Source organism: Dromiciops gliroides, chromosome 1 (genome assembly GCF_019393635.1).
Source record: "Dromiciops gliroides isolate mDroGli1 chromosome 1, mDroGli1.pri, whole genome shotgun sequence".
NCBI classification, from domain to species: domain Eukaryota; kingdom Metazoa; phylum Chordata; class Mammalia; order Microbiotheria; family Microbiotheriidae; genus Dromiciops; species Dromiciops gliroides.
The window spans coordinates 694,478,131-694,622,309 of record NC_057861.1 but is presented as its reverse complement, the minus strand read 5'-3'; positions in this window follow the sequence as shown (position 1 = coordinate 694,622,309).

The following is a 144,179-nucleotide window of genomic DNA, read 5'->3' as shown; positions in this document are numbered from 1 at the left end:
AGTGATTACCTTTGCAGCTTTCTCATGAGGCAGATTTTGCCTACAGGAAGCATTTTGATCTCATGAGATTGATTGTAGAGGGAGAGCACATTTAATGACAGCAACAACATGCACATATATGGGGGGCAGGCAGGGCTGGGGTGGGGGTGGGGGAAAGAAAGTCAGCATTTTTATAGAGCCTACTTTGTGCCAGGCATTATGCTAAGCACTTTACAAATATTATCTCATTTGATCCTCTCAACAACCCTGCAAGGTCAGTGTTGTTATTCTCCCCACATTTATAGTTGGAAAACTGAGTCAAACAGAGGTTAATGACTTGCCCAGTGTCACACAGTTAGTAAGTGTCTGAAGTTGGATTTGAACTCAGGTGAGACTCCTAGTTGCCTTAAAGTTTACAAAGTACTTTCCTATCAATGATTCTGTGAGGTCATACAGTATAAGTGCTATTATCTGCATTAAAATGTTAGCTTTAGCAATAAGAGAAGAAAATGAAATTGAAGGAATTAGAATAAGCAAGGAGGGAACAAAACTATGACTCTTTGCAGATGATATGTCAGTATACTTAGAGAATCCTAGAGAATCAGTGAAAAACTACTTGAAATAATGAACAACTTTAGCAAAGTTGCAGGATATAAAATAAACACACATAAATCATCAACATTTCTATGTATTACCGACAAAGCCCAGCAGCAAGAGATAGAAAGAGAAATTCCATTTTAAATAACTGTAGACAATATATAAAATATTTGGGAGTCTACCTGCCAAGACAAACTCAGAAACTATATGAACAAAATTACAAAACACTTTTCACACAAATAAAGTCATATCTGAATAATTGGAAAAATATCAATTGCTCATAGGTAGGCCAAGCTAATATAATAAAAATGACAGTTCTATCTAAATTAATGTACTTATTCAGTGCCATACCAATCAAACTACCAAAAAGTATTTTATAGAGCTAGAAAAAAGTAACAATTCATCTGGAAGAACAAAAGGTCAAGAATATCAAGAGAATTAATGGAAAAAATACAAAGGCAGGTAGCCTAGCCATAACAGATCTAAAACTATATTATAAAGCAGCTATCATAAAAACTATTTGGTACTGGCTAAGAAATAGAGTGGTGGATCAGCAGAATAGGTTAGGTACACAAGATACAGTAGTAAATGATTATAGTAATCTACTGTTTGATAAACCCAAAGACTCCAGCTTCTGGGATAAGAATACACTATTTGACAAAAAACTATTGGAAAAACTGGAAAATAGTATGACAGAAACTAGGCTTAGACCAACATTTTATACCATATACCAAAATAAGGTCAAAATGGGTACATGATTTAGACAAACAGGGTGATACCATGAGCAAATTAGGAGAGCAAGGAATAGTTTACTTGTCAGATCTATGGAGAAGGGAAGAATTTATGACCAAACAAGAAATAGATAACATTATGAAATGCAAAATGGATAATTTTAATTACATTAAATTAAAAAGTTTTGTACAAACAAAACAAATACAACCAAGATTAGAAGGAAAGCAGAAAGGTAGGAAATAGTTTTTAGAGCCAGTATTTCTGATAAAGGTCTCACTTCTCAAATATATAGAGAATGGAGTCAAATTTATAAGAATATAAGTCATTCCCCAATTGACAAATGGTCAAAGAATATGAACAAAGTTTTCAGATGAAGAAAATAAAGTTATATATAGTCACATGAAAAAATGCTCTAAATCACTATTGATTGGGGAAATGCAAAACAAAACAACTCTGAGATACCACCTCATACCTTATCAGATCTGCTAATATGACAGAAAAGGAAAATGATAAATGTTGGGGAAGATGGGGGAAAATTGAAACACTAATGCATTGTTGGTGGAGTTATGAAGTGATCCAACCATTCTGGAGAAAAATTTGGAACTATGCCCAAAGGGCTATAAAACATTGTATACCCTTTGATCCAGCACTACCACTAGTAGATCTGTATCTCAAAGAGACCAAAGAAAAAGAGAAAGGACTTATATGTACAAAAAATATTTATATAGGCTGTCTTTGTGGTGGCAAAGAACTGGGAATAGAGGGAATGTCCATCCATTGGGGAATAGCTGAACAAGTTGTAGAATATGAAAGTAATGGAATACTATTGTGCTGTATGAAATGATGAGCAGGATGATTTCAGAAAAAAATCTGGAGAGACTTAAGTGGACTGAGGCTGAGTGAAATGAACAGAATTAGGAGAACATTATACATAGTAACAGCAACATTGTGTGATGATCAACTGTGATAGCCTTAGCTCTTCTCAAAACTATAATGATCCAAGGTAATTCCAAAAGACTCATGATGGAAAATGCTCTCCACATCCAGAGAAAAACCTATGGAGCCTGAATGCAGATCAAAACATTCTATTTTTACTTTTTTTGTTTTTTTCTTTATTGTGGTTTTCCCCTTTTGTTCTGATTCTTCTTTCACAATATGACTAATGTGGAAAGATATTTTATATGATTGTAACCTATATTACTTGAATCAGATTGCTTGCTGTCTTGGTGCGGGGAGGGAGGGAGGAAAATTTGGAACTCAAAATCTTATAAAAACGAATGTTGAAAATTATCTTTACCTGTAATTGGGGAGGGGAGAATACTATTAAGTTAAAAAAATAAAAGCATGATTAAAAAAAAATAATTATCTGCATTCTACAAATGAAGAAATTGAAGATGAGAGAAGTTAAATTACCTGTCCTTGGTTAGGGATCTAACTCTAACCAAGATAGAGGTACTACTAAGTGTCAGAAACAGGGTTCAAACCCAGATCTCCTGGGTAGATCTCCTGGGTTTCTGGTCAAGGCATCTGAGAAATCCAGAGCAGTATGAAAACATGGTATGCCCGGGCGGAGGAGAGGGAGGGCAGGGGCGAGGAGAAGGGGAAAGAGGTCCAAAAGAGGCAAAATAAAATGTGGAAATTTCCTTTGGGGTTGGGCCTGCTGGCGTATATCTCACCAATTTAATTTTCTCTGCTATCCCCCTAAACTGGCTGCTCTTCATGTAGCATGTGGGTGAATTCAAGAGCTTCCTAATTAGTCTTCAGATTCCAGGGATTCTTCTCTCCAGTCTATTATAAATACTGATGTCACACTCACCTTCTGACACAACTTCAATAGTTTTATTTGTCCTGCTCAAGGACTTGCGTTGGATCCACTCTATTGACTTTCAAGAACCGCTTTTCCCTAGTTCCACTTAATCTACTCAATCTTATTGCTTGCCCCTCCCCCCCAAAAGCAGACCTTTTCATATATTCAGACAAGTCTTTTCTTTTCCATCCATAAAAACCATGCTTGTTCCTGACTCTGTGTTTTAGCTCCCACTGTTTGTCTCACCAAGGAACCATCATTTCCCCTCTGAAATGGTGCCATCTAAGTAGTCCTGGGTTTGAAGGTCAACAGATACTTTAAAAAACATCACATTAGGTACATTGCACAGTCTGAGGAGTTTGCCTGAACCCAGTGCCTCACACGTTTTCTTAGAGGTCTGTTGTCTGTTATACTTGCAGTTTGGAGGGTAAAGTTTGAAGAACATTGGACCCAATTTCAGACAACCTGGACTGATTCCCAGCTCTGGCATTTGCTAATTGCCTAACTTTGGGCAAGTCAACTTAACCTCCATAAGTCTTAGTTTCATCATCTGTAAAATGGAATGATAATACCTGTGCTGAGAGGCATAGCTGGTCTTGGAATTAGGAAAATCTGGGTTCAAGTCCCATCTCTTTCACTTTCTGACTGTGTGACCCAGGGCAAGCCACTGCAACTCTAAATATCTCCAGGCAACACACTAAGATGCTTAAATTGCAGAGAAGGTGTTGAGAAGTTCCTTATTATGAACTACCTGCACCAAAGGAATCCCAGGTCTGGTAAAACCACCACCACCACCAAATCCTTATCTCCCAGAATTGTCTCGAAGACTGCAATTTGTAAAGCTTCCTATCCTTTCTATGTGTTTTAATTTGGAACCAATCCCATTTGTGTCAAATATTATCACTTCTTTTATGCATTCCTGTGTTGTTGTTCAGTCATGTCCAACTCTTTGTGACCCCTTTTGGTATTTTCTTGACGAAGATACTGGAGTGGTTTGCCAATTCCTTCTCCAGCTCATTTTATAGATGAGGAAACTGAGGCAAACAGGGTAAAGTAACTTGTCCAAGGTCACAAGGCTAGTAAGTGTCTGAGGTCAGATTTGAACTCAGGTTTTCCTGACTTCAGACCTTTGCTCTATCTACTGCATCACTTAATTGCATCTTATGCATTCCCAAATAATTCAAAGAGGGGTCAATGGAATGGATCATAGTGGCTCTGTCCAAATATATGACAATGGATATATAGAAATACCACTATATCAACCTTATCTGGGCACCAGATTTTCGGTCTTCCCATGCATACCAACCCTACTGTCATAAGGAAAAATACCTACACATTTCTGCCCCACAATGGCATTGCAGTGTGGACTTTGCTTTTAAAGTAGAAATGATGCAATTGGTGTTCAGTCATTTCAGTCATGCCTGACTCTTTGTGACACCATTTGGAGTTTCCTTGGCAAAGAAACCATAATGGTTGCCATTTCCTTCTCCACCTCATTTTATAGATGAGGAAACTGAGGCAAACAGGTTAAATGACCAGCCCAGGGTCACATAGCTAGTAAATGTTTGAGGTCAGATTTGATCTCAGAAAGATGAGTTGTCCAGGCTCAGTATTCTATCTACTGTGCTACCTAGCTGCCCAAGGATGCAGTCTGTCCAGCCAATCCATGGTGCCTTCCCAAGATTACAGTTCAATTTCTCTCCCTCCTTTATCCCTTCATTCCCTCAATTTTGTAGTTAGTGAAGCTGTTGCTCAGGGCCTGGTGCAAGTAGTAAGTGCCACAAGTTGAATTGGAACAGGGGTCCACTGAGTCCACTGATTTCCACTATACCAGACTTCTCTCTATTATATCTTCCTGTCCAACAACCAGGGGGCATTTACTTTTTACCTCCAAGGTCTATTCCAACAGGCATTCACTATGAATAGTGGCAAATAACATGGTTCTAAGAATAGTTTCAACCAAATTTCCCTTGGCTGAACTCAATTGGAAGTTTATAAATCTACCTATTGAATTAACACCCAGGGAGACTGAGCTCAAGGACTTTACAGATGAGCCCCCTGGGTGGGTGGGTGGGTGGGGCAATAGTTTCCACAAACTAGGCTGACTGTGAGGAGCATCATGTATCTAGGTCCCAAGGTCATGCAAATATCCATATAATGGCCTCTTTAAATCATACAATAGCTCTTAAAAAATAGAACCTTAGAACAGTAAAGTTGGAAGACAATACCGAGATCTTTTAGCTAAAGCCCACTCATTTTACATATGACTCACATTTCTATAGTGCTCTGAGAAAGCTCGGAATAAAACAAAGACGTTTGCTCATAATAATACCACAGACTAGATAGTCCAAGATTATTATTCCCACTTTAAAGCCTTCCCTCTCTTTCACCCCTCATATTCTAGCTCCAACAGAAGCTGGCATCTATCCCCTTCTTTCCATTTACATGAGCTTTCCCTTAATTCAATTCCTTATCAGTAGTCTCCTGAACTACTGCAACAGTCTCCTGAGTGGTCTCCCAACTCCAATCTCTTCCTTCTCTAAAGCATCTTCCAAGATAATTTCCCTAAAGCACAGGTCTGCCTAGGCTACTTTGCTCAAGAAGCTTTCGGTAGCTCACTCTTGACTCCAGGGGAAGATAGAAACCCCTCAGCATGTTACTTTAAGCCCATCCTAGTTTAGCTCCAGCTGACCTGTCCAATCTGGTTTTACATTATTCCCCTTAATGTGCTCTGGGTTTCAGCCAATCAGGTTCACTTGCACTGAACTCAGTGAACTCAACATTCCATCTTCCATATCTGTACCTTTGTCCCGAGGCTTGGAATGCCCTCTTTCCTCATCATTTTAATTTCTTTCAAGGATTGCTTCAGGTGCTCTCTCCTACAGAAAACCTTTACTGATGCTGCTAGTCATTAGTCCTTTCTCCTTCTTTTAAGGATACTGGATTATGCATGTAAACATTTTGAGTCCCTAAGGGAGAATATTAAGTCTTCGAGAAGAATGAATGACTTTTGTCTTGTTTTTCTATCCCCAGTGTCTAGCACAGTGACCTGTATATAGTAAATATTTAATAGATCCTTGCTGTTGAAGAAACTGAGATTGAAAGTGGGAGAGCTGGGGCAGCTAGGTGGCGCAGTGGATAAAGCACTGGCCCTGGATTCAGGAGTACCTGAGTTCAAATCCAGTCTCAGACACTTAACACTTACTAGCTGTGTGACCCTGGGCAAGTCACTTAGCCCTCTTTGCCCCACAAAACAAAACAAAAAAAAGAAAGTCACTACTTATTTATTATACTTCCTGTCTTAAAAAAAATATTGGGGGAAATTTACAGTTCTTTTTTTTTTTTTTTTAACAATATCCTAGTAACTTTGGAAGATTTTGGAATTTAAGAAGCAACCTAATGTAATTTAGTTTTCTTTATGGTTTCTTTCAAAAAAAGTCTAGTAAAAAAACTGGAAGATTTTGGAATTTAAAAGAGATATAATTTCATTTTCTTTTCATTTAATTGAATTGCAGTTTTAAAGAAGGATATATGTTGGAACGCTGAATAGAAAACTCCCTTTCTGACTTAGAAATACAGGAAATAAATAATAAAACCCTCTAAGATGAGGACACTTTGAAGGTTAGTGCTCTTGTACCTCTGGAATGATGTACTCATCTTTTCACACAGGGTGACAGAAACTGTTTAAATTGGGTATGTCTGGTAAACAAGTAAACTTGTGCTTAGCTACTAAATTAATATTAATACCTGACAGTTAAAATTCTTCATGTATGAATTTTGAATTGTAACATGTTAGAATGGAAGAAGCTTAGTCTACTCTTGTAGGAATAATATATTCATACATATACATGTATGTATATATGTATATCGGTGTGTATATATACAAATACACACATCTATGTGTGTGTATATATACATATATGTACACACACCTACATATACACATACATGCATATGTATATTTCCAGAATTACTGTATCTTGGGAGTTGGGAGAGACCTTGAGGGCTATTTAACTCAACTTATATCTGAGCTGGCCTCCAGCTTCTTCTTCTTGGAGCTCTCTTAATGAAAAGCAACTAAAAATAATAAGCTAACATTTATATTGCACCTAAAAGTTTACAAAGTACTTTACATATACATTTTTGGGGGCGGAGCAATGAAGGTTAAGTGACTTGCCCAGGGTCACACAGATAGTTAAGTGTCAAGTGTCTAAGGTCGAATTTGAACTCAGGTACTCCTGAATTCAGGTCGGGTACTTTAGCCAACTGTGCCACCTAGCTTCCCCCACATATACATATTAATATATGTTCTTACAACCCTGGAAGGTGAATGTTATTTTATGATTTTTTTTTAAACAGATGAGAAAACTGAGGCACAGAAAGGTTGTGACTTTCCCAGTGTCTGAGGTGAGATTGGAACTCAGGTCTTCCTGATTCCCAGTCCTCTACTCTATCTATTGTACTACCTGGCTGCTCATTTCACATTTACATAGCTCTAATAGGAATTTTGTTTCCCATTATATCAAATAGAAACTGTCCTTTCTGAAACTCCAAATCATTGCTAGTATTTATGCCCCTTCAGGCTAGGAAAAAAAAAATTCCTTTTCCGTGTTAGAGCCCTTCAAAGGGCTCTATTATTAGAGGCAGAGTATCTCGTCCCCTTAGGCTTTCTCTTCTTTAGGCTAAATTTCTCCAATTCCTTCAAAGGAGGCTCTTCAGATGGCATAGTATTCAGTTTCTCTTCCACTTGATCAGCCCCTCCTGAAGGCTTCTTAACTGTAGCATTCAGACCATAACATAATGCTCTAGATGTGGTGCTGCCATGGCAGTGTCCAGGAGTGGAATAGTCCCCTCATTCTGGCTACTCTGCTTCCAATGATGAAACCCTGGAGATCCCATGCATGAGTTGTTTAGGTTTCCAAAATCACACCATTGACTCACACTGAGCTTTTTGTCCATTAGTAAGCTTCCCTTGTCTTTTTTGTTGAAGCTGTTACTGAGATGTGCCTTCCCCAGACTTCCCAAATTTGTGCAATTTTTTTGTGACCCACAGTTTATTTTTCAATCTTTTTTTTAAACAAAGTATTAGAACTTTATATTTATCTATATTAAATTCCATCCTGTTACATTGGATCCAGTTTTCTAGCCAATTGAAATCTTTTTGGATGCTGATTCTGTCACTAAAGAGGATAATGGTTCCTCCCAATTTTATGTAAATTCAGTCAGATGTTTATTAGAGTCAGGCGTGTCATGCAGTGGCTAGACCTGAGTTCAAATCTCATCTAGTTCTTGCCTCTAGTCTATCCCCACTACAGTCTATTCTCCACTCAGCTGCCAAAATGATCTTCCTAAGGAGCAGATTTGACCATGTCACCTTCCTCCTCCTCCTTTTTTTTTTTTTTTGAGAGGCAATCAGGGTTAAGTGACTTACATAGGGTCACACATCTAGTAAGTATCTGAGGCCACATTGGAACTCAAATCCTCTATCTACTGTGCCAACTAGCTGCTCCAACCCTCCTTCTTAATAAACTTCTATGACTTCCTATAACCTTCAGGATTGAATATAGAATTCTCCATTTGATATCTAAAGCCCTTAACAATGTGACCCCCTCTTCTCTTTTTAGTCTTTACTCCTCTCCTAATATTAGACAATTCATATACTAGCATTCTTGCTCTTCCTTGCATACAAGACTCCATCTTCCGACTGTCTTTGCACTGGCTGTCCTCCATACCTGCAATGTTTTCCCTCCTAATCTGTCTCCTGGATTCCCTGCTTCCTTCCAGTTATATCTCACCTTCTACAGGATGCCTTTCCTGCCACACTCTGGTGTTCTCCTGTCCCTTTCACAGTTAATGCTTTTTTCTTTCTTTCTTTCTTTTTTTTTTGGAGATTACCACCAAGTGTATTGTATATCTCTTATATGAACATAGCTGTTTCCATAGTCTCATATTAGAATGTAAGTTCCCTGATAGCAGGGGCTTTTTTTTGCATGGGGCGAGGTGGGGGGGGGGTATTCCTTCTGCTTAGTATTGTGCCTGGCACATGGTGCGTCCTTATTAAATTGTTAAATATTGGTTGACCAGACTTGTCTTATGTGCCTGTCATCTGCCCCATTAGAATACTCCTTGTGAGTATGAATTATTTCATTCCTTGTTCTTTTATCTCCAACATCTAACACAATGCCTGGAACAATGTAGGTTATTGATGAACTGATAGATGGATTGATTGATTTTTTGGGCTTATATTTTCTTTGATTTTAAGACCTTAACATGAAATTTTAAATTTTGTATAATAGAAAAAATGGAGAAAATAACACATTTTGGTAAATGACAAGGGCTTTGGTGTTATACAAATTTTGAATTCATCTCCCCCAGGCCAAGAGATCTAAGTGCCACATCGACCATCTTCTCCTATAGGATCTCAGTTCCCCTTTTCAGTTTTCCCATTTTGCTTAGTGATAACACCAATCTTCCTCATTTCCAAGTTTAAAACTTTGTAGTTATGTCAGATTGCTGCCCTTAAGTTGTCCCCAATCAGTTTCTAAGTCTTCCTGATTATCCTTTCATAATTATCTTGGATTTCGTTTTTTCCTTCATATTAAAATTTTTTCCACTTAATAGTATTTTATTTATCCCAATTACATATAAAGATAGTTTTCAACATTCATTTTTGTAAGATTTTGAGTTCTAAATTTTCTCCCCTCTCTACCTTCCCTTCCCCTCCAGAGGCCAGATAGCAATTTAATATGTTATACAGTACAATCATGTTAAACATATTTGCACATTAATAATGTTGTGAAAGAGAAATCAGAACAAAAGGGAGAAAGAACAATAAAGAAAAAAATTAAAAATAGCAAAAAAAAAAATAAGTGAAAATAGCGTACCTTGATCTGCATTCAAACTCCATAGTTCTTTCTCTGGATGTGGAGAGCATTTTCCACCACAAGTCTTTTGGAATTACTCATTGTATTACTGAGAGGAGCTAAGTCTATCACAGTTGTTCATCACACAATGTTGCTCTTACTATGTACAATGTTTTCCTCGTTCTGCTCACTTCACTCAGCATCAGTTCATGTAAGTCTTTACATGTGTTTCTGAAATCTGTCTGCTCATCATTTGTTATTGCACAATAGTATTCCATTACCTTCATATACTATGACTTGTTCAGCAATCCCCCAATTGATGGGCATTCTCATAATTCCTAATTCTTTGCCACCACAAAGAGTTGCTATAAATATTTTTGTATATATGGGTCCTTTCCTCCTTTTTTTTTTTTAAAAATGATTTCTTTGGTTATCTTGGATTTCTTTCTTCTTTCTCAGCACCACTGCCACCTACACAATCTAAGAATTCAATATACACGTGTAACCAAAAGAGCTCAGCTTCTTTTCCTACTCCCATGCCTTCCTTGTCCCCACCCTATGTTGCATAACCCTCCTAGAATCCTCTTCCTGAAGTATAACTTCTACCAATTCCAGTAAGAATTTATCATTACCTACCAGATCAAGTTCAAACTTCTTAGTTTATCAGCCAAGACAGTTCAATGAGTAATCCTGTGTCAGTTGGCCAACTTTATTTCCTATTACTCCTCAGGATGAACACTCTGCTCTAGTGTCCTCTGACTCCCTACTCACACTTTCCCATGCACTAATCTCAACCAATAAAATGAAATTCAACACAGGATTACCAAGCACTTACTGTGTTCTGTGCACAGTGTTAGGTGCTGAGGAAGATATGAAATAATATTCAAAATAAAACAATACAAAATAAAAACAAAAACAGCAGGACACAAACCATAGCTCTAAATAAAGTAGAGGGTTTGAGTGGCCTGGATACATGCCATAAGGTTTAAATACCTATTGTTGTTCAGTCATGTCTGACTCCTCATGACCCCATTTGGGGTTTTCTTGGCAAAGATACAGGAGTGGTTTGCCATTTCCTCCTCCAGCTCATTTTATAGATGAAGAAACTGGGACAAATAGCATTAAGTGACTTGCCCAGCGTCACAAAACTAGTAAGTGTCTGAGACAAGATTTGAACTAGGGAAGAGGAGTATTTCTGACTCCAGGCCCAATGTTCTATCTGCTGTGCCACCTAACTGCCCTAAATACCTATTAAGTTTAGATAAAACATGGTCTAAGCCCTCATGGAACTTAAAATTTTAATTGTGCGGTACAACACATATATGAATAATTTATGCTTCTCTACGGGACTAGAGAGCATTTCATGGTAAAAAGATATCAGAATTGTTGTGGACTTCAAGCTTGATATGAGTTAATAGTTCACTATGGCAGACAAGAAAGCAAATGTCATATTAAAATTCATGAACAGAGACATGGTATCTAAGACTAGAGAGGTGATTATCCCACTGTACTCTGGCCTGGTCAGATTGCAACTAGAATATAGCATTCAGTTTTGGTCACCACATGTTAGGAAGGCTAATGACAAGGTAGGGAGTAGCAAGAAGACAATGGGGATGGAGAAGGGATAATCTCAAGGAATAAACAACATCATACAATTTAGGATTTTCTTTTCTTTCTACCCCCCCCCCAAAGAAAAAACACAACAATAACAACAATACCAACAAAGAAACACCCAAACACCACAGAACTGTCAAATATCACAGAAAAAGCAAGAACAAAACTGATTAAATGCCAAGATCTCAGTGAATGTCTTAGGCATCAGTGAACCTGAGAGGTTGGAACATTTAAGTTGCTGTTCAGTTGTGTCCATCTCTCCATGACCCCATTTGTGGTTTTCTTGGCAAAGATACTGGAGTGGGTTGTCATTTCCTTCTCCAGCTCATTTTACAGATGAGGAAATGGAGGCAAACAGGGTTAAGTGACTTGCCTGGGGTCACAAAACTAGTAAGTGTCTGAGGCAAAATTTGAACTCATGAAGATGAGTCTTCCCTGGACTCTCTCCAGTGCGCCACCAGCCACCTGAAACATTTGAGTTAGGCTTGGATTATCAAGGGATCATGCACTTATCTAAACCTTTGGCATCTGAAATAAAGATCATGAAAGCAACATTTAGAGAGATTGCCGATAGTTTTCATTCCAGTCTCATTTAGAAACTGGAAACACAATTCTTCAACTCCATTGACAAAAATGCGCAGGTTGGCATAATTACAAGGTACTGGAGGAAACAAAGATTCAAATCCAAATGGTCCAGACATGGTCCTTATGGCTTACTTCTCCTATATCCATATCCATATCCATACCCATACCCATACCTCTCTCTGTCTCTGTCTCTATCTCTATACGCACACATATATACATTTATACATTATATATAATATTATATACATGTTTTCTTTCTGAAAAATCATTTTATAATCAAAGCTCATATATAATTTTAGTCATATCTAGAAACCTAAACATGGTTCAGAAGCACCTCATTTAATTGTAACTTATTTATTTATTAGCTTCAGCTATCTAGAATATATTTGAGGACCCAGAAGAGAACAAAAATAGCCACTAAGTAGCTAGAATGGGTGCTTCAAAGACCATACACTAAAGCTCTTTCTTTGTTTCTCTTTGTTTGTTTCTTTATTTCTTCCTCCCTTCTTCCCTTTCCTTTCCCCCTCCTTCCTTTCTTCCTTCCTCCCTTCCTTCCTTCCTTCTTTCTTTCTCCCTCCCTCTCCCCTTCCTTCCTTCCTTCCTTCCTTCCTTCCTTCCTTCCTTCCTTCCTTCCTTCCTTCCTTCCTTCCTTCCTTCCTTCCTTCCTTCCTTCCTTCCTTCCTTCCTTCCTTCCTTTCTTTCTTTCTTTCTTTCTTTCTTTCTTTCTTTCTTTCTTTCTTTCTTTCTTTCTTTTTTCATATGAGAGTCCCTCAGGCTCTCCCTCAGACCCCATTAATTTTTATCTTAGACACAATTCAAGTTGAAACACAGAAGTCTGTTAACAGTCTGTTGCCATTTAGTGTAGGGTCAACCAACTCTTCCCACTTCAATAGACCCGAAGGCCATAGTCTTATTATAGAATATAATTGTGTTATATGACCTCGAGGTCATACCACATTAAGAATGGTTGAAAGAACTTTAGCAGAGAAGAAGAGAAGACTTAAGGGAGACCTGAAAGCTGTCTTTCACTTTGAAGGGCTGTCTGTCACATGGAAGAGGGTATTAGAAGTTGTGAATAGGAAGCTGCACAGAAGCAGATTTATGCTTAATCATGTAAGGAAAGGCATCTCAACAACTGCAGCTATCCCAGAGTGATAATTGGTCTCTTTGGTGGGGGGGGGGCAGGTGCTGTTATTGTCCCTGTTTTTACAGATGAGGAAACAGGTAGACAGAGATTAAATGACTTGCCCAATATCCCACATCTAGCAAGTGTCTGAGGCTAGATTTGAATTCAGGAAGATTTACCTTCCTGACTCCAAGCCCAGTGCTCTATTCATCGTGCCACCTACATGCCTTGGGAAGTTGTTCAGCAGAGATCTTCCTGCAAAAACAGAAAGACCACTTGCCAAGTACGTTTTATAAAGGATTCTGTTGTCGTTGTTGTTATTATTGTTGGAAGGTCCAGACTGAACTTGACAATCCCTAAAATCCTTTTTAACTCTGGATCCAGAATTTGAAGAACAGAGTAAGTCATAGCTCCACCACATATTCAGTTTATGACTTTAGGCAGGTCATTTAATCTCTCTGAGCCTCAGTTTCCTATATGTAAAATGAGGATTGGATTAGATGTCCTCTAAGATTCCTTCCAACTCTAGGGCTATGATCTCATTATATTTTGCGGTGGTTGTATGAATCCAATGGTACTTTGTGCTATGGAAGGTTTAAGGTGCAATGCAAATGTGAGCTATGATAATGCAGAGTGGTCATTGCTATGGTCATCATTGTCATTTGACCTTGCATCTTCCGCTAAATGGCAAACTTCTCTAGAGGAAGAACTCTGTTTTTTGCTTCTTTGTTTCTTACTTTATTTCTCATGGAGATGAGTATACTGTACTATAGTGGAAAAAACATGAACTCTGGAGTTAGAGGACTTCTGGGGTCTAATCCCACCCCTAATGCTTCCTATTTGTGTGACTTTGGACAAATTATTTAATCTTCCTGTACCTCAGTTTCCTTATCTGTGTAATTCCAATCCCAAAGCCCATTGGTATCTTTGTTTCAACTGTAAAATGAGAGGTTTATCCTAAATGGCTTCTGAAGTCCAACTCAACTCTAACTCTACACACAATGAACTAATTGGATTAATTGTATTTTGATCCTTATGTGGCAAGAAAAGATTTTTGGCCCTTTCCCAAGGGAGATCCAATAGTTCACCTGGAAATAAGACATACATTTCCCAACAACCTCTTTATTGTCCTAGCCAATAGACTTTCTACCTTTCTGGATACTCCACTTCTCCAGATGGTTTCTCTATCTCCAGTTACATTAATATGGTGAAGCTCATTCCTGGAGCTACTTCAGTTGCTCTGAAGCAGACATGTTCATTGACCCTGGGTCCATTTGGGGAGTAATGGCCCCATGGGCTGTTTTTGAGAATGTTTGCTCAGGTAGGTGTGCTGTGCTATGGTGAAATAGTTAGAATAGTTGGCAGACTATTTGTGGCTTGGCAGAAACCATAGGTATATTCAGGTACAAAATTGCCTAGGTTGTTTTTGCAACAAAGCAATAAATGGGAATTTCTACTGAAAAAAAAATGGGGGGCAATCTCAAATCACGCGGAATTTATTATGATCCCAGATTTTTCTTTTCTTTCTAACCCCCCAAAGAACTACTAAGCATCATAAAAAGAACAAAACTGACTAAATGCCAAGGTCTTGGTTAGGGATCAGTGAACCTGAGAGGGTGGAATATTTGGGTTAGTTTTGGATGATTACCAAGAGATCATGCGCTTATCTGACCCTTTGGCAACTGAGAAATAGCAAGGGAAAGATCATGAAAACAACATCTAAAGATACTGCTTCCATTCTACTTTCCATTCCAGTCCCATTTAGAAACTGGAAGCAATGGCAAACAAAAATAGGAAGCATTAGGCAGATGACATTTTTCAGCCTCATTAAACCAAATGAACATAATTACACACAAATAATTGTGCGTAAATAGTTGTGCATAATTCTGCACAAATAAGCATAATTGCAAGACCCTACAAGGTGCAGGAGGACACAAAGTTTGTAAAAAAAAATGACACAGTCCCAGACTTCAAGGAACTTACTTCTCTCATTTTGTATATGAATTTTCATCCTGAAACATCATTTATTATTCAAAGCCCATACATCTTTTCAGTCACATCTAGACCTAGATATGGGTCAGTAGTACCTCATTTATCTGTCAGACTCTACTATCTAGAATACAATTAAAGACCTGGAATAAAGCAAAAATTACCTCTAAAAAGCTAAAATAGGTGCTATAATATAGAGCCTGCACTTGCATTGACACATTTTTCATATAGGAAAGCTCCTGTGGGCTTTGCTCAGAACCTATTTATTCTTATTTTTAGTCACAATTCAGTTTTAGACACAAAATCCTATCAGTCTATTCTTGTTTAGTGTATGGACAAACAACCCTACTCACCTCAATAGACCATGAGGACATAATTGTGTTAATATGACATAATTTCAATATTCAAAATAATGATTCAGAGTCATTAAGAAAAAAATTATATTTACTCTGTTTAGGAAGGCAGGGAAGTGTATGACATAGTTTTAAAAGATTTTTGTCCAAACTAGTTTTTTTAAAAGTTCTGCCATCTTTTTTGTGTGTGTTTTTTGTTTTTGTGAGGCAATTGGGGTTAAGTGACTTGCCCAGGGTCACACAGCTAGTAAGTGTCAAATGTCTGAGGCCGGATTTGAACTCAGGTACTCCTGACTCCAGGGCCAGTGCTCTATCTACTGCGCCATCTAGCTGCCCCTAAAAGTTCTGCCATCTTAATAGAATAGACTTCAATTATCTAGAAAGTCTTATTCTCTGAAAATTCCAGCTAAATTAGATGTTGCTAGAGTTGTATGAACTGGAAGAGGGTTACCCAAACTCATAATCTGGTAGAAACTGGGATGAACATTAGAAAGAAAAATGGTGACTTGGACTAGGTATTATGGGAGTTCAAAGAAGTGGGTTATGGAATAATTCCTGCCCACAACAAATCTTTAAACTAGTTACAATTTCCCTGATTGTCTAAATTGGAAGGGACCTTATACATAATCTAGTTCAGCACCCTTACTTTACCAAGGAGGAATCTGACAATCAAAAAGGTCAAGTGATTTGTCCTAGGTCAGAAAGCTGGAGTCTGAGTTATTTTCTGAACCCATGTTCGATGTTATGTGCTGCCTAACTTTCTTGCCTGGTTGATACTTCAGTGTTTTTATAGGTTTGGTAAGCAGAATTCAATAATCAGAGCCTATGTGAATTGTCCAAACTGAAATTCTTAATTACTTACCCGATGAGTAGTTAGATATTGGACTAGAGATAAACAAATTAGGACTATGATAGCCCGAGCCCAGGCAAGCCTAACAACCCCTTACTTTTGGCAGCAAACTCTAAGTATGAGGAAGAATGACATCTGGATAGGTCAGGGTTTAAAGTTCTAAATTCATTTTTTTTTAAATGATTGACTTTATCCTGATTTTAGCCCTAATCTGTTTATGTGGTTGGTCAACAAAACCTACTCAGCCAGTTAAGCACCCACTATGTGCCATGCACTGAACTAACTGCTTTCCTAAGTCTTAGAGACTTCTTTCTACCACGCTGTAGATTCAACTTGGAAGGGATATCCCCTGTAGTCCATAACCTAGTAACCACAGCCCAGCACCACAGTCTCTGGGCTGAAATGGACAAAGTTTGATCTTGGGTAAAGCTCTGAAAAAATCTCATCTTTTTGGCTCATTTTTGCATGTACCCAGAATTCCCTTTGAGAAACATCAAGAGTATTACTGAAATTTGACTCGTGTCTGGGTTGCAACAAAAGTGTGTCAAAGGGTCCCTAAGCTCCCATACAAGTAAGCAAAGTAACAATGAAAGTATCAGGTACAGAACAGCTTTTATTTCTCCCCACAGAAAAGGCAGAAAGGACCTAGATTATTGGTCCCTTACCTCCACAGATCTATGTAATCTTCCACGTTTATAGCAACACTTTGTGGTTTAGACTTCCTTCAGAAGGGAAATGAACTTGGGCTTGCTACAGAGGTGATTCTGGCATCCTAGGGAGTCCCACTTTCACCCTAGGGACACATAGAAGTCTGTTCAGCCTTATGGTACTTTTTAAAGGATGTGAACTCTCCTAAGGAAAAAATAGAATTTGGGGTTCATTGCACCTGCACATCCAAATAAATCATGGTCATCATGAGAGAATTTCCAGATTCCCTTCCCCCAACATCATATCCTTGCTAAAATCAAGTTTAAAAATCTCCTTCTATCTTAAGAAGCTAGCAGTATCCAAGAATTCCTCCTACTTTTACTGCAAGGCTAGATTCTGAGATTCACTTTTTTCCCCAAAGGCTGGTGTTCTTCAGGAATTCCTTTTTTTTTCTTTAGATGGCAGATCATTGAAGTCTTAAATGTGGTGTGGTAGCCAGAGAAGCAGCTTTGAGGCTGATGCCATGCAAGAATTCCCCTTCCTCTTTCTAGAAGGCTAGATTTTTTTTACTGTCTAGTAGATTTGTAGATTCTGGCAGTCATTCTTGGTCATCTATGAGTTCAAAGTGCCAGGCTGATTTGGTCAGTGACCAAGATTATGGATTAGGCATTAGGCCCTAAAATTTAGGGGAAATAGAGAAAAAGGTGACCCATTATAACCAGTATTATGCTCTGGAAAGAGTTCTTTCTCTGGATTCAGATCTTACCTCTGATGTTCATCACCTGTGTGACTGGGCAAGTCCCTTAAATTCTCTGGGAAAGGGACAAGGAAACTTCAGTTTCCTTATTTGTAAAATGGGGAGTTTATACTACATGGCTTCTGAGATCATAGGCTTTGTATTATATATTACCTATGTTCTTGCTAGGAAGTAAGATTTTCTTGCTGTGTTATGCTTCTTGGCTATATATCATTGTTTAGTTGTTTTAGTTGTGTCTGATTCTCTGTGACCCATTTGGGGTTTTCTTGGTAGAGATATTGTAGTGGTTCGCCATTTTCTTCTCCAGGACATTTTACAGATGAGGAAACTGAGGTAAACAGGGTTAAGTGACTTGCTCAGGATTCAAACTCTCAGCCTCATCTTAGATGTTATCTCCTTCCTTGCTTACAAAGTATAATCAGTTATCAAATACAGTGGATTCTTTATTTGAAATATCTCTATCAGCTGTCCCCAAGTTTCCTTTCCCACTGCCATAACCCTTTATCTCCACCTGGATTGTTGACATGGTCTCATAACTCGTCTTGTCTCAATTTTCTCCCCTGAACTAATCTGTTGTGAGGATCACCACTGAGTAATCTTCATCTAGCAAGTTTTATGTACTTGTCTGCTTCAAATCTTCAGTGGTTTCCCATTAACTTACTAATAAAGTCCTAGCTCCTTTTTCTGTCATTCAAAGGCATTTAGAATTTCCCCTTAAGTCACCATTCATTCATCAAATATTTATTGAGTTCTCACTTTCTATAACAGCCTTGCACTATACCCTTACACCAATCCTATAACCTGGGGAAATAAGAATATTTCCCATACTCATACATGACTCACGCTTTTCTTATTCTGTTATTTTCCACCTGGAATATTTCCCCTCATATCCTCTCATTGATGGTATCATATTTATCCTTGAGGACCCTGCCAAAATCCAACCTCTTCCACAAAGCCTTCTTTGATCAACTAGACTGAGAGATTTCTTCCTCCAAAGTCTTGTTTCCTGAGTGCAAAATCCAAACTTTTCTTTATGACACATTACAAACTACCTTGTTTTATGGCTATTTGTGTGTTTGCTGTGTCTTTCCTAATTCAATTCAATTCAATTGAATTGTAAGCAGGCAAGGGAAGAGGATAACAGGAAGAGAGTAAATGAGCTTGGGTTTTTAATTTTTAATTTTTTTTTTGTTTGTGGGTTTTTTTTGTTTGTTGTTGTTTTTGTTGAATTGTACTCAGAAGATTTCTTTGGGATGCTTGCAATACTATAAAAAGAAAATAATTCATTTTGCATGACAATATGGGATCTAAGGACATGTGTCATAGCACAGACAAGTCAGCTACTCTTTTTAAAAAAATCTATCACTTGTGAACAATTTCAATTTAATATTATTCAACATTAGAAATGGGATGGATTTGAGACATCATCTAAGTCCAAACCTCTCAAGTTAAGGAAGAAAATGGAGTGCCCAAATAAGTGAAGTGAGGCAGTCAAGGTTCTACAGCTAGTAAGGCAAAACCAGGATTCAAATGATAGCAGATGACAATATGTAGCTTTATAAGGTTTCTAAATCATCATATATCATATTTTATTTGACTCTCACAGCAACACTTTGGGAACAATGCAAATATTATAGCCATTTTTAAAAATGAAGACACTGTGCTTCTGATAAAGGTCTCATCTCTAAAATATATAGGGAATTAAATCAAATTTATAAGAATCCAAGTCATTCACCAATTGAGAAATGGTCAAAGGATATGAACAGGCAGTTTTCTGATGAAGAAACCAAAGCTATCTATTCCCATATGAAAAAATGCTCTAAATCTCTAATGATTAGAGAGATGCAAATTAAAACAACTCTGAGGTACCACCTGACACCTATCAGATTGGCTAAAATGACAAAAAAGGAAGATAATAAATGTTGGAGAGGCTGTGGGAAAATTGGAACACTAATGCATTGCTGGTGGAGCTGTGAGCTGATCCAGCCATTCTGGAGAGCAGTTTAGAATTATGCCCAAAGGGTGATAAAGCTGTGCATACCCTTTGACCCAGCAATCCCACTTTTAGGTCTTTTGCCCAAAGAAATCATGGAAGGGGGAAAGGGACCCACATGTACAAAAATATTTATAGCTGCTCTTTACGTGGTAGCAAGGAATTGGAAGTTGAGGGGGTGCCCATCAATTGGGGAATGGCTGGACAAGTTGCGGTATATGAATACAATGGAATACTATTGTGCTGTAAGAAATGATGAGCAGGAAGAGTTCAGAGAAACCTGGAGGGTCTTACGTGAGCTGATGATGAATGAGATGAGCAGAACCAGAAGAACATTGTACACAGTATCATCAACATTGAGTGTTGACCTACTGTGATGGACTATATTCTTCTCACCAATGCAATGGTACGGAAGAGTTCCAGGGAACTCATGATAGAAGAGGATCTCCAAATCCAAGAAAAAAAAAAAGAAAGAACTGTGAAGTATAGATGCTGATTGAACCATATTATTTCTTTTGTTTTGGGTGCTGTTGTTTTCTTTTTCTATTTTGAGGTTTTGCATCACTGCTCTGATTCTTTCTCTTGTAACAGGATTAATGCAGAAATAGGATTAATGTTATTATGTGTATATATATATATATGTGTGTGTATATATATATCTATATGTATATGTATAGAGTTATATAGATATAACCTATATCAGATTACCTGCTGTCTAGGGGAGGGGGGGAGGGAGGGGAGGGAGGGAGAAAAATCTGAAATTGTAAAGCATGTATAAACAAAAGTTGAGAACTATCTTTACATGTAACGGAAAAAATAAAATATCTCATACATTTAAAAAAAAATGAAGACACTGTGACTGGGATCATTTAATGACAACCTAGGACCTGTAGCTATCAAATCTTAGAGATCCACTCATCTCCCACCCCCAAGTCCAGCACTTTTCACACTGTAACACACCTTGGTGATATGTCTGAGAATCCAAGCCTACTTAGACGAGTTTAGCAGTTTTTCTATAGGATCACAGAATTCTCAAGATCTTTGCCTCTCTTATCTCCCTACCCTCTCTGCTCTTTTGGTTGTTTATTTCCTCTTTTTCCCCCAGGGCAATGAGGGTTAAGTGACTTGCCCAGGGTCATACAGCTAGTAAGTGTCAAGTGTCTGAAGTCGGATTTGAACTCAAGTCCTCCTGAATCCAGGGCCGGTGCTTTATCCACTGTGCCACCTAGCTGCCCTCTGTTTATTTCCTTTTTAATTTTTAAATGTTTGAAAATTATTTTTTATTTATGGAGAGGCAACATGATGTAGTAGAGGAATCTGAATTTCTGGAAGTCCTGGCTTTAAATGTTGCCTCTGACATATGCTGGCTATGTGACCCTAGGCAACTCACTCAACTTCCTAGACAATTTGTTAAGTCTATCATTAACAGATTAATTAATAGCCTGCGTTATATACCAATGAAATCACATATCCTATCCCTATTTTTATTTATTGGAGCCTTTCTGACCCCTCCTCTAGTTGCCAGTTTTTCAATAATTTCTCAAATGATTTTGTATTTACTTAATCTGTGTAAATATTATACTCCTTTCACCCTTTGGTAGAATGTCATCTCCTTGAGGACAGAGATTCTTTTTGTCATTGTATCCCCAGTACTTAGCACAATGCTTTGCATATAGCAAGTACTTAATAAATGCTTAATAAAATCCTGTTATTTCTTTGTTTCTGTTATATCTAGCTTACATTTTTTATTTCCCCTCTACCTTAAAAATGAATTCTTTCTTCTTAGTGACATAAGAATTATAAAAGACAGCTAATGATATGACAATATGTAAAGATTGCCAGGTCAGTGGGAGCATGAGTATGTGTATGTGCAAACTCTTAGGAATATGCATATAGTATGACTAGTCTAAGAATTATTGCATAATAAACATCCATAGGACCATTTCTTGGGTAGGTTTTTTTTTTCACGACCTGAACTTTTCCTTTATATCCTCCCACCAAAATACTTAAGATTTTTTGTAGTTAGTTGTCTCCTGACTCATCTAGTTTTAATATCTGAAGGCTATTAATCTTCAGAAATTTTCCACTTGGGAAAAAGAGGACCAAAAGAGGATATAGCCTTGATAACCTTGTGACCTCATAAGTTATGCCCTGCTGGAGGAAGTCATGAAACAGACTCTTTCACCAACTGGATCTTTATGCTACGTAGAAATACTCTCCCCCATCTCTGATTGGCTTATTTTCTCACCAAAGCAGTTCCTGTTGATTTGAACAATTCTGAATAGTTCATAGAGCCCCAGATTTTGGAAGGGGACCTCAAAGATCATTGGGTCCAACACCTTCATTTTGCAGGTAGGTAAACTGAATACTTGAGAGGTTAGATGACTTGTCCAAGATTTCATGGGTAGTAAATGATAAAGTGGAGATTTGAACTCTATTCCCCTAATGCCAAATCAAACATACAATCTCTCTGAAAGTATATTGCTCTTTGATGGATTCATTTAATTTTCATAGACTTGCTAATTCTCTGAAGTAGCTTCAGAGGTTATACCATTAAACTTGAACAAGAAACCTTCCTACAACTGCACACACAAATCATTATCCAATTTCTGCTTGAATAATCAATCCATCAATAAACATTTATTAAGTACCTCAATGTGCCAGGAACTATGCTACGTTCTGGGGATACAAAAAGAGGCAAGTGACAGTCCTTACGTTCAAGGAATTTACAATCTAATGGGTGGGGAACATGCTCTGTTCTAAGGCAGCCCTTTCTACTTGGGGACAGATCCTACTTATTTAGAATTATTTCCCAGGGCAGCTAGATGGCGCAGTGGATAGAGCACCGGCCCTGGATTCAGGAGTACATTTAACACTTACTAGCTGTGTGACCCTGGGCAAGTCACTTAACCCCAATTGCCTCACCAAAAAAAAAAAAAAAAAAAGAACTATTTCCTTATATCAAGATGAATTTTCCTGACTTTCTGTAGCTATCATCCACTGCTCCTTCTTCTGGTTTCTAGGGCCAGAATAAACAAGCCTGGTCCCTCTTCCACAAAATGGCCATTTACATACATGGAATCCACTATGGTCTCTTTCCAAAGTCCTCTCCTCCAGGATAAGCATTCCTATTATTATTGCTTATTCCTTTACTTTTCCAGTCACACTTCCTTGCACTTGCTCCAGTTTGTAAATCTCCTCGTCAAAATGTGGGAATAATACTGCGGATAGGATCACACCAGGTCAAGGGACAGGAGATTGTCCTTTTGCTTGTTTTGGACACTTAAGCTTTTATTAATGCAGCCTAGGATCACCTTAGAGTTTTTCTTTGCCAGGTCTCATATTAAATAGTCATTTCATTATCCCTCTCTTCTCAGTGAAAGGTTTTTTTTTCCTTCACAGAAACTGTTTTGTAACCAAGTCTCCCCATTTCTTCTACTTGTACAATTGATTTTTTGAACCTGTGTTAATATTTACATTTATCTCTACTACATTATATTTATAATATCCTCAGCCTACTTTCCATTTCTTTCTATACTCTCTCATTTGGTTATCTCATCTACTTCTATGGCTTCAATTAACTCCTCCAAAGATAGCTCCTGAATCTATATATCCAGTTGGACATCTCCACCTGGATGTCTTGCCAGCATCTTATACTCAATGTATCTAAAACTGAACTCATGTTCTTAAAAAAGAAATCTGTCTCTCCTCTCAATTTCCCCATTCCTGTTGATGATATAACTCTTCTTCCAGTCACTCAAGCTCAAATTCAGACTCACATAGTATTCTTCACACTGATCCTTCATATCCAATCAGTTTCTGAGTCCTGTTGAACCTACTTTATAGGATAGATTCCATCTCTCCCTTACATTCCTTTCATATTGCTATTGTGTTAGCTGAGGCTTTCTTTCATCATCACTTCCTTGGCTTATTATCATGGCCTCTTAGTTTCTATTTCCCCATATCTCTCCCTTCCAGGAGCCATCCTTCACAAAATTGCTAAAACAATCTTCCATCTACCCTAGACTGGTCACATCATTCCTCTGCTCAGAAACCTTCAATGGTTCCTCATTGCTTACAACTGAAAATACAAGTCTAACTTTTAAAGACTTCCACAGTTTGGCTTCAATATATAAAAGGCAGCTGTGGCAGAGAGAGTTTGAGCATAGAATTTGTTGGCAGACTTAGCTGGGCAGCTCACTTAACCTTTCTAGGCTTCAATTTTCTTGTTTGTAAAATGAACATATTGGAAATGATCTTTAAGGTTTATTACAGTTCTAAAATCCCTGAGCCTACATTTGCAGTCTTATTTCATACTGCTTCCTTTAATATTATACACCTTTCAGCTGAACTGAACTGCTGGCCTTTCCCTGAGCTTGTCCTTCTGGCTCATAGATCCATGAAGTTATTTGTGTTCCCCCAACCCCGCCCCCTTTTCACTCCCATAACTAGAAAGAATATCCCCTGAGATCATTAAAAATGGGAATAGGATCTACATGCACAAATATTTGTAACAGTTCTCTTTGGGGTGGCTAAAATTGAAAATTGGGGAGATGCCCATCAATTGGGGAATGCCTTAACAAGCTCTGGTATGTTAATGTAAAGAAATACTACTGTGCAATAAGAAATTATGAGCAGGTAGATTTCAGAAAAACCCAGAAAGACTAATAAGAACTGATGCAAAGTGAAATGACCAGAACCAGGAGAACATTGTACACAGTAACATCGTGCAATGATCAACTATGAAGGACTTAGTTCTTCTTAGCAATCTAATGATCCAAGACAATTCAAAAAGACTCATAATGGAAAATTCTTTCCACATCCAGAGAAAGAACTGATGGAATCTGAATGCAGGTTGAAGCATACTATTTTCACTTTATTTTGTGTTTTTTCCCTTTTGGTCTGTTTCTTCTTTTACAACATGACTGATATGGAAATATATTTTACATGATTGTATATATATAACCTAACATAAAATTGTTTACCATTTTAGGAAGAGGAGAGGGAAAGGAAGGAAGGAGAAAAAATTGGAACTCAAAATTTTGTCAAAAATGAATGTTAGGGGGCAGCTAGGTGGAGCAGTGGATAGAGCACTGGCCCTGGAGTCAGGAGGACCTAGGTTCAAATCTGGCTTCAGACACCTAAGGCTTACTAGCTGTGTGACCCTGGGCAAGTCACTTGACCCCAGTTGCCTCACCAAAAATGCAAAAAAACCCCAAAACAAAACAAACAAAAAAAATAATTTGATTTGAGGTGCTTTTTTTTTGAGTGTTGATCTACCGTGATGGACTATATTCTTCTCACCAATGCAATGGCACAGAAGAGTTCCAGGGAACTCGTGATGGAAGAGGATCTCCAAGTCCAGGAAAAAAAAAAAAAGAACTGCAGAGTATAGTTGCTAAATGAACCATACTATTTCTTTTGTTTTTGATGCTGTTGTTTTTTTATTCTATTTTGAGGTTTTCCATCATTGCTCTGATTTTTTTTCTCTTATAACATGACTAATGCAGAAATAGGATTAGTGTTATTATGTGTATATATATAACCTATATCAGATTACCTGCTGTCTAGGGGAGGGGGGGGGGAGGGAGGGGAGGGAGGGAGAAAAATCTGAAATTGTAAAGCTTGTATAAACAAACGTTGAGAACTATCTTTACATGTAATGGAAAAAAATAAAATACTTTATTAATTTTTAAAAAATGAATGTTAAAATTGTCTTTACATATAATTAGAAAAAATAAAATACTATAATTTTTTTTAAAAAAATGTCCTCTGAATTTCTATTGAGATCCTTCTTTCTCTTAAATTTAGAGCTGGAAGGGAGATAGCGCAAATGCTACTTTATCCTTGACTCTCCCAACAGAAAATGCCAACCCCCCAGACAAGGTTATCCTTCCACCTCAAATTTCTCACATCATTTCATCTGGATTCTTCCTATACACTTATCCCATTTGCCCTTGTATTATGCTTATTTATTTCCATGTGTTATGCTCCATCATGAGACTGTAAGCTTTATGGTAGCAGGAATTATATACTTTTTCTCTCTTGCATTCAAAACACTTAACAGAGTATTCAATCACAGTCACTTAAATAATATTTGTGGAATTGAACTGAGTTGGATTGATTAGGAATAATAAATAGTATTTATTTTATATAGAGCTTTAAGGTTTATAAAGCATTTTACATCACCTCATTTGATCCTAATTGATTAGAAAGAAGCACAACAATCAATTTACAAATGCTAGTTAATTCCCTAGGATGTGCCAGGCACTGTGTGGGATTCTGAGGACACCTAAAGACAAATGTAATGAGCTTCTGATGACCTTGCTAACATCAACTGATGCAAGACCAATCAGTAGGAGATAAGACAGGTAAGACAAACCTAGATTTGAACTGAACCTTGAGAGGCTCAGTGATTTGTTTAGAATCATACTGACATTTTCTGTCAGAAGCAGGTCTTGAAACCAGAACTTCCTGATTAGGAGGCTACATCTTTATCCACTATGTCATGTTGTCTCTCATACAAAATACAAATTATTTAAATACCAGGTCACTTCAGGTGGTAGGGAAGACACTAGCAAGTGGGAGCAGCAGAGGGTGAAAATCAAGACAGGTCTCATGAGCTGAACTTTGAAGGAAGCCAGAGACTTTAAAAGGCAGAAGGGATGAAAGAATGGATGCTTTCTAGGTATGCAGGAATGGGAAGAGAGATAGAATGACTTCCTCTGTCACTTTTTAATGCCCATCTAGTTTCTATTGTAGTCTCTCAATGATACCAAGGAAAGGAACGTACCAGCTAATTAAATTCTGTCTCTGTCTCTGTCTCTGTCCCTGTCTCTGTCTCTGTCTCTATCTCTCTTTGTCTCTTTCTCTGTTTCTGTCTTTGTCTCTGTCTCTCTGTTACTACATCTCTGTCTTTGTCTCTGACTCCTCTCTTTCCTCCCTACTGCACCAATGTAGATCATACCATCTAACATTAATTGGAAGACCCTTTTGTAGATGTAAGAGTTTCAGGAAGTATATTTTCAAGTATCTCTGAGGGAACCAAAGGCCAATTTGCTGACCACATGTGATTTAGAATTGTAAACTTTAAAAGATAAAGTAGAAGGCAGTTGTCCATTATTTGTGCGACCATAGTCACCAAATCATCTCACATCCCTGAGCCCTGATTCTTCCATCTGTCAAATGAAGAAGTTAAACCACATGGTCTCTAAGGCCTCCTTTAGCTATTGCTCTGAAATTCAATGACTTTTCATACATTTCTTTGAAGTTACGGATGTGCTTCAGTTACTGGGGAAATGGTGAATTTATGAAAGTGACCTGAGTTGTCCATCTGATTGCTTACTCTATTCCACAACCAAAGAAGGCTTGAGCTTAAAGGATCCTTAAAAAACATTAAAACAAACAAACAAACAAAAATCCAAAAGCCTCAGGGTCAGCTAGGTGGCACAGTGGATACAGCATTGGCCCTGGATTCAGGAAGACCTGTGTTCAAATCCAGCCTCAGATACTTGACTTACTAGCTGTGTGACCCTGGGCAAGTCACTTTACCCTCATTGCCCTGCAAAAACCAAATCAAACCAAAACAAAACAAAAAACCCAAAACAATCAATAAAACCAACCTTATTTTACAGAGAAGGAAATCAAGGCCCAGAGAGATGAAGTGAGTTGGCTATGATGCCATAGCTTCCTTAGTAAAAAGAGCCCGGCTTTCTTGAATGAAGTCCTCATACTGTATTATGCTGCCTCATGTTATTGGGTGCACAGTTAGACACATGACCACACAAGGAACTTTCCTCCATAGCCACAAGGAGACCAGAGGCCAATTTCTCTTGGTCAGTTTGAACATGACACTGTAGGAAAACACCTCTCTCTGGCCTCAAGCCTCAAGCCTCAAGAAGAGAGGATGGTTATGGAAGGATTGCTTTAGGACTTAAAGAAAAAATGTAACCAGTCTGCATTTTTTTTCTCCTTCCAATAACCGTGATCCTCACCTCCAAACCCTGGTTAGGTAATAGTGTCCATACCAGGCCTGAAAACTGCAAAGTGACCTTAAAAGCTGTGGGCAACAACTTTAACACAGTGTACCTATTATTATTGGAAGCTGTGTCCTGCCCTGAAATTCTGTCCTCTGTATTTGTCTGGGAAGTAGGCAAAGAGCAGAGCATAGAAGATGCCAAGGGCAGGAGCCTGCATGTGCAATCAGGCAATAGATGCATCCAGGGAAGGCCTGAGTGTGCCAGGAAGGTTTTATACCAGTAGGGCACCCAGTTTAAAAATGAACACTGGTCATTCAAAGTCCAAAGTAGTCTTGATTGCCCTCTTAGCATTTTTTTCCATGAACACAGCTAGGGATTCAGTCTTTTTAGTCTAATGGATGGCTCACCTTTTCCAGTTTGCTCAATGTATTTTCTCTTAGTTCCTTCATGACTGATATTTTCCTTATTTATTTTAAACATTATTTTCTTTTTAAATTCAGATTCTTTCTCTCTTTTCCACCCCTCCCCCATCCATGGAGAAGGCAAACAATATGATCTCAATTACACATGTGAAATCATGTAAAACATTTTCATATAAGCCATATCACCAAAAAAAACAACAACAAAAGTGAGAAAATTTTACTTCATTTGGCACTCAGAATTTATCAGTTCTCTCTCTGTAGGTGGATAATTTCATCATGAGTCTTTTGGAATTGTCTTGGATCATAGAATTGATTGGAGTAGCCAAGGTGTTACTGTGCACAATGATCTTCTGGTTCCTCTCACTTCACTTTTCACCAATTCATATAGGTCTTGCTATCCTTTCTCTGAAACCACCCCCTCATCGTTTCTTATAGCCAATAGTGCTCCATCACAATCAAATGCCATAAGAAAATCCCCTCAATTTCCAATTCTTTGTCACCATAAAAGAGACGATATAAATATTTTTGTACATATGAGTTCTTTTTCTTTGATCTCTTTGAAGTACAGTCCTAGTAGTAGTATTATTGGATCAAAGGGTTTTATATAAGTTCTATTTTTATATAAGTTTCAGATTGTTCTTTAGAATGGTTGGTCCAGTTCACTATTTCACCAATAGTTCCCAAATGTACCTATTTTCTCTCATCCCCTACAGCATTTGTCATTTCTGATAAGTAGGAGGTGGTACCACAGAGTTGTTTTAATTTGTCTTTGTCTAATTAATAGTAATTTAGAGCATTTTTATATGACAATAGACAACTTTAATTTTTTCTTCTAAAAACTGCCAGTTCATATCCTTTGGCCATTTATCAATTGGGTAATGGCTCTTATTTTTATAAATTTGATTCAGTTTCCTATATATTTGAGAAATGAGATCTTTATCAGAGAAATTTGCTGTACATTTTTTGTTATTATTTCATTGTCATTGATACCTTTTAGCAAAATGTAGTTTCCCTGATTATTTCAATTTTTCTTTCGCTTTGTCTGAGATCATGATTGCCACCCCTGTCCTCTTCATTTCAGCTGAAGCATAATAGACTCTGCTACAATCCTTCATTTCAATTCTGTGTGTGTCTTTCTATCCCAAGTGTGTCTCTTGTATACAATATATTGTTAGATTCTAGTTTCCAAACCATTCTGCTATCTGCTTTCCTTCTATGGGCTAACTCATCCCATTCATATTCACAGTTATAACCACTAACTGCTTCACAACTGATCTTGACCTCTAAGATCCCTTCCAGCTCCCAAGGTCTATGATTCTCTGTGACTGACATCTCCAGAGATATACCTTGAGACAGAGAGGAAGCACTTGAAAACTAAATCAAATATGCTGATTTAACAGAAAGGAAACTAGTTTATCAAGAGACATGGGATTATAGCAATCTAGAACTGGGAGGTATGTCTGAGATTAATGGAATTGCCTCATTTTACAGAGGAGAAAACTGAGGAATAGAGGAGTAAAACAACTCATACAAGGTCAAAATGCTAATCAGTGGCAGAAATGGGACTAGAATTCAGATATCCTGACTCTCAGTCCAGTGCTTTTATTCATTCAGGTCTTTGTAGGCTATCATGACCGAGTCACATAAAAATTACCATATAATCAGTCATGTTTGTTTAGGGGAAATCCAAGTAAGTAATCTTAATTAACTATTTTTTCTTTATGACTGTCAATGACTTTTTCTCAGTCTTCATTCTTCTTCACATCTGTAAAGCATCTGGCACTGCTGAGAAGCCTCTCTTCCTTCAAACTTTCTCCTCTTGGCTGTCTTCTATTTCTCCTCATTTCTAAAGTGATTCTTTTCAGCTTCATTCACAAATTTTTCTTTCTCCTCTTTACCTTGAGTAGTGGCAATTCCTCCCATTAATACTGAGTTCCTTATTCTTCAAAACAAAACAAAACAAAAACAATAACAAAAACATGTTTCTTAGTTGATATCATAGTCACAATTCCCAAGTCTGTCTCTTCAGTCCTGATTCATCACCCAATCTCTAGCTGACACCAATGATCAACTTGACCTACTGAGAAGAAAACTCATTTTCATTTCTCCCTCCCAAAACTATTTCCTTCTGATTTTCATATCTCTTTCAATGATATCACCATTTCTCTAGTCCCGTTAGTTTAAAACCTTAGAGTATTTTTATTCCTTTCTTTCCTTCATTGCTTATATCTAATCAGCCATCACATTTTGCTATTAGCTATGAAAGATTCCTATTCTTTCCACTCCATTGCTGTTACTTTAGTTCCTACTCATATTAGCTCATGGGAAAATTATTGATTTTTAATTTTTCTCTCTCCTCTTCTATTCATCCTAGATCTTCAGTTCCATTGCATAACTTACCTGATCAAAAACACTTGACATCTCATGCACATAAGACCAAAGTAAGTCCAGATTCTTCTGGTTGATTGCCAAAGCCTTCATAATTTCAGCCTGCCTTATCTATCCAAATGATATCTCATGACTTCCCAATTCAAGATCTTGGTGACAGTCAGTTACCCACTGACTCTTTTTTTTTTTTCTGCGGGGCAATGGGGGTTAAGTGACTCACCCAGGGTCACACAGCTAGTAAGTGTCAAGTGTCTGAGGCCGGATTTGAATTCAGGAACTCCTGAATCCAGGGCGGTGCTTTATCCACTGCGCCACCTAGCTGCCCCAGTTACCCACTTACTCTTACAATTTTACTTCCACTTATATGGCTCATCTTCTTCTTTATTGTATTGAAATCCTACTCCATTCATCATCATTCAAGGTCTAGCTTCCTTCCTGAAGGGCTACCTTGACATATATTAATCCTTCTTATCTTTTTATACTAATTTTTAAAAGGTTTAATCATATACTGTATTGATTATATAATTAATCAAGGGTCAGTTAATTAATTAATTAGGGTGTGCTTGTCTTATATCTCCAATTAAATTGCAAACCCCTTAAATGCAGCAGCAGATTGTGATATCTCCATGTCTTCTGCATCTATATCATTTTTGTCCAAGAATTCTCATAAATACTTAATGTACATCCTTTGTGTTTCTCTGAAGTAAGTGCTGCTTTTACATTCCTCCCTTTCCCATCAATAGGGAAGAAACCTAGAAAACAGGTGGGCTGGAGGATTTTCTTCCTTTTTCAAATATTTTCTGCCACATGGTTACAGAAAAATTACACAATATCCTTCCCTTCAGTCCCTTTTTAATTTTACTTAATTTTTATTTTCAGTTCTAAATTCTCTCCTTCCCTCCACCCTTCTCCCACCCATTGAGAAGATAAGAAATATAATACCCATTATGCATATGAGGTTATACAGAACATATTTTCATAGCTCTTCAATTTATTGATCTTTAAAATTGGGAATAAAGATAATACTAATTTCAGATTATTAGTGGGTCAATTATCTGAATTCAGAATTGTCTAACAGGCATTTACTGTATCTGTAGAAGATGAAGTATTCAGATGAAAACTGAAGAATTCAACTATTTGAGTGCTTCTAAATATTTAGATATTTGACAGTATAAACATTTTCTGAAAAGATTAAGTATTACTTCCTTCCTTAAAAATCATGAAAATTACTTAAGTGAACATTTTTTATAAGAGCAATCACTGATGGTCACCAAAAAGTAAGGATGTACTAGAGCCAGCTTAAAACAGCATACAAGAGCTATTTCTTGCATTTCTAGTGTGGGTATTTCTACTTCAGAAATTGGCAAATGCAACAATCAGGGACTCGATTTGTTATTTTGTTGATTGTCCAAATTTAAGAAAGTTATGGATAAAATGTTAGTAATGGATATTAAACTTGAAAGTGTGTCATGTGCACATCTCACACCTGCCCCTTGACAGCCCAGAGAGTCAGTTACTAAACACATACCAGTGTGCTCCTGCCAAAAAAAACCTTTTATTTTCTTGAGTTTTATCATGATTCAGGCATAGTTCTTCTTTGGGAACACTGAACCATTTAAATAGCAGTAGGGACAACTGCTTCAATACCAACTATGAGAAGTAGGGCCAATCAACTGCCCTGCATATACCACTTCCTGCTGTTTCTGGCCTCTCCATGTCTGCATCCCAGCCAAGTACCCCAACTTCCCAAATCTGCTTAGCTAATGAGAACCAATGAGTTCCCAGCTTGAAGCAGTACACCTACCAGCCGTGATGCACACACTATTAATTAAACATATTGGTATCTAACAGCTGGGTCCATAGACAGTCTTACAATAAATAACTGAAAAATGGATCTATGGTTGTGCCCATGACAAGAATAAATTTATCTTTAATCAGAAATAATGACCACCCACCCCACAACCCCAAAGGGAGCTGTTCTATTTGTATTGCATTGCCAAGAAGAAGAAAAAAGATCCATCCATTATCTTTTGGAAGATGCAAATGGATTATGTATATAAATGAAGGGCAGGCTGAGCTGTGATGCTTAAGGTCACATTCAAACAACCCCTTATGCCTTGTGGGTGCAGATGAAGTGCTGAGTGTCTGCTGCCAGGATTTCAACTTGCCCTACTAAGTCTTGCCTAAGATGCCAGCTGTCTTGGATTGACTGGCATCCAAAGAACTGAACCAAAGGGGGGGGGGGAGAAATCAAAGAATTCAAGCATTGTCTAAGTCTGTGTGTGTGTGTCTGTCTCTCCCTTCATCCGTCCTCTTTTCCCTTCTCTTTTTCTTCCTCTCTTCCATCCTCCCTCCCTCCCTCTTTTATTCTCCCCCTCTCTCTTCCTCTTCCCTCTCTTTCTCTCTCCCATTTACTCTTCTCTCTCTCTCTCTCTCTCTCTCTCTCTCTCTCTCTCTCTCTCTCTCTCTCTCTCTCTCTCTCTCTCCTTTCCCTCTGTCTTTCTCTCTCTTCTCCCCCTCTCCCTTCCTCTTTCATACTCCCACATCCTCAGCTCTGTGTCCTGGATTGACAGAATCTAAATTTGGCAGGAGGTGCACTCCCAAGGAGGCAGCTTGCTGCTCAGGACTCTAGCAGATGCAGCTTTCTCCAAAGCAATGTCTTCAGAGTTTACGCCCATCACTTTTACAAAATCCTCCCAAAATGGACTATTCCAAGAAGTTGACTCTGCTCCTCTTGTTTCTCTGGCTTTGGACATAAACAAAAAGGAACTTTCCCTTCCCCTCACCATCTACAATGAAAAGACATCACCATGCAGAATAAACATTACTTATACAAGAGCTGAATATGATTATGTAGTTGGAGAAGAGAAAAAAACCACCAAAACTATTGCTTATGTTCTTGCCAACTCTGTGGTAGCATGAGGCATGGCAGCCAGATACCAAAATGCATTAATAGCAAAAAATGTAAAGTATATAGGAAATATTGCTCTTACTGAAAGCTTGTAGCATTTGAGGCTATTCATAGCAGCTTCTATGTAGGTCCAAGATGAATACAGGCAGGAGTAGAAGGAATGTCAAAAATCACATTTTAATGAAAATATGATTCAATAGGTTCCCCATCATTAAATGATTCAACTTAGTATCCTTACTTGCAGACCAAAGTTGATTGATAACTCAACCCCTCTATGCTAAAGTTCCTTTAAGAGAAAAAAATTGTTGTGTAACACAACTATGTAGATGTGATTGCAAGGACTCTAGGAGAGCTTTTTCATCCTGGCTCTTTTGCTACCCACTAACTGACCTTGGGCACTAAGCCATTTAGTCTTTTGTTGGACCTCATTTTTCCTATATTATAAAATGAGGTGGTTAGACTGGGTTAGCTGTAATACCTTTACTATATTAATCTATTAATATGATGAACAGATTAGGCTACAAACCTGCTTGGAGACAGTGGTGTTTTTTGTTTTGTTTTGTTTTGTTTTGTCTTCATCTTCTTAGTGTCTTTCAGGTAGTAGGTGCTTAATAAATGCTTGTTTTTGTTTTGCTGTTGTTATGTATATATATACATACACACATATGTGTGTTGTGTAAAATTATTCTACACATCCTTTTCTTGATCAGTTCTTTCTCTAATGAAGGTAGTGTCTTTCTTCATAGTTAATTTGGGTATTTATAAAAGTAAAAATAATTTATTTGCTCAAAGTTCTTAAAACAATATTGTTGTTATTATGTACAGTGTTCCCCTGGTTTTGCTCATTTTACTCTTCATTATTTCATGCAAGTTTTTCCATATTTTTTCTAAAATTATTGAGCTCATCATTTCTCATAGCCCAGTACTATTCTATTACAATCATATACCATAACTTGTTCAGCCATCCCCCAGTTGATGGGCATTCCTGCAATTTCCAGTTCTTTATCACCACAAAGAGAGCTGATATAAACATTTTAGAACATATAGGTTCTTTTCTTTTTTCCCTAATCATCTTTGGAAATAGATCAACAAGTGATATTTCTGGGTCAAAGGGTATTGGTAAGGGCAGCTAGGTGGCACAGTGGATAAAATACTGGGCATGGATTCAGGAGGACCTGAGTTCAAATCCGACCTCAGACACTTGATACTTACTAGCTGTGTGACCCTGGGCAAGTCGCTTAACCTTCATTGTCTCCCCCCCCCCCGCTCCCCCCCCAAAAAACCAAAGGGTATAGGTAGTTGAATAACTCTTTGGGCATAATTCCAGATTGCTCTCTAAAATGATTGGATCAGTTCACAATTCCACCACCACAAATTAATGTCCTAATTTTTCCACATCCCCTCCAACATTTGTCACTTTTCCCTTTAATCATTTTAGCCAATCTGGTAGGTGGAAAATGATATCTCAAGGTTATTTTGATTTGCATTTCTCTAATCAATAATGATTTAGAGTATTTTTTCATATGACTATAAATTGTGATCATTAGGTTCCTTGTGCCTTCTGAGGTGCTAATTAACCAGTCTGAAGAAGCAGTCCATGTTAATGTGCTGAGGGGGAAAGTAAGAAAAGATTTTCATTCTTTTCCCAGACAGAATAGAATTTCAAAGGTGAAAACTTCAGAATGAATGAAAAGAATTTATTAGGTTGTTACTGCTGTATGTACCAGGTACTAGGCAAATTCAAGGAATCCAAATGCAAAAGTTTATGTTTTAATGTATTTGTTCAGTAGTTTCATTTATGTCTGACTCTTCACTACCCAATTTGGGGTTTTCTTGGCAAAAATACTGGAGTGGTTTGCCATTTCCTTCTCCAGCTTATTTTATAGATGAGGAAACTGAGGAAGATAGGTTTAAGTGAATTGCCCAGGGTCACACAGCTAGTAAGCATTTGATGCTAGATTTGAACTCAGGAGGGTGAGTATTCCTGACTTCAGGCCTGGTACTCTATCCACTGTGCCAACTAGCTGTCTTTACACATTTTAATAGGGGGATATGATATAGATAAGGAAGGGGTGGCCGGGCAATGATGTTTGGATCTGAGAAATCACAGAGATGATGAGTGGAGTCAGAGCAGGAACAATAGTAGTATTAACTTAATTATTGTTCCCAGGAAAAGGGGTACTCTGTGGAAGCAGGGTGGGTGGCAGAAAGGGGGCCAAATGGGATATGAGGCATAGTCTGTTCTGGGGTTGGCAGGTCCAACCCTTTCACTGTAAGGATCAGTCAAATCCAAATTCCCAGAACTGAGTAAGGCCAGATCCAGAGGGAGAACTGAGGTCTTCACATCCTAGACTAGTATTGTCTCTCTGGAATTGTCTTTGTCGCCATTGAGAGGGTGACTCAAATGGTGTGATTGGCATCACTTAGGACCAAGGATTTAGAATCGAAAAGAACCTTAGAAATTACATCATTTAGAATTTCTTAAGCTTTTTTTGTGTCATGGATGCCTTTGGTATTTTGATGAAACCTATGTACCCCTTCTCAGAATAAGGCTGTTAAATGAATAAAATACAATATATCAGGTTACAAGAGAAACCAATTATGTCGATATTCAGGTATCAAAAAAAAATACTCTTTGAAACCAAGATTCCACACTAAGAAGCCCTGATCTGGTCCAGTTGTATTGAACCAATGAGGAGACTGAGTCTCATAGAGGTGATGTGGCTTGCCAAAGTTAGTCAGTGATAGAGCTTGGTTTTCAACTGAGGTTATCTGACTAAATCCAGAGCTCATTTTACTATACTGTGTCATCTATTGGAGCCATTATAGGGTAAGTGGGGCCTTAAGGTGACCTTTCAAATAACACGGCAGGCTCTCTGCCTACTTGGAGTCAGCTATGACTGACACTCTTCATTCATTTGTCCTGAAGAGTTCTTGCTGCACCTCAGGGCAACTAGGATTAGTGGATATAATAAACCTTGACACATGATAGTGATATATGAGAAAGGCCCATGCAAATTTGCATGGAATATATTATTTTCTGCTAGGCCAGGAAATACACCCAAGGGCTTTTAAAGAAGGGCCAATTATGATCAGGGCAGAGTTTATCTAAAGCTTTTGGAGATTGTTTCCGTGACTGAGAATTTATTTCTTACACTGACAAAGGCCTGTAGCAGTGGGAGAGGAAAGGGTTATTTCTACATATGAGCTCCAATTCTTCTTTAAATACTTAAGACATCCAAAAATAGAATTTGAAGAATTCAGAGGTATGTCCCTGAGAAGAACTCATTGCTTATGGATCGACACACCCAGTGGGAAAGATGAGCTCTGGAGTAACTGCCAAGCAGGGAAAGCTCTGTGTGACCTTTGACGACAGAAACAAAAGGCCCCAAACAATTCGGGATGGGCATCCTTAATATAAGCTTCATTCTCAAGATTACACTGGGTTGTCTTAAAATAATAGCATGATTTCCCTGTGCTTTAATGGGTGGATCGGCAGGGCTGCATGAGAGACACAAAGCCTTACAGATACTCAGAGGGCAATGGAAATTCTTACAAGGGACTTGGAATTTCCTTTGAAATATGATAGCTGCCCAAATTCAGTCTGAGAGTTATGGTCTTTTATTTCAAACACACCCCCTTTTTGGAGGTATTTTGACTGCTGATTTTGAAGGAATGAAATTGCAAGGTACAACAAAGGAGAATCCACCAGAGACCCAGAGAACACATGCCAAAAATATCCTGCCTTGGGGCAGCTAGGTGGTGCAGTGGATAGAGCACTGGCCCTGGAGTCAGGAGGACCTGAGTTCAAATCTGATCTCAGACACTTGACACTTACTAGCTGTGTGGACCCTGGGCAAGCCACTTAACCCCAATTGCCTAAGCAAAAAAAAAAAAAAAATGTCCTGCTTGATACACTTGGGCTTCATGGTCTACATGAGGTGCCTTGACCAGCCATTGCATAGAAAAAACTACCTTCCTTCCCTTCTGTGGGGGTGTGGTTGACACATTTCTTGGTGCCTGTATGGACTTGTATGCATTCTGCCTCTCACACTCTAGGCAGAAAATCAGGTTTCATATCCTTTCTCCACCCCTAACCCCCCACTTTCTTTCCTTCATGTTTCTTTTTCCTTTGGTTTCCTTTCTATCATCTATGAGTTTCAGAGTTCTTAGAAGAAAGGAGCTAGTATAACTATTGAGATCGATGGCAGTGAAAGGTTTTTACCAATGAAAATAAGGGAAGTTATATCCAATATAGCATGGATCCTATCATGGCCCAGGGAGTACCTTAGGTATACACAGCAATAATGGTGGCCTTGCACTGGGTAGGGAACTGGGGTTGAGCCTTAGTGCCACATCAAGGATCCCTACTGAAGCTCAATCTGTATTCCTGAAATCCAAATTAGTTTGAGGGTCACTGGTGTCACTTGGATCATGTGGATATTAAAATATCTCCTTCTTTCTGTGGCCCTCCTCCCCAAGTCCCACTACCTAGGATTGCTCCCACCTTCTATCTCCTCTACTGAAGGGATTTGGAGGAAGTGGCAGAAGTGAGCTGATTAGGTCAGCTACAAATTTATGTTATCTAATCTCAGCTGAGCCCTCCCTTCAGGCCAGATAAAACTTTCCCTCCTCACTAAGAGATTTTCTGTCGACTCACTAAGCTAGGCTTTTCCCAAACCTCTTCTTTCCTCTAGCTTCCCCCACCCTCTGAGCTGAGGATCTCACCACAGAGAAAATTCAGGCTGTTCCTCCTAAGCTCCCTGGCTTCTTTCCTCCTCATCTCACAACTACTTGACAACACCTACCACTATTTACTCCCCTGGTCTCTGATGCAGAAATGGTCCTTTTCCTCAGAAGTCCAACTTCCTTATATGTACCTTAGATTCCATTCCCTTCAATCTTCTCCAAAAATTCATCCTTTTTTGGTTTTCTAGCCTTTAAATCTCTCCTTATTTTCAGGTTCCTTTCAGGCAGCTGACAAACTTGCTGAAATCTCCCCCATCCTTAACAACCCTCACTGTAGAACCTGCCATTCCTTCTAGTTATTGTCCTATATATCTTCTTCCATTCTTACACAAATTCCTAAAGAAAGCCACCCCTTCCTTTGTTCTCACTCTCTTCTAAGCCTGTCCTTCTTTCTTTCTTTCTTTCTTTCTTTCTTTCTTTCTTTCTTTCTTTCTTTCTTTCTTTCTTTCTTTCTTTCTTTCTTTCTTTCTTTCTTTCTTTCTTTCTTTCTTTTTTCTGCTTGGGGCAATGAGGGTTAATTGACTTGCCCAGAGTCACACAGCTAGTAAGTGTCAAGTGTCTTTAGCCAGATTTGAACTCAGGTCCTCCTGTGGCTCCAAGAACCTGTAAACTGGGCAGCGGCTACACCCCAGTGAAACCCTTTTGGCAGCTGGGTCATGTTGAGGGTAACCAACATGCCTCAAATCTATGTTAAGTTGGCGGGGGTATCTCCCCAAGCATGTGAAGACTTCCATGGTGGAATGGGCAGATAAGAACAATTTGTTCCAATAGCCAGGAAGGTGGCTAAAACGGGTGCTGTGGAGAGCTTAGAACCATTGCATCCTGGCCATTCTCAGATGTCTTGACTTTTGTCTTGAACTTTGATGATTATGGAAGAGAGAGAGGCTGACTGCTGTGCAACTCTACCTCACTTAAATACAATTTACTCATCTCTGTGGTCCTCTTCAAAGATGAACAACAACAAACCTGTAGAATGTGACTACTGACTTCATTGCTTATCTGAGACAATTCTTTCCAAAGTTGCCAATGATCTCTTAATGGCCAAATCACTATAGCTGAAACTTTTATAGCACTTTCATGTTTGCAAAGTGCTTTACAAATAGTATCTGATTTCATATCTTCACAACAACTCCAGGATGTAGACTTCTTTTTCTTTTTTGCAGGGCAATGAGGGTTAAGTGACTTGCCCAGGGTTACACAGCTAGTAAGTGTCAAGTGTCTGAGGCCGAATTTGAACTCAGGTCCTCCTGACTCCAGGGTTTGTGCTCTATCCACTGCACCACCTAGCTGCCCCACAGGATGTAGACTTATTACCTCCATTTTATAGTTGAGGAATCTGAAGTAGACAGACATTAAGTTACTTGCCCAAGGTCACACAGTGGGTAAGTTTCCAGGGCTGAATTTGAACTCAGGTCTTCCTGACTTCAGGTTCAACATGCTATGCACAGCACCACCTAGCTTCCTATTGTGCCACCTAGCTGCCACCTGGCCTTTCTCAGTCCTCATATGGTTAACCACCCTCCCTTACTAAAAACTCTTCGCTCTGAGTTGTCATGACAGTGATCTATTCTGGTTCTCTTTTATGTCTCTGATGTCTCCACAGTCTTTGCTAGATCATTATCTATCCCATGACTCCTAACTGTGGGTGTACCTTAAGGCTCTACCCAAGTGAGGCCCTTGTCTCCTTCTGCTGCATTTTTCTCACCTCATTACCTCATTGGCCCCCATAGCTTTGATTGTCATGTCTATACAGATAACTCCCAGATCTACAGTTAATCTGTCTTTTGAGCTTTAGTCCCACGTCCCCAATGGCTTACCTGACATTTCAAAGGGGATGTCCCATAGGCATCTCAAATCCAACATGTTCAAAATCGAACTAAGGATGACCTTTCCTTCCAAACTCACCCCCATTACTTTTGGGAGCATAGCCAAATTTCTAGTTATGCAGGTTCACAATATATCAGTCATCCTTAACACCTCACTCTTATTCACCCTCCCTTTCTTCACTCCTATATCCATTTAGTTGCCAAATCATGCCATTAATATCTCCATAAGATCTTCCACATATATTCTCTCTATATAGTTCTTACCTTAACTTGGATCCTTATTACCTTTTGCCTGTCCTCTTGCAACAGCCTACCTACTTGGTCTCTCTGCCACAAATCTCTCTCCACACCACTCCATTTTCCATTCAATCCCCAAAATGAGTTTCCTAAAGCAGTGGTCTATTCACGTCCCACTCCCCTCCCTAATAAGTCATAATGACACTCTATTACCTCTAGCATCAAATGTAAACTCCTCTGTGTGTCATTTAAATCTCTTCACAACCTGGCTGCTTCCAACTTTTTCAGTCTTCTTACACTTTCAAATAGTCAAACCAACCCTAACCCTAACCCTAATCTTTTTTTTTCTTTCTTTCTTTTTTTTTGGGGGGGGGGCAATGAGGGTTAAATGACTTGCCCACAGTCACACAGTTAGTAAGTGTCAAGTGTCTGAGGCCAGATTTGAACTCAGGTCCTCCTGAATCCAGGGCCAGTGCTTTATCCACTGTGCCACCTAGCTGCCCCCCCCAACCCTAATCTTAACCCTAACCCTAACCCAAGTCCACTCATACTGGCCTACTTTCTACACCTAATACACAAAGTCCCATCTCCTCTCTCCATTTCTCTCTTCTTGCCTGGCATGCACTCCTCTATCATATTCATCTCTCAGAAACCCTGGTTTTTTTTCTTCAAGATTCAGATGAAGAACTTTTAGATCAAGTTTTTCTTGACCCTCCTCTCTCCCCAGTGCCTTGAATTTATGTACATATACGTGTACATACATATATATATACAAAAATAAATATACACACATTCAAGCTTTCCCCACATTAGCACGTAATCTCCTTGAGGATAGGAGACATTTCAGTGTTGTTTTTTTTCAGGGCAGTGAGGGTTAAGTGAGTTGCCCAGGGTCACACAGCTAGTAAGTGTCAAGTGTCTGAGGCTGGATTTGAATTCAGGTCCTCCTGAATCCAGGGCCGGTACTTTATCCACTGTGCCACTTGGCTGCCCCCGACATTTCACTTTTGTCTTTGTATCTTCAGTGCTTACCACAGTACATAGCATATAGTAGACACTTATAAAATACTTGTTGATTGATTGACTAGAAAGGCAAAGAAAACTGACTTAAGTTCCCCAAGAGTCTTTTCCTTCTGGGATGGGGGCATCCTTCTCCTTAGTGGACTAGGGAAGAAACTCAGGACCAACCTGACCTCTTACAGATGTCCTGATCCCCAGTGAGGCACTGACCTGACTTCTACAATGATTCCAGACTGAAACAGATTCTTTAGGCTCTCAGAGACTAGGATGTAGGGAGAGCCAAACAACATTATGATTTTCATACCAGCCTTTGCCAGAACAAAAACTTCTGGACCATCTTTGTGCCCTCAGGGACTCCTAAATGTATGAGCCACCCATACTGTTCTATAACAATTTGGAAGAGACTCAAACCCATAGATACATTCCTAAGGGATTAGCCAGAGACCTTCTGACTTATTTTCTCTTCTGAAAGGTGACTTTTTTCTTTAGAAAAAAAGAAAAGGTAAAGAAATTCTACTGAATATGATTTCTGTCCTTGGATGGTTGAACCAGGTAGTGTGGTGAACTAGTGTAGGGAGGAAGGTGTGTGAAATGTTGCCAAGTTCCAGGTCTCTCAGGGCTGGGAGGGGATAGTAAAGAGTGCCTGAAATTTATGTCATGCTTTAAGGTTACAAGGCAATTTTCTTGCAACAGTTCTGAGGATCCCCATTTTGTGGCTAAAAAACCCTGAGGCTTTGAGAGATTAAGTAATTTACAGAATCATGCATCTAATAAGTGGGATTCAAACTCAGATTTTTCCCTTCTCCAAGTCCAGTTTGCTAGCTCCTAAATCACATTGGATTGGCTTCTTGATATACAAGGAAGGAAGAAAATGACTTAGGAACTATGCTAAATGCTTAAAAAAAATATTATCTTGTTTAATCCTCACAATAACCTGGGAGGTGGGTGCTATTGTTCTGGGGAGGGTTGTGAGACAAATAGCTTCATCCTTGATCAGATGGAGAAAGACCCAAAAGCTGATTTTGCATTGAACTGGATAACCTCTAAGATCTTTTTCATGAACAAGGGCAAGGGCATGGGTTTTTCTAGACCAACTCCCAAATTTTCCCACCTATGGAAGAAATTAGAGAGAAGAAAGAGCTGGGATGTTTCTGGTGGGGATCATACTGGATAAGTTATGGGGGCAGGGGTGGTGTGTCCAGTGACTCTCTGTATGAAAGCATCAGTGTGTATGTGAGAGACCTGGACAAGGTGAGAGAGACAGATGGAAGAGAGGTTGCTGAGTGATGTTGGCAAAGCCGTGGTCTGGAAGCAACAGTGAGGAACAGGGATTATACATCCTCCTCCTCCTGGTCCACTGCATGATGGAGAAAAGAGGAGGAGGGAAGGGAGGGTAGGTGAATAGAGAATGACCACCCAGTATTGGTGAGGGTGGCCAAGGATGGCAGTATTTTCTGGAGAGAGGTAGGATTCTAGTTATTGCCAAAATCAGGGAAGAGGATGAAGTAAAGAGAGACATCTCCATGAAAGGGATTTGTTGTTGTTGTTGTTATTATTATTGCTGCTGCTGCCGCTGTTTTAAACAATAAAAGTAGGGGAGGGTGCCAAAAGGCAAGGTGAGTCATAATATCTTTTGATATTTACTATATTTGAAATGAAAAAAATTCATTACTTTTTAAAAAAGCTTCCATTTTGACCTCGTGGACCCTTTGAAATATTTTTGGGGATTCCTGGGGGTTCTCAGACCATTATTCAAGAACTAGTGGTATATAGGATGGAATGGGGAAGCTAACAGGGCATCTCATTGACTTGCCCAAGGTCATACCTTATTTAGTGCCAGGAAGAGACTAGAATTCACTTCTGACTCCCAGTCCCAATCTACAGGAGCCATAACAGAAAAATAATTCCATAATTGGCCAGTCCAGGCAAGTGATATTTAAAAGTTTTCAAAGCGTTTTCATCGGGTGTTTTCTTTTCCTGGGTTCTGTTGCCAAAAATAAAAGAAGAGGTGAGTGGAAGAGTAGCAGATGTTGAGTTTGAAGTTTTTTAACTGTTTATTCAATCTTCAACCTGGGGGTTTAAAGAGCCTAGAAGGCAAACTATTTGTGTCTGGAGTCTGTGTGAATGTGGTTGTATAAATTCAGATTAAATCTTTTTTTTTTTTTTTTGAGAGAGATACACAGGGCTCAAGGAAATTAATGATGGGGCACACCTAAAGACAGCCCTATAGTCAGGAAAATATTAACTCTTGTTCTATTTTCACTTTGAGGTTTACAAGACAATTTCTTCAAAAGGAATCTGTGAGACCAAGTATGAAACCTATGACCCACTGGTGTCCCAACCACCATGAGCTATAAAGAGTGGATCCCCTGGGGCAGGTTTTCAAGAAGCATGAACCAGGGTCCCATAGAGTGAGGCAGGGATGGGTCACACTCATATCCTTAGAGGGATTGTCCTCATCATGACTCATTAAAGTACTTGTCCCTTTCTCTCATGTACCTCTTTAGAGGCTTATCTACTGCTTGCTTCCTGCTCTAATTTGGCACACTGGCATACTATAAGGTTTCCAGAAGTTCACCAACCCATTCATTTGCTAATACTCTTGCCCTGCTCAAAAAGTTCCCAGGTTCTTACTACCAAGTCCCCTCTACATTCAGAGATAGCATTATTAGTGTTGATTCCCCCATCCCCAAGTTGAGAGGGGAAGAGATGGTTGAAAGCTTCACCTCAGCAAGTGTCTATGTCATTTACTTAGAAACAGAATTTAGGAGCTGGAAGAAAATTTAGATGATACTTAGTATAAATCTCCATTTTATGGATGAGGAAGTTCAATGAAATTAAAAAAACAACCACCACATTTCTAAAGGGCTTTCTATGTATAAGGAAACTGAGGGTCAAAGAGATTAGCATTTACCCAAGATTACACAGATAGTGAGTAGCTGAGCCTAGTTCAATTCAGTTGTTTCCAACTCTTCATGACTTCATTTGGGGTTTTCTTGGCAAAGATATTAGAGTAGTTTGCCATTTCATTTTCCAGCTCATTTTACAGATGATGAACTGAGACGAACAGGGTTAAGTGACTTGCCCAGGGTCACACAGTAAGTGTCTGAGGACAGATTTGAATTTAGGTCTTCCCAACTCCAGGTCCAGTGCTCTAGCCACTGGGCCACCTCACTGCCTTTGGTGGAATGGGGACTCTATTTCTCCAATAGACAGATAGTATTCAGCCACACTGGAGCTCAAGTCTGCATCATCAAGTACAATTGAGAACTGAAGTATTAATATCCTCGGATTTGATCTAGTATAATTGAGATAGCACCAGATTTGGAGTAAAAACTCAAAACATTAAAAAACTCCGGGTTCAAATCCTTGCTTTGTTCCTTTAGCACTTCCATGACCTTGCATAAAGTAACTCCCCCATCTGGACCTCAATGTTTTCAGCTATAAAATAATTTTGTTGGACTAGAGTATCCTTCCTCTTCAGCTGTAAATTCTATGCTTTTATGTTCATTGATGGTTGCCCAAAGTCTTCTAGAAAAGTTGTTTTGTGTATAGGGATGCTGGAAATTTTATTAGTTTTATTTTGTTTATATGGCTTATATCTGTTGAAATTTACTGCGTAGGTAATCAAGACTAATAAAATGTTAAAATATTGATTTATTAATTATTTTTAAATAATAATAAACTGATTACATGTTAACATAAAAACATTTTTTGGAAATTATTTTTCAAAAGAGAAAATAATTATTGAGAACAGTGGCTTCATTTAATCTATATTTGAAAATTTCTTTGATGTTTGACTTAGTAGAAGACAGTTGGATTAATTTTTTAAATTATTTTTTGGGGGGGTTGGGCAATGAGGGTTAAGTGACTTGCTCAAGATCACACAGCTAGTAAATGTCAAGTGTCTGAGGCTGGATTTGAACTCAGGTCCTCCTGAATCCAGGACTTGTGCTCTATCCACTGAGCCACCTAGCTGCCCCCAGACAGCTGGATTCTTATACATCCTTCTGCATTTAATCTACTGCAGTATATTGTTCTGGTTATAGTATATGAAGAAAATCTGGCCTCATATCATTGTATAGTTGGAAAAGGAAGATTATTTTAATAGGTAGATAGTATCCTACAATTCACTAATTAATAAATATGTAAAATAATAATAATAGCATAGTGGGGGGTTGGGCTAACCAATCTTTCAGATAGATCCCTTCAAACTATAATATTCTTTACATCCATAATTCCAATGGCTCCCATATTAAAATAATGTTTCATTTCCCCCAATTACATGTAAAAACAATTCTTAACATTCTTTGTTTTGTTTTGAATTCCAAATTCTATCCTTCCTTCCTTCCTCTCCCCCATTTCTGAGACAGTAAGCAATCTGATATAGGTTATACATGTACAATCATGCAAAACATTTCCATATTAGTAATTTTGTCAATCCCCTTACGTTTTGAGTGTTTTATAGTTAACCAAGCACTTATGTATATTAAGTCATTTGGATAAGACAGGTGTCTAAATTAATTTGTTTTCTACAAAGAATTATGATTCTGAATTAAGAAATGAGCTCTATTCAGTCAATTTAAACGTAAGAACATTCCCTCCTCCTCGCCCCCCCAAAGTTGTAACCAGCCTATGGAGACTGGAGATTTGCATTTATGTGCCAAATTTACTCACAGAACTTGTAATAACTGCAGCAGGATAAAAATGAAAGAGTTTAGCACCCAGTTAACAAGCATAATTATTTCAAATAGGAAGCTACTACATGGGGTGCTATATTGAACACTCCCATGTTATCCTTTTCTCCTCAGCTTCCATGTGTGGTAATCTCTTCAATAATGGCCTTGAGCTAGTCTCATGGAGCTCTGTACTTTGCTCCTTACCCCAGCTGAGGGTTGTCTTCCAAGCCTTGGAATGGTTTGTGGTGCTTATCCTGGGCAAAAGATTCTGACATTCGACTATTTTGTTGTCTCAGGTAATGATGTGTATCAGGGCAAATACTCCAATTTCTTTGAGGAGTTTCTCACTTTGCTATGACCAGTTAGGACAAGGACTTGGAAAGGCTGTCAAAAAAGCACAAGTAAGAGTGGCTCTTAACTGTAAGTGTAAGGACAAATTTTTGGGGCCACATCTTTGTCTGGATAGGCAAATACTCTCCTGGACTATACCATGCAGAAGACTTTATTGTAAAGAATGCATTCATTAACAGAAGACCTGAAAGTGATTTCCTGGTGGTATAGACAAAATGTGGGATCTGAGATTGAAGGAGAATGAGAAAGTGATTGTACTTTGGGCTGTAGCCCAGGCTTGTTTACCCCCCTTGCTGCTTATTGGCACTAGATTTATGTCCCATGGGGATTCATGATATTAGCTAATAATAGCTAACATTTATATAGTGGCAGGCACTTCACTAAGTGCCTTTTAATCATTATCTCATTTGATCTGCTGAACAATCCTAGGAATTAGGTACTATTATTATCACCCCATTTTACAGATGGAGAAACTGGCCCAGTGTCACGCAGTTAGTAGGTCTTTCCAACTTCAGGCTGGGTTCTCTATCCGCTGTGCTACCTTAGCTACCCCTGATTAGTGTTTGGAGCTTTTTCAGTGCTGGGATTGCAGGGCTACATAGGTACAACCAGCTGACTGATGAACAGCATAGCTTCCAAAATCCTGGAGTCCCAGCGTCACGATCAGTGCCAAAGATCTTGTCCTGTTTGTCCTTGTAGCCATGACGAAAGGCATCACTGAGATCTTCCTCAGCCCTCTCCAGTGACTTCGTGGCAAAACAGAACAAAGCAAACTGTCTACTGTACCCGCTTTCAGGGGTTGGGAAGTTTGGGATGAGATAAAGAACATTTGGATTGACGCTCCCACATCTCAGGAGTAAAAATAGTGAAAATGGGGGCAGCTAGGTGGCGCAGTGGATAAAGCACCGGCCCTGGATTCAGGAGGACCTGAGTTCAAATCCGGCCTCAGACACTTGACACTCACTAGCTGTGTGGCCCTGGGCAAGTCACTTAACCCCCATTGCCCTGCAAAAAAAAAAAATAGTGAAAATAGACTCTGACCACAAAGGAACATTTTACCTTGGGGGCTGGAGATCAGCAGTGATTGGAATGTAGCATTCTAGGATTCTTGCATCAAGTTCTCCTGGACTTAATCATGATTTTTCTTTTTAAAAAATTAATTTATAATTTATGGAATAAAATGAGAATTTCCATAATGTATAATAAAAAAGATGATTATATGTGAAACTGCAAATTTACTATGTACAACTTGCCATTCCTTTCAAATATACAACAGAATTATCATGTAAATTTCTTTTTTCCCCCTTTTCTTTCTTCCCTACCATCTAGATAGAGATGGTAGAGATGGCTACCCCCTAGGTAAAGATGGCTACCATTAGGCACAAAAGGTACATATATGTAAAATTACTCTATACATCTATGCATCAGTTCTTTTTCTGGATGCAGAGGGCATCTTTCTTCATATGTCCTCTATAGTTAATTTGGATACTTATAAAAGTCAAAATAACTTATTTGCTCAAAGTTGTTCTTAAAAAATATGACTGTCAGTGTAGAAAGTGTTCTCTTGGTTCTCATTTCACTCTTCATTATTTTGTGCAAGTCTTTCCATGTCTTTTTTTTTCTAAAATCATTGAGCTCATCATTGTTCATCACACAGTAGTATTCCATTACAATCATATATCACAACTTGTTTAGCCATTCCCCAATTGATGGGCATACCTGCCATTTCCAGTTTTTTGCCACCATAAAGAGAGCTGCTATAAACATGTTAGAACATACAGGTTCTTTTCTTTTTTCCCTAATCATCTTTGGAAATAGACCAAGTAGTGGTATTGCTGGGTCAAAGGGCATATAAGTAGTTTACTAACTCTTTGGGCATAATTCCAGGTTGCTCTCCAAATAATCTAATTAAATTGTTTAACTATGAATTTGAGGTCTAAGTAAATGTTGACAGCTTAGATAGAGCAGAGAGTGATTAGTGGGTGGGTGGGTGAAATCCAAGCCAATAATTAATAAACAACAATTTTAAGGTAATTCTTAGACCCAGTATATACTAGAGAGGGTTTTAGTACTAGGTGATTGAAGAAAGATCTGCTTATAGTACAAATTGTTCTTAGTTGTCCCCAGGTTCCTATGACAGGAGCCTGTCCCTATGATCCTGACTGCTGACAGGACCAATCAATTACATAGGTAACAATGGTATTCTACTATCTTCCCTATTATTGTAAAGGACAACACCATCCTCTCTGTCCCTCAAGCTCACAGCCTAGAAGTCACCTTGGATTCCTTACTCTCTCTCACTCTCCAAACCCAAATCCTGTCGATTTCACCTTTTTTTTTTTTTTTTTTGGTGGGACAATGAGAGTTAAGTGACTTGCCCAGGGTCACATAGCTAGTAAGTGTCAAGTGTCTGAGTCCAGATTTGAACTCAGGTCCTCCTGAATCCAGGGCCGGTGCTTTATCCACTACCTAGCTGCCCCTTTGATTTCACCTTTGCACCATCTCTTGCTTCTCTGCCACTGCCACCCCTTCCTGCTGCAGCCTTCATTATCTCATGTCTGGACTATTGCAATACCTGCTGGTGCTTCTGTCTGCCTCAAGTCTCTCCCCACTCCAATCCATTTTCAATTCAGCCACTAAAGAGATTTTCCTAAAATTCAGTTCTGTCTGATCATGACCCACGCCCCCACACACACTCCCTTACTCAAAGAACTCCAGTGGCTTCCTATTGCTTCCAGTATCAAATACAAAAGGCTCTGTTTGGCATTTGAAGTCCTTCATGACCTAACCCCCCTGTTACCTTTCCAGCCTTCTTATACCTCACCCTCCAATAGGTACTCTTCAATCCAGTGACACTGGCCTCTTGGCTATTACATGAACAAGACACTCCATCTCTCACTCCTGACATTGTCCCTAATGCCTAGAATCCCTTCTCTGCTCCAACTACTGACAATCCAAGCTTTTTTAAGGCCCAATTAAAATCTCACCTTCTACAGGAAGCCCTCCTGTCTTAATCCTATTCAACCTGTCTTAATAAAAGTACCTTCCCTCTCTTGAACATTTTTATTTATCTTGTATATGGTTTCCTGGAGTGGTTTGCCATTTCCTTCTCCAGATGAGGAAACTGAGGCAAAGAGGGTTAAGTGATTTGCCCAAGGTCACACAGATAGTAAATGTCTAAGACCAGATTTGAACTCAGGTCTTCCTGACTCCAGGCCTGGTACTTTCTCCACTTTGCCACCTTGCTGTCCTATGATCTAATCCTGGCTCTGCAACTGATTATCTGTGGGAGCTTTCTGCGTCTCAGTTTCCTCATTTGAAAAATGAAAGATCATAAATTTAGAGCTAGAAGGGATCTTTGGAAGCCATAAGAAAACTGAGGCCCATAAAGATAAAGTCACTTGCTCAGAGTCGCAGATGGTTATTAGTGAACCCAGGTCCTTTGATTCCCAAAGTAGTTTCTTTCTACTGTACCACACTGTACTACATTTCTCTAGATTGGACTAGATGATCTCTACTCAAGTAATAACTGCCTGGAAATAAAGAAGTTCTAATGTAGTACCAACTATTTTTGTCCCCAAGATCTGTCAGTGAGTTTGAAGCTTCTCCCAGGCCCTCTTGTTTCTGTTGCTTTCCCTCTGTTAATTATTTCTTTTTTATCCATTATATAGCTTGTATCCATATGTATTTTTTGCACGTTGTCTTGCCCGTTAGATTGTGAGCTCCCGGAGGGCAGCGACTGTGAATTTGCCTCTTTTTGTTCCCCAGAATGTTTAGTACGTGCCCTTAAATGTTTATTGATTGACTGACTGACCTAACCACCTCCGGATATCAGTTTTCTTTGCCGACAAAGTAAGGCATTGCAGTTCTAACATCACAAGGGTGTGTCTAAAGTTAACCATTTCTGATAACAATCCATGAAAATGCAAAGAGTTAAGAGTTAAGAGTTAAGAGGGCAATTAACAGGAACTTTGAAAGCTGTTTCCAAGGTGAATGTTTTATACTTGGTAATGTGTGTTTTGTATTTGAATACGGTTTGATTACTTCCTGGTCTCTCCTGTGCTGACTTTCCCTTTGGAGTGCTTTCCTCAAGATCCAAAGGCTGTCTTGTTTGCAGATTATGTAATAACATCCTCTCAACATCCCAGAGGGCAGTTTAGGGTCCACACTAATCTGTCATCTGTTTTGCACCTTTTGGGAACCACTGTGAGGCAAACTGGACCAGCAGAAGTGGGTGAACATTGACCTGTGACCAGGGCTTCAACAAGATAGCCAAGACTTTCCTTCCAGTTTTGTATCAGTTTAAAGTTTCCACCAAAGAAGTTACCACCACTCTAGACTAGGAAAGTCACATTGAAATTGGAGAAGAGTAGAAAGTGTGGGGAAAATTCAATTTTGTTACTGTGTCATATATTCTTCCATTTGTGATAGAGGGCATTCACAAGATCATGGAAAGAAGTGGTCTAGAATCTCATCAAGAAAGAAAGAGGAAAACATTGTATGCTGATTTTTACCTGTTTTTTCTTTCTGCATCTGAAAGTCAGTCTACCTCGACGTTATCTATAATGGCAAGTGATTAGATAATGGAAAGAAAAGTCTTCCTTAGTCACTGATTATTCCTTGCACAAACTCTCACTGGGGCAGTGAGAAGTGAAGGCTCCCTACAAGGAAGAGAAATGCATTACAAGGGGAATCCTTTTCTTCCTCCTCCCCATTCTCCTCCTTGCCTTCCCTCTCCTCCTCTCCTTCCTCCTCTTCTTCCTATTCCTCCTTTTTTCTTCTTCCTCCTCTTCTTCCTTCTCTTTCTCTTTCCCCTCTGCCTCTTTCTCCCCTCCCTCTTCCTTTGTGTTGTTTGTATCTCATTCTGTTAAATTTTGGTGTGTTAGGTGGGGCATTGCTTTCTAATGATTGGGGAGGGAAGGAAATGAGCATTTATCAGGTGTCTACAATGTGCCTCGAACTGTGCTAGGTGCTTTACAAATATTATATCATTTGATCCTTACCCTGTAAGGTAGTTGCTATTATTATCCCATTTTTTTTTAAGTTGAGGAAACTGAGGTCACTAGAAGTTGTGTGACTTGCCCAAGGTCACACAGCTAGTATCAGAAACCAAATCAAAACAACAACAAGATATATTGTTTTTTGATGGGGGGGGTGGGGTGGGGAGGCAGGGCAGTGAGGGTTAAATGACTTGCCCAGGGTCACACAGCTAGTAAGTGTCAAGTGTAAGAGGCCGGATTTGAACTCAGGTCCTCCTGAATCCAGGGCTAGTTTTATCTACTGTGCCACCCAGTTGCCCCTAGACCACGATTTCTTAAACTTTTTCCTCTCACAACCCCTTTGTGCCTGAGAAATTTTTACACCACCCTGATTATTTAGGTATATGAAATGGGTATACATAAACTTTTACTGTCTCCAAATTTTTTGAGATGCCCTAAGTTCCTTGATCCCACATGGTGTTGCAACCCATGGTTTAAGAAACTTTGCTATAAACCATGTCAGAACAATCAGTTGAAGGAAGTGTAGTCATTTACCCTGGAGAAGATTGGATATGGGAACAATTGTTGTTTGGTTGTTTTTCAGTTGTATACAACTCTTTGCCTCCATTTGGGGTTTTCTTTGCAAAGATACTGGAGCGGTTTGTCATTTCCTTCTCCAGTTGATTTTGCCTATGAGGAAACTGAGGCAAACAGAGTTAAATGACTTACCCAGGATCACACAGCTAGTAAGTGTCTGAGGACAGATTTGAACTCAGAAAGATGAGTCTTGGTGAAGGTGGGAAAAGGGTAGAGTTTTGGGGGAGTGATTATCAGTATATGAGACAGCATATGAGGCTCAGGAGTTTTTTTTGTTTGGTTGTTTGGTTTGTTTTTTTTTTGTTTTTTTTTTTTAGCATCAGTTGGCAGAACAACTTGGCAGCTTGCTGTTTCCCTCCCTGTGTTCTACCACCTGGTTCCTGCAGGAACAAAATGAAAGGCATTGAGCCATTTTGTGCCATGTGAAGAGAAGGCGCATTGCTAATCTTAGAGCCAAATTATCTTGATCTAGAAATTCAGAAATCAGTAAAGTTATCAGTAGTGACTGGCTGTGTGACCTTGGGTAAGTCACAATCTCTTTGGGCAGAAGTTTCCTCATCTGTAAAATTAAACAACTGGACTGGACAAACCTTCCTATGGTTCCTTTGTCCTAAATTCTTTAAGTTTTCCACTCATTCAATAATATTAATCCCATTAATTTGGCACCAATAATAATAGCTGATATTTATATGGTGCTTCAAAGTTTGCTTTATTATCTCGTTCGAATCTCACAACAACTCTGTATTATTTATTTATTTATTTATTTTTGGTGAGGCAATACTTGCCTAGGGTCACACAGCTAGTAAGTGTTAGGTGTCTGAGGCTGGATTTGAACTCAAGTCCTCCTGACTCCAGGGCTAGTGCTCTATCCACTGCACCACCTAGCTGCTCCCAACAACCCTGTATTGTTAATACTAGAGGTATTATTATGCCTATTTTCCTTGTGAAAAACCTGAGACTCAGAGAAGGAAAATGATTTACCTATGGTAACACTGATAGTAGAGGCAGCTAGGTGGCTCAGTGGATACTGCTGGGCCTGAAGTCAGGAAGACCTGAATTCAAATCTAGCCTCAGATAAGTTACTTAACCTCTATTTGCCTTAATCCAGTAGAGAAGGAAATAGCAAACCACTATGGTATCTTTGCCAAGAAAACCTCATGGACAGTGTGGTACATGGGGTCATGAAGAGTTGTACACAGCTGAACAACAACACTGATAATAAATGGCTGAGATAAGGTTCAAGCGTGGATCTTCCTAACACCAAGTCACACCTTCTAATCACCATGCCATGCTTCTTATTACTAAAAGTAATAATAACCCTGAGCTAAAATCTTGTTTGAATAATCTTTTTGGATGTTAGGTACTACACGAGTGCATTAGCTCTTTGAGATCACTTGGAAACCCATTGGTATCATGCTGAATGAGCCAAAGTTTCCATTTATCTGTTGACAAGATACACAAGATCATAGTTGCTTTCCTTTGACCTTTTGCCACCCCCCTCCAATCTTCCTCCCTCCCCCTTCCTTCCTTCCTTCCTTCCTTCCTTCCTTCCTTCCTTCCTTCCTTCCTTCCTTCCTTCCTTCCTTCCTTCCTTCCTCCTCCTTCCTTCTTCTTCCTCCCTTTCTCCCTCCCTCCCCTCCCTCCCTCCCTTCCTTCCTTCCTTCCTTCCTTCCTTCCTTCCTTCCTTCCTTCCTTCCTTCCTTCCTTCCTTCCTTCCTTCCTCCCTTTCTTCTTTCCTTCCTCCCTCCCTCCCTCCCTCCCTCCCTCCCTTCCTTCCTTCCTTCCTTCCTTCCTTCCTTCCTTCCTTCCTTCCTTCCTTCCTTCCTTCCTTCCTTCCTTCCTTCCTTCCTTCCTCCCTCCCTCCCTTCCTTCCTTCCTTCCTTCCTTCCTTCCTTCCTTCCTTCCTTCCTTCCTCCCTCCCTCCCTCCCTCCCTCCCTCCCTCCCTCCCTCCCTTCCTTCCTCCCTCCCTCCCTCCCTCCCTCCCTCCCTCCCTCCCTCCCTTCCTTCCTTCCTTCCTTCCTTCCTTCCTTCCTTCCTTCCTTCCTTCCTTCCTTCCTTCCTTCCTTCCTTCCTTCCATCCCTTTAGCTCTGAATTTCTCTGAATTTCCATTATTTCTCACCTCCTGGACTTTCCTCCAGTTTGAAATCAGGAAGAAAATTTGTTTACCCAGTTCCTCTTTGACCAGTAGGTGAATTCAAACCAGTTTTCCTATAACTAGACCCACCAATTGAGTATATTTAATTTCAGGGATTTTCCTAAGAAATGAAACTTGGTGAGTGATAAAATGATAGGAAGTGAGGAATGTTATGTCCTCTACTTCCAAGAGTTGTCTGCTCCATTCATCAGTGCTCTCTACACCTAAATAAATATACCTTTGCTCAAGAGTGAGGACCTTTCAGAAGATTTGAAGAGTGCTACAATATAGGGAGGAATCTGGCGAGAATAACTATAGAACTCCTTTGTCATTTCCTAGCCAAGAATATAGAACATTAGAAAGGACTAAATGATTGATAAACCTTAAAGGGTTATGGATTTTTATACTCCAAGGAACTGGGATTCCATCAGGATAGGTACTCTACCCCTGCCCTGCAGAACTACAGATAACCCTTCTGTGATTTACTAGATTGTCAAGAGCCTCTCTGAACAGAGCTAAGTCAGTTCAAGGCTTTCCAGCTTGGTAGAAACCTGCCAAACCTTTTCCTCCACTAGATTACTTGAACAATCCAGGCTTACTTCCATGCCACAATGAGAGGCAACAGAATCAGAATCAGATTTTAGTGGGATAAAGATATCTAGATCTAGATAGATAGATCTATAGATAGATGTACATATACATATACATGTGTGTGTATACATATTTAAATATACATATATATATATGTAAATGCAAGCTATTACGCCTCTAACTAGCATTTCTCTATTGACAAACATTCATTTAACATTAAGCTAGAGGGGCAGCAAGGTGGCGCAGTGGATAGAGCACCAGCCCCAGAATCAGGAGTACCTGAGTTCAAATCCAGCCTCAGACACTTAACATTTACTAGCTGTGTGACCCTGGGCAAGTCACTTAACCCCAATTGCCTCACTAAAAACAAACAAACAAAATATTAAGCTGGAGATACACAGACATCAGTGAAATAGTCTTTTTGCTCAAGAAGCTTAAATTCTGTAAGGGTAGTTAACAGGAAATCTATTATTTATTTCAATGGCTAATAATGATAATCATAAATATTGTATCTCAGTTATTTATAGTACTTAATATTTGAGAGGTAGGTTACATGCATTATATCATTTGAGTCTCACAATAATCCAGAGAAGTAAGGATGACAGACATAATTAACTAACTTGTGCTCTTCTGACTGTTTTAGGGAAGTGGTTGAAACTGATCCCCCTACTTTTTCTGCCCTAAGCATCCATTTCCCAAAGAGTCTTTCTGATGCTTGCAAGGAGGGGCTAGCACCCCACTTGGGGGTGTGTGTGAGGAGGGGAGGTTCTGGTGAGTATGGCACCTGCTGGTTGCCATGGTAACAAGATTTTTCACCCCCACCTCCTGCCCTCCACCATAATAGAGCTTCTTCCGCTTTCTTGGGGAAGAACCAGCCTCAGCAACGCTGATAGACTTCTCACACTTTAGTGTGTTTCTGCATTTGGTTACTAGGTGCACCACTGGAACTTTTGATGTTATTTGGCAACGTTTGGAAACAAGACATGGCTTGCATGCCATGAAAGCCAGGATGTGCGCATCCAGACAACAAAATGGCACTGAGTACTTACCCTTCTCCAGGGTCTCTTAAAACACAAAGCAATGTTTTATTTCTATACAAATCCTTGGACTCAAAAGGGTTGCTGGCTGAATGAAAGGAAAGAGGGTGTAATTAACACTCTCCAACTTGAATAGGACTTAGTGGCGTGGAGATTTGCCATGACAGCTTGTCTCCTTTATGCAGTTCTGGGATTTCATGGGAGTTTTGATATTCGACTATCTTATTATGCACTGGAATAGCTTAGGCAAATGACTGGATGTCACAAACTGGTAGAATGCGGGGGCTGGGACAAGCTTTAAAGATCAGTGTATCCAACCCTGCTAGACTCCAGGAAGCGGAGGCCCAGAGCAGTTGAGGTCATACAGCTAGTCAATCTGGAAATCTGGGTTCTAGTTAGCAATTCAACAGATAGTAAAATTTGTCTTGTACACATCCTTTTTAAAAAAATCTGTTTTATTGATGCCTTTAGCTTTTACATTGTATTAATTTCCAAATATGGTACCACCACTATTCAGGTTGTCCATTGAACAATTAGGCTGTTCATTAGTCTTTATTCTTGCCACACGGCTGATCCGCCTACTTTTCCAGTAGTATTTCCTTGTTTGAAGTCCCCTATTCTGCTTCTCTTGAGCAATTATTTCTTGGTCAAGTGTTGCAACCTACTTATGACTACTGTGAAACTCTTCATTGCCCTTCTGGTGATCCTCAACATCTCATAGCTTAAGGTAAATTATATTTAGTATTATAGGATTGAAGATTTAGAGTGTACATTTGGGTATATCTACTCAGTGGGAGAACGCGCATGCTTTTTGGTGATGAAGAACCAAAATGGGAACATTTTCTAGGGTTGTTTTTTTTGTTTTTTTTTGTTTTTTTTACTGGAGGAAAATATGGCCCCAGTATAAATGGGGCAAAGGGAAATTCTCCATATTCATGGATCCACTTAGAGCCATAACTAGTGGAAACTGCACCTGGGACCACGTCAGTTCGGGAGAGCAAAGCAGTCTAAAGCACACCATGGCTGGTGGTGTAGTGAGGGTGGGGAAGGGCAATAAAGGACAATTCCACTATGGGTGTAATTACACTAGCAGGGGCTGCCAATCACCCAGAAGGTCCCACAAGGGTGGAAGAACTCTATGCTTCTGGAGGACCTAGAGGGATAATGTAGAAATGACTGTCACCAAAGGGAGGAAGCTCTCCCCCTGTGTAGACACCCTGAGGTAGGGGGTGTTCCCATAACAGTTACGGCTCAGTCTTTTGCTAACTTTCCTACTGGATGCTGTCCAGATCCTCCCTTATTTTCATTTTGAGATAAGTCGGGGAATCCTATTAGAGAGAAGTTCTTGTCTACGGCACAATCTTCCAGAGACTGTCAATGAAATAGGCACTAATGCAGAAATCATGACACTCCAGAGAATTTCCCCTTCATTTAGTAGGATTTTTGTTGCATTAAATCACCCAGAGCAGGCTATTTATGTAGTACCGAATTAAAGGATCATAAATAATGCTGTACACATTCCTTTTCATTGAAAGTCAAAGGAAGGGCAGCTTCTTCTCTTTTGTTTTATTCCTCTCTCATAGGACTCCTTAGTAACACCATTGTTTTGTTTGGATCTATTCTAAAGCACAGGCCCAACTCTTTGTCAGAGATTGAACAAGTGATTTCACTGGTATAGGGAAATCCTGGGTGAGAAAACTCACTTTGCCAATGCAGCTTAGCACCTTTTTCTGCAACTTATAGTCTTAAAGTTGTCCAGTGACTTGGCGGGAGTCACACAGTCAGCATATGTCAGAGGCAAGAGTTGAACCTTTCTAGGCTTGGAGACCAGTTGTGCGTCAGATACACCAGGCTGCTTCTGGGTGTCAGATAAGCTGCTCCAAATACAAGTGGCAGTGAGAGCACCAAGAACTTTGCTTTAATGTGTTCCCTCTCCCTTCCCCACCCCATGGTGATTTTTAAAAGGCTATAAGAAATGATACTCCCAAGAGACACAGGTCAAGTAGGAAGAAGGAAGGAAGAAAGGAAGGAAGGAAGAAAGAAAGGGAGGAGGGAAGAAAGGAAGGAAAGAAGGAAGGAAAGGGAAACAGAGAGAGAGAGGAAGGAGGGAAGGGAGGAAGGAAAGAAGAAAGGAAGGAAGGGAGGAAAGATGAAATGCTTGCTGCATTTCAAAGTCTATATGCTAAAGAAATAAAGTTAAAAGGGAAAAGACTATTGTACCAAAAATGCTAAGAACTACTCAATTTCTTTTTGAGCTAATTTTCAAGTCCCGCAAGAAAACCAGTCTTGTTATCTTGTTATATGTATAAGTGATCATTCATGACCAAACCAAAGATAGTGAGGCTCCCAGAAGATAAAATGGACAATTTTGACAACATAAAATTTTAAGTTTTTATACAAACAGAACTAATGCAGCTAAAATTATAAAGGAAATAGTTAACTGGGAGCTAGGAATTTATCTATCTATTATCCATCAATCCATCCATTCATCTATTCATTCATTTATTTGTTTGTTTATGGTCTAGGATAAGTACTGCAAAATATATTGTCATGAAAGAGAACGTTAGTTGGGGTAAAGACCAAAACAGAGATCTCCATGACACTAGATCAAGGCCATTGCTGAGGGGGTACTGTACACAGAAGCTGGAGAAGGCACGATAGAATGGGAGAGTTCAACACAGGCCCCTATTTAGTAGCTTCCTATTTTAACTAATTATACTAACTGGGTGATTGGTTTTTTTTTGTTGTTGTTTGTTTGTTTGTTTAGTTAGGCAGTTGGGGTTAAGTGACTTGCCCAGGGTCACACAGCTAGTGAGTGTTAAGTGTCTGAGGCCGGATTTGAACTCAGGTACTCCTGACTCCAGGGCCGGTGCTCTATCCACTGCGCCACCTAGCTGCCCCCGTGATTTTTTTTTTTTTTTTACGTTAAAATTGGCTGGAAAAAACTCATCTCAATTCAGATAGATGATTCTTAAATAAATTTCAACAACAACTCCAATCAAAACCGTGTTTATTAAATGATCCGCTATGTGTTAGGTGTTGGAGAAGGAAAAAGAAAGTTATAAATCCTTCTCTCAAGATATTTAGATTCTACTGAATAAGTACATAAAAGTTATAATCTGGTACCATATTCTGGTTGTTCTGGAGTGACTATGAACACATACTGATATCTATAGAAATCCACAAATCCGAAAGGGATCTGTGCTTTTCTCGGTGTGAGGAATCTCCCTCTTCATTGATTTAGAAGGAACCTCAGAGATCATGTAGTCTAATACCTTTCATTTTACTGATGGTGAAACTGAGGACTGGGAACCCAGTTAAGTGTCAGAGGCAGGATTTGAACCCAAACCTCCTTGACTTTAAACCATGTTTACTATACCTATACTCTAATAAAAAAAAAATCCAAACAAAATTCCATTGAAACAGGGTCATGTTCTAAAGTAGATGATGATGTGAGACCTTATTTTCTGATGCATAAGTCACTCCTTGGCTGTTAGTCAGTCAGGTGCTTTTGCAGACATAATCGTTGCTTCATTTCTTAAGGGATCCATTTAGTGCATTGTTAAATTTCTGACTATATCCTTTTTTTTTTTTTGTCTTGGGGGGGGCAGGGCAATGAGGGTTAAGTGACTTACCCAGGGTCACATAGCTAGTGTCAAGTGTCTGAGGCTGGATTTGAACTCAGGTCCTCCTGAATTCAAGGCTACCTTGTTGCCCCCTTGACTATATTTTAACTACACATGGGTTTCAATTGCAACTCAGTTACTCTCTGTGTGATACTCTCTTCTTTGAGCCTGTTTCCTTGACTGAAAAAATGAGTAGATTTAGAGCAGATGAACTCTAAAAGTTATTTAGAATGCTAACTCTTTGATCTTATGATCTGTGTAATAACTGGAGTCCCATTTTATACCTGGCATAAAATGTATGTTATCAAAAGGTAGTTGAGGAGTTAAGCAACTCCGTGCTTATCAGGGTGGGAGAAGGAGGTGAGGAGTCACCATGCTATCCTTTGAAAGCTTCCTACATACTTCTTTCTGTCTCTGTGTCCCTCACAAGAGTGAGAGAAAGAAACAACTTTCAGGATAACTTAGGCTACCTCTGCAGCAGAGGGCAGCTAAGGTCAGTGGCTCAGAGCCTCAGCCTCAGGCTGGGGAGAAGGCAAATGTAACATTCTCATTGCCAATTCCAATCCAGTTCAGCAAACAAGTCTTATCCTGTTGCTTCTAGGTCTACGGCACTCTGAACCCAGTCCTTTCCTACATTTTCACTGTCACCAAGTTCAGGCTTGTGTCACTTGGACCCTCGGAATGGATTCCCTTTTGACTGGTCTCCCTTTCTCTAGCCTTTCCCAACTCCAACCCATTCTGCACACAGCTGCCCTGATCCTTCCTAAGCCACAGGTTTGACCATGCCACTCCCCTGGCCAACTCTTTTGCTGCTTCTAGATGCCCAGCAAACAATATAAATTCCTTAGCCTGGCATTTAAGATCTGCCACAATCTGGCTCCAGCCCACCTTTTCCAGCTTAATTTCACATTACTCTTCTTCACACTCTGTTTTTCAGCCAAATTAGACAAGTTGATATTCTGGATCAGGCAGGGACCATTTTGTTTTTGTTTGTGTATACTCACTACCAGGTCAACAAAGATTTAATATGTACTGTGTAAGTGTCAGTCACTGTGCTAAGCACTGGGGAAATAAAGAAAGGCAAACACAGTCCTTGTCTTCAAGGAGCTCACATTCTTTTTATTTATTCATTCATTCATTCATTCATTTAAACATTTTATTTTATTTTCAATTTGCAGAACAAAGCAAGCAGTTTCATAACACAGTACAATAAAAAGATGATTGCACACAAAACTGCACATCTGCTATGTACAACTTGCTCTTCCCTCCAAATATACAACAAAGTTATCATGTGAATTTCTTTTACTTCCTCTTTTTCTTTCCTCCCCCCAGAGATGGCTACTATTAGAAACAAATATATATGTATGTATGTATGTATAATATGTGTATAATACACACATATATGTATAATTATTCTATATACTTCTATTTGTCAGTTAATTTATTATTAATTTATTTTTGTTTGTTTTTTAAGGGGTAATGAGGGTTAAGTGACTTACTCAGGGTCACACAGATAATGTGTCAAGTGTCTGAGGCCAGATTTGAACTCAGGTCCTCCTGAATCCAAGGCCAGTGCTTCATCCACTGCGCCACCCAGCTGCCCCTATTCATTTATTTTTAACATTCATTAAAATTTTTTTTTCAAATTCTCTCCTTCCTTTCTTGTCATCTTCAACCCATTGAGGAGGCAAGAAATGTGATATCAATTATACATGTTAAATCATAAAAAATATATTTCCATATTCGCTATGTTGCAAAACAAAAATTTAAAGCAAGAAATATAAAGAAAGTGAAAAAAAAATCTGTTCAATCTGCACACACTTCATCAGTTAAGGAGCACAATCTAATGGGGGAGACAACATGCAAAGAACCATGAACAGATTGGATATTTACAGGGTTATTTGGAGAAACGTCATTATTTAAAGAAGGCGCTAGCATTGTGGGGAACCGGGAAAGTTTCTTGTTGAGGTGGGGATTTAATTGAGACTTGAAGGAAGCTGGGACAGCTAGGTGGTACAACCCCGGTTGCTTCTTTTCCTCCTCCTCCCTACCCCCCCCCTCCCAAAGAAAAGAAGAAAAAAGAATTGAAGGAATCCAGGAAGTGGAGACTATATAGGAAAACATACCAGGAATGGGGACTGGAGAGTGAAAACTCCAGAAAGGAATGTCTTGTCAAAGGACAAGCAAGGAGGCCAGTGTCCTTGGATTGTACAGTAGCATAGGCTGGTGGAGTAGATTATACGAAGAGTAGAAAGCAAGGCAGGGGCCCGGTTGGAAAGGATTTGAAAAACCAAACAGAAGATTATAAATTTATCCCGGAGATAATAGGGAACGATTGGAGTTTATTAGGTGGGGTTGGTGGTGACATGACTAGACCTTGGATTTAAGAAGAAAACTTTGGCAACTGAATGGAGTATAGATCGAAGTGGGGAGAGGCAAGGCGACAAAGCAGCAAGCTATAGCGCTGGTCCAGGTCTGAGGTGATGAGGAGGCCCTAAGTGAAGCAGTGGCGGCAGCGTCAGAAGAGAGAAGGGTGTATACAGGCGAGATATCCTGAAGGTAGAACCCACGGGATTTGGTGATAGATTGAATATTGGGGGAGGGGAGGGGGGGGGACAAGTGAAAGGGAGTGAGGAGTTGGGGATGACACCCAGGTCGGCAGCCTGAGTGCCTTGGTAGGATGGTGGTGCTCTTGACACCATAGCACTGGACACATTATGTTCTTGTTGAGTCTTTTCAGTCGTGTCCAACATTCCGTGACCCCCTTTGGGGTTTTCTTGTTAGAGATACAGGAGTGGTTTGCTATTTCCTTCTTCAGCTCATTTTACAGACGAGGAAACTATGGCAAACAGGGTTAAGTGACATGTCCAAGGTCACCCAGCTAGTAAGTGTCTGAGGCCAGATTTGAACTCAGGTCTTCCTGTCTCCAGGCTTGCCAATTTATCCACTGTGCCACCTAACTGTTCTACCTAACACATAGTAGGTGCTTAATAAATGCTTGTTGAATGATTTCCTTTCCCCTTTCTCCCAGTATGGTAGAGCAGTTCTCTTCATTAGGAACTTTTGAAATCCTTATCTTCTTGAAGGAAGTTGCTACTTTGTGAATTCCTTCTCCCCTCCCTGCCTCCACCTCCCAACCCAAAGAGCTCTCTCTCCTTCATTTTTGCCTTGATTACTTTAATCTCTTTTCCTCTTTTCTCACTATCTCTCTTTATCCGGATACTTATCTATGCACACTCTGTGTACAAATCCCCCTCCTAGAAGAATATTCCATCACTGGGGAGTCAGGAAGACCATAGTTCCAATCCTTATTCTGTCACTCTGGACCTCAGTTTCCTCATTTGTAAAAGAAGTAGGTTGGACTCAGCCTCTTATGTCTCTAAATCGATATCCTCTGACCTATGACTGTTAACTCTTTGAGGCCAGGGAGGGTCTTTTAAAATGTGTTTCCCCAATGCCAAAGTGCTAGCTTAGGACTTAGAACCCAGCAAATATTTAAGTATTTGCTGAATTGATTTCCAGTTCATCTTTAATCCTACCCTTCTCCCTCTGTGCCAGTAGTGGCCATATGGTGATCCAGACTGGTAAGAGCTGCTGAATCCCTCTCTTCCTATTAACATCTAACAGAGCTGTACACTACATGGTTACTTACTCCACAAACAGCTAATTCCCTTACCAGAAAGCCAAGAATGGGCTCTCAGCCAGGGTTAGATGTGGCTGATTTAACCTTGACATGGTGTCAAAGACCTGTCTCTGCTTGTTCCGAAGCCCGAGTGTCCTTGGTTAAGGAGGACTTATTAGGAGAACAAACTGGGTTGCCAGGGAGGGGAGAGAAAGACTCTCCACCCTTCTGAATATGGTATTAGAATTAACTGGAGAGCTGCAAATTTGGATAAAAGGTGACCATGATCGCTTGGCACTGCATCAAGATAAATAAGCAGAAACTCACACCCAAACAATCTTCTACCAGCTGATCTTCACAAGAGAAAAACTGGGGGTGTGGGCATATACTTAGAAGATACCTGATTTAGCAACTTTCAGACTTTCCAATTAGCTGTAAGCTTCCAGCACCACATTACAAAGGCCCCAAAGGGTGTTTCTGCCATGTGCTAAAAAGTTGGTTACTGAAACACCTGTCATTTTTTTTTTTAATAATAGAGGTGATGGGGTGAAGTATGTGATGGGCAACTGAGCCAGAAAGACCTGGCTGTATAAGGACTGAGGAAATATAGCTTCTGGCATCTCTTAAGGTGGCCTCTTTGTTTATTGGGACTATTGGTGAGGCTTAAGGGCATATCTTGTCTCTTTTTTGTCTCTCCTTACTTTTTATAGGTCACAGAACTGGGTGGTACTTCTTAACTCAATTGTTAATCATCACTCTTGGGCCTCACTCCCCCATCACATGGGTCAAAGGACCAAGGGACCAAGCAGAAACTGCTGTTTTCATATAATTTTAGCAAGGGCCAGAGCACAAGTAAATCTCCTCAGAAGGGAACCAAGGGCATGCATGGCCCCTTTAACCCCTATTGCACTCGATTGCACCAATAAAACTTTAGTGGTAACATAGATGCAAATAGTTATGTGGCCAGTGGTTTGACCTTCCAACAGTTCAAGTGTTACTTGGGAGCAGTTGTTTTTTGCTTACTGATGTTTTCAAATTCAAGGTAAATAAGTGTATATTCTGATCAAAAGAGAAAGTTTGGTTAGCACCAGACACTTGTGGATCGGAGGAGTCTAATAAACAATAGGGCTTTTAAAGGCTTCATTCATAGGAAAACTATCCATAATGTAGGTGTTCACCATTCTGCTGCATTCTGGCACCGCCAGACAACTTTGAGAGGTTTGTGGATGTTGCATTTTTAGGAAGGAAATGGAAAAGTCAGTGTGCATTCAGAAGAAGACGACAAGGTTGGTGAAAGGACTCAAAAACATGTTCTACAAGGTATGGCTGAAGGAACTGGGATGTTTAGCTTGGAGAAGAGAAGACTTGGAGAGGCGTGTGAACTGTCTTGGAGTATTTGAAGGGCTGTCACAGAAGAGGAATTAGGTGTGTTTTGCTTGGCCCCCAAGGACAGGACTAGAACCAATGGCTGGATGGTGCAAAGAGGCAGGTTTTGGCCCAATGAAAGAAAATAAAAATTCATCAAAATTAGAGCTATCCAAAATAACCTTAGGAGAGGTCCATCAGGAGGTCTTCAGGGAGAGGCCAGATGACCACATGTCAGGGCTACTTTAGAAGGAATTCCAGCTCAGAAATGGTTTCGATCTTTGGCCTTTGAAATGTCTTCTTACTGAGATGCTGTGATTTTTTAGAAAAAAATCCACACTCAGACCTGAGTCACTGCTTAAGAGAAAATACTGGTATCTACTGACATACCTGCTATCATCTTTACAAGTACAGGCTAGAGAAATTGGGACTAGATAGCATATTTTTTTTTTCAAGGATTGTTCCCATGGTTCATCCTTCATTCCTGAAGAGGACCAATGACATCAGGAGGGTGACGTCTTGATCTGGGAAGCTTAATGGCTTCTGTGTGCAATTGCATGCCAACCTTTTGTTGTTGTTCAGTCATTTTTTTTTCAGTCATGTTTGATTCTTCATGGGCCCATTTGGGATTTTCTTGGCAAAGATACTGGAGTGGTTTGTCATTTCCTTCTCCAGCTCATTTTACAGATGAGGAAACTGAGGGAAACAGGGTTGAGTGACTTGCCCAGGGTCACACAGCTAGGAAGTGTCTGAGGCCAGATTTGAACTTCTGATTATTAGAGCTTCCAGACTGCAGGCCAGGAACTCTACGCACTATGGCTCCACCTGGCTTTTCTCCTGCTAACCTTTAGCCACGTTAAAAAGGGATGTCATCTAGCACTGGGGAAGTGCTATGCATGGGATCATCAATTTAGAGCCAGAAGGGACCTTAAGAACTCATCTAGCCCAAGCCCATTATTTTACAAATGAGGAAAGTGGGATTCACACTGTGACTTGCCCAAAGTCATATAAGTAGCAAGAGGCAGAGTTGGGATTTGAACCCAGGACAGATGCAGCAGTCTTTTCCATTTCACCACACTTACTGTCTCTCTGCATTCTGTCTGGCCAGATCACATATGGGCTGTTTTGCATCATTCTGGTTGCCACACTTTAACTTGGAGTGGCCAGAGGAGGGTGGCCAGATGGGCAAAGTGTCTCAAGGTCATGACATGAGGACATTGTGAGAGATCCAGGGACATGTAGCCTGAAAAAGAGAAGACTGTGGGCATATGATGGTTTATCTTCAGGTGTGTGAATACTCTCAAAGGGGTATTGGACCCAGGAGGCACAAATGGGAATAAGGGATCGGAGTTATAGAGAGGACAAATATGACTAGACATAAGAAAAGTTACCTAATTATTTGTTGCTGTTCAGTTATATCCGAGTCTTTGTGACTCCATGGACCACAGCACACCAAGCCCTTCTATCCTCCACCATCTCTTGAATTCACTCCAAGCTCATGTTCATTGCTTCCATGATGCTACCTATCCATCTCATCCTCTGCTGTCCCCTTCTCCTCTTGCCTTCAATTTTTCCCAACATCAGGGTCTTTTCTAACGAGTCCCATCTTCTCATTATGTGGCCAAAGTATTTAAGCTCCAGTTTCACTATCTGATCTTCCGGTGAACAGTCTGAATTAATTTAAGTACTGACTGATTTGATTTCCTTACTGTCCAAGGGACTCTCAAAAGTCACTACAATTCTGATTATTAGAGCTGTCCAGAAGTTGAATAGATTGTCAAAGAGTGGTTTTCTCTTCCCTGGAGATCTTTCAGGCAAAAACTTATGAACACTTGTCAAAAGGGTTGGGGTTATAGTACATAGAATGTGGGATTTGGAGTCAAGAAGATGTGAGTTCAAATCCTGATCCAGACACTTACTAGCTGGTTGACCCTTACCAAGTCATTTAACTGTCATCTGCCTCATTTTCTTCATCTGTAAAATGTAAAAAAAAAACAACAACAAAAAACCTGCAGAGTTGTCATGAAGAAAAAACATTGTAAATGTTCAAGGTTCATATAAATGTAAATAGTTTTTAGTTTCTTGATTAGGAAATCCTGGGAGGGTGAATCATTTATGGAAAATTAGTTACAATTTTTTTATTTTTTTCTATTTTTGTGATACAGAGTAATGTTGGTATGGGTTGCACATAGGCAAATTGTACAACCTAGATTCTCCAAAGGGGTCTTAATAGCTTGAAAAGCTAGTTCATTGTTTATACAGTTCAGTCATTTTTCAGTCATGTCCTACTCTGTGACTCCATTTGGAGTTTTCTTAGAGATACAGGAGTGGCTTGCCATTTCCTTCTCCAGTTCATTTTGCAGATAAGGAAACTGAGGCAATCAGAGTTAAGTGACTTGCTCACGGTTAAGTGACACAGCTGGTAAGTGTCTGAGGCCAGATTTGAACTCTGAAAGATGAGTCTTACAGACTCCAGGCCCAGCATTCTATCCACTGTGCCACCTAATTGCCACTATGCTGTTCATAAGACTTTGCCGAAAAAATATTCTTTCTTTTTTCTTTCGTTTTTTAATCATAAAAGTATTTTATTATTTTCCTGTTATATGTAAAGATAGTTTCCAACATTTGTTTTCATAAGATTTTTAGTTCCCAATTTTTCTCCCTCTCTTTCTTCCCTCCCCAAGACAGAAAGCAATCTGATATAGGTTATATATGTACAATCACATTAAACATATTTCTGTATTAGTCATGTTGTGAAAGAAGAATCAGAACACAAGGGAAAAACCTCAAGAAAGGAAAAAAACAACAACCAAATGGTAGAAAGAGTATGGTTCAATCTGCATTCAGAATCCACAGTTCTTTTTTCTGGATGTGGAGAACATTTTCCATCATGTGTTCTTTGGAATTGTCCTGGATCATTGCACTGTTGAAAAGAGCCAAGTCTATCACAGTTGATCCTCACACAACATTGCTGTTACTGTGTACAATGTTCTTCTGGTTCTGCTCACTTCACTCAGCATCAGTCCACTTAAATCTTTCCAGGTTTTTCTGAAATCTGCCTGCTCATCATTTCTTACAGCATAATAGTATTCCATTACATTCATACACCAAGGAATATCCTTTCCGAAAACATTGCTCCTAATCTTTAGCTTGGAAAATATGATTACCAGAAGCATATAGCTCAGTGTCCACCAAGAAAGTCCTGAATAATCATGAGACCAATCTTTGCTGAGGAAGATCATATGCAGTTCTCTCCCTTGTCATGGTCTCTCCAAAAAATTGATAGGTTAAAATGTCTTTTTCCATAAATATTTTTACCTTTATTAAACCCTAAGCTCATTGAAAACATGGATACTATGTTTTTTTCCATCTCCTTTAGGGCTTAAGATAATACTTTGCATATACAAGGCAATAAATATTAGATGAATGAATAAAAGGACTGCCATGCTGTATTTTTAACTTGTTTTCAACCAATCAACAAGTATTAAAGACTTAGGCAATGTACAAGGGGCTAGAGATACAAATACAAAAGAAATGATTAATACAAGTATGTATAGAATGTTTCCATATATCTACATATACATACATACATGTTTGTATCTAATTATAGCCATCTTGGGGAGAGGGAAGAAAAAAGAGAAGATTACATGATAACTTTATTATATATTCAAATGGAATAGCAAGTTGTGCATAAAAAATTTGCAGTTTCAGTACAATCATCTTTCCCCCCATATTTTACTATTTTATAGAAATGCTTGTTTTATAAAAATAAAAAGTAAGACAGCCAGCCTCAAGAATCTTACATGCTACTGGGGAGACTAAAATGTAAACTTAACAGGACAGTCTGTTTTTAATGATCTTTGTAGACTCTCCCTACTAACCCCTATTATTTCATATAACCTAGACTCCTGAATCATGTAATTCTGGGATGCTTTTGCTCATCATCTCTGACTAACAGGCTTGCTTTACCAGGATGGTATTCCGCTCAGGTCAGCTCACCCCTCTTATATCACATACTTCTTCTACATAGCATATGGATTTAAAAAGGGAATTTCCTGATGGAATCTAGCTGCTCATTATTTCCACAAGAGCCCTGACCTTTGGAAACAATTCTTAGGTTTAGGAAATGCACTCTCTTTTCTGGAAAACACATCATTGTAAGGTTGGAGTTGAATCATTAGATCACACTAAGTTGGAAGGAACTTCAGAAAACATCTAGCTCAACCAGACCAAATATCTCTGCTATAAGAGAAGTAACAACAACTAACATTTATACAGAGCTTTCAGGTTTACATATATTATATATTTACATATATTAACTCACTTCTTCCACTAAACCATACTGCCTATCATTTTTTCACTATATAGTCCAGTTGCATTGGTTTCTTGCAGGACATATCACTCTGTCTTCATTCTAAGGAGCGGGGTTGAACTAGCTTGGGTTGAATTTATAATGAAATATTGTTCAGTTAATTCAGTAATATTCTTCCCCCCCCCAAAAAAAATCCCTTTTGGTTTGAAAACATCCAGAAGTAGAAGCCTCAGTAATTCAAAGAATTTGTATGTATAGGACCAGACTCAACTTATACCTCCCTCTACAAACTTGGTTACCTTTTTCCCTATGGGAGGAAAGCTAGTCCTTTCCAGAAGGAATGAAAGAAGCTAAGGAAGTCAGTACCAGTTTTTAATGCCCAACATTAAAAAAGACTGTGCTAACTTGGTTTGAAGGAACAGCTGAGAGAGCCAGAAAGGAAGGTATTTATCTTACAATTCAGCCTTTTAAAAATGTTGAAGTATTTTATTTGGAGGCTAAGGAATAAGAGAAAACAACCAAAAATCAGCTTAGACCAGTTGGTTCAATAACAGGACATTTTTTGAAGTAATGAATTATAAATCGAATGACATGTTCCAAGTTAGTGGAATTGTAATATTGGAATAGGTATGTCTTTTCTCCTCTAGCTAAAGGTTCCCAGGTGCCAAATGACAGTAGAAATCTTGCTCAATGGTTCTAGAAGAGTATTTCTAAAACTTCCACGGACAGTTTAAGAACAACTCCTGAAGAGCATCATTTCCCATTGTTCTTTTGTGAGAAGAAAATTACAAAATGAGATAATCAGAATACCCAATCAGGGATGAAGTGTGGTGGGGAACTGAAACTTTCAAATGATTTTGGTTTGATTTGGTTCTTTTGTTCAGTTGTTTTTCAGTAGTGTCAGACTCTTTGTGACCCCATTTGGGGTTTTCTTGGCAAAGATACTGAAATAGTTTGCCATTTCCTTCTCTAGCTCATTTTACAGGTGAAGAAACTGAGGCAAACAGAGTCAAGTGACTTGCCCAGGGTCACACAGCTGGTAAGAGTCTGAGGCCAGATTTGAACTCAGGAAGATGAGTCTTCCTAAATCCAGGCTTGACTCTCTGTGCACCATGGCACCACCTAATTGCCCATTTTGTTCTTAGCAATAAGGTATTGTTTAGTTTACTGCTTTCTTGTTCCAAATCAGTTTTCTGGAGCTTAAACTTATTTATGATCCATAGGCCTTCTTGCAGGAGAACTTGGCCACTATTTCTAGGCTCACATGAGTTCAAGAAGGGACTGGGTTAGAGTTAGCACAAAAGAGCCAGGCCTTGACAGTGAGGGAAAATATTATAACACAATAATTTGCCTTTACCTGACTTGCCTGGTACTAATTCCCTCAGATTCCCAAATTTCATTTATAACTCATAGCTATAGCATTTTCTGCCTTTGAAACTGGAAACTTAGAGATGGAGAGCTGGAAAAGTTTTGGCAATCATCTAGCCCAAGCCATTCATTTTACAGCCAAGGCCCAGAGGGGTTAGTGGCTTGTTGAAGCTACATAAAAACAGCCAAGATTCAAACCTAGGTCCTTTTACTCCAAATTCCCCACACTTCAGTGCCTTTAACAGATAATGTTGCCTTTCCTCTCACTGCCTTTTCCATCTCTTCTTTGGCACCGACTCTTTGTTCATCCTTAATTCTTCCTGAATTAGTAACAAATGATGGGCTCAGAGATATTTATTTTCTTGTACTTGGCAGATAACATATTGAAATTTTAAAAAAATTACCATGTTGTTATGGTATCACCCTCTGCGTCTAAAAATAGTTAAGATTTCATTTGTACATATATATTTAAATTTTAAAACTTTAACTTTCTGATGGGAAACAAATCAAACCCCAGTAGGAAAATTTAAAAATAAAATTTCCACATGGCTTTGGAAGTTCTTGTGGAATTGCTCATATTATTTTATAAGATCATAGGATTTAAAGTTGGAAAGGACCTTGGATTCAACCCAATAAGCATTTATAATTCTGAAGACACTCTGCAGGGCCCCACTGATAGAGAAAAAAGAAATAGTTTCTTACCTCATGAACTTTACATTGGGCTGGAAGAATGTAACATGCACTCAGATAAGGAAATATTAGAAGTTATTAGAAGAGAAGGAGAGCACTAATACCTAGGGCAATCAGGAAGGGCCTCATGGAAGAGGCAGCCCCCAAGGTGATCCTTGAAAGAAAATAAGGTTTCCTAGAGACAGAACTGAGGACTTAGTACCTTCCTGGGTATGAGTGACAACCAATGGGAATGCCCCAAAGAGAGAAATGGAATATGGAATCAAGGAGAAGCAGGTAGTCCATTTTGACTGAAGATAGTGTGAAAAGCTCATTGGAAGGGCACATCCATAGACCTATGTGGCATTGCAGATGCTGGTACATGAAAGAAGTCTGGAATGGTAGAGCTCAGCACGTCTTTTCCAACCCTCTCACTTCATGGATAAATTAGTGAATTAATCAACAAATATTTATTAAGTGACTACTATGTGGCAGGCATTGTGATAGGCACTGGGAGTGCAAATAGAAGCAAAAAGAAAGATGGTTGTCTGCCCTCAGAGAGTTTATATTCTAATAGTGGGAGAGAATATATAAGAGGAAGTTAAAAGGGGGAGGGGTTGGAGAGTCTAGATAATGAGGAGTGGAGCTAGAAGAGGAATGAATGAGTGAACATGCCTGGCCTGGACCCTTCCTTAAAATGGAGGTTCTGGGAGGAGTTGACTAATCAGAGGAAGAAGATGAAGGGATGGAAGGATCTTCCAAAGTGAGAATGCTGCAGGGACATGGTAGAGAAGGTGTCTTCCGGGATACAGGTACATCTTCTATTTCCTTGTATATAAGTGCAAAGAAGAGGGCAGTCCCTACTGGTTATGAGCTTTCAGTCTGATGTAGAACCTTAGGATTTGACCTTGCCCAAGGTCACAAGGAGTAGCAATCAAGATGGACAGGATCTAGAACTATAACCAGCCTAGGGACCACCAGGGATTTTCCATAGGGCCAAGAATGTCACAAAAAAAATCTTAATTCATGTTCTCTTTCAGAACAATATAAGGAGGTGAGGGGAATGGAAAGGAAGGAAAGAAACAAACATTGATTAAGCTCTGACAATGTGCTCAGCACTTCCCTAAGCAATGTAGATACAAATACATATAAAAACAAAGACAGTCCTTGCCCTCAAAGAGCTTACATTTTAACAGAAGAAGACCACACACAACAGGGAGCTAAAAGCAGGAGGAAGGGGGAAATGAGGACAGCTGGCATGCTTGAGCCAGGGGGGGAATGGAAGTTGGCTAGCCTGGGCCAATCCATCAAATGGAGGCCTGAGAAAGAACTCACATATGGCATGAAGGGCTGTCAAGGCAGAGGGTTATTGTACTATGAGAGGGCCTTAGGTGTAGTTGGATGTTCTGGGGCGAGCCCCAGGCTCTGAGGGAAGTTCCAGGATGATACAGATGCTGAAACATGGTTCTGACATTCAGGAGCTGAGCTGGGAGAGGAGTGGGAGCTCAGACTCTGGCTGATAAGTGGAGAGGAGGAGGCTCAGTGTCCAGTGGCTGTGAGAATAGGGGATTGCAGGATATTTACTGCTTAGTCCCATAAATAAATCCACAACTCACCAAGCCCTACTTGTTCCTTCCTCACTAGTCCTCCTTCCTTTCCAGGAGAATGAGCCTCTTAGCTCCCAACAAGAGTGAATAACAACCCTGGTGGAACCCCTACCCCCCAGATGTAGTAGAGACATCAGGGGGTTCTCTCTCCCCCAGTTGTCTTTTGTGGGACCTCTCCATCTCATGAATTGGACTAAATTATCTCCACTGCCAGAAATTCTATTTCTAAGCAATTATAGTAACTCTCCCAACTCATCTGAATTTGGCTTAATTACTTCTTTTATTAATTGCCACATCAGAAGTTACCAAGTTGATTTGAGGGTATATTTGTTGTTTCATGTGGACATAGGTTGCTTCCCCCTTTTAAAAATTTTTATTTATTTTATTCTGAACTTAAATAAAACAAGCATTTTATTAACATAGTAGAATAGAAAAAAGATGATTGTATATGAAACTGCCAATTTATTATGTGCAACTTGCTATTACTTTTAAACATATAATAAAGTCATGTAACTTATTTTTTTCATTTTTTTCCTCCTCCCCAATCAGATCTAAATAATTAGAGAAATATTAATTCATGGGTTTATGGATAGCAGGGCCAACATAATAAAAATGACAATTTTACCTAAATCAATTTATGTCTTCCATGACTTGTCTTTAGAAATTGCTCCTTTTAAGTTCTATTAGGATTCAAACTGAGGTCCTGATTTCAGATCCCAGTTCTTCGGATTACTCCATAACTATCTTCTGTGATTTCTCTTTCAGAGCAGTCTCCCATTAAAAATGTTCTAGGTTAACAGAATCTATAATTTTGATATTTTGCCCCATAGTCATTTATCTAGTGGTTTGCTGCTTTTTTCATTGTTGCTTTCACTTCTGTTTTAAATTAAAGAAAACAATACCAATTTGGTTTTTTTTTAATGAGAAAGTTTTGGTTTACTACCCTTGTTCCTGAAGTGTTTGAATGCACCATTATTTTCCCATTAAGGGTCCTTTTAAGTTCATAAATCCCCAATGAGTGGGTGTCAGTACAACTATATATATATATAATTTTTTTTTTTTTAGTGAGGCAATTGGGGTTAAGTGACTTGCCCAGGGTCACACAGCTAGTAAGTGTTAAGTGTCTGAGGCCGGATTTGAACTCAGGTATTCCTGACTCCAGGGCCAGTGCTCTATCCACTGTGCCACCTAGCTGCCCCCAACAATATATTAATGAAAAAAAACACACCACTGGGTTGGCTGTACTCAAATGGATCTGTGATCTCATTGATTTGGAAGTCCTCTCCCATGACATAGAATCTTATCCATCCATGCCTTCACATCTTGTGTGACTTTAGTCCACATTTTCCTCAAAATTGGCCTTAATGGTTCCACAAGTGTTGGAAGCTCTTCTCAAGTTCTTCTGACCTCTTGAGGATAGCCGTGGAACACTCTGGTTGTCCGCCTGGCATCCCTTGCCTTTGCCATGTAGATTAACTTATGTTGTTGTTTTGTTCTTTGTCCCAAAAAGGACTATGGCATCAGGGTGATGTCATGACTCGCACTGAATTATATTTAAGTGAGGAAGGGCTGTGCAAGGTCACCAACTTCATTCTCTCCTCCAGAGCCATTTGGGTCCAGTCTCTCTCTCTCTCTCTCTCTCTCTCTCTCTCTCTCTCTCTCTCTCTCTCTCTCTCTCTCTCTCTCTCTCAAGAGACAGAGACAGACAGACAGACAGAGATAGAGACATACAGACAGAGAGAGAACTGGAGATAGCCCCGGATGTTTAAGGCAATTGAGGTTAAGTGAATTGCTCAGTCACACAGGTAGTAAGTGTCTGAGGTGAGATTTGAATTCAGTTCCTCCCAACTTCAGGACCAGTGCTCTATCTTCTACACCACCTAGCTGTCCCACTTATGTCATTAAATCAACCAATCAATAAACATTATTAAGTATCCATTAGGTGCAACTGGGTGGTGCAATGAATAGACTGCCTAGCCTAGACACAGGAAGACCCATCTTCCTGAATTCAAATTTGGCCTCAGACACTTACTATCTGTATGACCCTGGGCAAGTCACTTAACCTTGTTTGCCTCAGTTTTCTCATCCATAAAATGAGCTGGAGAAGTAAATGGCAAAACCACTCCAGGATCTTTGCCAAGAAAACCCCAAATTGGGGTCATGAAGAGTCAGACACAATTGAAATGGTTGAACAAGAACATAGACCACAGACCATAGAAGAGTCAAGTGAATTCAACAATTCAACAAATATTTATGAAGCACCTTTGATAGGTGAGGCACTGGAGATTCAAAGACAAAAATGAAATAGTTCCAGGTCTCATTTGATGAAATAAAGTGGGAAGTGGGGAGTAGGGAGGGGAACCACTTCAGGAACGGGAGTGCACAGTGTGTTCAGCTCAGAGGTGTTCAGTATGATATTTCCAGTTAAATTAAAAAGAAATTCCCTGGAACAGTAGGAGTCAATTAAACTTCTTGCCCTAGCCAGACTTCTGTGGTAGCTCCATAGATGCTATTATACATTCTGATTACATGCAAATGATTCTTTTAATATCATAAATGTTTCTGCTTCTAATTGTGGTATGCTGGATTCACCCCAAGGTCATTGGACTTAGAGTTTTCAGATTAGACAGTATCTTTATTGATAAAATGATTTTTATTATCCATTATTATCATTAAGCCAGAATCTTGGCTAATTAGATGGGTATATAAATAGAGCTCCGTGGTATTGCATGAAGAAAGATATTATACAACATTCAAACCATCACAGTTCTCTCCTATGATGCCTTTACACTCCTTTTCACCCACCTCCATAATGATCCTGAACTTGCGTGCCCTTCAAAATATTAAAAAAAAAAACCCTTTATTATTCTGTATTCATTTGAGAAGCAAAGTGGTGTATTTGAGAGGATGTTGAGCCTGGAATCAAGATAACCTGAGTTACTATGCTAGCTTTGACACTTTACTTTCTGTGTGACCATGGGCTAGGCACTTCTCAGAACTCCAGTTTTTTCATTCAGAAAATGGGAATAATAGAACCTGTAATATGGTTGTTGGGAGGTTGAAATAAGATAATGTATGCTACATACTTTGCAAACATGTAAAATTCTATGTAAATGTCAGTTATTACATGAACACTCACCCCTAAAAAAAACATAAGGTTATGTACAGAACCCATGATCAAAGTCAGTGCTAGATCTGGCCTACATAATATAAGGTCATCATGTTGTAAGAAATGGGATCATTACACATTGCCTCTTAGCCAAGCAAAACCATCAAGTTCATGATGAAAAAGACTGAGTTTTAGGGTTTTGTCTAATATTAGTGATCTTTGCCCTAAATTTAGTCTGATGAGCCTGTGATCTTGATAGGTTACGTGATGTTAATTCATTTCAACAAGCATATATTAAGCATTTACTTTGTATAAAACCCTGTGTATGATGGTAGGGATAAGAAAGAGAAAGAAGAAAAGAAAGAAGGAAAGGAAAGAAAGAAGGAAGAAAAGAAGTTAGGAAGGAAAAAGAGAGAAAAAGAAAAAAAGATGGAAGGAAAGAAAAGAAAGAAGGAAGGAGGGAGAAAAAGAAGAAAGGAAAGAAGGAAGAGAGAAAGAAAAAGGAAAGAAAGATGATAGGAAGGAAGGAAGGAAGGAAGGAAGGAAGGAAGGAAGGAAGGAAGGAAGGAAGGAAGGAAGGAAGGAAGGAAGGAAAGAAGGAAGGAAGGAAATCACTCCTGACCCTGAGGGATTTAGATTTTATTGTGAGACTCAATAGATAAATGAATTTGGGGCTGGCAAGCACCAACAAGTAAAGCTCTTATCAATAAATAATCTCATCTCATCTGGACAATAAGTCTCTGAAGTAGAGTGTGCAGGTTTTTCTGATTCTCTTTCCCCTTTTAGAAGTAACAAATGAACCCAGAGAGTTAAAGTGACTTGTCCAAGGTTAATGTTGATAAGATGCCGAACTAGAACTCTTAACTCAGGCTTTCTGAATACAGGTGCTCTGCCTTCCTTTTGCTAGACCTCAGTGACTCTCAGGTTTCAATTCTTTGAGCCCACGAATGGAAGGTGGGTTTGGGAGGGGGAGGGAAACCATCCTACTTGTAGGAAGTATATAACATTTTAAAATTCAACTTCTTTTATTAAAATGGACTTTTGTTTTTTGTTTTTTGCAGGGCAATGAAGGTTAAGTGATTTGCCCAGGGTCACACAGCTAGTAAGTAGTCTGAGGCCACATTTGAACTCGGGTCCTCCTGAATCCAGGACTGGCGCTTTATCCACTGAGCCACCTAGCAGCCCTTAAAAACGGACTTTTAAATAGGTATGGCCCAGGGTTCAGAGGGTGAGAATTGGGGTATGTATGGTAAGTAGAGCCATAATCAGGGATTCATCTTTTAGGAATAAGTACCACAAATCATGCCTAAGAAAAAAGATGCACGGACCAGTCTGAATTACTCCTGCAGCTGAAGTGGGGCTAGTGGCTGGGTTGAGGCCTCTTGGGGTGGTGAGGTGGAGAGCACGAGGAGCTCACCCCAGCCTTTCTATTTTAACTAGTTATTCTTCCCAACTAGATGTTAAACTCTGTTGTTCCTATGTTGCTGAAGGCTTGCAAATGCTCTCCATTCCCTATAAATCCTGTGCCCTTGAGAAAAATACCAGTGGCCTTGCCCTCATTATTGCTCTGAAGGTATGAAAGGGAGGATGGAGCACCAGATTTAAAAAAAAAAATTTTTCTCTCAAGATTTAACCTGTAAGCATTTTTTTGACTAATCAGGGCCAAAGAAAGAAATAGTTTCTTCTGACAGTCTCCATCTCTCCCCAAAACGAGGAGCCCAATTCTACTCAATTGGTGGGAAAAATGAAACTTTGTGGCCTTCCCCCCCACCTCCAAATAGAATTATGAAGATTACCGAAAGAAAACATTGTAAGGAGACCCCCAGACTGAAGAGTCTGAACTGGAATGCTTCAGTAGCAATTTTGGTCATCTTTTCAGACATAACCACATAGAAAAAGTCTAAACCAAAGGGATTTTCTATTAGGCTTGGACATCAAGTAGGCGAGGGTATTCAGATACAAAATAGAGAAACCACAAAATTGTCATTTCCTGCTTAGGAATAGTGATGTTCCAGAACATTCTGTCATAGAAATAGATGGTTAGAATGGTAAATGCAGAATAAAATATCCAGAGATATCATATAGTGGCGAGACCACTGAATTTGGAGTAGGGAAATGGGGGCTGAAATTCTAGCTCTCACACCAAGTGTATCACTTTGAGTAAACCATTTAACCTCTCAAAGCCATATTCCTCCATCATTTTTATTAAATCTGCTTTGTACTGATTTCTGTAAATCAGAGGTGTTAAACATGCAGCCTCAAAATACTCTCAGGGTTGACCAGATTAAAATGCAATTGGGAAATAATAAACAAAAATAAATAAAAATACAATGCGATATAGATAAAATTAATTTGTGGTTTTCTAAGTTAAATGTGACCCAAGGGATCCTTCCTATTTGAGTTTGGCACCACTGGTGTATCATAATCAAAATCTAGCAATTAGATTACTCCAGCATACTATAAGATACTTGGGACCCAAAAAGTTTAAGTGACTTACCTTGGGCCATATCCAGTATGGTTTAGAATCACTGCTTAAACCTAAATCTTCCTTACTCTAGGGTTGTGGTGAGGAGATTCTTAACTTCTTTTTTTTGGTATCATGAATCCCTTTTACCAAAATAATGAAACCTGTGGACCCCTTCTCAAAATAATGTTTTAAATGCACAAAATAAAATTGATGGGATTACAAAGGAAACCAATTATATTAAAACGAAGTTATATTTTTCCCATCTAAATTCACAGACACCCTGAATTTTGTCCAGAGACCGTTTGGGGATCCAAGAATCTCAGGTTAAGAATTCCTAGAGTAGTGAATAGAAGACTAGATGTATATTACACATAGAGATATACATATACGTAACATACATACATCCGTTACGTATATGTATATCTCTATGTGTATACACTTACATTATTCGTTGGTCTACCTATCCAATTCATTTTATGCCATAACTTGGAATATATGTGTCCATATGTACACACATATATTTTATACCCATTTAATTTTTTTCTAGTGTGGACGATCATTTTTTAAAAATGATTTTGTATTTCATTATGGAGGCTTTGTATAATTTAGGGGCTTTGGAGCATTCTCCGAAGGGTTAATTATGTGCCACTTGTCTCCTCCTGAAAACATTTTCAGTGGCATACTCTTGGGAAAGGTTTCAGAAGACAGTTAGAGGATAGAGTGTATAGAATGCTAGCTTTGGAGTCAGGAAGACCTGAGTTTGAATGTTGCTTCAGACACTCATTTGCTTTGTGACCCTGGGCATGTCACTTAATCTCTGCTTCAGTGTCTTCATTTGTGAAATAAGGATGATTCTCCCCCCACCTCCCAGGTATGTCGTGAGGATCAAGTGAGATACCATAAAGCGCTTTGTAAATCTGAAAACACTATATAAATGTTAACTGTTGTTAATATTATTGGCTGCAGAGAAACAGGTAATGACATAAGGCCGCCTATTTCAGTATGGCTTTCTAGACTGAGGCCTAAACACCAAGGCCAGCTGCTTACCCAGGTCACTGATTTACAATTTGACTGTGGGTCAATGAGTCCCTCGGTGCCTCAGTTCCTTCATTTGTATGTGAAAACAGGATAAGTTAAATGTGTGCATCTGTAATCAGAAGACAAGAAACACATTAGACATCTGCACACGCCAATGATAAAAATATACCATACAGATTTGTCAGGGTTTGGTACAAAGAGAGAACAATTTTCTTTCATTGCTGTCAAATTAGTTTGAGTCACGCAAAGAAAGGGATTAATCTGGATGAAGGAGGTCAGCCAAACATCTTGCACCTTCCCTATTCTTCTCCTTCCCACCATCCTCCCTACTTCCTTTCCCTCCCCCAGGATGCGCCCAGAGGCTGTTATTTTATTCTCTGCTCACAGACTGAGGGGCTGAATGGGAAACAATGACCACCCAGGCTGCAGGGAGAAAGGAAGAGCTGAGCTCATTGAAAGGAACTTGTCCTCTCCCTGGGACCATCCTACTACTGCGGCAAATCTGGGAGAGGTGTTGGTAACGTTTGGTTTAGTTCATCCTCAAACGCCTGCAGGCCAAGCATTTGAGAGAGGCTCAGTTTAGGCCTGGGGATGTTCTGGGGGCTGTATGCAAGGCTGCTAAATTCCGTGATGCTTCTCTTTGGGAGGTGGAACCTTTCCCTTTGACTCCCACTGTCTCTCAGATTTGAATGTTTGCTTCTCACACCCCCAAATTTCTCAGGTTCTTTGTGCTCTGGTTCTACTTTCCCTATTATTATTTTTTTTTGGCGGGGCAATTGGGGTTAAGTGACTTGCCCAGGATCATACAGCTAATAAGTGTCAAGTGTTTGAGGCTGGATTTGAACTCAGGTCCTCCTGACTCCAGGGCTGGTGCTCTCCTTTCCCTATTAAAGTCCACCTTGGAGTTGAATTCACTTGCCCAGGCTTACACAGATAATCAGTAAGGGACTGAAGAGGAATACAAACCCAAGATCTTGCAGGCTCCAGGTCCAAAGTTTTATCCGCTATATCACTTAACCTTGTTAGATTCTCCCCAGCTTTTTTTAGGGGAGAAAAATAATTTAGCCTGAATTTCTTCCTTCACATGTATGACTTTCATGAACCTCTGGTTTAGACCAACTTTGTCCATGATGGAGAAAAACCAGAACAGAAAATCTTAGGAAATCCTTTAAGACAGATATGGTGGGATTTCATTCGCTTGAACCAGGATTTATTAAGCATCTACTATATGCTGAGCATAACGCTAGGTGCTGCTGATCCAAAGTAAAAGCAAAATAGTCTTGCCCTCAAAAAGTTTACATTCTATTGAAAGACCTCTCTTTAGGGAGGATGTGTACCAAGGGGGAAGAGTGGGATGTTTTTGTTTGGGGGAGCTAGGAGTGGGAGATGGTGCATGCGAAGGTGAGGAATTACCCCATTTAACAGTCCCCTTTTCTATCTGTCGGATTCAGTCCTTCATAAACTTGCCTTGGTTTGGTTGCATCAGTTGTCCCTCATCTTGGGAGGTAGTAGACTAATTGTTACATTCCTTTAAAGTGCACTTGGCTGGGTTTTTTCCTCATGATCATTGTGTAGATGAGACTGTAGCTACCAATGGCTCAAGAGTGCTTTAAGTAATTCATTCATTCATTTATTCAGCTATTTATTTATTTATTCATCTATCTATCTATCTATCTTTCTTTGCGGGGCAATGAGGGTTAAGTGGCTTGCCCAGGGTCACACAGCTGGTAAGTATCAAGTGTCTGAGGCCACATTTGAACTCAGGTCCTCCTAGGCAAGTCACTTAACCCCCATTTCCCCACAAAAAAAAAAAAGAAAAAGAAAAAGAAAAAGAATTCTCTCCCTTTCCATCTCTGCCTCCTTGGTCCTTGGCTTCCTTCAAGTCCCTGCTGGAATCCCATCCTTTATGAGAAACCTTTCCTAATTGCCCTTAATGCTAACCTCTTCTCTCTGGTGATTATTTCCATTTTATCCTGTCTTCATCTTGTTTGTGTGTAGTAGTTTGTGTGCTGTCTCCTCCAATAGTCTGTGAGCTCCTGGGGAGCAGGAATAGTCTTTTGCCTTTCTTTATACTTCTAGCACTTAGCACAGTGCTTAATAAATGCTTATTGATTGAAAAGAAGAGTGAGGTAAAATGCACAGTGCCTAATTAGAAGTATTGCAGAACTGCCTTCTGTTCTGATGAGACTTAAAATATTAGCTTCCCAATCTATTGCTAATATGGGAAAATACAGGGGATGAAACTGAGGCCCGAGCTGAGAACCCCCCCAAATGAAAGTAGAACATACTGTTTGTTTCCCTGAAGTCTGTGGTTTAGTACCAACTTCCTGACTTATGCCTCTGTTTACTGAAATATGCCTTCCTGTCTGCCAAGTAGCTCACCACAATGTACCTGTGAAAACCTGCATGCATTTTCATACTTAAGAGATATAAAAACTGCAGCTTGGACATTTGTTGGTGGCTCAGAGTATCAGAGGCTACTCTGCTTTGGGTCGGCATGTCAATAAACTGCTCTTCCCTTACTACTGAGTGCTGTTTGGGTTTCTCCGTCGGAATTTCCCACAACATTGCAACAGCAGTTGTAAGTTAGTTACTAAATCTTCTTTAAACTTTTCTGTTAATGAGTATTGTAATTTTTTATGACTAGTACTGTATTAGTTACATACATACTACCTCTTTTCTTGCTCCCCCTTTTGGGAAAGTACTAGACTTTATTTAAAAAGTGATATTGTCGGGGCAGCTAGGTGGCGCAGTGGATAGAGCACCGGCCCTGGATTCAGGAGGTCCTGAGTTCAAATCTGACCTCAGACACTTAACACTTACTAGCTGTGTGACCCTGGGCAAGTCACCTAACCCCAATTGCCTCACTAAAAAAAAAAAAGTGATATTGTCCATGGGACAACAGGAGGGAGGTTTAATGGCTCTATAAGTGAAGAGTCTGACTCTTTATGACCCCTGTTGGGGTTTTCCTGGCAGAAACACTGGAGTGATTTAACATTTACTTTTCTAGATCATTTTACAGATGAGGAAACTGAGGCAAACAGGGTTAAGTGACTTGCTCAGAGTCACACAGATATTAAGTTTCTGAGGCCAGATTTGAACTCAGGAAGATGAGTCTTCCTGACTGCAGGTCAGGCACACTATCCACTGTACCACCTAGCTAACACTAACACTAGTGCTAACACTGACAGGAATACTAATGCTAACACTAGTACTAACACTAACACTAACTAATACTAACACTAATACTAACACTAACACTAACACTAGTACTAACACTAACAGTAACTAATACTAACACTAACACTAATACTAACACTAACACGAATACTAATGCTAACATGAGTACTAACACTAACACTAGTACTAACACTAACACGAATACTAATGCTAACACTAGTATTAACACTAACAGTAACTAACACTAACACTAGTACTAACACTAATACTAACAGGAATACTAATGCTAACACTAGTACTAACACTAACAGTAACTAATACTAACACTAACACTAGTACTAACACTAATACTAACACAAATACTAATGCTAACACTAGTACTAACACTAACACGAATACTAATGCTAACACTAGAACTAATACTAACAGTAACTAATACTAATGCTAACACTAGTACTAATACTAACACTAACATTAGTACTAACACTAACACTAATACTAACACTAACACAAATACTAATGCTAACACTAGTACTAACACTAACAGTAACAGTAACGCTAACACTAGTACTAACACTAATAATAACACTAACACGAATACTAATGCTAACACTAGTACTAACACTGATACTAACACTAACATGAATACTAATGCTAACACTAGTACTAACACTAACACGAATACTAATGCTAACACTAGTACTAATACTAACAGTAACTAATACTAACACTAACATTAGTACTAACACTAACACTAATACTAACACTAACACGAATACTAATGCTAACACTAGTACTAACACTAACAGTAACACTAACACTAGTACTAACACTAATAATAACACTAACACGAATACTAACGCTAACACTAGTACTAACACTAACAGTAACACTAATACTAACACGAATACTAATGCTAACACTAGTACTAACACTGATACTAACACTAACATGAATACTAATGCTAACACTAGTACTAACACTAACAGTAACTAATACTAACACTAAAACTAATATTAATACTAAACTAGTACTAATACTAACATTAACACTAATACTAATAACGACATTTACATAGTTCTTTAAGTCTTTCAAAGCACTTCTCACAAAAAACCCATGAAATAGACATTGCAAGTGTCCTTATTTTACAGATGAGGAAACTGAACCTCAGAGAATGTCCTTTGACTTTATTCTAGCTTTCTGTCCTCCCTCTGTGGGAGCTTCTTTCACACATGGGAGGGATGCTTTAAATTGATAAAAACCTTTTTCCATTGGATGAAGTGGAAGAGTCAGCTGTTTTAAAGAAGAGGAATGCATCTGCATCTGGTAGACACATGCTTATCATTTATCTGCAGCAAAGACACATTAATTAATACTTTGGCAGAGATAAATAAAGCTCACTGAAGAAAAAAGACACATAAACAGAGGAAACTATGACTGAAAAGATCCTACACAATTACTTGTTTTTAAAAAACATAATATTTCATTCACAAGAACTGACAAAATGAAAGGCCTTTAAACGTGATATATTGCATGTTTGTCAATCTTTCTTACAAAGGCTGTCCCTATTCTCAAACCTCAGGAGACTTTCCCTTTTCTTGTTGATGTTAATTTTGAGATTAATTTCAAATTTTTAAAAATAGGAAGTGATGAATGATCGAATTGTTTGTCTTATACTTCCCATGTTGTGGTCCATTTGCAAACTTCATTTCATTCCTTTGGCTCTTCATCTCTATGGAGATGAGTTGAAAAATGATCCTTAATTCTTCTGGAATGAGATAACTTTGGGACCATCTGCCTGAGACCAGGAATTAGCCTCCTGAGTCCTAGATCAGCAGGGCATATTCAAATGACAGAGCAGAATCACAGAGTTGGAAGGTCTCTCGGAGGCATCTTATCCAACCCTCATCTAAACCAAAAACCTCTATAACATACCTGATAAATAGTCACCCAATCTTTGCTTCAAGACCTCCAGCACGGGGAAGCCACTACCTCCCCAGGCAGCCCATTACGTTTTTGGACAGTTCTAATCGTTAGGAAGCAACTGAATCCAGTTGGGAACAATCCCGGTTCATAGGGATATATATATATATATATATATATATATATATATATATATATATATATATATATATATATATATATATATTTTTAACCTGCTCAAGCTCAAGTTCAATCGAGAGAAGCTCATTCGACAATTTCTAATATCCTGTATAAACGCACCTATTGGTGTTGGAAAAAAGACAAAACCTAAGCCTTGATTCTAAACAACTGAATCTAAGGTCCAAGCAGGAGGATACTGAGCATATAATCTATGTGTCCTTATTGAGCACTTGGCAGCGACATAATAATTAGGAAGAATCTTAAAAATTAAAGACTGGGGGCAGCTAGGTGGCGCAGTGGATAGAGCATTGGCCTTGGATTCAGGAGGACCTGAGTTCAAATCCAGCCTCAGACATTTGACACTTACTGGCTGTGTGACTCTGGACAAGTCACTTAACCCCAATTGCCTCACCCCCCGAAAAAATAAATAAAAATAAAGACTGGAGGGCAGCTAGGTGGCACAGTGGATTAAGCACCAGCCCTGGATTCAGGAGGACCTGAGTTCAAATCTGGCCTCAGACACTTGACACTTACTAGCTATGTGACCCTGGGAAAGTCACTTACCCCTCATTGCCCTGCAAAACAAACAAACAAACAAAACAAAAAAACAAAAAATTAAAGACTGATAATTCAGGGGATTCATAATGGATCTGTCACTAGGTTCTCCAGTGTTGCAGATCATAGCCTTTCCATACCTTCTCATTCCATGTGATTCATGTTTATGTCCTTTCATAGAAAATCTATTCAATAAACCGAAGAGCTTCCTCTGGTTCTCTTAACAGTAATGAGGTGGCTCAGTGGATAGAGCTCTGGGTCTGGAGTGAGGAGACCTGAGTTCAAATTTGACCTTATATACTTACTAGCTGTGTGGCCCTGGACAAGTCATTTAACCTCTGTCTGTTTTGGTTTCCTTATCTGTAAAAAAAGGATAATAATCGCACCTATTTCTCAGGGTTGTTATGATCAAATGAGGTAATAACTGTAATGTGCTAGGCACATTGGAAGCACTCTATAAATGTCAGCTCTTGTTATCATTTTTATTATTATTGACATTCCCTGGGTATCTTGGTACGCAGCACTCAGTCAGGAACTACCAAATAATGAGGAGGCCCAACCACACTGCTCAGTCTCCATACTTCTTTAATACCATACTAGTCTTCTCTATCTATTTATCTGCCCCACACATGATATCCTTTCAAATACTCCAAGACAATTATCATGCTACCCTTAAGTTTTCTCTATTTTAGGTTCAACATTGTCATTTCCTTCAATTGATTTTTTGTTTGGCATGATTCTCAGTCTTCCCACTATCTTGGTTACCCTGTTCTGGTCCTATTCCATCTTGTCAACATCAGTGAGCACACTGTCCTTCCTGGGAGGCTGTTTTAGCTTAATAAGGAAAATCTGGAGATCTCTGGACACGATGAGCTTAGATAGGGGGAGAGCCCAACACACAGCTGTGTTGTAACTTCCTCAGAGATTAGTTCCCAGGTTTTCACAAAGATAGTTTCTCTCTTCTCTGGACTACATCATTTGATGGTTTATAACCTGACCTTATTTCCGCTAAGAAGCAGTTGGTGTTCTCTGATATTGGCTTGGACATCTAAAATAAAAAAAGGAAAATAAAATAAAATGCAGATTAATTTGGAGTGAATCTGTGGAGGGCCAGGCTCTTCTCCAGATGACTAGCTTTTTCCATATTGTGATCCAAATTATGGGACACTGTGAGACCATTAAACAATGCCTATTAGGTTTAGCAGCTGAGAGGAGTGAATACATGAATATGTGCTGGTCAAATCACAACTGAGCCAAGCTTTTTCTCCACCATTCTCAAAACTACAACCAGATAGTTTGGTTGATTTTTAAAAGAACATATTGAATATTATGGGCTTCACTGATTGCCCAAATGATTTTGGTCCTGTATTACAAAGAAAAAAACAAAACAAAACATTTGGCCTTGCTTTAAAAGAAACCAAATAGAGAGATGTAGTCCATGCCTTTAGTTCTATCAACTTACTAGCAAAGAGAAGTCTTATTGCTTTTTTTTTTTGCATGGTGAAAATAGAAAGTACTAAAATGTAACAGGAAAAATATCACCTAAATAACATGCTATATCCTCACCTAAAATCAGAGATAACCGGGGCAGCTAGGTAGCACAGTGGATAAAACACCTGGCCTGGATTCAAGAGGACCTGATTTCAAATCTGGCCTCAGACACTGACACTTACTAGTTGTGTGACCCTGGGCAAGTCAATTAATCCTCATTGCCCCGCAAAAAAAAAGATAACCAACAATTTCTCATCTGATACTAGATCCATATTTACTATATACCATATGTACTTAAGAACTATTTGATGAATAAATGAATGAATGCCAGATATATTAAGGAAGGGTAGAATAGGAAATAAAACCTTTCCTGATAACATTTAAATACAATCCCTTTCGGACCAAGTTAGAAGCCATCGATAATGTCAAACTAATAAAGAGATTTTAAAAATAAACTTGTGGAAAAGTTTAAGTTTATATAATCCAGTATCCAGGATGTCTCTGGCCCCTCTCCCTTCACTATGTATGTTTGATCCTGAGAGTGTGGGAACAAAAGCAAAAGTGTCTGTTTTTAGTTTTGATTCACTGCAATTAAGCCAGAAAAGTCTCCAAAAGATAACTTAGGTATAATTCATGTCTAGGTTTCCCTCAAGGTGGGCTGCAGGGTCCCCTACTCCCTTAATATGTCCTCAGCGTATGACTATTGGATACGGAACAGACTTTTAGTTCTTGTCATAGAAACTGCATAAGACCTTTAGGACTTGTAAGAGTGAATGAATATTTATTGGAAGAGAAATGGACTTTGTTGTGGTGTTATCGAAGTAACCCCTTGCTATTCTTCTAAGTCTTACTTTATAGCATCCTATATAGTCTTTCTTTTTAAAAAATTTTAATAAACATTTTTATTTTAAATTTTGAGTTCTACACCTTCCTTCTTCCCTCCCCTGTCCCCCTCCTTTAGGTGGTAAGCAATTAGATATAGGTTATACACTACATAGTATTTCTAAGAATTATCATACCACCTTGTAGTTTAGACTCTTCAAGAAGGTAAACATACTTTGGGGGAGGGGGGTCTTTGAAAAAAAGCAAGTCTCTATACTTGGATTTCTCCCTGGCCCTGCTTTCCATGTAGGACATTATGTGGAGCCCATGTAGGTCAGAAATGTCAAACATGAGGCCCACGGGTACATGCAGCAGCAATATTCCCCAGTGTACCCAAACCAGATTAAAATGCAATTGGGAATAGGGGGCAGCTAGGTGGCGCAGTGGATAGAGCACCGGCCCTGGAGTCAGGAATACCTGAGTTCAAATCCGGCCTCAGACACTTAACACTTACTAGCTGTGTGACCCTGGGCAAGTCACTTAACCCCAATTGCCTGACCTAAAAAAAAATGCAATTGGGAATAGAACATAGATAATGTTCGTGTGGTTTTCTAAATCAATATGGCACAGATGGAAGGGAACCTTATGTATGGTTTGGTGGGTTTCTATTTGTTTGACATCACTAAGGCAGGTGATCCTCTTCTTTCTCAAAAGAACATGTCACATTAAGAAATCCCCAGAGGAGTTGGGGTTCGCAGGCATTGTTTACAAATGACCTCCTTAGAGATATTGCTATGTGTTTCTGTTTTAAATAGTGATTACAGCTCTTGGGTGAGCTTCCTGAACTCTAGAAGGAGTCAAAAGGGGAAAGGGGGAAAAATGGAACTCCTAAAAACAGAATGGGAAAAAAAAGGACCTAGAGGGTCATCTTTTATAGACCACAAGGATGGGTGACTGATTCCCAGTCAGCCAATCAGGAAGAGGCAGCCTGAGGCCTGAAATCTAATCAGTATGGAGTTAGTGTTCATGTTTATGTTCCAAGAGGTAGGGTCTTTCAGTTGCCTCTAAGCAATGACCTACTCCCTATAATCTCACCAGCTTGATAGGGAATACTTGATAATGAGGATCCCTTCAGCATAACCTACCTTACATTTTATAAGCCTTTAGTGTATTTATGACAAGTCTTGGGGTCATAGGACCATAGAATTAGAATGGCCCTGGGGATCATTTCTAGATATTCTTACCACGGCATCTATGAACTTAAAATTGTGTGTGTGTGTATGTGTGTGTGTGTGTGTGTGTGTGTGTGTGTGTGTGTGTGTGTGTGTGTGTGAGAGAGAGAGAGAGAGAGAGAGAGAGAGAGAGAGAGAGAGAGAGAGAGAGAGAGAGAGAGAGGCAATTGGGTTAAGTGACTTGCCCAGAGTCACACAACTAGTAAGTGTCTGAGGACAGATTTCAACTCAGGAAGATGAGCGTTCCTGACTCCAGGCCCAGCACTCTATCTACCGCGCCACCTAGCTGCTCTGATAAATTAATATTAGCACTGAAAACCATTTCCTTTGTGACTCACATAAGTATGGTATGGAGCTAGATACAAGTTAAATAGCCTGTAGTCATGTACCATCCAACATGTTTCAACCACTCCAGGTGCTTTGGAAAAGATCTTAATCACCTTGGGATGTTGACATTATATCGAAATACTGCTTTACTTTGGACCTGTAGACAAAGAAAGTCAGAGGACTAATGCAAGGACAGATTCCCTTGTTTGTTAGGGCAGGAAGGCCCCAGCTGATTCCCCACCTTTATTTTGCAGAGGCGAAAATCGAGACCTAGAAATGCTGAGTGACTTCTTCAAGGTCACACGGGTACTTAGTGGAAGAGTTGGGGCTAGACTCTAAATCTCCTGGTACCTTTTCTGGAGCTCAGCTCACTGAGAGATGACAGAATGGACCTCAGAAACCAACTGTGCCGCACCATACCTGAATTAGAAGCCCACCAACACAATTTTGTACTAGTGGATATTGAACTTGCGACTGAAGACCTCCAGTGAGGAGGAACTCAAAGCTTTCCTAGATATTCTACTTTCAGACAGGTCACATTAGGCAATTTTGCCTTTACGTAGTTGAAATTTGTTTCTCTGTTACTTTTACTTACTTCTCCTAATTCTGCTTTCTGGGGCCAAGCAGGAGAAAGTTAATCCCTTTTTCAGCTGAGAGTCCTTCAAATACTGAAAGACAGTTCCTCCTTTCCCTATTCAAGCTACTAAAACAATCCCCCAAACATTAACTACTTATCCCCTTCTTCAAAAGTCCGAGAGAAGGAATTTTCCCTTGGGAATAAGTCCCTGGACCTCATATCCTCAACAATGAGAGGATTCTTCCTAATGTCTCACTTAAATCCCTTCTGCTTTAATTAAATCAAGACTTATAGATTGCATGGCTTTGGCAGCCTGTTTCTGGACCAAGGTAGATGGTAAAGATCCCGGTAATGTGTTTACAAAGGAGCAGGTGCGACCACCAACAGTCCAGTCAATGCTCCATTTCCCAGCCAAATGAGATGTAAGGCCCATGGTTGCATTCAAGGCATTGAGCCATTAGTGTGCAGTCACCCCCAAGTCTGCCTCTAGTATTGAACCCATGGCTTTGTGAGGTGTCGAAAAGTACTGTCTCAGTTTTAGAATAGGAAACGAAGTTTTCCCATCCAAGCCCTCCCACTTTGCCCTGATTTCTTCCCCTTTGCCAAGTCTGTGTGTGCAGTATTACTGAGCTCAACAAAGGGGACAGAGCAGCTGCTCCTCGCCTAAGGGCAAAACCCGAGCTGAAACACCATAGTGACTGGGAGCTGATGCCAGGGAAGCCTGGGGGAGGAAGTGTTGGATGAAAGGACAGGAAAGCCATGCTCTACAAAGTTAGAGCACAAGTAATCCACAGGTAGAGAACTTCCTTGCTTATGGATCAAAATAAAGAGCATGAAAATAAATCTCAAGAATTATTCTTGTATAAACCAATGTCACCCATGAAGCCTACTTCTCAGGCTTATTGCGAGAACAGGATCATAGGTTTAGAAGTGAATTTGAATTGAGAGGCCATTGAACCCAACCTCTTGACTTTATAGATGAAGAAACCAAAGCAGAGAGAACTTAAGTGACTTGTTAGGTTCACATCTTACATTGTCTGAGGTGGAATTTGAACTCCCTATCCACTACATAAAACTATCTCTAATTAAATGTGATAATGTGTTTAATGTGCTTTGCAATACTCAAAGAGATAGATAAGTACAAGTTATTGTTATTATTACTAATTATCATCATAAGAATTTTTATTACTGTTTTAATATTTGTGGGTTTATTTATGTAGGAAGTTCCTGGTGTCTTCTACAAACGGAAAATAGCATCTTCTTTGCAACATATAGTCTTAGGGTTTCCTGGAGTCACTTACAAATTAAATGACTCAGGGTCACACATCGAGTATGTGTCAGAAGTAGGACTTAACACAGGTCTTCTTGACTCTGAGACCACATCTTATATACACTCTGCCACACTTTCCTGATAGTGTTTTTCTTCTATAAGCATCTTCCCTATACAATTTTAGGTACTAAGGTGGTTACACAAGAAAAGATGCCATCCATGCAATTTAATAATATGGTTAATTCGCAGAGATAAGAATTATAGGCTCATAGGATATTAAATTTGGAAGGGGTCCTAAAGATAGGCCAGTTTATTACCCTAATTTATAGATGAAGAAACCAAGATCCAGAGAAGGGAAGTGATGTGTCCAGGCTCACACAGCTGCTTAGGAAATGAGCCCCTAGTGAATCTCAGATCTTGAGTCCAAATCAAGTCCTTTTCTCACTCAATGATATTGCTTCATAACTATAAATAGCAATTCAAGACAATGATAAAAACAGGACAGAATAAATATTTTTTTTAATTTTTATTTTTGGTGGGCAATGGGGATTAAATGATTTGCCCAGGGTCACACAGCTAGTAAGTGTCAAGTGTCAGAGGCTGGATTTGAACTCAGGTACTCCTGAATCCAGGGCCAATGCTTTATCCACTGTGCCACCTAGCTGCCCCAGAATAAATCTTATACATTAGCTTATATTTAGTTTGTTTACATTTTGAGTTAATTACTTCTTATTCACACTCCCAAGGAGTTCAAAATTCAAATAATCAGACTATCTTCACAGTATTATACTGTTTAATAAAGATTGATGTTCAGAATAATGAACTAGAGGCAGCAGATAATCTGAGGTGCCTTTAAACACTAAAGAAAGATTGTGTTATGTCTAATAGAGGTTGGCTTTTGGTTTTTTTGGTTTTTTTTGTAGGACAACACAGCTAGTAAGTGTCAAATGTCTGAGGCTGGATTTGAACTCAGGTACTCCTGACTCCAGGGCCGGTGCTCTATCCACTGCGCCACCTAGCTTCCCCTCTAATAGAATTTTGTATTAACAGAATCTCAAAATTGGATGATACTATCTACTTTAACTCATACCTACAACCTGATTTTCCTTTATCTGAGATGTGGCCATAAGATTCCACTTGAGGACTTTCTTTGATAAAGAATATGACATCACCTTAGACAGCTCATTCTGATCTTATACAATATTGACTTTTAGGAAGTTTTTCCTTATATTGACATGAAAACTGTCCCTCTCCAGCAGAACAAGTTCAATCAGGGGACAGCTAGGTGGCATAGTGGATAAAGCACCAGCCCTAGATTCAGGAGGACCTGAGTTCAAATTCGACCTCAGACACTTGACACTTACTAGTTGTGTGACCCTGGGCAACTTAACCCTCATTGTCCCACAAAAACCAAGCCAAACCAAAAACCAAACCAAAAAAAAATCACAAGAACAAGTTAAATCTTTTTTCCACATGGCAGGCTTTAAAATATCTGAAGTGTTCTAGATTAATGAGTATCTCCACCAATAGTAATAGACATGCAGGAAGTCTTTCAGATTTGCAGCCTAAATGAAAGATAACACCATTTCAATTCCTATACATTTAAAAAAATGTATTATAGATGAGCCATTTTCCCAAAAAAACAGAATAGGAAAACCTTTCCCAGATTAGTCAAAAGATGGAGTTAGGGAACTCATTTCCCCAGATCTATCTGTTATTCCTGCTACCTCATCCCTCAAATAGTAACTAAAAGGGGGAAAACACTCTTGCAACTAATAGGTATAGTCAAGGAAAACAAATCCACATAGTGGCAATGTCCAAAAATGTATTTCTCCCTCAGCACTTTATGTGTGTGTCATGAGATAGGTAACACGCTTTATCACTGGACTTCTAGATACATAGTTGGTCATTGGGCTGCTTTAATTCTTAAGTCTTTGGGGTCATTTTTCTTTGCTGCCTTTATAGAAATCATTCTCTTGGTTCTTCTCATCTCACTCTACATTTATCCATAGATCCATTAGAATGAGAGGGCAAAGTGAAGATAGAAAGAATTATTTCACCTTCAAGAAGAAATGACAAAAGAAAAAATTCCAGGAATTTCATAAGCAAAATCTAGATACACATCTCTCCCCATTCCCATCCCCATCCTGATCAAAGGAAAAAAAATATTGCAAGCACACTGAAAGAAGCAGTTCAAGTACCATGGTACCAGTTGGGATCATATAAGACCTGTAGTTTCTAATATAATAATTTCTATATCATCTGTCATCTATCTCTATCTATACAATTGTCTCTAATATAAATGAGAGGAGGTCTTGGAATAGAATAGTCCAAAATATAGAGCCTTATAATAAAAAAAGAACTTGCATTACAAAATCAAGTACAATTTCCCAGTGCAAAAACAGCAAAATGAAATCAACCTTTAATGCAATAGAGTATTGAAGTATTGTATTTCTGATGCAAAGATGAGAGGTGAGTAAGAACTTTGAAATACAGACAAAAGGAGAATTCAACATTCATACATAAATACATATGAAGAGATTGGTGCAGATGTATATCACCTCAAAAGGAAAAAAAATGGGCATGGTTTTCAGGGAGTCCAAAGATATTTGAGTTATACCTCCTTAACCTATCCAGGTCAAAAAACCCCACAAATATCTTATATTATCTTTTATTATTCAATATTTTGATTTTACTTATTATTTCTTGCTATCTCACAAAGTCACTGCATTTTGCTTAGATCATTCTTGTTTTTAGAGCCATTTTTACTTCTATAACCTCTTTCTCTTCTAATCTATTTATTCTTCTAATTTTTCCTCAAGCTTTTATTTAATTTTTAAAAATCCTTTGCTTTATTTCTTCCAGGTATTCATGTAGTCCTTGTGAAAAATTCATTTTTCCCCACTTTGAGTCTTTGCTTGTAATTTTTTAGTTACTCTCTTCTTTTGGGTGATCTTTAAATGTGCTTTTTTGGAGGGATAATATTAGGTATTTTCTTTGATTTATTCATCTATCCATCATTAGTTACTAAACTGGGGCTCTGAGCATGGACCTGGCTCTGTTCCCTGCTGCACAGCTAAGTTAGGTGGTTGGCCCTGTTTTGTCTTCTCATGGGTGCCTGGCTTTTTTTTTTTCAGGGCAATGAGGGTTAAGTGACTTGCCCAGGATCACACAGCCAGTAAGTGTCAAGTGCCTGAGGTTGGATTTGAACTCAGGTCCTCCTGACTCCAGGGCCAGTGCTTTATCCACTGCACCACCTAGCTGCCCAGGATTCCTGGCTTCTTGCACCAACTCCCACCTCCCCATTTTTGACTCTACCTCCCAGATATTTGAGAATCAGAGCACTGAATCTTCAGGGCTTTCTCTGGCCTCAGTACAGAGTGTTAGGAACCTTATTGCTTCTGGGTCTAGGGGTTGCCTCTGTCTGAGAAGTACAATGCTGCCTGGGTCATTACTTGCTATCACTCCTGGCACTTCAAAAATCACTACAAAGGATTTTTGTTCTGTTTTGTATTTTTTTGACAACTTCAGGTTTTCTCAGTGTGGGAGGGAGTCTCATCTTCCTGCTTCCAGATACAGAGCTTGACGAAATTAAAGCTCAGATAGATTTAGTAATATGCTCCATGTCATACAGATAGTAAACAGAATAACTCAATTAAGAATCTAGGCATTCTGATTCCAGAGTAATAACAAATAAGTAACATCCAGCATTAATCAGTAAAATCCAGTACTTTCTCCATTTTATCATACTACAAAACTGAGACAAGGTATGCAAAGTTTTTCATATATCTCAAAATAAGCAAAGCTAGGTACTAGGGGAAAGCAACCAAATGAGTAATGGTGACCTAGTCAGGCATCTAGTATCTTGCTGTGATGACTTTAAGAAATATAAAATGGTTCCCCCTTGGACAGGGTATGTTTCTATGGCTGGAAGCTTCCTTAAGATCAATAGACAGGATTTCCATATGATATTATGTTAAAGGAATTTAGGAGAGCTGAAAAGTTTCTTTGAGTTTGGGGATATACCTTTATTACCCTATACAAGTCACTTTCATTGGACTCAGTTTTTTCTATTTGTAAATTGAGAAGTCAGACTAGATGGATTCTGAGTTCTTTTCCCACTCTAGACCTGTGATTCAATGATCCTATTTGTTCTTTGGGGTTATAGGATTTCAAACTGGAAAGAAGCTCTTCTAACCCTCTCATTTTACATTAGATGATATTGAAGCCAAGAAAGCAAATTGACTCTTCTCACTGAGATAGTAGTAAGAGAATTGGAATTTGGACTTAGATCCTCTGTCTCCAAATTCAGGGCTCTCTCCACTCTACTGCACTTTTCCTGTGGTCAATGCCATATCAGATCAACATGCCTTCTGCTGTGTTTTCATGGAAAATGAGAGCCTATTGATGTGCCGGCTGTGTAAACATGGTGAGCCCATTTATCTATAAGCAGAGTTTATAAGCAAATGGTTTTATTGACTCTAGTTCTTACCTTGAACCCACAAATCTGAAGGCACAGAACAGTACAGTGAGAATTTTTTTTTCTGCTGTGGTTTAAATCTGTGGACATTGCCATTGATTCTGAAAAGACACATGTCCCTTTCTGAAATAGGACAGAGGGACTCAAAATATATCATATTTCTAAATGCATTGGCCTAATTCATAGGGACGAATATAGAAAGATTTTAGAACCAAATCAGATCATGTGACCTATGTCAACCTCTTTGTTGACATCTGTCAACAGTGACCATAGACTCATATGAAGAGCAAACCAAAGGAAATTAAAAAAAAAAAAACACCAAAAACCAAAACCCATCAAACTTCTAAATGTTTTCTTGCTAAAGTGATGAAAAGGAGGCTTTCCCTTAAATGATTCCTAAAATATATCTTAAAACTGAATCTACACAGAACAGGGAAATGTTCCATCCAAAGCAGGCTTTTCCATTGGTGACACTTCAATTCTGGACAGAGCCCTGGGCACAATCACTAAGGAGCTGGCATGAAATCACTAAGGGCATCGGACCAATTCTGGAGCACTTTATGTAGGAAAGGTCTTTTACTCTAAGAGATGCCTTCCAAGATGAGCAGTGTTTAAGAGATAATAGGATGGTTTCATTCCAGGGCATGATAAGAGATATTTTCTCCGTTTTGAATAAAGGGCATTCCTTTTATTCGCTCAAATTTAAGCCTGAGTTATGTGGTTGTAATTGCCTTAAAAAAAGAATCCCAGAAGATCATAATTAACAAATCATACATTTATCTTTTGGTGCCACAGCCTAGAGGAGGTGGGGAAAATAAACTCTTGTTATGGCTAGGGAGCCAGACATGACCAAATTCGGGGATCTCTTCCCTACTGCTCATGTTTATTAACGAGAAAGGAGGCAAAACCATTTCTCAATTCACATGACATTCTAACTCTAGAGAAGCTAAAATAGCTGTAATATAGAGACAATTTCCAAAGACCATCAAAGAGTCTGAAACTTGAACAAGAAATTTTTAAATGGGGAAACATGAACCAACACAGATAGGAGGTGCTTAGAGTAACAACTAAACCTAAAGATGTGGACTTTGTAATAGGATGGATGTCAACATCTTAAAAAAAAACCCTTGCCTGTGCAAGGGGATAGGTGATATACACAACAACATAGGAGAAAATATAAATGCCTCTGTTTGGATTTTAAAGCACTTTGCAAGTAATTTTAAAAAATTATTTTTATTTTTTGCGGGGCAATGAGGGTTAAGTGACTTGCCCAGGGTCACACAGCTAGTAAGTGTCAAGTGTCTGAAGCCAGATTTGAACTCGGGTCCTCTTGAATCCAGGGATGGTGTTTTATCTACTGCAACACCTAGCTGCCCACCCTGCTCCTGGCTCCATTCTTTATACTTTATTCTTCCTGCATTCCAGGATCCAGACAGAGCGGCATTGTCTATGTTCTTTCTACTCAATTCTTGTCTCAGTGACTCTACTAGCTGTCTCTCATCTTCTTCATTTGTAGAGTCCCTTTCCTCCTTCAAGACTCAGCCCAAGCACTGCCTTCTACACAAAGCCTTTCTTTGTTTCCCAAACTGTGTTTCCCTAATTTGCATTGAGTTTGCTGTTGTTACAACAACAACATTAGTTTACATTTGTCGTGTACATAAATATATAAATGTACATCCCTACATGCTATTCCCCTCCCCATCCCACAGAATGTAAACTTCTTGAGAGCAGAAACTCAATCTTTTTTTTTTTTGTCTTTGTTTCTATAGCAGGCAACATAGTGCCAAGTGCATAATAAGCATTTAATAAATTCTGTTGATTGATTGATTGCTATAGCTATAGTTCGTACCTTTTTGAAGTTTATATTTTTAACAACCCTCTTGAAAGGGAGGGGTAGAGTCTGCCTCTCCCTTGGGTGGGAGGAGTGGCCTGGAATCATATAAACTTCTGGGAGTTTGAATTTTTACTTATTTCCGGGGCCAAGGGAATTGCAAGGTTTAGGGTTGTGTGAGGGATGATGGAAAACGGTTGAGTTGAGAAGGGACGGGATGGTTTTTCATTCCCAGCAGTCATAGCAGCAGAGAAGAGACTAAAACATGGCTGGAAGCAGTTTTAACAACAACACACCAAGAATAGAGGCTGAGAATGCATTTTTTTTCTTCCTAGGCCCACAGGGAGAGAAGTGAAAACAAAGGGGCAATCAGAGATAGGCATCAAGATTGCACCTCATTGGTGTGGTTGGATTACTGGTAAAAGTAGATCTATTGCTGGAAATAAGAAGGAAGCGACTGAATTTATTCTCCTTCCCTTGCCTTCTTTCAACTAGGTATGACTAGACCTTATTTCTGAGTACATTCCTTTACTGTGGTAGAAGTAGTACTTTTTACTGGTTAGGTTTTACTTCTCATAAATATCTGTGGTGGACCCAGACGTGTATTTCCTTGTGTCTCTTTGTTTCTGTTATAAGTATTTGGTGGGACAGCTCTGGTAGTTTCAGCCACACAGGAGGATATTGACTGGCAAGCTCTCTTCTTGCTGGAAAATGTGTCATATGGTGCTTTGGCATTCCAGATAAAGTAGAGTAATTGTTGTTTTCCCCAGACAACATTCCATTTCTTCCCTCCATGACTTTGCAGGCTTTCCCCCATTCCTAGAATGCTTTCTCCCCCTTCACCTCTGTCTCTTAGAGTCCCTGTAGCTCCCTTCAAGGCTGACCTCAATTGCTACTCCCTATAAGAGGATTTGCATGGTTTCCCTAGCTGTTAATGCCCTTTCAGTTACATATACATACATATTTGTTCAGTCATTTTTTAGTTATTTCTGAGTCTTTGTGACCCCATTTGGGATTTTTTGGGCAGAGATACTGGAGTCATTTGCCATTTTCTTCTCCAGCTCATTTTACAGATGAGGAAACTGAGGCAAACAGGGCTAAGTGAAATTCTCAGGCTCACAAAACTAGTAATATGTGTGTGTACACATGTGTGTATATGTATATATATATACACAGACACACACGTATATATATATTATATATATATATATATATACACACATATATACCTGTGCAAATGTTGCAGCTGTTGTAGCCTTCCTTCTATCACCACCACCACCACCATTGTCATCATCTCAAGTTGCAAAACTCCCAAAGAAGAGACAGATAGATGGAGTGGGTTACTTTTTCAGGATTACAAACATCTCTTCTTGTTTTGAGCCTGAGCATTTTGATAAGTGGAAAGAAAAACATAGAAAATCTTGTAGAAACTCTAAGTAGGCAATTCATCTAGAAAGGAACTTTTCTCCTTGGGAAGAAACCTCTGGCTCACTTTGACTATGTAAAAACACATGTGAGCAGAATAGTGTCAGAAATGAAAAAGGAACATTAAAAAATTAGGCTTTCGTTTAACTGTATTGTTTAAATTTTAATCTTTATGATTCTATGCACGGTAACTTAAACAACAACAACAACAACAATAATGGGTTTCAAAGGCCAATGAGGGAAGAGCGAATTAGTTGGAGTTAGTAACACTGCAAAATGGTTGCCAAGGGAACTTTCTTCTTATTGGAAAAGATACAGCCATGAGGATCGCAGATTTGGGGATGTGCCCACACAGCTGTGATCTTTCTCTACATTTTTTTTTTTTTTGTTGTGAACACAAAAAGAGAAAGGAAGAGAGAGTTGCCTCAGGAAGTAGAAAGTGAAGTTTCCCCTTGGAGACATTGGATAAGGTAGGGAGTTTAAGTGCAAATTAGGAAATCTAAGTAAGCAAATGAACTTTGATAATAAATTAACAAGTAGTTAAGAATGTTTGACATTGTAGGTACTCTAAACCCTTAAAATGGCTGATATAGACAGAAATAATTTCTGGGAAGTTGTAGACAGGTTAGAGCCCCAAACTTTTTAATATACAAAGCTAAGGGAAAGTTAGAGATTGTCCTTAAAACAGAATTTTAAAAAGCCACAATTAAGATAAGCATGACTAAAAAGAATTGAAACATAGTAGGTGAAGGCACTTAACTTTTTTGTGGAAGAATTTCTTTAAATCTTTTTTTAAATTGTGTAATATAATGTAAGCCAAAAATAGAGGTCAATATTTATGCTGTCATATCCAATGAATTATGTTTGTATGGGAAAAAAGTAATTATTAGATCTCAAACTATTCTTGTTCTTTCAATTATATTTATTGACCTGTTAGTCTGTAAACATATTCTAGTGAATCACTATCCACCTGTATTTCAGGCACAGTGTCAGAAGGAAATATGCCCATGGTGGGTTAACTGGTGGTTCTATCTCTAAAAGTGGTACCATGGGGAAAAGTGAGAAAATGAAGACTGAGTCATACCAATAGGACCTATTGGGCTGGAGGGCTAGGAGGAAGGGCAGGGACTATGTAAAGGGTTTTCCAAGAAGGAACACTCAGAAATTGATACCAGAGGCATGGAGACAGATAGAGAAGATTTAGTAACAAACAGGAATAGAATGTGGGAGCTATGAAGACTGTCAAGCTGAATTTGTATGTCTCAATCCCCATGGCCTGTTGAATGTTCTCACATGCAGGTACTTGTGTTCTTCATTATCACTGAAAATCCTCCTGCACTTGTGATATCAGTGGGACCTAGATACACACACACACACACACACACACACATCTTGGAATAGCAATTTCCATAAGTTTATTAATGGCTGGGTAAAATAATATTTTCTGTTATCTGCCCTAAAGATAATTTTTAGACATCAAGGGGTATTCTCTCACTTCAATATTTCAGAATTGGGCGAATGTTTACCCTACTTGCGCACTTAGGTTCCTGGACGTAGGAAATAGAATTTAGACTTGGAAGAGACTTAGGAGGCTATGCAAATTCCCTCCTTCATTTGCAAATGAAGAAACTGAAGGGCTGTCCAAAACAGGTATCAAAGGTAGAATTGGAATCCATTTTTAGAAACTTTAATCATGCCCCCTCTCAATCTTCATTCTTCTAGACTTCTTTCTTAATTTCTAATCTCTCTTAATGTAGAAGTGATTTTATTTCCATGATAATTTTAATTGCCTTTCTCTAGTCCCTTGCTTACTCTGTTTTGCTTTTCTTCAGGTGCAGTCACCAAAATTACACAACATATTCAAGGTCCAGATACACAGAGTTTTATGTATAAGAGCAGACCAAAGGCATCTTTTTGTATTTTTGGTGCCCGATGATTTCAAGAATTTCATTTGTTTGTTTTTTTACAGATTGAAATATTCAGGTAACAGTCCATATTGTTTCCCTTTCCTGAGTCATAGCTGAAAGCTCTGAATCCCTCAGCTTATGAGTATAGTTTGGGTTTTTGACTACCACAAATTTATTACCAGATACTTTATAATACCCAAACCCACTTTAAACTTTTCTGACTGTGCAGTATTGAGAGATCTTCCTGAAAAAAATACTTTAGGTTGATATTAATTATGCAGAAAAGCTAATTGTCAGAGGAAATGGAAAAATTTTTTTAAAAGGATAAGAAAATATGTTCCAAATGAGTAATAATAAAAGAGATGCAAATTAAAAATAACGGAGGCCTGTGAGAAGGAATGTAGGTAGGAGATGGAATGACCTGTGTGAGGAACAGCAAATAGGTCATTTGGGCTATAACTGTTGCCCTTGGCAATCTCATTCCAAAGAGCTATATGATTTTGTTGAAGAAACAATGACATTAGAAATTAATGAATGAATGAGAAAAAATAATTTATTAAGTGCTTATTTTGTTCCAAGTATTATGTTAAGCTCTGGGGACATAAATGCAAAACTGAGACAATCTCTGCCCTCAGGGATCTTAGATTTGGGAAAGTCAATACATAGAAGGGATGGAGAACCAGAAAATGCTGTGTTTGTCTGAGAAGTTCCAGGAATGGTGAATAGAGTAACAGGACAGTCCGTTGTTCCACTCTTACTAGCAGCTGTGGTAGTATTCGATCTATTACTCTACAAGAGGTAGAAAGTGGTGCTGTTGGGGTAGGATGATGGAAGGTGGCAAGAATGTGGCTGGTGTTAAGTATGTTCAGTTCTGAGGTTGGGTAGATATGGGCTCTCACAAATCAGAAGAGCATAGCCCGAGTGGGGGTTCCAAAGCTGAGATCTTAGCTCCTCCAGGGAATGATCCTTTCAGGGGCTTTCTCTGTTTGGTCCCAGGGGGCTGAACCAGTGGCAATGAGTGAAGTTGTAAAGATTTAGGCTTTATGTCAGTGAAAAAAAGTCTCAACAAAGAGAGCTGTCTAACAGCAGAATGAGCCCCCTTGGGAGGTGGGGGGCTCCCTATCAATGGATTTATTCAGAGATAACCACTCAGTAAGTATTATGGTGGGGATTCCTTTTAGGCACGGTTTGGACTAGTCGGTCACTGACATTACTTCTAACTATACAATTCTGTAATTTTCTGTCTGGATGAAATATCTCATCCAGCTGTGAAATTCTAGTATTGGGATAATGATAAGAGCTTGGGAGGCAAAGATGGTGACACTGGGAGCAGCAACCACTGGGGCAAAGGTGTCCCTGCACCTGCATGAGGGTGAGAGGGTAGGACATGCGGGCAGTGGGAAAGAGCAAAGAAGAACACACCTAGAAGAGGCAGAGGCAATGAAGGGGGAAGAAGAATACCCAAGAGCAATAAAGGATGTCCCTATGCAAGGATGAGGAGGGATGTGAATTGAAGAGCCATGAGGAACCAATCTAGATTATGCTTTTCTTTGGCATTATGAGTCATGTAAACTTTGCAAATATAATGGAGTGAGGGGCAAGGAAATAGCTCTTTCCCCGATTAGGAATCCTCAGTCTGAGGGTGCTACTATAATTTGGGGAAATTGTATAGGTTCCTGGAGAAGGTGGAGTTTACCAGCGGGGCCAATTTCTTGATTTTCTAGCAGCCCTGTCTTCTTTTCCCACATGTAGATAGATATCTGTGGAGAGACGTTATTGGACCCCAGTAAGCAGGTTATCAGAGGGGAAAATTACCTTGACTGATGGTATCAGTCTCAAATAGAAATGGATCCCTGCAGGTCACATATTGACTTAGAAATCACAAATTAACATTATCTCTGATGCATTATATTTTTATTTATTTTGTTAAACATTTTCTAATTATACTTTAATCTCATTCCCACATGAAGATTTTCTTCCCAAGTTTCATTCCTCTGGTCTTGACTATCTGTGGCCTTTTTTGTAGCCTTTGCCATGTATAATAAACTTATTATATGATCCATGTCACTTAGCTTGCTACATGCAAGAAAATAAAGAACACCTAGTTAAATGAGCAAGATTCTAAAGTTCCCAAGGAAAACAATAAGTGGAGACATGAACCAAAGAGGAGCTATTATTAAGAACTCTTCTCATTTAAACCTCCTCCACCGATTCTGGACTGGCCTTTTACAAAGGAAAAAGTGAACAACTGTGTCCTGGGACAGATGGACCAATTGACCAATGGACTAATGATAAAACAATTTTAGAGAGAATTTTTTCCCTTGTCCAAAACAAGAGACAATTATTTCACAAGTATATAATAATTTCTGGATAGCAATGTGTTTTTTCATAGGATATTGGGTCCAGGGGAAGAAACAATTCTGTGGTGATTTAAGGAAATTCTATTTTCCCCCATTTAGTGGATGTTCAAGTTCATCGCAAGGTGGGATGCTTATAGTTAAAACTTTCAAAGAGCATCTGTGAAAAATGTTTGCTTCTTATTTATTTGATGTTGAATACTTACAATAGCTTAAAAAAAACCTAGACAGATGATCTGGCAAGAAAATACCTTTTACAAAGCCTCATGAAGGAAAAAGTTGCCCCTATCTCTCCCAGGTACATGCATTGGGAGCAGATGGCTTTGCCCCCCTTCCCTCTTTTTTTTTTTTTTTATTGGCAACTTCTGCAGAATTAGTCCAGGGTAATTTGCATAACATAGTTGGGCTGCCCCAGAGGAAAATGAGATATGGAAAAAGAAGGAGTGTGTCTAGACCTCCTTAAGATTCAGGGATTAGTTCTGAAGTGAGCAGGAAACCTGCCAAGTGCTGAGGAAAGGAGGAAGGAAACAGCTTCCCATAAGTCTATCTAGAATGGGGGAAAAAAGATTGGTTTGACCTATATAAATAGAGGCATTTCCACAAATACCTGAAGAGATATGATTGTTGGAGCTGGTCAGCTTTAATGTAAAACACTACTTTAAATAGTCTAGAGGTAGTGAAGCATGAAAAAGGCCAAATCTCCAATATAACCTCTACGTTGTGGATTGCTCAAGAACTAGAGAGGGGAGGACTAGAGCTGTCTGTTGTAGAAGAGCTGAACAACAGGGAGCAGTGAAGTGGAATTGAACAAATTCAGTGGCAAGAGATCTCATTGTCAGACTTGCCAGAAATGTCAGGGCATCGACTGTCATTGGCAGAAGGCTATAAAGGGGAGCAGTGGCTAGCAAAAAAGACCCACCTGGGAAAGCAAACTTTTCTTTCTTTCTTTCTTCCTTTCTTCTTTTTTTCTTTCCTTTTTTTCCTTTCCTCACTCTTCTATTCAGCTATTCCTTTCCATTTTTTCATTTTTCTCTTGGGTATATAGTATTTCTAAGTTTTTTACTGGACCTCTTTTCTACATTGCTGACATTCAGGGCTAAAGAATCTCTTGATCACTAGAATAAGGAGAAGCCCTCTTCTTTGTCCTTTTTCACCCTTCCTCCACTTCATTTGCTCCACATTATCCCTCTCCTTTCTGTTGTTTCATACTCTTAAAAGTCTGTCTCAGGTCAACAGGGTGTCACTCAATTGTACAATCAGCAAATATTTATTCAGCACTTACCTTGTGCCTGCAGCATTGTGCTAGGTGTGAAAAATACAGAAGTACAGAACATATTCCCTATCAAGGGTTTACGGTCTTGCTGGAGAGACCAGATTAAAACATATGAAACAAAAGTGGCCAGCCTGAGATAGTTTTGTGTGTTACTGAGTGCAAATACAGCAAAGTTTCCCAGAAGAAGAAAGTCATTGATGGCTACAGTAGTCAGAGAAGTCTTTCTGCAGAAGGTGGATCTTGAAGCACATGTAAGATCACAAGAGGCTAAGAGACTGATTCAGGAACCTCTTTAAGACTTTAAGCTAAAGAGTGGGTATAAATCAGCTTTGCTAAAGGGAATTTCCTTAACCTCTTGGAGGTTCAGTTTTCTGTTTTGTAACAATGAAAGGGATAGCCTAGATGATGTCAAATAGATGTATGTATGTATGTATGTATGTATGTATGTATGTATGTATATATATATATATTTTTTTTTTTTTTACATTTTTTTTCCCTATGAAGAAAGTACACACTGAAGTCTGGAGCCATCCATGGCTAAAACTCATTCAGAGGAACAAAGAAAGATAGAGGTAAGAGTAAAAGGTGTGGCCACCCTGTTGAGGTAAATTATGTATGGACTCCCTTTGCTCAACCTGAAACCTCTATAACATCTGGTGACTTTGAACCCAGGCCCGACTTTAAATGATGTACACCATGGATGTCATAGATGTCTTGAGCCCTACCTAATCTTTCTATCCCTGAACACAGTTCCTGTAATAAGCCCTGTTTGTTTTCTATTTCAGGCTCAGGGAACTGACCTTATATTCTGGGACTTCCATATTTTGTCTGTAGATCTCCTCAAATGAAATTTTTCTGAGAGAACTTTTCTACTCAGGCTGACCTAGGAGCACTGAGTCACCCCTACCTATGTCAGGAAGGACTCTGAGACACAGCTCTTGGTTTCTCCCTAGTCCCCCTAGTCCTGTTTCCAAAGGTGCTCCACCCACTGGTTGTAGGCATCGGCGAGTGGTGATGATTTGAGGTGCCAGCGCCATGGCGACGGCTACAACCAGTGGGTTGAGCACTGTGCCGTTTGAGGAGCCCCAGAGGCCAGTGTGTGCGCTGAGTTTTTTTTTTTAATTCTAGTCAAAAGATGGGGTCATAAAACCCTCAAATAACAATTAATTCTTTATACCTTGAAGGACCAGGTTTTGAATACTGTCACTTAGGGGTTCCCACCAGATCTGAGGGGATCGAATGAGATATTTGTGAAGTGCTTAGCACAGTGCCTAGCACACAGTAGGTATTTAAAAATGCTTGTTTCCTTTCTTGTTCTAGGTAGTTCTTAATAGTCATCCGGACTTCAATTAGCTTTTAGAAAAGGTTATTAACTAACATGATATATTGAGAACAACTGGTACAAAAGCATCCTCATTTGCCAACCCCAACCCCTTATTACCAAGCCTGAGGCACACTCTCCTACAAGCAAAAACAGAATCCAGGGGAAGAGTAAGCTTAAAGATAGACTGTGAAGGTAGTGAATCACAGGTGTCTAGAATATGTGTGGCCAAAGGGTTAACTCAAAATTTCTGGTTACTGAAAGTCTTTTCTTGAGTCCATAGTGAGAATTTTCCTCTAATGTCAGTTGTCATTCTCCTCCAAGCTGCTTCTTCCATCAGATGGCTAATCTTCTATACCTGAGTCCATGCTTATATTTGTCCTAAGTATGTCTCTGCTCCCCAGAACAGCCTTTGTCTTAGGGGAAGACTGTTTGCTTGTTCTTGGGGTATCTCTTTGCTTTGGCTTTTACTGGTGGTCCCTTTTCTCCAGTGACATGATTAATGGGGTGGGGGGGGGAAGGGCTGGGGGGAAGAGAAAGAGAGAAAAAGAGTAATCCACACTCAGGGTCTTGAATCCCTGGAATCTTCCAGTGCTGGTTGGTCCACGGATTGAGCAGGGTCACTTATGGACTAATTGCTTTTTTTTATAAATAAGCCCAAAGGTGATTCTTTTAGCCAACCACAAGATGTTGTCTGTATGATATGCCTTCTACTTTTAAATTACCTGCCAATACTCTATTTTTATGTGCCTAGATATTTACAAGGTCCCCCACCCCAATATAAAGTATACACCTCAAGCACAGCCACGATGTTTTAGCCATTCTTTGGTATCCCCAGTGTTTAGTATCATGTCTGGTATATAGTAAGAGCTTAATAAATGCTTGTGGACTGATATTACCTGCTTTCATCTTAGTCAAAGCACTACATTCCTCTCGAATTAACAAAGGATTCATTCACACCTGCTTTACTTGTTTGGTTGATTGATTGATTCAATCAGGATGCCTGATCTTCTCTGATAATTGGGGTTGTGGACCGCCACCCTTACATAAGGATGGAGTCCTTTCTCTTCTCTCTCCTCAGCTACAGAAATCTTTTTTTTTTCCCATAGGAGAGGATAACTGAGAAACTGAGGAACGGGGAACATCAGATATTTGCCTGGGGCATAAAGGGACAGATCTTGGTGACTCATAAATAAGAAACTAATGAAGATTTATGAGAAGTTGGGTATGAAAGTTGGAAATATCTACCGGTTTGTGTGAAAAGCATCCAGGTAACAAATTCTACTTAAATCTGATTAAATCTAATCTGAGGAATGCTTTTAATAATAGCATGCTGTTGGGGCAGCTAGGTGGCACAGTGGATAAAGCGCTGGCCCTGGATTCAGGAGGACCTGAGCTCAAGTCTGGCCTCAGACACTTGACACTTACTACCTGTGTGATCCTGGGCAAGTCACTTAACCCTAATTGCCCCACAAAAAAAATAGCTTGCTGTTGCTGCTGGTGGTGATACTGCTGGTGGTGGTGCTGGTGGTGAGGCTGGTGTTGGTGCTACTGGTGCTGCTGCTGCTGCTGCTGCATTCATGCATAATTTTGCTCATTTGGGATTAGTAACACAAAGGATGTAAAAGAATATAATGTGTTTCTTCCCCATCAGGAAAGGCTTATTCCCTGTAATTTGATGCACGATGTTCTGGATCAGATGTCAGTGGACCTCTGTTCAAACCCTTATTCTTCTGCCAATTTCCTAGGTGAGCCCATAAACTAGGTGGCACAATGGATAGAGTACTCAGGAAGACCTAAATTCAAATCTGGCTTCACACAATTACTAGGTGTTTGATCTTGGGCAAATCATTCAACATCTGTCTCAATTCCCTCAACTGTAAAATGGAGATAATTACTTTCCTTCTAGGTTTGTTGTTGGGATCAAATGAGATACTATTTGTGTTTGGGACAAAGTAGGCATTTTAAAATGCTTGTTTCCTTCCTTGTGCTAGGTAGTGCAGTGGATAGGACACCAGACCTGCATTCAAATCCAGCCTCAGACACTTACTAGCTGGGTAACCCTATTTGCCTCAGTTTCCTCATTTGTAAAATGAGCTGGAAAAGGAAGTGCCAAACCACTCAAGTACCTTTGCCAAGAAGACCCCAAGTGGGGTCAGGTACAGTTGGACTTGACAGAAATGACTGACCAACAATCACATTATTTTTAACCTCTTTAGTCCTTCAGTTTCCTTATTTATAAATTAAAGACTGGTCTAGATGACTCCTATCCTTTCCAGCTCTAAAGTCAATAGTGTATGAGGTTAGAAAGGATTTTTTTTATTCTTTCTGAGAGCTACAGTTACACTGTTTATTTTCCATTTGAACTCAAGAAGCTTTTTTTGATTCCCTACTCTATGTGTGTGTGTGTGTGTGTGTGTGTGTGTGTGTGTGTGTGTGTGTGTGTGTGGTTTAGGGAATCCAGAAATATAAAGTCTGGTCCCTGCCAAAGAGATGTTAATGTAGTTCCCTTCAAAATTTAATTTGTTTCAGTTCACCAGGCATTTATTAAGCACTTACTATATGTAAAGCACTGTACTAGGTGCTGGGAATACAAAGGGGGGGGGGACCCCAAACAGTTCCTGCCTTCAGGACACTTATATTTCTATGTACATAGAAAATTAAATACAAAGATATTCACATGTACACATGTATATGGATACACACAAATATATACACACATCTTTGTCTATACATGTTTTTAATATACACACAATTGTGGAAGGAGGGCACTGTTCTAATATAAGGACAGTTTTTAAATAATAGATCTGATTTTCAGAGAGTGCAATGGAAGGGTAGGGTAGACTGGGATAGGGACATGTCAGAGATAGCCTGACATGGATGGGTATGAGATATTGGGTGAATGGTGGCTAGGGAACATTAGCCCAGGCAACATATGACTCAGAAGGGCAGCAGATTGTCATGGTCTTCATAGAAAGAATTGAAATGTTGGTTTAATAGTCAATCCCTGAGGAAAAGTGATAAAGGTGTGTGTGTGTGTGTGTGTGTGTAAGTTCTACAGAACAGATGTTGAGTCCTTGGCCTGACCTGATGGTCAAGGCAGAAGTAAATAAAGTTCTAAAGCCTTTGATTGCCCAATACTTTTTTGTTAATATACAAACAGATAGTGTGCCATTTCTGTGGAGAATGGAATGTGCTCTCAAATGCCATTTAGGGTTTAGAAATATCAAGCACTTGCAAAACAATGATTTCTGAATCACAGAATTTCGTGGTTGGAATTGACCTTAGTGATCATCTCATTCATTCAGTACCCCCAAAATATTTTCTCTCTTCACCCCCTCTATCCCTCCTGTTTTTACTGGAGGTAGGTCTGGCAACAAACCAACTGGTCTTTGGCATGCTAAAGCCCTCTTTAGTGATTCCAGTTTTGAAAAATGATTATGATCCATCTTTGTCCTTCTCTATCATCACCTCCACTTCTCATGAGTTACAATTCCAAGCCTTGCTGCTCCTTTGTATTACTTCAAGCCTCTCCCTTTTTTTCTTGTTTGACTGGGAAGGGGATTTTCTCGGTATAGGGAGCTCTAAGTGAGCACCATCCTCCTCCAGTACAGATTATCACTTGTTCTGAAATTTACAGCCATAGAGAGTTTCCTGAGGGGCACAAAGTAGATTAGTGACTTGCCCAGGGTCACATCGCCCAACCAAGATTTGGAACAGAGGTTTTCCAAATTCTGATGCCAGTTCTTAGAAATGGAAAGACAAGAATTCAAATCCAGCTTCAGACACTTATACTTGGTTGTGTGACCTTGGGCAAGTCATTTAATTGCTGTATAGCTCAGTGTCCATATCTATAAAATGGTGATAATAATAGTACCTAACTCCCAGGGTTGGTGTGAAGATAAAGTGAGATAATATTTATAAAATATTTCGTAAAACTTAAAGCTATAAATATGCAAATGCCATCAATGCATAGAAATAATAGCTATTAAGACATGTTGTCTCCTAAGGCTTTGCCTTAAAGTGATGCTTAATTCCCCTATGCATTTTATCAAACACACCAAAGTGAGTTCTTACACATCAGGTAAGTATATATTACATACATTTCTAGTCAAAGAATTAATTCAATTTTACTGCCTTAAAAGGCCATTGGAGATCATCCAGTCCAACCCCCTCACTGGACTTCTCAGGCCCTCAATTTCCTCCTGATTCCAAGTTTTCCTGATAATTACCTTCCCTTTTACAACCCTGAAAGCCTTTAGACCCAGCTTATCACAGAAACCGTTTTATGGTGGATTTTTCTCTTCTCTCTCCTCAGCTTCATTTTGTTTTAGTACCACCTAGAAATAGAAATACTGGACAAAATGCCTTTGGAAAAGAAACAAAGAAAGGAAACAAGTAAAAGAAAAAAAAAACAAAATCTCTGAAAATGAACTTCTTCAAGTATATTTGACCAAAGTATTTGACAAAATCATGTTTTCCAATATTTTTAAAGATGATCTCTGATGGGTTTGCAGTTTCTTGTAACTTTTTTTGATACTAGAAAGTAATACAGCCTTTTCTTTCTCTATTTTCCCAACACCCAATGGAATGACTCTGTTGTGTCATCTAGCAATAACCTCTTGGTTTAAGGGAAGCCACACATTAACTTTTAATGGTACTAGGTTTATGTTAATAACGCAACTGGGACTTGTAGCATTAGCTGTGGTTGCTGCAGCTGTGTGTACAGAATTAATTAGTCACTTGTCAGGAGTAGGGTAGGTAGGTCATTGTGGCTTCTCTTTCAATCCCTTTCCCCACTTCCAGAACCTTACTGTCCTCAAAATATTTGCAACAGACCCTAAAATCTCTCCTTGATTACTCTTAAATGTCAAAACAGAAGCTACTTTATGAAGCTCGGAATAGCAAAAGTAGTGTTGCTTTTCTGCAGTGGGAAGTAGGCCAGAATCCAGGCCGCTGCCCTTTGTTGAGGGACCAGGACAAATTCATTTCAACTTTTGTATCTTACATTCTCATGCTGTAACAGTAAGGCAAGTTGGTTTGCATTTAGCTTAGACCTTTTCCTCAGGGCATTATAGTGTAGAGCATTAGTGTCAAACTCAAATAGAAATGGGTGGCACTGATGTGTACATAGGATACCTGCAGACCACATACTGACTTAGTTTTAACATGTGATATTATCTATGTTTTATTACATTTTTATTTGTTTTGTCAAATATTTCCCAATTACATTTTCATCTGGTTTGGATCCTACTGTGAGTGTGGTGCTGTGTGTTTGGCACCTCTGGGATAAAGGATAGACCATCATGCTTGGAATGGGAAAGATCTTGGTTCAAATCTTGCCTGAGATAATAACTAGCTGTGTGATCCTGATAAGTCATTCAGCTTCTCTCTATCTCAGTTTGCTAATCTATAAAATGAGAGTACTTGTTTCAGTGGACTAATGGACTTAGTTAATGCTCTAAATTTATACTCCTCAGATATCTATTAAAAATTATTTATTTTAATTTTTCACAATTACATGTAAAGATATTTTTTGAGTTCCACATTTTTCTCCTACCCTACCCTTCCTCCCACCTCCTGAAGCCAGTAAGCAATTTGATATAGGCTATACATTACAATCATGTTAAACATATTTACACATTAATCAGAAAAAATGCAAGAAAGAATAAACAAGAATAGCAACAATAAAAGTGAAAATAGCATGCTTCAGTCTGCGTTCAGACTCCATAGTTCTTTTTCTGAATGTGGAGAGCATTGTCTTGGATCATTGAATTGCTGAGAAGAGCCAAGTCCATCACATTTGCTCAGATCTTTATTGACATTAGACATACCCTCCATCTTGACTGGCTAATAATAATATGTAGCTAACATTTATGTAGGACAGCTAGGTAGCACAATGGATAGAGGACCAGGCCTGGAGTCAGGAAGACTCATCTTCATGAATTTAAATCTGGTCTCAGACTTTTACTAGTTGTGTGACCCTGGGCAAGTCACTTAATCCTGTTTGCTTCAGTTTCCTTATTGTTAAAATGAGCTGGAAAGGGAAATGGCAGACCACTCCAGTATTTTTGGCAAGAAAATTCCAAATGGGATCACAAAGAGTCAGACACAACCAAAATACCACTGAACACCATCACCCCCAATACAACAACAACTCAGGAAGTTTGGAATCTATACACTCGCATACATGGGAGAGTGCCCTGTGTTATAAAAAACACCTCTAAGACAGTTACAACCTATCTACTACCCTTGCTTTAGAGACAGAAAAAGATAAAGATAGCAAGAGCTGACATTTACATCTTCCATTAAAGTTTACAAAGCACTTTGCTCATAATCCTGTGTGACAGGGAAACTGATGGTCAGACAAGGGAAGGGATTTGTCCTTCACAAGCTAGCTCCAATCTAACTGACTGACTGGCTTCATTCACTCTACCATAAGGCTAAACTGGCCTTTTATTTTATTTTGTTTTTTTGGGGGGAACCTTTCTTCATCTTCCATATTTGTAGCTTTGCAAAAGCTGTTTCCCCCATGTCTGGAATGTTCTTCCTTCCCATCTCTACTTCTTAGAATCCTTTGTCTCTCTCAAGGCTCAGTTCATTTTCTACTTTCTACGACATCCTGGCTGCTAGTGTCTCTCCCCCAGTGATAAACTTGTCTTTCTTTTGTCCATATTTTGCTAATACTTATTAAATTTATGTATATGTTGTCTCTTTTCATAGAACATAAACTTTAGAGCAGGATCTCTTTCATGTTGGTCTTTGTAACCTTAGAGCTACTAGTATGGTGTTTAGCATACAGTAGGACTTGACAGAAGCCACCTGATTGATCGTCTGGGGTCAAATAGCTAGTAAGTGTTTGAACCAGAATTTGAACCCAGGTCTCACTTGATTGAAAGTCCAGTGCTCTCTCCACAATGCCATAACTTCTAATTTGCCTTTCACTATGTTCCATTTTGAAAACCACAATAAGAAAGGGCAATAATGGGAAATTTCAGTGCAAAGAGTCAGAAGTCTATTAGTTACATTTTGTAGGCTGGTCCACTCTTCTGTGTTACTGCCCAATCCTCCTTTGTGTTTGATTCAATAGCAAATAAGCTGATGATATATTTGTTTATGGATCTGCCCAGATTTTCTAGACAACTGCTGTGGTTTTTCATAAGTGACCAGCTCAGTTTCACAGTTAGGTAAGGTGGGGGACAGGGAGAAGAGGTTGGTATTTTGTACATTGATATACCCAGATACCAATTCTTTTCTTAGTTCAAATGATGGCCACAAATTCAGAATAGTTTTACCTAGAATACACAGTAAGCCTCATTAACCCTAGGATCCTGGATGAATGCTTTTGAAATATTATCCCTGGATTTCAATTATTTGTTTGACAAAGCCTCTCATATTATCTTTGTGGATAAGATGGGGGAAAGTGGGCTAGATGATGATATAGTTAAATGAGTCCATTGTGAAATGCCTCAAGGACCTGTCCTTGGTCCTATAATGTTGAACATTTCATCTGTGAGTTGGTTAACATGCTTATCAAATTTTCAGATGCCACAAAACTGACAGGGATAGCTAACAATTTGGAGGAAATTCATACTTCAGAAAGATCTTGACAGACTAGGACATGGGAATTAGTGAAGTCTTACACTTAGGTCCAAGGAATCACCTTTAAAAAATATAAGGTAGGGAAAGACAACAGTTTGTGTGAAAAAGATTTGGAAGTTTTTGTGGACTGCAAGCAAAATCTGAGCTATCAGTTTGATATGACAGTTAAAATAGTGAATATGATTTCAGGGCACTTTAGGAAAGGAATAATGGGAAAGTCACACCTTATAGATCTCACATGTACATAATTATTTATATGTTGCCTCCTTCATTAGAATGCAAGATTTTTGAGAGCAGGGAGCATATTTTCTTGTTTGTTTTCCTTTCTTTGCAAACCCGTTCCCCACTATTTACAAAAAGGGCATTGACAATCTGAAGAGCATCCCAAGAAGGGAGAGCAGGATGTCTTTTGTTTTGTTTTTGAGACTGGAATGTTGATGGGGCTGGAGACCATGTCATATAAGGATCAATTAGAAGGATTAGGGATGATTAGCCTAGTGACGAGAAGGTTTAGGAATGGCCGACAGAATAGCTTTCTTTAAGTTTAGGTAGGCACGTGAAGTAGAAGAAGTATTAGATTGGGTTTCTTTGGCCCCAGAAAACAGAACTAGAGGAAATGCGGTAGAAGTTACAAAGGGGCTCATTTGGGTTCAAAATAAAGGGAAGAATCCAAACTTCCTAAGAATTAGAGCTATCCCAAAGTGGAGGAGACTCAACAGGTAATGGATTCTTCATCACTGAAGATGTTCAAGTGGAGGATGGATGAGACCAATTTGAGAGTATTTCTCTTTAGAGATGAATTAGACTGAATGACTTCTGGCTCTGAAATTTTGTGGCACGATCAGAATCCTAGCATTGAATCAAGCCTTTGTATGAGCTTTTGTAAAGGTAATCTGAGAGGAGATACTCTATCTGAGAATGGAACAGATCCCAGCTGGATCTCAGAAGCCTGGCATTTTCCTTCATTTTATACCTATAACCAAAACACAGTTTGCTGAGCTAATGTCCCAGTGGAGTTCATCAGCATATTAACACTCATATCCACACCTCCCTACAAAAGGAGAGAGGTGCATCCTAGGAGATAAGAGCATGTCTTTTCTCATCTCTTGGCAGCTATGCAATGAAAATGTGGAGTTCTCTTCTTTCCAACCAATCATATAGACAGACCCTGGGGATTGACAGTTCCCTTTAAGTTGGGAGATTAATCTCTCTCCTCTCTAAGTGGAAACAGGAGAAGGGAATGAATCATAAGCAATTCTAAACCTTTAAGTACAGTGAATTGAGTATAATTTAGTCATTTTTTGAGTAGAAAAATATTTGAGATTCCCAGAAGCATTTTAGAACGGGATGAGGATATCTTAACACACTTTATATTATCCAAAATAGTTATGGCATCAATGCTATCCCTGGGTCCCAACATAATTCATTATCCAGAAATAAATAGACCTCAAGAACAAAAATATTATTTCAAGAAAAATTTATGAGCATGATGAAACAAAGCAGTGTTAAACATGAAAATGAAATTTTGATTTAATTGTTGTTTTTCTGTAGGAATAATAGGTCTGGCTAAATAACTATTGCCAGCTACCCTAAAGGGTAATATGTCCTACTCAAAATAGTCGAGTGGCTCTGTAATCCCACTGATTTGAAAATTCCCTCCAGCAATGCAGATCACAACCCATCCACTTGTGCCCTTCCTAGGGGACTCTCATCCACATCCTTTCAAAAGTTCCCCCCAACATCTTGGGGGCTTTCTTGCAACATCATGAGGATACCAGTGGAGCATATAGGCTATCTGATGGTTCTCCTGCCACATAACTGGTCGGTCCATCTTTTTTGATCATCTATTTCTGTGATGACATCCTTTTACTCTCATTCTTTTTCATAGTTCTTCATTGGTTATGTGTTGCAGACCCACTTACACATGTACCACAGGCCTCTTTATTGCACTCAGATGAACATCCATTTTTTTCTTTAGAGTCCATTATTTGCAGTCATACAACAGCATCCTTTTAAAAGCATGTGTTATAAAAGTATAAACTGCAGTTAGATAATGGGACTTGGAGATATAAAATCATTTTATCATTATTCAATACTATTTTCTAGGAAGGATTAAAAACTCATGGAGCCAACTATAAATTTCTTAGTCATACAACATGATAGGTACAGAGCAGCTATTCAATAAATAGTTGATGATCGATTGATTGCTAAGTTGGGAACTGTCTCAGTTTGATGTTTCAATCCAATGGGTCATGTTCTAAAAGTTCCTTGTGAATCACTTATTTGGAATTCACACATATTTCCCCATAGGATTAATGCTATATGTGGTGGTTTGGTTCTCAGGCCAGCCCACACAAGCCTGTTTAACCCATATCAGGCCTAAGTTATCTTCCATATTATTGTGCTATAAGAAATGACAAGCAGGATTATTTCAGGAAGGCCTGGAAAGACTTGTGTGAACTGATGTATAGTGAAGTGAGCAGAAGCAAGAGAACATTGTGCACACAGACAGCAATATTGTTTGATGAAGAACTGTGAATGACAACAATACGATGATCCAAGACAATCCCAAAACAAACTATCTACTTACTGTGTAATTTAAGATTCTAAATGTGGATTCTAATCTGTTCCCCCAGTTTGGGGGAAACTAACTAAAAATCACTGATAAAACGAGTTTAGGTTTTTAAGGGTTTATTGGAAAATAGAAAGAAAAAGACTGAGAACAGAATTCTAACAGCCTGGCATTCCTATCTTTCCTCAAATTTCCTGTGAAGTCCTCTGCCGCCACCACCATCAAGTCCGGAAGCCAAAAGGCCAGCACTCTCTGCCCAGGCTCCCTTTCCTCCTTCCTGTCTCCTCCCAGACCATAGGAGGCTCCTCCAGTTAATTGGCTGGTAGACTTGATAGACAGCACCCATGAGCAAACGTCATTTCCTGACTCCAAGGAAAAGCCACAATGCCTCTGAGGCATTTTCCTCATGGTGGAGCTCTCCACAGCAAGTCTCCAGTAGGTGGCGTCATTCCAATCATTACAGTCCCCCCTTTTGTTCCTCAAGAAACAAAATGTTTCCTTGATGGAACAGTAAAAAGAATATAATAACTATTGCTAACTAATAATATGTGAACAACAGTTCTGCCCATGAAGTGAAGGTCTTTGAGGGCAAGACCAGGAGTCTTTTCTTTGGCATCAGGAAGTAACGCCAGCTAGTGGGAGGAGGAAGGAAGAGACTGGCGCTCGCTCTCGCGGTCTTCCCTCTGGACTCCGGTGGAGAGCGGAGCTAGAAATGTGCTCTCCCTTTAATAGATAGGAATCTAGGCCTTTCTCTCTCTTTACCAAATTCTTATTCTCCTTAATAAATGCTTAAAAGTCTAACTCTTGCTAAAGCTTATGATTTATTGGCGACCACTCATTAGATATTTTAGACAGTTTAGCTAGAATTTTAGCCCTTAACATTACAAAGAAAAAAACTGATGTTGATTGAACACAGACTGAAGCATGCTATTTTCACTTTCTTTCATTTTTTCTTTTATTCAAGTTTTCTTGTACAAAATTACTAATATGGTAATGTCTTACATAATCATACATGTATAATACCTATCTGATTGCTTATTGCCTTAGGAAGGGGGGAGCAGAGGGAGGGGAGGAATAAAAAATGAACCCAAAACTATAAATAAAAATGTTTATTACTTAAAAAAATAAATTATCTTCCACTATAATCCTCTGATGCCTCATCATGGTATGGCGTTGACCATAGGTCTTTAAAGACTAATACCAATGGAGTATAAACTCTGCCAGGTCCAAACTGGAAAGAAGATGGTAGGATCAACAGAAGGAGAGAAAGGGGGAGAGAGAGAGAGAGAGAGAGAGAGAGAGAGAGAGAGAGAGAGAGAGAGAATGAGAATGAGAATGAGAATGATTGTAGAGGCAAGCTCCCAGAGGAGATGGGAAGGGATGGGATCAAGTGCAAAAGCAGAAGTTGGACTTAAGGTGAAGGACTTCTGTGAGCCCTAGAGTAAAAGAGGAGAGGAAAGCAAATCTTGTTGGGGCTATTTTGAGGTGAATAGAGAAGAAGTAGCTCACCCTTGATGACCTCTGTTTACTTGGTAAGTAGGAGAAAAGGTCCTCTGCTAAAATTAAGGAAGGGGGGTGACTCAGGAGGCTTGAGGATCAGACATAATACTTAGAACCTTGAGAATCTTCTATTCCATGGGAAGTGTTTCAATTTAGTCATTTTTGAGTTGTGTCCAACTCTTTGTGACCCCATTTGAGTTTTTCTTGGCAAAGATACTGGAGTGGTTTGCCATTTCCTTCTCCACCTCACTTTACAGATGAAGAAACTGAGCTAAACAGGGTGAAGTGACTTGCTCAGGGTCACATAGCTAGTAAGTGTCTGAGGCCAAATTTGAAGTCATGAAGAGGAGTCTTCTGGACTCCAGTCCCAGTACTCTGGCCACCTAGCTTTATGGGGAGTGTTAATGAGAGTCAATTAAGGAAGAATGAAAGGAAGGAAAGAAGGATTATTCTAAGTGCTATACAAATATTAGCCTACTTGATCCTCACAACAATCCTGGGATGAAGGTGCTGTTATTATCCCCATTTTTCAGATAAGGAAACTGAAGCAGAAAGAAGTTAAGTGACTTACCCAGGTTTAAACAGCTAGTAAGTATCTGAGGCCAGATTTGAACTCATGAAGATGAGTCTTCCTGATTCCAGGTCAGTGCTCTATCCACCGTGCCACTTAGCTGCCCCATGCTTAGCACATAGTAAATGCTTAAATGCTGTCTAATTTGTTCATTTGTTCATCTACCAAGGCAGTGAGTTATTGTAATCTATATTTGGTTGAGAGAGTACTCATCAAATCACAGAACTCTAGAGTCCTTACTTTGCATATATCCATTCCTATGTGTACACTCTCATGCAAATCCAATCCACTCACTTTTTCATCCCGTGTGACTCATCCAAATCTTTCTTTAATTCTTCACAGAAGATTTACCCAATGTGCTGGAAACCTTGTCTCAGTATGTATATATTTCATATTCATTGGTCCTTCTCTGATTGTATATATCTTGGATGATTTATTTTATGCCATTTATTGTTCACACATCATCATTGGTAATACACTGTACCCTGTTTATACCCATTATATCTATATCTCTATCCATCTATGTCTTTGCATTGCCCTTTGGGCCATCTGTGGTTTTGATTCTTCTGATATCATGGTGTCCTATGATTAATAGCAATTAGCTTCACCAGAAAACATTGGATTTTAAAAGATAAGTTTTTGTAGTGGCAAATAGCTTATTTTACATGTGTCACAGCCCATTTAACTCTGGGCCTATATCATTGTCTAGCTTTACTACGTGCTAAAGGAAATGTTCTGGTGAACTAACTCAGTGGACTGCTTCTGCATCTGCATGATATAATCTAAGCAATATATATTTTTCATCCACCTTGTTTTTCCTCTGTAAGTTGACAGGTCAATGTCTTTGGAGTGTCCATGAACCTTAAGAAAATATGTGTGTTCTTGTATGTTGAGTGGGAAGGGTATATTGGCTCTGGAGTCAGAGAAGTTGAATTCAAATCTTTTCTCTTTTGCTTACTACCAATGTATGTGACTTTAAGGACTCACTTAACTTAGCTGGGCCTCATTTTGCTTTTTTTGCTTTTTATCTATAAAATGAACGGGTGAGTTAGATTAGATGACCTTCTTCCAGTTCAAGATGTTTGTGTGTATAAGCAAGAGCACCATTGTCCCTTTTCATTGGCTCCTCCTTAACAGAAAAATGTCAGAAGTGAAGACAGTTCTACACACTATTAAGAAAGTGCCTTTTGTGGGGCTGAGGGTCTTGGAGAGAAAGAGACCTTCCTAATCCTCTTTAAGTCACACCAGGTACTTAATTAATGTGAAGCAAGCCTGGCTGTGCTCATCGGCTTCTGTGAATGACAGTGCTCGTGACTCTAAAGGTGCCTATATTGGTTGTATGTGGGTGCAGATTTGCATCATGGGAAGGAAGCATAAGCAGAAACCGTGTGTGTGTGTGTGTGTGTGTGTGTGTGTGTGTGTGTGTGTGTGTGTGTGTGTGTGTACTTTCAGCAGGTCTCCCTCCCCTAGCTGATTTTCCCTTGAAAGGGGAGTGTGACTCAGTTACTTCGTTCATTTCTAATGTTCTGCATTTCACCGTCTAGCAGATCTCGGGTTTCCTCTGAGTCCTCTCTCCAACAACATTACACAAATGCACAGCGTTCAGTGCTTTTCTTCTAGAGAAAGGAAATTCCTCACGTCTCCTCCACCACCAGCGGGCACGTCAGGCTGGCTTGGAACATGTTCCTTGTGGAGCTCTCTTAGAATTGCTTGGCCATTATTTCAAGAATCCAAGTCAAAAATAACTGAGCCAGCTAAAATGGCCCAAGGTGGTTTTGGAAAAGAAGAATGTAAATACTTGAACTGGGACATTGGTCAGAATGCTGAGGCCCTCCATTCTTCCCCTGTTTGCTTTTCAGTGATTAATAAGAAATTTCCTTATACCCTAGCAGTTAAACTATGCTTCATTTGGATGTACTATGATCCTGAGTGTAAAGTGTGTTTTTCTGAGGTTCTACTGTTCTTTTTGAAAGTTACTGACTCTTAAAAGGAATTAAAATGAGTCATCAATCTTGAGGTTCCAAGGGACAAGGAGAGGTCATCTAGTTCACTGCTCTGCCTTCAGGTATTATTGGCCTTTTACCAATGAGAAAACTGAAGGGGCAAGGAGGGGAAGTGACTTCTCTAAGGTCACACAGTTAGTAAGTGACAGACTCTGGATTGGAAACCAGCCCTCCTGGCTACCAGGCCACTTAATCTGAGACCAAGTTTCCAAGATAGGGCGTTTAGGACTAAGTGGCCCAGAGCCATGTCTGTACGTGGCAAGAAATATTTGATATGAAGTTGAATCAAACAGTTTTTTCAGTAATATATAAGCTGCTGGTGGGCAGGAACGGTGCCATTTTCACTTGTGTGTTCTCAATGCCCTTGCACATAGTAGGTGCTGAACATAATGTTCATTGTTTAATGTTTTTAGTTTTTGCTGTCAGGTTTGCATAGAGTTGGCTGAATATATTCACATGAAATCAAGCCACACGTCAGAGGTTCAAGGGCAAAGGACCACCTTGTCTTTTTACTTCTTAGCTACTAACTCATCTTTGACAGGAAAATGTCAAAATGGATGTTGGCCTTCAGACCAGGAAGCAAGTGTCTGACTGTTCTTTTTGGTCATTTAGTTCTGTCAGTGGTAGATCAAGGACCACACCTCCTCCACCTAACTCCATCCTCCCGGATCATTGTGGAGGTGTTTATGTTGTCATGGGGAGGGTACTGAGAGCCCTCTCACATTCTGGCTTAATTCTACCTTTCCATTCTTTTTTTTTTTAGTGAGGCAATTGGGGTCAAGTGACTTGCCCAGGGTCACACAGCTAGTAAGTGTTAAGTGTCTGAGGCCGGATTTGAACTCAGGTACTCCTGACTCCAGGGCCAGTGCTCTATCCACTGTGCCACCTAGCTGCCCCATCTCCATTCTTTTTTTTTTTTTTTTTTTTTAGTGAGGCAATTGGGGTCAAGTGACTTGCCCAGGGTCACACAGCTAGTAAGTGTTAAGTGTCTGAGGCCGGATTTGAACTCAGGTACTCCTGACTCCAGGGCCAGTGCTCTATCCACTGCGCCACCTAGCTGCCCCCTCTCCATTCTTAACTGCCATTATTTCCTTTCTCCCATTGAATCTTCTAGCCAGATTGGAATGCTAGTTGTTAACTCAGTATCCTTCTCCTGCATTTGCCCAGGCTGTCCCCCATGTCTGTCATGCACTGCTAACTCACCTCCTCTTCTTAAACTACCCTTCTCCTCTCCTCTCCTCTTCCTCTCCTCTCTTCTTCCTCACCTCTTTTTCTCCTCTCCCTCTCCCTCTCCCTCTCCCTCTCCCTCTCCCTCTCCCTCTCCCTCTCCCTCTCCCTCTCCCTCTCCCTCTCCCTCTCCCTCTCCCTCTCCCTCTCCCTCTCCTCTCCTCTCCTCTCCTCTCCTCTCCTCTCCTCTCCTCTCCTCTCCTCTCCTCTCCTCTCCTCTCCTCTCCTCTCCTCTCCTCTCTTCTCCTCTCCTTCCCTCTCCCTCTCCCTCTCCCTCTCCCTCTCCCTCTCCCTCTGCCTCTCCCTCTCCCTCTCCCTCTCCCTCTCCCTCTCCCTCTCCCTCTCCCTCTCCCTCTCCCTCTCCTCTCCTCTCCTCTCCTCTCCTCTCCTCTCCTCTCCTCTCCTCTCCTCTCCTCTCCTCTCCTCTCCTCTCCTCTCCTCTCCTCTCCTCTCCTCTCCTCTCCTCTCCTCTCCTCTCCCTCTCCCTCTCCCTCTCCCTCTCCCTCTCCCTCTCCCTCTCCCTCTCCTCTCCCTCTCCCTCTCCCTCTCCCTCTCCTCTCCTCTCCTCTCCTTCCCTCTCCCTCTCCCTCTCCCTCTCCCTCTCCCTCTCCTCTCCCTCTCCTCTCCTTTCCTCTCCTCTCCTCTCTTCTTCCTCACCTCTTTTTCTTCTCTCCCTCTCCCTCTCCCTCTCCCTCTCCCTCTCCTCTCTCCTTCCCCGACCCCTTCCCCTCCCAATCTGGATTTGGTCAGGTCAGGAGCTGTGGTTTCATTAGTCCAGTGGACTCACAGTAAGGAAAAGCAGGTAGGCAATTGATTTGCATCTTAGAGTCTTAGAGAGTGGTCAGAAGTCAACTTGGACTTCTGCAGAGAAATTAAGTGACTTGCCAAGTGTGGTCAGAGGTGGGACTTGAATAGATCAATCAGCAAGCATATATTATGCACCTACCACTTGCTAGGTTTTGTGTTAGAACTAAGGATGTAAAAGGGGAAAAAAGAAACAACCTTCCCTGCCTTCAAGGAACTTCCTAACTCCAAGGCCCATTCCCTACACACTACTCCAAGCTTCTTCCTTCCCTCCTGATATTAGTCCACATTTACTCATCTGTGTACATGTTACACCCCTACTAGTAGAATATAAGCCCTTCAGGGGCAGGGAGTTTTAGTTTTGTCTTGTGTAGCATGCCTTCGACAGGGGCTGACTCTTCAGTAGGAAGATGGGGAGGCCTTCAGGATCATTAATGAGTGTAGAGTTTTGGAGGAAACAGCATTCTTTCCTCCATTCCCTCCTCCTGGCCTAAGTCTCAAGATGTTCTGCTTCTCAAAGGGGGCTGGAGTGGGGAGGAGGCTTGAAGAAAGAAGGCTACTCTCTTGAGAACTACAAACCCTGTGATGAGCCACTGGATGCTTCTCCTTCTGCCTCAAAGTGGCAGCCTCTGTCAAAGGCATATTATACTTATAGTAGCCTAGCAAGGTACCTCGCTCAAAACAGATATTTTTGAAATGCTGAAATAAGTTGAATTATATTGTGTGTTAGTGAGAGATTTTCAGTCAACTGGGCTAATTAGGACCAGTAAATCTTATGGTCTTTGCTCTTTCATTAAATTTTGCTTTGTCTGAGGATTGGTCAACAATTAGAGAAGAATAAAGAATGAAACAATCTCTGCTCTCAAAGAGTTTACATTCTAATTGGCGCTTTCTCTTCAAGGGCTAGAGCTACAGAGTAAAGTTTTAACGAGAAAAGTTGAGTTCTGGGGTTGGGGGGGGGAGAAGAATAATTCTTAGCAGCCTTCAGGCAATGGGGAGCCTTTCTTGAGATGTGACCCATGTCCTCTGGGAGGGCTTTGGGCAGCTAACAAAATCTAATTGGGATCTGAATTTTCACCAGGGAGGCCCAAGGGGAAGGCGCCCTGCTTTGCCAACAAAGAGCCTGCCAGTCCCCAAACCACTTCAGACTGTGAGAGAGACTTGGTTTTATAGTAGAGCAAAGAATTAAAACCTAAAGAATCACCCAGTTGCAGTAAGTAAGATGGAAAGTGTGGCCAGGGAAAAGCAGAGCCAACACGAATCAATCTTTCCCAGGGTCCCTTAGCTTGTTGCAAGTAGGAGATTGGTGCCAAAATATACATTCCCCTTTTTGCTTTGGACCTTGTACCTCTAGCCTTCCAGTAACTGTTCCTTAAGGTTTCCTGCTTTGGACAAGAGACTTGACTACACGACCTTGAATATTTCTTCCAAATCCAAGATTCTGTGGGTGCTATGATTCTAATAATAACTCAAATTCCCATACTACCATACTTTAAGGTTTGCAAAAGGCTTTCTTCAAAACCACCCTATAAGATGTTCAGGTATCATTATTCCTATTTTACAGGTGAGGAAACTGAGGCAGAGAGCAGTAAAATGATTTGCCTCTGATCACACAGTCAGTGCTTTATCCACTGTACCACTTAGGTAAGTCAGGATTTTAGCTCAAGTATCCTGATTGTACTTTTTTATAGTAATGTTTTTTTTTTCTATTAAAACACATTATTTCCCTCTAAATGGAAAGAATAAATCTGGTCTCAATTGTTTCTATTAGAGTTCTAGTCTTCAAAAACAGATTATAAGAGAGTAGCAAGAATCAAGTGAAAACTCCTTATTGGAAGGGCTGTGGGGAAAAAAGGCATATGGATGCCCTGTTGATGGATCTGTAAATGGGTACAACCAGTCTGGAAAATACTTTGGAGTGGTGCACAAAAAGTTACTAAACAGTCCATGACCTTTAACATAGCTATACCACTATAAGGCTTGTACCCAAAAAATGATCAGTGAAAGAGGAAAAGGTCCTACAGGCACAAAAATATTTCTAGCAGTTCTTTTTGTGGTAAAAAATGCCTCAAAATTAAGAGGATGCCCATTAATTGGGGAATGGCTGAAAAAATCATGGAATATGGATGTAATGGAATATGCATTTGTTGTGAGAAATGAGGAACTAGATGATTTCAAAGAGACATTGAAAGACTTGCATAAATTGATAGCTAATTGAACAGAACCAGATAACAGTTTTATACTGTCATATCAGTATTATAAAGACAAATTTAAAGACTTTTATGAAGTAATAAAGAAGTGAGCAGAACCAGTACAATTTTTTTTTTACAATAACAACAACGTAAAGACAAACAACTTTGAAAGTTGTAAGAACTCTGATCAATGAAATGACCATTAATGATTTCCAGAGGATTGTTGATTGTCTATCTCCTGACAGAAAGGTGATGGATTTAGGGTGCAGAATGAGGTACATTTTTTGGAATGTGGTCACTGAGGGAATTTGTTTTATTTGACTCTGAATATTTGTTACAAGTATTTTTTTTCTCTTTTTCCAATGGAGTAAGGGGAGAGAAAATGGTTTTCTGTTCATTAAAAAAATAATTAAATAAAATTTCTAAAAGTATTTAAGCTTTTTGCCAGTAGAAATTATTTCATTTATTGTATTTTCATCGGTGTCACCCAGCTGATTGTCTGGTACAGGTACTTAAGTATATAAGTAAATATGTAAGCACATAGTAGGTCCTTGATAAATATTTGTTGATTAATTGATTGATATAGGGGAAGTTTACCATGTGGCATGAAAAATGAGAATCCTTGTTTCTGGACCTTGATCACCCCATATTGCTCAATTAACTGTAATTATAGAGCTTGGCCATTGGTAACAGAGGTATTCTGTGAATATCATCCATGTCATCTATGATGTCATCTGTGACATCCCAAAGGATTTTGGATTCACATGATCCCAGGTCTGATCTTGAGAGGTCTTGTCCACTCTTCCTCTAGTGACAATATTACTCAAATTTCCTTTGACTCTGTCTGAGCTGTGACCAGCTCTGCCCCCTTAGCTAGAGCCTACTTGTCTTGGAGAATAAGCCCTGCTCCTGTTTAGCCATTTCTCTTCCTTGAGGCTCTCATTGTCTATGAGAAAGCTTTCCTTGTGTTCATCATTGCAGATCCAGGTCACATACTGTTAACCTGTGACCTATGAACTTAATGAAGAAATACCTGGTAAGTTTAGTGGAATCTAAATCCTCTGCTTGGGCAAAGAAAATTTTATTGTCAATTTTGTCTCATTCTTCATGTCTCTGGTCCACTACTTTGAGTAAAACATGCACTGGAAGCCAGAAGGGTACATGTATTCAACATAGAGTTCTATATGACTACCTGATGGGATTTTGAAAGTGAGTTGTTCATTACATTCTTATACTAGGATGAATGAGTCTAAATTCCCCTTTTTACTTGCCAAGCCAAGTCATGCTGGGAACCCCTGCTCCTGTATCTTGTACTTGACCACCCCAGGAACTAATGGAGAAAATAAAGAACTCTGTTGCCAATACCCCACCAAAAAAGAAATAAATTAGCCTTTCCCACTCTCCCAGAGCCAGCCATTTGGCCAATCCTGCCCTTGAGCCTAAGGGAAAGAATCCAAAGAGACAGAACATCAAATAATAATTATCTTCATCTCTTTAAAATTACTGAGCCACACGGAATACCATTAGGCTCACAATTTATGTTATAATGGTCACTTGTACCATAAGAATAATGTTTGCCTGAAATAGGGTGTATGTCTCAATGTAAGCCAGTGTCTGAAGGTGTGACATACGATTCTCAGCTTAGGTTGGTGGGCAGAAATGGGTCGTAGAAGTATGTGGGCAGTGTCTTATGTGGGAAGGCAAGGAACTAAAGGAAAACCGTGGCAGCCTTAAAATGTTCTCAAGCTATTTTCAGGGCTGCCCCTGTGCAAATCTGGCAGAAATGCTCTCGCACAGCCCTTTGGCAAAGAAACCTTTTATCATGGATGCCTGTTCAGTAATTGTCAACATTGCCGTTACCTCTCTAAGCATTTGCTGTGGTGGTGACAATAGAGGAACACAGAAACAAAAAGAAATTTTGGAACATAACCACATTGAATTTAGGCTAGGTTTGAATGGATTAAGATCTATGCTCACTTAGAAAGGTTGGTCTAATGAAATCCAGACAATAGGTGTGGTGCTTCCAGGCCTCCATCACGGGACAAGGAGATCTCGACAGGTAGAGCTTAAATCATAGGAAGTAGAGTTAGGTGGATGCCTTAGTATCATCTGGTCTGAACTCTCCTCCAATCCCCGCCCCCCAATACACACTTTTTTTGTAAACAGGTGAGAAAACTAAAGCATAGAGAAAGAAATCGACTTGCTCAAGGTTGCATAGAAAGAAAAGCTGGGATTTGAACTCAGGTCCTTTTAGGCCAAAATTTTTCCTCCATACCATACTCTATCTATACCATCCAAGTCAGTCATGTCTACATCAGTAATAATAGAAATAATAGTCGTTAACATTTATATAGTGTTTTTTAATTTTTAATTTATTTTTTGAGGGGCAGTGAAGGTTGTGACTTGCCAAGGGTCACACAGCTAGTAAGTGTCAAGTGTCTGAGGCCAGATTTGAACTCAGGCCCTCTTGAATCCAGGGCTGGCTCTTTATCCACTGCACCACCTAGCTGCCCCCCTATATAGGGAGGCACTATATATATTTTTGGGGTTTTTTTGTGTTTGTTTTTTTTGGTAAGGCAATTGGGGTTAAGTGACTTGCCCAGGGTCACACAGCTAGTAAGTGTTAAGTGTCTGAGGCCAGATTTGAACTCAGGTACTCCTGAATCCAGGGCCGGTGCTTTATCCACTGTGCCACCTAGCTGCCCCAGGGAGGCACTATATAATGCTTCAAGAGAGAGATGTCAAGCACATGGTCTGTAGTGGGGCCATGTGATGGCAACATCCCTGAGTGCATCCTGAACTAGATTAAGATATAATCGGGAGGGGGTGGCTAGGTGGCACAGTGGATAAAGCACTGGTCCTAGATTCAGGAGGACCTGAGTTCAAATCCGACCTCAGACACTTGACAATTACTAGCTGTGTGACCCTGGACAAGTCACTTAACCTTCATTGCCTAGCAAATATATATATATATATATATATATATATATATATATAAATAATTGGGAAATATTTAGCAAAATAAGTAAAAACACACTAAGGTTAATATGTAGTTTTCTAAGTTAATATGTGGCCTGCAGAGATCCTTATGTACTGTTTAGTATGCTCCCCCACTAATTTCTATTCAGTTTGGCATCACTGATTTAAGGTTTACAAAAACGTTACCAGTTTCATTTTTATCTTCATAAAACTCTGTGAGCAAGGCACTATCATTATTCCCATTTTTATAAATGAAGAAAATGAGGTACAAAGAGGTTAAGTGACTTGTCTAGGGTCACATGGCTACTAAGTGGCTGAAGGTCAGATGTGGAGGTCTTTCTGATGCCAAGTCAAATATTCTATCCACTATATCACCCAGCTACCTCTAAATATGAACACTGAAGAATTATGCACCTCCCTACACTTCCACCCCAAATGGAAAGAAATATATGGAACATAGTTCTTATGGAAGCTATAAGTGACAACCCTTCCTCATTCCATTTGAAGAACCTTCATTTTTTATAACATTTCTTCATATGTTTATTTTTCCATATAATAAGAGGAAATGGATAATTCCTTCCCTGAATGTTATAATGGATTTAAAAGCATCTACAACTTTAAGTATATGTAGACAGTTGCCTTTAAGTAGCCTAAATTGAGGGGTGCGCTGGAACCAGCTCTAACTAGCTTTCAAGCAGATTGTAAAATTTTTGGTATGAGCATTAACAAGACGGAAATTGGCAAACTACCAGTCAAAACATGATTTATTGCTTTGTGAATTGTCTAGAGTCAAGAAAGTGATGGAGAAAATATTAATAATGCGGATTATATTTAAAAGTGTGTTAAAAGCGTACTTTTTTTTTTTTGAGAGCTGGCTGCTAAAGTTTATAAGCACTTCATGACCTAAATCAATATTTTAGACATTTCAGTTAGTCCTATTCAATTTAAGGGTGAAAAAAGTAAGGATTTGTGAAGTTGTAGATTAATAATTTGTATCCTAGCAAATCTCCAACAAGGTAAATGAATGATTATCCAGGCCCTGGGTAGCTAGGTGGTGCAATGTATAAAAGACTTGGCCTGGAGTCAGGAAGAACAGAATTCAAATCATATACAAATCAGCCTCAAAAAGTTACCTAGCTGTGTAACCTTGGGCAATTCGCTTAATCCTGTTTGCCTCAGTTTCCTCATCTGTAAAATGAGCTGGAGAAGGAAATGGCAAACCACTTCAGTCCCTTTGCCAAGAAAAACACAAAAACGATCACAAAAAGTCAGACAAGACTGAAATCAATTGAAAAACAACCACCACAACAGCCAGACCCTGTCATCTGAACTTTTTTTTTTTTTTTGGTGAGGCAATTGGGGTTAAGTGACTTGCCCAGGGTCACACAGCTAGTAAGTGTCAAGTGTCTGAGGCTGGATTTGAACTCAGGTCCTTCTGAATCCAGGGCCGGTGCTCTATCCATTGTGCCACCTAGCTGCCCCAATATCTGAATGTTTTGCACCTCACTTCAGTTTGTCTCTGATGCTCCACAGGATCTGTTATCTCACACAAAGGCATACTTTCTCTAATGACGTAGATCCTGACTTGCCCATGCCTGTCCGCACTGTACAGTTCATTCATACAACCCCGGGACTTTGCTACCAACTTCCTCTTAATTTCAGCCTACTAGAGAAAAGCCTCAATTACCCTGCTTTTTAGCTCTGGTTCTGTGTGGAAACCAAGGATAAAATGAAGAATGACATCAAAACATTGAAGGAATGGTTGAGAAAAAAGAATGACATTTAGCAGGACAAGCTCAAGGATGGATGAAGAAAACTGAAAATAAAAAAAAAAAAGCTAGAGTAGACCTGGCTTAGCACAAATATGGAAGAAGAAGAAGTCATCAGATTTGATCATGAAGAATAGTCACAATGAACTGCCTTTTTGGAGTGCCAAGACTGTCCAAGCTGGAAGGACCTTAGAGACGTTCTAGTTAGACCCTCTTATTTCCTAGATGAGGAAACTGAACCAAAGAGAGGAGGGATTGAATAATCTAAACCAGAGTCTTCTTCCAGTCTGGCATCAGAGCTGGTTATCAAATGGCTTTCAGCCATTTTATTTTACAGATGAGGAGACTGAGGTTGGTTGACACCTGGGACCCAAAGACAAAAAACTTTATTCAAGAAATGCTATTGGGGCAGCTAGATGGCGCAGTGGATAGAGCATCAGCCCTGGAGTCAGGAGTACCTGAGTTCAAATCCAGCCTCAGACACTTAACACTTACTAGCTGTGTGACCCTGGGCAAGTCACTTAACCCCAATTGCCTCACTAAAAAAAAAAAAAAAAAAAAAAAAAAAAAAAAAAAAAAAGAAATGCTATTAATACTTTAACTAAGGAGGCAGGTAGATGGCGCAGTGGATAAAGCACCAGACCTGGATTGAGGAGGACCTGAGTTCAAATCCAGCCTCAGACACTTGACACTTACTAGCTGTGTAACCCTGGGCAAGTCACTTAACCCTCATTGCTCCGCAAAAAAAAAAATGCTCGTTGACTCCAGCTGATTAGTTCTGTGCCCTCATTTTCTGCTCTATCCACTGTGGCACCTAGCTGCCCCCCCTTAACTAGTATTTATTAAGCGCCTACTATGTCCCAGGAAGGACAGCGAGATGGTACAGTGATTAGAATCCTTGGCCTGGATTCAGGAAGACTCTGTTTCCTGAGTTCAAATTTGGCTTTAGATATTAGTTTTGTGATCCTGGGCAAGTCAATTCACCCTGTTTGCCTCTTTTTCCTTATATGTAAAATGAGCTGGAAAAGGAAATGGCAAATTGCTCCAGTATCTTTTCTAAGAAAACTCCAAATTGGGTTGTGAAAAATCAGACGTGACTGAAAAACAACATGTACCAGGAATCGTATTAAGCCAGAATCAGACCTCTGCTCGCTTTAATAATAGTCCTGTATTTCTTTTACTATAGCACACAGGCCCCTATGACAAAAGCCAGCATGATTTTGATTTTTAAAAACACTCTGACATGCAAGAACCAGGCTACACTGAGATTTGGGGCTAACAGATGGAGAGCTCCTGAGTTGTATCTGTATCCATGTAATATTGGAAGGACCACCAGGAGATTATCAGAGCAATTAACAGATCACCTGGGGAAGAGTGATGGAAAGACAAGGACCAGAATTGTATAGGATAAGAGGTTCTATGATTTTTTTAACCAATCTAGAACTTTCAGTTGAATGTAGGAAGAATTTTTAATTGTTCGGTTGAGAAAGCCCTGGAATGAGTAGCAATGGGTATGTCATTTGCTGTGAGTTCTTTTAATAAGCGTATTGATGATTATCTATCCAGGATGGCTTGGCTATTCATGACAGGATGCTGAACTAAACATCTTCTCCCAATCCTTTGCCAAACCAAATCCTGTCCCCAGTTAATAGAGTTAAAAACAAACAAACAAACAAACAACAATGACAACAAAAAACTGTGCAGCATTGATTTCGAAAAGACCTTTTCTATCCTTCCCCTTCTACCCTCATGGAAGTTTTTCCATCATTTGTCTTCACACATCCAGCACCTAGCTCAGTACCTAGCACATAGCAGGTATTTAATAAATGCTTCTGGATTGGGTTGGATTAGTGAGGTTTGACTGTCCCCACTTTTAGGAAGCTCTGAAGTTCTTCCAGACACTCGAAAGGCTAAATAGTGTCTTTTTTCTTTTCAGATCATTAGGAGTGGTTTGGGAAACTTTCAGGTGTTAAAAAATAAGATTCTAACAACTAAATCAATGGAATAGCTTCAGTGATCCAAGGCTATTTATATCCTGACTAAAAATTATCCTTTGTAGTTCTTTTCATCAGCCCCAAATAAAAATGAAGCCTCTTCATTTAAAATGTCTGTAATTGGGGATGTTTCACATTTTAGTATCACTCCAGCTGAAATCACTCGAAGCTAGCCCTCCTGAAAAGGAGGGCCCTTGGTAAATAGTCCTTGATGAGTAGTCTTTGCATTATTCATAGATTAAGAATCCTGTGTCTTGGGGTGATTGGACCAGAAGAAAAGAGATGGCTACATACACCCGATGGCAGAAGGGAAGCATTGCCAAATGATTTACAGAACACTTTATGTTGCCAAAGTCCCATTCTTAGGATCTTAAAGTGATTTATTAACAATTAACTCGTTTATTATCCCAACATCCTGGTGAGCTCCTAAGCAAGTATTATTAGCCTCTTTCAAGATCAGATCTCCAAAGAGGTCAAATGCTCAATGTCAGCAAAGGGTCAGTGGCAGGGTTCATTTCAGAATGGAAATCAGAATATTCTTTTTGCTTTGAGCGTCTTGGAAGGAAGATCTCCATATAAATTCAAGATAATTTAATTAACACATGTACTTATAGGGCCACCCTAAGAGGGTTAAAGAAGCCAGAGTAGCCCAGAAATATTTTTCTCTAAGGCAAGGAAAAGTAGCATTTTGTCCAACTCTTTTTCACTTCCTTATGAGATAACATATGTAGAGTGCTTTGCAAATCTTAGAATCTTACAGCACTTTAAGTTATAAACCTATATATTATATTGTTGTTGTCATTATGCTTTAAAAGGACTCCTGGTAATAAAATGGGAGACTATTGTTTGCGTATTTCCAGCAAAAGTCAAGATTTCTGTCATTGGTCTAGGTTTTTATCTATTTGCAAAAACAAAAACAGTAAAAATAACAAAAAAAAAACACCCTTTTTCCATTACTTTCTCAAAGAAAACAAACAAATATGAACTTCTCAGTGAGATAACAGCGCATCCAATTACCTAATATCCATTTCTACATTGTTAACTCCTCAGGTTACCTCCTATTAGTTTTGCCTTTGGACAATTTTTCAACCAAATCCCATTCTTTTCAGGGTCTGTATTTTGGTGGAAATATTGGAGCCAGAGACAAAATGGGAGGCTGTGTGGTACAGTGAAAAGAGTACTGAATTTGTAGTCTGAGGAGCTAGATTCAAATCCTAAATTTGCTTTTGAGTGCCTGTATAATCTGAGGAAAGACACTTAAACTCTTTTTTGAGCTTAAATTTCTTTGCCTGTAAAATGAAGGAGTTGGGTTACATGACTTCCATGGTCCATTTCAGCTCTAAATCTATGATCTTCTCATCAAAAGTACAGCAAGAACCTTTTATTTTTATCTAGGAATTGGTTCTCAACCAAAAATCTTCACATATATACACATATGTATGTATGTGTGTGTATACATATATATATATATATATTCATACTTTGTTTTGTGATGTCCTGACTCTCAAATGAATTGGAATTAAGTGAGACAGAGTATCACAAAGTCGTTAGCCTCAGTCTCTCAGTCATCGAAGTCCAGTGGCAGGACGAAAGTCAGGACAACTATCACTGACCCAGGGTTCAGTGGATGATTTTGGGGTCTGTGATGTCTGACCCAGCTCTAAGCCTACTTTATCCACCTTTGTGGTCATTGGAACAAATTGTTCTCATCCACTGGGGGGGAGTTTTCACATGTTTGGGATAGACATCCCCCTAACATATAGGTGGATAGATATGCATACGTGTATATATGACAAATGTTTGTTTATACACATATGTATGTATGTATGTATGTATATAAATACACATACCAATATTTATTAATATTCCAGGTACTAGGTTAAGTATATATAAATATAAATGAATATAAATACAAAGAAAAATATGTATGCATATATGTACATTAAACCCACAAATATTTGTATGTATATGCATTTGTGTATATGTGCATATATAGCAAAGCCCACTTATTGCCTTAATTAGGACAATTTGAATGCAGTTTACTTAAGAATATGGAAACAATCTTCATGATATTGCCATGAATTCTGATTAGTAAAAACTTTGATGTATATTCCTTAAAAATCTTTTTATGTTCTGACATATGCTTCTGTCATCAATAGCTATTATACTAATCCTTCAACATAATTGGATCCAACAACTAAAATGAATTAGCTAAAAAAAGTATGAATGATAAATATGCTCGGATGGGCCTCTAAAATTTTTGTGTAATAAAATTACAATCAGAGAGAAAGAACTCATCCGTTTTCAGGATCCCCACTGGGGGCCCACCGTAATGCCTAACATCATGGACTGAGATCTTCTTTCAATTACCGTTAGCCAGGAGGTTCAAAGTTTGTTTGAATAAAGCCACAGAGGATCCCTTGTTGGGAATCATTTTTCAGCCTCTGGAGAAAACTCCCCAAAAGCCAAAGAATTTGGTCTCATGCAGGGTATGAGATGTTAGAGGCATAGCTGTTATGTGGGAACAAATGACTTTATCCTGATATGAGAAAGAGGACAAGACAAAGGGAAAGGGTATTTTCTTGGAGGAAGGACAGAAGAAGGTGCTATATCCCAATGCTTTTCCACATCCATCAGGTCCAGCTGTTTGGTTTAGCTTGTCAACTCTCCTTACTATTAAGTTTTAATATTGTAAAATGTCATAAGAGCTATATAATCTATGAGGTCATAAGCAGTCATTGGCACTGCTCCATGCCGTGCCCAAGTTCATGTCAGTGTGAGACAGTCTCCTAGGGACAAGCTGGAAAGTATTCCCTTCATCTGGGCTAGTCCTTTGGAAAAGTAAAAGTCTTTATTTCCCAGAATGATGAGGATGGCTGGGAGAACTGTATCTTTGAGACTCTCTCCTAACTCTCTTTACATTTTGGCAAATAGCTTTCATTTGCTTGGAGTCAGTTTTATATTTGAAAAATGAAGTGTAGAAGGTGGTTTAAGCTTCAGAGCTTGTGTTAAAAAATGATGCTGTTTGGATCTCGTCATTTTAACATGGAAACTCTTCACAGTGGACTTTGTTTTTGTAAAGTCTTTTAGGAATGACTATATTGAAAAGGATGTAATTTCACTCCTAGCTATGTCTAAATGCACAAGTAACACTTGTTGGTACTGTCTCCTTCTGGGAAGCACCTACCTGTTTCTCCCTCTTCCCCCCACCTATCCCCCAACTCACTACAACCATATTTTCAGGTGCCAAGATGGAAATGTGGAGCTCAATAGCTCTGGGGGCAAGGTTAGGTGGGGGGAGTAGGGAGGGAAGGGGGGAGGAGTCTTTTGTATAAAACCAGCTCTCAGGGTCATGCTAGGTTGCAAGGTCTAGTGGGACTTTTAAAAGGGCAGAGGCTGTCATATGTTTGCGTTGGAATTCTCTCCACCCTACCCCACCCTCACCCCCATACACACATGTACATACTCCCCAAGGCCAGTTCAAGGAAATACCAAGTGACTGCCTACAGGGAAAGATACCTGCATCTTTTCTTACTGTAGCAAGTGTCCCTGAAAGTCTGAGTCTGCAAATGAAAACACCAAAAGAGTAAATTTCAGAGGGAGAGCCAGAGAGCCAGAGAGAAAAACAAAAACAGAGACAGACAGAGACAGACAAAGACAGAGACAGAGAGACAGAGAAAGACAGAGACAGACAGAGAGACAGAGAGAGACAGAGACAGAGAGACACAGAAAGCCTCTGCCCTTTTAAAAATCCCACCAGATTCCCAGCATGTTCTTACAGCTATCTTTGGGTAGTACTACCTTCCTCTCTTCTCCTTTCTCTCCTTCTCCACCACCAGCCCTCCTCCCATTTAGCTTTCTCATATCTCTTTGTTGCCTAAAGACAACAAAGTATCAGGAGGAAGTTCAGGCAAAACACCAAAGATTGTAAAAGGACGACTATTACAGTCCAAAGTGACAGTTACCACTTTAGGGTATTTCTAGGTGGGGATCTTCAAATATCTCTAGCCATTACCACACTCAAAAAGCTATAAAGCATCTTGGAAATTAACTAGCCTGAGTTTTTCATTTTATAGAGCAGTCATGTCTGGGCTTAACAAACAAGACTTTGGAAGAAAATACCTTAATTGAGGGGGCAGCCAGGTGGTGCAGTGGATAAAGCACCGGCCCTGGATTCAGAAGGACCTGAGTTCAAATCCAGCCTCAGACACTTACTTACTAGCTGTGTGACCCTGGGGAAGTCACTTAACCCCCATTGTCCCGCAAAAACAAACAAAAAGAAAGAAAGAAAGAAAATACCTTAGTTAAAATACTGTCTTTGACATCGTGTGACCGCATACACCATTTACTTCTCTGACCCTCAGTTTTTTCATCTGTAAAATTTAAATAACAATACCCATAGTGCCTACTGCACGGGGTTGGTGTGAAGCTCAAATGAGATAACGTGTATAAAATGCTTTGCCAGCTTTAAAACCCTGTATAAATGTCAGTGAAAATGATTTATGGAGGAAGAATTTGAAACTCAGAGCATGTCCAAAGTTCTTGTGTTCGTTCTCTCTCTCTCTCTCTCTCTCTCTCTCTCTCTCTCTCTCTCTCTCTCTCTCTCTCTCTCTCTCTCTCTCTCTCTGGTCTTGGCTCCTCTAAATATCTAGTGTACCCTGTTGGTGGAAAGTATGAACTTTTAATTAACTTGAATGTAGGCTACAAATAATAAAAATAAAACTTCATCAAGCAAACCAAATATCAGGTTATTGAATCCTCCAGATGGGCAAAGTATAAAGTACAGCTCAGGTTCACTGCCAAAGTGAGGCAGAGGTTGGAATCAAGGACTGGAAAAAATTTTGGGCAAGAAAATACTCTCTTTTTGGACTTCAGTTTTTCCATAGAAAGCAATGCCACCACTTCCTCAGTAATCCATTTCAGGCTTTAGCAATCCTTCATGTCAGCGAGTTCATTTTAATCCCTCTTGTAGTTCTCCGAACATACTGAATCTTCACTTGTTGTCAGGTAAGAAGGAAGCTAGGAATGGGACCCTTTGCTCAAGGCCTTCACGGCCTAATTCTATTATTTGAATTAAAACATTTCCCCACTTTCCAACTCAATCTCCATATCACTATATATTACCACCAAAAAGTGGGAGAAAGGGATAGGGTTGTTGGGGAGCTTGGAAGTAATTGAAAGAGCACTGGCTTTGAAATCAGGGGACCTGGGTGCCAATCTCAATTCTGGTGCTTCTTACCTATGAGACCTTGGGCAAGTCTCCTACCTCCCTGGGCGTTAGTTTCTTCATCTGGAAAATGGACTTGGTGGCCTCTGAGGTCCCTTTCAGTTTAGCTATAATCCTGTGATAATAGGTGGTACAGTGGCTAGAACACTGGACCTGGAATAAGGAAAACCTGAGTTCAAATCCAACCTGAGACTCTTACTGGCTCTGTGACCATGGATAAATCACTTACTCTATTTCTGCCTCAGTTTCTTTCATTGTAAAACAGGGGTAATAACACACCTATCTTCCAAGGCTGCTGTGAAGATGAAATAAGATAATATTTGTAAAGCACTTAGCACAATGGTGCATAGTAGGTGTTTAATAAATGATCCCTACTTCTCTTCCTCCCTCCCTCTCTCCTTTCCTTCTTCCCTTCTTCCTTCCTTCCTTCCTTCCTTCCTTCCTTCCTTCCTTCCTTCCTTCCTTCCTTCCTTCCTTCCTTCCTTCCTTCCTTCCTTCCTTCCTTCCTTCCTTCCTTCCTTCCTTCCTTCCTCCCTCCCTCCCTCCCTTCCTTTTTCTCCCTTATTGAGAATTTATTTTGAGCCTAACAATGTTCTATGTGGGGAGAGAAAGTACAATAAACTCTGTGTTAAGTTTCTTACCCTGAGGTCTGTGAAATATAAATCTAAATACAAAATATGTATATGTATATGTATATGTATGTATGTATGTATGTATGTATGTTTACACACATATACACATCTGTTTTAGTATAATTGTTTTCCTTTGTACTCCCATACACTATATTTTGTGAATTTAAAAAGATTGTTCTGGGAAGGGGTCCACAGACTTCCCCAGACTGCCAAAGGTGTCCACATTACAGAAAAGTTAAGAACCCCAGCTCTAAGGCATACTCCCTGCCCTCAAAAAGCTTACAGTTTAATGAGGAAGAGAAGACTGACACATATGAGACAATTAGAGGACGGGTTGAGGATTGTATGGCTCTGTCTGAACATTTTATAGGAGGAAGAGATGACTGTGGATAGGAATAATTGAGGTTGGCTGCACAGAGGATGTGATGCTGGCACTGGGACTTGAAAGATTGATAGGATTCAAATAAAGGGGAGGAAATTGGGAACTACATGAGGAAGTGCACAAAGGCAAGTTGAACAGATTCATCTACATTATCCCTCCTGAAATCTCAGAATAAACTGTTTTAAACAAAGGAAGAGGCAAAAGGCTCTCACTTTTCCCCTGCTGGGACACCACAGAGCCCAGTCCATTGGATACATTTATTGTTGGCCAGGCTTTGTCAATGGGGGGACCACAGTCTTAGAGTTTTTCCAGCAGCTTGTGGATGCTGAATTCAGGCTGTCAGGAAAAGAGGGATAGTCTTACCCATCCATGCTGGAGACAAGGTCCCCGAGGTCCTACAACCATATCTTCAACCCATCCTATAAAGAGCTGCCAGATTACTCTTCCCAGCGCGTGGCTTTTGCCAGTTTCCTTGCCTGAAATCTGTGAAGACATTTTTCCTCCTTGATCACCAAGTAAAGCCCCAAACTCCTGGTAATAGAGCCATAACCAGGGTGGGGCAACCAGGACTTTACCAGGCACTGCTGCATTTAGCTCTAAGAGCCAGCTCTGGCTCTTGTCAGGCATTGAAGGTCAGAGCAGGAGGAAGAGGGCTCCCAGTATTACATCCCCTCTGCCTTCCCATACCTTTGACCAGTGTTGCCAGCTTCTCCATAAAGCATGGTTCACTCACCATGAGGTTAATTCTGGCCCCACTCCTTCAGCAGGGCAGGGGAAGTTAGAGACAGGTATCTCTTCTTTTAAACATGCCACATTCTCTTCTGCCAGCCCTTCTCACATACTTAGGGATGGGAAGGGAGTAAGAATTTATAGAGCGTGGGGCAGCTAGGTGGCACAGTAGATAGAACACCGGCCCTGGAATCAGGAAGACCTGAGTTCAAATCCGGCCTCAGACACTTGACACGACCTAGCTGTGTGACCCTGGGCAAGTCACTTAACCCCAATTGCCCCCCTCAAAAGAATTTATAGAGTGCTTCTGATGTGCCAGCCACTGAGCTAAACTCTTTACAAATATTATCTCCTGAAAGGTAGGTGCTATTGATGTCCCCAATTTACAGTTGAGAAAACAGAGGTCAATGGAGATTGAGTGACTTGTCCAGGGTCACAATGCTAGTAAATATCTGAAACTAGATTTGAAGACCTGAGGGTCTCCCTGGCTCCAGGATCAGCATTCTATCTACTGCACCTTCTAGCTGCCCGGTGGTAGCTGGTGGATATAAGACCAGATTGATACTCATTTGCTCAGATTGATACTCATTTGCTCAGATTGATTGAGTTAGGTTAGTCATGAGGGTCTCAGCTATTTGCTACTGCCTGTCTGGGAATGAGACCTATTCACCATCAACTCAAAGGAGAAGAGATAGATGCTCAGGGTCCAATTTATATCTGCATAGGGATTTTGGTGGTAGTTGAAAGTTGAATGGATGGACCTTTCCCCCCAAACTCTCTGCTCCACTAACCCAGGGCCTGGGAATAATTAGCACCTAGCAAACAATTATTAGTATAGAAATCTACCAGATGGTCCAAAAATGGTGATTTCTATTCTCCCCCTATCCTGAGGTTTCACCTCCTAGGATCTCTATCTACCCCCTAGCAGTCAATGGTTGTAGTAATTTAGTTTCAATGTACTTTGGTAACTTGATCTTTCATCACTCCTCAACACAAATCCCTTGCACTAGACAGGCTAATATGTTCACTGTTCCACCATTGCACTTCAGTCATTTTCACCTTCTATGCCTTTTTTTCACTAGCCATTCTCCCATACACAATTCCTTCCCCTCCCTACATAGCAGGCATTCAGAAAATATTTCCTAAATGACTCAAATGAATGAGTGATTTTGAAGGGCTTAGAATGTCCCTTTGAAGTCTATTGGCTTCATTCCTTAGTTTATAAATGGTCAAAGTATACGAATAGACAATTTTCAGAAGGTATACTGTTGGTGGAGTTGTGAACTAGCCTAAGCATTCTGGAGAACAACTTGGAGCTATACCCAAAGGGCTATAAAACTGTGCATACCCTTTGTTCCACCAATGCAACTAGTAGGTCTATATCCAAAAGAGATCAAGAAAAGGAACAAAGGACTTATTTGTACAAAAATATTTATGGCAGCTTTTTCTTTTTGCATGTGGTGGCAAAGAATTTTAAATTCTTTGGGGTGGGGGATGCACATCAATTGGAGGGTGGCTGAACAATTTGTGGTATATGATTGTGATGGAATGCTATTGTTCTGTAAGAAGTGATGAGCAGGATGGTTTCAGAAAAACCTGGAAAGACTTACCTGAACTAATGCAAAGTGAAGTGAGAAGAAGCAGAACCCTGCAGACAGTAATAGCAATATTATAAAGATGATAAATTATAAAATACTTAGTTACTCTGATTAAGGCAATTCCAAAGGAACCATCATGGAAAAATGCTATCAGTCTCCAGCGAGAGAAAACTGATGAATTCTGAATGCAGATTGAAGCATACTTTTTTAACTTTATTTTTTGTGGGTTTTCATCTGTGTTTTCTTTTGCAACATAGATAATATGGAAATATATTTTGTAAGACTTTACATATATAATTGATATAATTATGTAATTGTAATAATTATTGATTATAATTGTCTTTTTAAGCAGTGGGGAGGGGAAAGGGAGGGAGAGAATTTGGAACTCAAAATTTTGAAAAAAATTAATGTTAAAATTGTTTTACATGTAATTTGGAAATATTTAACAAAATATTTTTAAAATATAAAAAGAAATATATAAAATATATTGTTATATATAAAAATAAGTCTAATAGCTCTACAAAGTACCTAAAATTCCTATGTGGCTCTTTTGACCTAAAAATTTGAGTACCTTAAGGAAAGGGTATGTTGAACCATTGGCAGTCATCTTTCTGTTTTTTTGTGTGTTTTTTGGGCAGGGCAATTCGGAGGTAAGTGACTTGCCCAGGGTCACACACAGCTAGTTAGTGTCAAGTGTCTGAGGTCAGATTTGAACTCAGGTCCTCCTGAATCCAGGACCAGTGCTTTATCTACTGCACCACCTAGCTGCCCCAGAGGTCATCTTAATGTTAGGGATGTGCTTGATTGACTGAGAGCAGGATTATGGACGATGTCACAGGAAAACTAAGTTCTGCTATAGTTTCAGGGAAAGAGAGAAAAGTTCTTCAGTTCATTACTGCAGTGAGGAAACCTAACCAACTGGAGGGACCGGAACATGGTGGGTGTGTCACTCAAAGGGAAATGAAAAGGCTCAAAGACAAACTGCCTTCTTCCTACTTTTGCCTGAGGCAGAATCTGCCTGTATCATTTCAGTGTGTATATATGTATGTATGTATGTATGTGCATGTATATGCATGTGCACATCTATATGTACAGGCACACATGTATATGCAATGCAACACATATAACATGCAACGCACGTACAGTATAAAATCACACATGTATACACATGTGTGTATTCTGAATGTTCAGGTAAGATATGAGAATCACAGAAGTTTTAGGAGATTCATTTCTATAGACAAATTCTCTTTAGGTAGGTTGAAATGCTGCCAGACCTACATAAACTGCATGTAAGAATTCATTCACAAGGTATTTTTGTACTTCTTGATGAAACTAGAAAATCATGAGTACAGCCAGCTAGGAGTGATGACTTTTCTTCTTGACTGGTGTAATTACAAGTTGAAGACTTACACAATAATGAGAAAAAAATCAACTTTTTGAACTTCAAAATGGAATACCAGTGCCCTGTAGTTAAATCACATCTTTCATCTGAAACTATCAAAGCCAGTTAGGGACATATACTCTTATTCTATGATTGTCAGTGGGAAAATGGAGGCATTAAATAACAAAAAGGCTTGTCAGTAGTCAGAATGAGTTTGTGGTAAATTCGAGAATGAAAATGGGAGTGAGACAATCATTTGGAAAGGTTGGAGCCCTCAGTGAGCTATATCCCCAGAGGAAGGAGCTGTCATTCAGCGAATCACATGGATGGCTCTGAGAGGGGAGAACAATTCAGTCCTGGGGCTAAAGAATCACCTGCTGACAACAAATTGTAATTAGGCTATAATCGGGCTACCAATAATGGACTCTCTTAGGCACTGCTTTCAGTGGATGCTGTTCTACTTTCAGTTCAACAGCTTTCACTGAATGATGTGCAAGACATGACATAGGAAGTATATATATATATTTTTACTTTAGTGAGCCAATTGGGGTTAAGTGACTTGCCCAGGGTCACACAGCTAGTAAGTGTTAAGTGTCTGAGGCCGGATTTGAACTCAGGTCCTCCTGACTCCAGGGCCAGTGCTCTATCCACTGCGCCACCTAGCTGCCCCGGAAGTATATTTTTAATATAAAATATTTAAGATGTTACATATCCTTAGGTTCACTTTTAGGGAGTCCATGTACCATTTAATGGATGTGAAATACCTTGGTTCCAGGATCCCTCTAATGGTCCCAAGGGAGCTAAGGACACCTACCTGTGAGTTCCATTACCTTCAAACTTTGGCACTAGACCTACTCTTAGTCCTAGGAATGATGAATCGAAAGAGCCCTAGGTCAGTATTCAGTCAGTCCACAGTCCTTACTGAGTGTCAGCACTGTGCCAATTGCTAAGGCTGCAAAAAGGGCAAATACTTGGTCTCTTCTCCCAAGGAGTTCATGTTCTATGGGACAGATAACATGTAAATAGATACAGATATGCACATATACACATATAGATATGGATATACATATGGATGTGGATATACATACACACATGTATATGTATATATACATATGTATATGAATATGCATATACATACATATACGTGTGTGTTGTTTAATTGTTTTCAGTTGTGTCTATTTGTGGCCCTGTTTGAGGTTTTCTTGGCAAAGATACTAGAGTGGTTTGCTATTTCATTCTCCAGCTTATCTTATAGATGAGGAAACTGAGGCATACAGGGTTAAGTGACTTGCCCAGGGTCACACGGCTATTAAGTGTCTGAGGCTAGATTTGAATTCAGGAAGATGAATCTTCATGACTCCAGGACCAGAACTTTATCTATTGTACTGTCTGTCTCTGTCTCTGTCCCTCTGTCTCTCTATATGTATGTGTGTATGTATATATGTATATATGTGCGTATATATACATACACACACATACACACACACACATATATATACATATATGAATTGAGTGAATGGAGGTAATCGCACAGGGAAGGAAGAAGGGAAGGCACTGGGGTTGGTGTTGGGGAGGAGAGCAAGAGAAGTCTCTTGCAGAAGGTAGGAGTTGAGCCAAGTCTTGAAGGAGGACAGGAAAGTTAGCAGGCAAAGGTGAGGAGGGAGAACATTTCAGGCACAGGGGACATGCAGTGAGAAAGCAGAATTGAGAGCAAGATTGTAATGATCAAGGAACATCACGCAGGGTCAGAATGGAGGGATCTCAAAGAACACAGAAGGCAGAAAAATAGAAGAAGACTGGACAGGTAAAAAGGGATTACAGTTTGAAGGACTTTAAATACAAAATGGAGAATTTTATATTTGATCCTGAAAGCCACTGGGATTAATTAATTAGAGGAGTGACATAAGTGGACCTGTACTTTAAGAAAAACACTTTGGCAGTTGAGTGAAGAATGGGTTGGAGTATGGAGACATGAGTCATGGAGACCAAACAGAAGACTATTGAACTAGTCTCAGTGGGAAGTGTTAAGGACCCGCTCCAGAGTTGTGACTGTGTGAGTGGAGAGAAGGGGATGTATAAGAGAGATGTATGTTGTAAACATAGAAACAAGACTTGACAAAAGTTTGTTGGGTGAATAGGAATGAGGAGTTGAGGATGACAATGAGTTTATTCTAGGTGATTGGGAGAAGGGTGTTGCCATTAATGGTAATGAGAGAGTTGGGAAGAATGTAGGGTTTGGGGTGGGGGAAGAGAATAAATTCTGTTTCAGACATGAATAATCTGAGATGTCTAAGATTCACCCAATTTGAAGTATTCAAAACTAAATTGGTGATGTGGGACTAGAGCTAAGGAGAGAGATCAGGGCTGGCTCTATCAATCTGAGAATCATCCGTGTTGAGATGATAATTGAACCCTTGAGAACTAAAAAGGTCACTAAGTGAGGTAATTTAGAGGGATAAGAGCTGACTCAGGGGAAACCTTTGGGGGACACCTTTATTGTGAGTAATGTAGATGAAGATCCAAGTTAGGAAACTAAAAGCAGTCACCCAGGTAGGAGGAGAACCAGGAGATAGATAGCAAAGTCATGGAACCATAGAGAGAAGAGTACGTCCAGGAGGAGTAGTCAGCAGGGATGGTGGGAACAAAAGGGCTTTTTTATTTGTTTGTTTTTTAAGATGGGGGAGATGTGGGGTTGTTTATTGGCAGCAGTGAAAGAACAAGTACATGGAAATAGGTTAGAGATGAGATAGAGAGATAGATAGAGAGACAGAGAAAGAGACAGAGAGAGACAGAGACAGAGAGACACTCAGAGATAGAGAGTGAGACACAGACAGAGACAGATTGTGACAGAGACAGAGAGATAGAAACATAGAGACAGAAACAGAGAGAGAGAGATGTAGAGAGAGACAGAGATAGGGGGACAGAGACAGAGAGACAGCATGGTAGAAGGGAAATTTGCTGGAGAATGCCAGAGGGTATGAGATCAAAGATGCATGTTTATATTTGCACATCCAGTGTGTGGTCTTCCTTGCCCCCCCGCCCCGACTTTGGTGCTCCAGTTCCCAGTAACTAGCCTTCTACCTCATCCTTCAGACCTTCAAACCTGGATGGCTACCTTGTGCCCCATATCCCCAGTACTTTAGTTCCATCATGTAGATCACAGTTCATCAAGGTCTTGGCTTTAACTTGGTTCCCAATCTTCCCAGGGATTGAATTTCTTCTCTCCTGAACCCCCCAGTACTCAGTGTTTGATACTCTTGACATTGACTCACCAAGTTACTTTGTGTATGTGGCTTGGATGTGCTTATATAATACCATCACTCCAGGTTATACGTACATGCTCTTTCCCTGATAGAATATATACTCCTCGAGGGCAGGAATTATTTCATTTTTGTTTTTGTGTCTCTAGCACCTGGTGCAGTGCCTGGTATACAATAAGTGTCTAATAAATGTTTATTGATTCACTGACTACTTCAACAATGCAGTTTTAAAAATATACTTACTCGGGGCAGCTAGGTGGCACAGTGGATAAAGCACTGGCCCTGGATTCAGGAGGACCTGAGTTCAAATCCAGCCTCAGACACTTGACACTTACTAGCTGTGTGACTCTGGGCAAGTCATTTAACTCTCATTGCCCCACAAAATATATATATATATACACACACACTTACTTGTCTATATACCTCTACTTACCTACATATTGGTTGTATCATAGCCTCTCCCCGCAATAGACTGTAAATTACGTGAGGGCAGAGACTATTTAAATTTTCGTCTTTCTATCCCCAGTGCCTTTAACATAATAAATATTTCTAAATGGTTGTTATATTGAGTTGAATTTGACATCAATCACTTGCCATTCTCCTATCAGATCTCAGCCTCCCTCTGGAC